This window comes from Telopea speciosissima, chromosome 6, assembly GCF_018873765.1.
Source record: "Telopea speciosissima isolate NSW1024214 ecotype Mountain lineage chromosome 6, Tspe_v1, whole genome shotgun sequence".
In the NCBI taxonomy this organism is placed as follows: domain Eukaryota; kingdom Viridiplantae; phylum Streptophyta; class Magnoliopsida; order Proteales; family Proteaceae; genus Telopea; species Telopea speciosissima.
Genome location: NC_057921.1, coordinates 42,999,553 through 43,131,411, shown reverse-complemented (window position 1 = coordinate 43,131,411; position 131,859 = coordinate 42,999,553). Strand labels below are relative to the sequence as shown.

General features: G+C 38.4%; 6 protein-coding genes and 2 long non-coding RNA genes across 9 annotated transcripts; 3 read left to right on the top strand and 5 right to left on the bottom strand.

Moving 5' to 3' along the window:
* Window positions 1–37,968: 37,968 nt before the first annotated feature.
* LOC122664189 lies at window positions 37,969–44,512 on the bottom strand. Its single transcript, XM_043859905.1, has 2 exons — window positions 44,090–44,512; window positions 37,969–38,401 (listed from the first exon to the last, which is right to left on the bottom strand). Exons 1-2 carry the CDS (start codon window positions 44,255–44,257, stop codon window positions 38,213–38,215), a joined length of 357 nt encoding a protein of 118 aa, XP_043715840.1. The 5' UTR covers window positions 44,258–44,512; the 3' UTR covers window positions 37,969–38,212.
* Window positions 44,513–57,502: 12,990 nt separating this feature from the next.
* LOC122664187 (formamidase-like) lies at window positions 57,503–61,730 on the top strand. Of its 2 annotated transcripts, none has more exons than XM_043859902.1 (7): window positions 57,503–57,751; window positions 58,246–58,483; window positions 58,761–58,951; window positions 59,219–59,454; window positions 59,930–60,173; window positions 60,274–60,381; window positions 61,453–61,730. In XM_043859902.1, the coding sequence occupies exons 1-7, from the start codon at window positions 57,533–57,535 to the stop codon at window positions 61,573–61,575; spliced, it is 1,359 nt and encodes a 452-aa protein (XP_043715837.1). In that variant the 5' UTR covers window positions 57,503–57,532; the 3' UTR covers window positions 61,576–61,730. The 2 variants fall into 2 exon arrangements, with proteins under 2 accessions (XP_043715837.1, XP_043715838.1); XM_043859903.1 differs by lacking the exon at window positions 61,453–61,730 and adding an exon at window positions 61,118–61,177.
* Window positions 61,731–61,750: 20 nt separating this feature from the next.
* LOC122664190 lies at window positions 61,751–62,659 on the bottom strand. The gene is made up of 3 exons (XR_006333306.1): window positions 62,503–62,659; window positions 61,934–62,181; window positions 61,751–61,838 (listed from the first exon to the last, which is right to left on the bottom strand). It is a non-coding gene; the product is annotated as an uncharacterized LOC122664190 (long non-coding RNA).
* A 5,615-nt stretch (window positions 62,660–68,274) lies between these two features.
* LOC122665772 (BTB/POZ domain-containing protein SR1IP1-like) lies at window positions 68,275–69,131 on the bottom strand. Its single transcript, XM_043861910.1, has 3 exons — window positions 68,919–69,131; window positions 68,757–68,826; window positions 68,275–68,634 (listed from the first exon to the last, which is right to left on the bottom strand). Exons 1-3 carry the CDS (start codon window positions 69,089–69,091, stop codon window positions 68,275–68,277), a joined length of 603 nt encoding a protein of 200 aa, XP_043717845.1. The 5' UTR covers window positions 69,092–69,131.
* A 1,084-nt stretch (window positions 69,132–70,215) lies between these two features.
* Window positions 70,216–72,491, bottom strand: LOC122665771 (protein FAR1-RELATED SEQUENCE 5-like). The gene is made up of 2 exons (XM_043861909.1): window positions 70,410–72,491; window positions 70,216–70,305 (listed from the first exon to the last, which is right to left on the bottom strand). Exons 1-2 carry the CDS (start codon window positions 72,489–72,491, stop codon window positions 70,216–70,218), a joined length of 2,172 nt encoding a protein of 723 aa, XP_043717844.1.
* A 5,870-nt stretch (window positions 72,492–78,361) lies between these two features.
* LOC122664188 (formamidase-like) lies at window positions 78,362–83,227 on the top strand. Its single transcript, XM_043859904.1, has 7 exons — window positions 78,362–78,610; window positions 79,045–79,282; window positions 79,664–79,854; window positions 80,152–80,387; window positions 80,841–81,084; window positions 81,189–81,296; window positions 82,846–83,227. Exons 1-7 carry the CDS (start codon window positions 78,395–78,397, stop codon window positions 82,966–82,968), a joined length of 1,356 nt encoding a protein of 451 aa, XP_043715839.1. The 5' UTR covers window positions 78,362–78,394; the 3' UTR covers window positions 82,969–83,227.
* Window positions 83,228–85,059: 1,832 nt separating this feature from the next.
* Window positions 85,060–129,522, bottom strand: LOC122664865 (phytochrome-associated serine/threonine-protein phosphatase). The gene is made up of 10 exons (XM_043860890.1): window positions 129,321–129,522; window positions 127,222–127,368; window positions 127,029–127,096; window positions 99,344–99,401; window positions 88,094–88,204; window positions 87,916–87,966; window positions 86,720–86,863; window positions 86,554–86,649; window positions 86,373–86,444; window positions 85,060–85,510 (listed from the first exon to the last, which is right to left on the bottom strand). Exons 1-10 carry the CDS (start codon window positions 129,399–129,401, stop codon window positions 85,427–85,429), a joined length of 912 nt encoding a protein of 303 aa, XP_043716825.1. The 5' UTR covers window positions 129,402–129,522; the 3' UTR covers window positions 85,060–85,426.
* LOC122664866 lies at window positions 98,295–112,755 on the top strand. Its single transcript, XR_006333390.1, has 3 exons — window positions 98,295–98,311; window positions 102,397–102,398; window positions 112,426–112,755. It is a non-coding gene; the product is annotated as an uncharacterized LOC122664866 (long non-coding RNA).
* Window positions 129,523–131,859: the final 2,337 nt, after the last annotated feature.

Genomic DNA, 131,859 nt, shown 5'->3' with positions numbered 1-131,859 from the left:
AAAACCCTCCAAAGGAATTGATTTTTGAGAGTGGTATCGACCGATACATATCGATACACTTTAAATCCCAAAAAACGGTAACTAAAAGTACGTATCGAGTGTATTGATCGTATTGTATCGTGTCAACACGTATCGATCGATACATATCGATACATTTGATATAATATATATATTTAAAAAAAAAAAAGATGTATCGATTAGTATCATATCGACACCAATCAATACCAATATGTATTGGTCAACTGATACGATACAATATGAACCGATACTTTAATCCTTGACCACAACAATCAAGTCAACATGAATACCAACCCAATCTGGAAGACAAAAATCTATCAAGAAATTCCTTAATCAAATTTGGAGGTTCCTTCCACCATTTGAATGAGGACCTAAAGATTTTGATTTCTTCTGAGTTAAAAGTGGAGATAATGCTTCCTAAGTCCTAGGTTGTTAGCTGTCCTCAGATATAAGACCTATAGCCAAGGCCACCGAGGTGGGAAGGGGGCACCGTGTTCGTGTGATTGCCTACACGCATGTAGACTTGTAGCCATGGCCGCTGACCTATCCGTACGTGGGCTGGGAGACATGGTTGCTGGCCTACGTGAACACGGGTTGGCAGGCGTGGTTGCAAGCCTACGACTGCTCTTACACATGCGGGTAGATAATGACAGTCCTTGCGGCCTTGATTGAATGAATGCACAAAAATCATGACCAGTATTCTAGAAATCCGAAACCCTAAGGCATATCAGTATCGCCTTTGATACCAATTGTTGGTGGTAGAAGCGGTAAAACAATCAGCAAGAGAGGGGGAGGGGGGGGTAAATCCTCCTGTGGAATACAAATTTTGTATCATCATCCCCTAAGGGAAGAAGCTTCTTCAGTGGTAAAACCCAAATGGAGAAGAGACTTTCTCTTCATCTATCTATAATTCATACTCAATTCTTAATTCTTAATTTATAAGAGTGATTAGGGTTTCTCATGACCATCATATTTATAACAGAGCATCTTTAAAACCAACAGTTTAATCAGTCTATACAAGAATCTTGAATGATCACGTTCAACATACATATGATATATATATATATTTTGGTAAGAACATACATATGATATGAATTCTCACACTTATAATCTACAATCACATTACAAGAATATACAACGTGACAACCGTAAAAACAAATGCCCAATTTTGTTCCTAGTTGTGACCACTTTAATGTCATAGTTAGGGTGACGATCGCATATAAAATATCAACGTATTATTAAAAATGGATTTGATCACATACACTCACATACCAAATAGAGAAGAGCCAAAGTTTAAATTTAAGCCCAATAATTGGAAGTTAGAACTACATTTGTCATCGAGAGACTGAATATAGACAAATAATACAGGGATTTCTTCTCTATTTTTTTTATCTTTCCAAAATGACGTTTTTTTAATAGAAAATGAATAAGTTCAATCTGTATCGAGTTACCAATCATTCCTCTTTCTTCATATCATGAGAAAGTTGTATAGAAACAAGAAGTAAATGTAAAACCAGAAATTTCATCATCAAAAAGGGTTATTAAACAAATGGGAAATTTTTCCTTCATCATGTGGTGAAGGTTCACCACACCATCTTAGGATTCACAAACTTGTACGAGATTTTACTATGTTTCCCAAATTGCTCTCCCACGTGCATCTAAATCCCTATTTTCCAAGGTTTATGGAAAATTCGGTCTTTGAACAAATAAGAAGAAAATATAGGGATCGAAAAAATAAATACTTAATAAATCAGAATCTCTTCTGGTTATTTCTATCAATTTGTACTTGGTATGCTTGGACTCTACCTAGATGGCTAAAAAAAATGACTTAGCCCCATAAGATAACCTCAAATAGACTACGAGCAGAGGATTCTTAAATAAATCAGTGGATCAAATTCCCTCCCCAATTCACTTGACACGTCATTGTGAGCCTATGCTCGCCAATGTTACTCCAACCAACAAGCACTCTCCGATGATACTTAATTTTCAAAACTTTATTTTGCCTTGTGGTAGACTTTGATTGAGTTGAAATTTGACATGCGAGTAAAGGCCTTGATGCAACTCCGGGTTACAAAACCCTAAATTTGATTGTGGATTTGAACTGTTAGTACATTAATCAGAAAACAAATAAGGAGAGGGTAGAAAAAGCCCTACTCTTTAAAAATTTTGGGCAACATTATACATAGCAGCATTGCCAATAATGCCATTCTTGTGCTTACGATTTTACAGAAAAATCATCAGCAAAAAGAAAAAAGGGGGAGTTCAAAAGAAAGAAGATATTGAGTGGGCTCTTGCTACATCGTGTCGGATCTGGCGCCTCTCCAACGTATTGTATGCCACATGGCGTGCAGCGCACATCGTGCGGTTGGGGAGCTTCACCAATCCACACGCCAGCACACATCCCGAAGTGCTAGTGTGTGGATCGAGGCCTCCCCAACCGCACGATGTGCGAGGCATGGTGAGCCCAATCCACATCGCTAATGTTGTTGGCGTTTGATGGCTAAGATGCAAAAAACACAACATTTTTTCAGTCAAGAAATTGGTACATGTACTAGTGACCAGAATATTAAATTTTTCTATGAAAAAATAAAAAGCCCATGTATGAAAACAAGCGCATTGACCATATAGAAGCATTTTCTCATAAATTAATCTTTTCAAGAATAAGCTATTGACCTTAATAGAATGAACTTAAAAGCAAACCACTTGATTTATGATTTATCAAAAACATTACATGAGCTACAATCTACAAATTTCTTCCTTTGAGGAAGAAAATGCCAGGCTTTTTCCTGTATGCCTCAATCCTTAGAAAAGGAAATCATATTAAGAAACTAGAAATTCTCTTGAATAATCCTGATATAAATGTTGAGATTCAACCAAGAAAAAACTACGAACTATTAGAAAATTAATGTAAAAGCAGATATGTTTTTGGTAACAGATATGTTCAAATATTTCAAAGCCTTTTTGTTTTACCTGTAATAAAGATTCCTAATAATGGGTTTCAATCAATTTGCTTCATATTAGAGGAACAGCTACCGCTTCATGGTAGAGTTTTTCTCATTTAAAATTACCTAATAGGCAATGATAGTTGTAGAAAATGTATACGAGAAATAAAAAGTTGTTTGAAACTTTTAATGGAAAGAATGTATGTTAGATTTCACTAGGAAAAACAATAAAACTAAATTAAGGCATGCTTATCATTAAAAAAATGTTTTTGGGACTGGAATCCCAAGCGTTATCAATTAGAGAGCACGAGAACGTGCATTTCCTGACAAAATTATGACAGCTTCCAACCATTAAGAACTAATTAATGATGGATATTTCAGGCCAATTCACCTTTCCCCATTTGGTAGAATTCTCACATCTTCCATCCTCCATTCTTAAAGAAAGGTGTTAAAAACTCTTCCTCAGTTTTCTTTATTGGGTAAAAGGTCGTGCATGAAAGGAATCTTTTACACTGGATTTTTATAACCGTCAGATTAAAGTGTTATAATCTGAATCGTCCAAGAATAAAATAGTTGTAGGTAATCTTTGAATACCTTTTCAAATACTTGTTTTATACTTGTCATTACTGATGATTAAAAAAAAGGGAATTAGAACGGTTAGAGAAAAAAAAGGGAAAACGAAACAAGAAGTTGTTCCGTTCTCTGCAACTCATTTTTTTCAAGTTCTGTACTTTTGGCCTGCAACTTTCGTTCTCTGCAACTCTTCTTCTCAATCGACCACACGAAAGGTACTTGGATCCATTGCTTAGGTGCTTTCTCACGGTACAGGTAACCTATCGTTTTCCACTGCCTATTGATCTTTGATATATCTGAATCGTAGAAAATCACTCCCTTCTTCATAGAAAAGAGTAGCAGAAAACTTGAAAAAAAAAAAAAAAGAGATCTTTGTGAGGCTTATTGACCTCCCACATACTAATCCAATATCCAGAAGGTAAAACCCCTCTCTGCTTCTTCCTATTTGTCAAAAAAAAAAAAAAAAAGATCCCTTTTGTTTGATTTTTTGTCTTCCGATCTGGTTCTCTGTTTTTTTTTTGGTGCAATGTTAAAAGTAAGTTGTGTAATGTTAATGGAAGTCTTCAGATCTGGTTCTTTGGTAGTTTTAAGCATATATCGAGTCTTGTTTTCGTTATCTCCAATCCTTTCTCCTGATTACAGAAATTCATGTGTCATTTATGTTTATGGCTATTTGATTCAAGATAAGAGAATCTTCGGCAGTCTAAAGCTCAAGACTCAATCAGGCATTTCTTTTTGTTCGAATATCCCTCATCCTATTTTCTCTCTCTTGATATTCATGTTTACTTGCAAATTTGAAGAGATTCGGGGAATTCCCCATTCATTTGGTAGTATGCAAGCAAGGTCATTAGAAGAATTGAAGTATTCTATCCCTTGGACCTTTGGAGGTCCTTTGCATTCGCTTTTGTTATGTACTTTGGTTCTTACAATTTAGGATATTCTGTCCACAAGATTAGTGAAGCTGTCATGGTGTTTGGAAGGGTTCTATTGATACTGTGATTTCACTGAATTTTCTTGTGGCAATTGTAGATGTTGCATGTCTTTCTTGACAGTAGCTGCTTTTCACCTTTGGTTTCTTTCAATGATTTTTCCACATGGTTGTTGAATGTTTCAATCTTTGGTATAGGTAGATTGGATGGAAAAATTTTGTAACTAAATCAATTACTTTGTGGTCAAAACCGGGAGGCATTTATTTTGTTTTAGGTACTTTGTTATGTCAGAAGAAACTGAAGCTCTCTCTCTCTCTCTCTCTCTCAAAATTTTGCGCTTAGTGACATTCTTGGTTTCTTCTTTGTGTTGCAATCTGGCAACTGTTTCCTCTGCATTTGCCATGTAATTTCTTCTCCTTAACGCATGTGGCCCTTTGTTTTCCTCATGAGTACAAAAAGTAGGGGGTTTGTGTAAAAAATAGAGAAGGATTATGGTTTAGCAGGAGATGATTAATTGCTGAACATCTTATATTCAAGCCTTCTCTCAAGTATTTTAGGATAATTGGATTTCTCTAGTTGTGAGAACTTCAACAATCTAGAGAAGGATTATGGTTTAGGAGTAGAGTGAATTTTGCCTTAGCTGCTATTTCTGACCTTGGCATCCATCAATACACACTATATACCTTAATTCATTATGGATTTGGTCATTGGCACATGATAGAGCTAAGACTGGACTATCAACTACCAATTTATTCGACTTACCATGTTTATAGAAAGGTGTGGATTAGATATCTTTTTTTTCCCCCTTGGGTAATTAAGATAGTTTTGGTTTTCAGATTTCAATTTTATGCATCATTATTAAACTCTGTTTTCAGAATCCAATCTTAACCCCTTTTTTTCCTAGAATCCTTCTTCGAGTATGAATTCTGAATTTCTCAGGTGTGTGAGTAAAAGTTTGTGAGGGTGATTATGGTATGCTATAGTACTAAAACTCGCGAAATTTCGGTCGAGATATCAAATATTTCGAGTATCTCGACCTGTCCGAAACGAAACACAATTCCGATATGAAAAAATGCAATATTTCAAATATTTCAGAAATTTCGGAAATTTCGGTGAAATTTCGGAAATTTCGATCATCTCGTTTCGGAAATTTCGAAAATCTCGGTAATTTCGGTCATCTCGTTTCAAAATTTTCGAAAATTTCGGTCACTTTTGGCATTTTACACCCACAGAAAAATACCATATTTCAACGAAATTTCGGTATCTCGAAAATTTCGGTCCAACTGAAACACCGAAACGAAACGAGATTTAGTACCATGGCAGCATGGGGTGGGGTTGAGTGCTCAAGTGTAGGGGCACCAAGGTGTGGGGGTGTGTGAATAAATTAGTGTGAGTTTGTGAGGGTGTGTATGGATAGCATGGGGTGAAGGAAAAAGTGTTCGGGTGTGTGGGCAGCAAGGGGTGGGGGTGAGTGCTCAAGTGTAGGGCGGAGTGCTCAAGTGTAGGGGTAGCAAGATACTATTGAAATAGAAGAGCTGCTGCTTTGCAGAAAAGCCATTGTTGCCTCGTGATGTAAGCATGTATGTAGGTTGGATTTATTAGTTCTTTTTGTATCATACCAAATTTTATCCAAAGGAAAGTTTTCAAACAAGTTGTGAATAAGCTTAAAATCATGGGATTCTGCAGATATGATGAGAACGTGCATTGGGTTTTAATTTTTTTGTCAAACTTATTTTATCAGATAGAGTCATGGATGGTGGATGATGGTTGCTATGATGGGGAGAGGCTTCTCTTCATAGCGTGTAGAGCCTCTTTGTACAAGTTTGTTTTCTGCCATACATGGCAGCTCAGTTGGCAATGAAACTTGTAGAAAACCATCCATATCAGCTTTTACTAAGGAGAGAATGTGTGTGTCTGTTTGTAACCAGATTTTGCTTACCATTATTGAGAAAGTGTCTTATTAGTTGTTCTGTAACAACTATGGTGAGTGATGTGGTGAATATTGTATACTTTTATGTTCTATTAGTGATTTTTCTTGTTGGTCTTTAAAGAAAAAAGAAAAAAAAAAATCTAAGGGATATGGTTTAATGACTTGAAGCAAGAAGGAGAGGGCTTGATGTGGCTGATCAAGATGGTTGTTGTAGTTGGTTATTGGGTGGAGTTTAGAGCCCTTTCACTTGTTTAGGTTGTTGCATATGAGTTTGAAACAAGGATGTGGAATCTACCCACCACCCACATGAATTGACTCTTTCATGTCAAGCACACACACTTTGGCATTACAATTCAACATTTCTTTGATCTGCCTATATCATAGTAGTATCCCAATTTGGCATTACAGTTCAACATATCTTTGTCAATGAAGAAATGGATTTGTCAAAATGGTTGTTGTCTCAGTCATTAAAATAGACGAGTCTTTAGCTCAAATTGAAGAGCACGTGGGATTGCACCCATGGGATGGTGGTTCGATTCCACCAAGACTCGAGAACAATTTTTCCTTTCATTAAAATAGGTGAGTCTTTAGCTGAAATGGAAAAGCCCTAACTTTTGAATCAAAATAGGTGAGTCTTTAGCTCACATCAAAAGGAAGGGTTGGCACCTCGATGTTGGCTCTTCGCCATGATCCTTGCTTGCCAACCACTCATTGTTTAACCAAATCCAATTTCTCTCTGGATACATCCCCAACTAATGAAGAGATCTTGACGGAATTGCCACACATACCTACTACAGGTAAGCAGCTAGGAAGAAATTATGTGTAGCCATACGAAATCATGTCTACTATTTTTCAGGTCTTCCATTACAACATAAAAAATTCTTTTCCATATATTTCTTCAATGAGGGACTTCTAATTCTAGATATGATGTCATTTTTTGTGAGGTCGATCTTAGTATCCTTTTTGTTCCTTATAACTTACTCAATTAAGTTAGACTCCATAGGACACTTGTAACAAGTATCATGGTTAGAAATCAATATAGAAGAATAGTAGCAAGTAATCAATTATATACTGATAACAGATGACAGATCTGAAATAGGTAATGAACAAAATCAGGAATCAATGCCCAAATCAAAACATTAGTTTCAGATGTGACATCAATAAATCTGGTCAGCAAACAGTACTAGATTAAGCACTAGGCAGAACATGAATAACTCTAACAATTTAAAATCAGAAAGTCATAATACGGTGAAATTCAAATTGAGTTCGTGGTTGAGGGTATGGATATTATGTCAAAAGTCGAAAAAATTCAGAACGGTCAGTGGCTGATACGCTTCATCTAAAAAAAGAAGTCTCTCCTTCAGGCTTTTTAAAATTTGACAGTCCCAAATATCAATAAAGAGGTCCTAATTCACAACCCATATATCATATTCTTATAGTGAACAAGTACATTTTCTTACAAAATAACATTGGTACTACCATAACAACCACCCCAAGTTCAAAACAGGAACCCAAATGTCATTTTTTTTACAATCAACTCATCATCGTTACTATTAAAACAACCAACCCAAGTACACAATAGGAAACTAAATGTTATTTTCTTACAATCAACACTATTACAACCAAAACAAACAAAGCTACTAGAAAATAAACCAACAGGTCTACTCTTGCATCTGACTTCTCCATTTTATTAATCATAATATTCCTCAAACTTCGGATCTTTTCATTCATTTGCTGCAATCATGTACCATGTTCAGCTACAATTGTCTGGGAATTCTCTCTGATCAGAGACACCCCTGCTAGAGCACTTACAGGTTTACACCAAGAGAAGTATAGACATCCTGCTGATGGTGCATCTTGACAGCAATAGTAGAGTTTGTGCTTATTAAGGTGAGACTCTGATATTCTCGCAGCTGCTCTTTTGTTACAGTTACAAGTCCGATTCAAGTAGTGCAAATCATCATCGTTGTAGTTGTCATTCACGCTTGCGTATGACATTGTTTATCTACAAAGGAAATATCAAGTAATGTAGATAGGGAATAAATTACATCAAGTAATCTAAATAGGGTATAGATTAAAGCAAGTAGTGTGTGTGTGTGTAAGAAGAACCCAGTTTGTGTTCCATACCATAAACCAATAAGATGATAGTAACCATATCAAAGAATTTGTCACCCATTCCTAAGAAAAAGTTATAAGTCAATATCAACAATGACAAGAATCATCAGCACTGGAAATATATATGAACTTCTCTTGTACAAATTTGGATTCAATAACTTAACAACCAGGGCCTTCTTGTAAGAACCCGGTTTGGGTTCCATACCATTGCCTGAACCCAGTATCCCATCAATCAGCCGAAAATGTGAATGCTTCATCTTCACTAGCAATTCCATGAAGGGTACAACTTCAATCTCTCTCTCTCTCTCTCTCTCTCTCTCTCTCTCTCTCTCTGTGTGTGTAGAAGATTTGCCCATAATTATTATCATGAGGATCATCCATAATTCATGTCCCACTAAGAAATTTCTTATCTCATTTTTCAACATCAGCATGCAATTTAACAACCTATACAACACCCACCAATAAAATTTGAGAAGGGTGAAGAAGGTGGGGTGGGGGCTCGGGAAGCAATATCTCACTAGTCAGATTTCCCTTGTTTTACAGGAAAGAACATCTAACGATGTAAGTTCCATATTTCCTATACCAGATTGCAATGATCCAAATTTTGTTACAAATTATCAAATAAGCATTAGTTCCTTAAAAGCATTTTCATTCCATATCAAACAAGCCCACCTCTTCCTAAAAAACTATATGAAGCTGTAGCTGTACTTCTCCCACAATGTCCTAGAGCTTCGAGAAAAATAATTAGTAATATGGTTTCTACATCCAACACAACTTGTGGGGAGAAAAAAGAACAGAAAAGGCAGGAAATTTTTTCTTTCATACCTCATTTCTGAGGTTGCCTACAAGCCACTGAATTCCAAAATGAAAAATTAGAGAAGGAAAAGGGCAAATTGTCCCAACACCTCTTTATTCGCCAAGTTAATACATTTAAAAAGGAAATGTTTACACCCGTCTAAGAACTGCATAGACACCCAGACTTAAAAAATAAAATGGATTTATTCAACCACAATAAACCAATTCCTCAAACATTCCGTGAATCTTATCAGAGAAATATACAGCCAAAGTAGGCAATAAATAAATCCACAGAGAAAGCAAAGCAGAAATGGAATTTCTTTCATATGTATACTAATCGCCCTGCGAACCCAACTTATAAACAGTATAAACACTCAGAAAAACCCAATTAGAGGAAGAAATTTTGATAGATGCATCTTTTGATGAGTTAACTTACTTGTAGCTCCCACGAAGGTTAGTAAGAAGTAGAATCCGAAGAGTGTGAGCTTTGGAGCAGAGTTCGATTTGGTGATGAAATACAAGAAACCCAAGTAAGGGAAGAGAGAAACAGCAAAAAGCTGTGGAGCTATGCATTCAGAATCAATGGTGGGTGCCCATGGATCTACTTTGCAGGAAGATGAACGATCGCCTCAGAAATTGGCAAGAGGGAGTTGGGGATTCCAAACCCAAGAAGTTCGATTGCAGCTCTGGTTTGGCCGTCGTTCACGGAGAGGATTTTTGCTGAATGGAGGGACTGTCATCGTCGTTCACCTAGAGGAGAGAACGGAGGGACTCTCGTCGTCGTCATCGTTCACGGAGAAGAGAATGAATGGAGGGAAAATCTGGGATTTACTGTTTTGAGGTTAAAATTTGATTTTTCAATAGTGGCCATCGGATTTAAACCACGTGTCGAGCTATCAGGGAATACTGAGGAGAAATGGCAGATAAGTATTGGGAGTGAACCGATTTTCCCTTGGTTTTTTTTTATTGGAAATCATCTCCATTTAATCCCTCTTTTCTCTCTCACCTCCATAATGACGGCCACCCATCGTTTAAGAATTCTGTTTTCATTTTAAACCACCACCCCCCCACCCCCAATACTGATCCACTTTATGGTTTTAAGTTATTTTACCATCTTACCCCAATCCCCATCCACTTTATGGTTTTAAGTTATTTTACCATCTTACCCTCCCTTTTAGATATCTTTTAAGGGAAAAAGTTTTCTGTCCACACTCCTATGAGTCTATCTCTCTCCTATTTATGTGAAAAAACATCTTTGCCCTCTTGTTTTAAGGAGGAGAGAGATAGTCACATGGGAGTATTGGCGTAGGCCACACTCCCGTACAGAAAACTGCTTCCCATCTTTTACACGACCGTGTACAAAACCTTTCCCCAAATAATTTTCCCATTTTATTCCCCTTCTTAGGTTTTATTTCTTCTTTTATTTTCCTTTTTTACCCTCCCCCTTTCCTTTTTTTACCTTCCTTTATTATTTGATTCCCTTTGGATGCCCTAGGGCATTTCTTTATGTACTTGGCACTAATGGGCTTTTTTATGTGCCAAGTCCACATATTTTCTCCCTCTCTTTTTTATTTTTGACGTGTCTGAGACAGAAACAACCAGTCCTCCGCGTGCCGTCATCGCCAGGGGAAGTGACAAAAATAAGGTGTCTACAACTACATATATACACAGTTCAAGGTTCAATCTATATAGTAAGCAACCCTCAACAAGAGTGCCATTGACTTCTAATAATGCCAAATGCAAGACAGACCTAAAAATCGAGATTTTCTTAGTTCAAATCAGTACTAGGTTTTCTTAGAAACAAACACGCACATTATTGGTTCTATAACTCTATTCAAATCTGATGCATGATAGAGAGAAGAAGAGGAGAAGAAGAGGATGGAAGGAAGACTGAGTAGGACTCACCGTAGCAGAGTAGCTGAGAATGGCGTAGAGGAATGAGTTCTTGCAGTTGGAGAAGCCCTAGCAACAGAGAATACTCCCTGCAACGTTAAAATCAGTACATATGTCATTTAATTTTTTAGATAGATTTTAGTTAACACCGTTAGCAAAGAGGGGGACATTTGAGTTTTTTCAAAAACCAAGGGGTGCTTCGAGTTTCAATTGAAAACCAGGGGTGATCAGTAAGCCAAGTTTGACAGATATGACAAGATAATCATAATTTCATCAAAATGTCTATAATTTGACCCCCCCCAAAAAAAAAACTTCCATTAGTGTTTACTTTGTTGAAAAAAAAATCGTTAAATGACGATGTCAGACGAGACATCATATGATCAACTCGGATCAGGCTACAGAACCAACATGTCAGAAGTTGTGAGTTTTTTTCTTTTTTTGTCTTTTCGATACGTAGGCTCATTGTGATTTTAATATTTATTATTTTTATAGAGATCAATGAGAAAGCAACATCAAATCCATTCGGGTCGGTTTTAAGGATCAGTTTCCCCTATTAAAATGTCGGCACTTGTGACAGATGACCAAAAATAATGCAAAGCCTATATACGATGTTAAATTTTATTTGCAAAAAAATCTTTCATTAGTGTTTAATTTGTTGAAAAAAAAAATCATTAAATGACGATGTCAGACGAGACATCATATGATCCACTCGGCTCGAATCAGCATTTGGATCAGGTACATTTAGTTTCCTTCAGTCGACATCTCATTGTTTCTGACAAATGGAGAGAAAATTGAAAAGTCTACATACCATAGTTGGAAAACCAGATTTTTTTTTACTTGACTCGTCTTTCAGAAAAAATCGTAGCGAGTCACGTATATTTTTTCAGATTTGTCATTACTCGGACACAAATACCAATTCTTATTTAACTCGGACGATATATGACCCATTATCGTTATTTTTTACCTTGACCTAGTCTACACAACTTTTAACTAGGGTTTTCCAAAATTTTGACTCGACTTGAGTGACTCACCTCAGTCAGAACCCGGTTTTTCAACTATGCTACATACTAGGCCGTTATTTCTCCCATCTCAAGTACTTAGAAATGTGCCGGTTTACTTAGAAGTAGGGGTGTCAATACCCAACCCGAACTGATAAAACCGGCCCCAACCAGCCCCGAACAAGCCCGGACCACACTGGACCGATCTCTTGTTGGTTCGGGTTCGATTTGTGGATCCAGAGAGCAATTGATTTCGGTTCGGTTTGGGCTAGCCCGACGATGCACCGGTGGCCCGAACCCATATCGAACCGACCCAACCCGATAAAATGCTGAGATCAAATAAATTTTATGGATTTATGTACCTATCTATATCAGTTTTAAAAGCGTTTAGACCTGTTGAGATCAAATAAATTTTATGGATGTTCTCTCATCCTATATGCGATCATGGTTTAATACTTTAATGCCAGGAAACTTGCTTATGTAATAATTACTATAGAGCATCCATTGCACTAGTTTCCTATATTCGTTTATGGTTTAATATTGAACCAACCCCTATAAGAGCTTGTGTTTAAATTCATTTACTAGTTAGATATGAATTGGGAATCTCTATACCTAGTTGTTGCATTTGGAATATAATAATACTAATCGGACGTTACTAGTTAATTAGTTATATAAAACCGGTACCAAACCGATATCAACCCGTTATTATAAACCGAAACCGACACGAAATCAAACTGCACCGAAACTGAACATTTCTTAATTGTTTGGTTTCGGTTTCTATAAAAGTCACATCGAAACTAAAAACCCCGAAATGAAACCGGACCGAACCGACCCATTGACACCCCTACTTAGAAGTTACAACAAAGCCATAATTTAATGGCAAAGGTGATCTTTCTGAGATTGTGCATTTCTCATAGCGAATCGGATATTGATCGTCTACAATATCGAGTTGATGCCAATATGGTATCAACATGGATTGATTGTATTAGACAAATTTGCCTCTGATTTTTCTTAAAAAATGATTTTTTTTTTACTGATTTACCCCTTGTCTGCACCGTTACACTGATACAATATGAACATACTATCATGATTCATTATGAACACCGATACTTCAAACCAGTATAATTTAGTTTTTTGCTTCATTTCGAATCAACAAATCCAGCAGATTTCTGCACCACCCCCATTAAAAAAAAAAAAATCCAGCAGATTTTTTTTTTTTTTGGGTAGAAAATCCAGCAGATTTCGACTCTTACACTAGAGCACAAATTAAAGCTGATTTTATATTTGCCTCCATTAAGAGTATCCAACCGTTTACCAAAAAAACAGAGTATCCATCCATTATTAAGAGTGTCCATCCATTTTGGGAGACAGTTAGAGTGGGTCTTTAAGACGTGTGGGATACTACGGTTATTCCTTTTTCTCAGATTTAGTTGCTTTTATTAAACATTTTTCTCAGATTTAGTTGCTTTCATTAAACTTCTTGACTCGGATTAGGTTTCCTAGAAATTCCCTGATTCAAGCGTCTATTCAATTAACGGTTCTCTTTCCTTTATTCCCAAGGATGTAGTTTCGTGAAGCATCCCTACAAGCTTCTTCATTAGGTCTTCGTTTTCAAATTTGTAGCTACTATATAAGAGTATCCGATTGTACCGATTGTACCATTGTTGCACCAAAAAAAAAAAAATCCTATTGTACCATTTCATATCAGCTGACAATGAATAGTTCTATTGAAAAAAAAAACCCCAAATCCCCTAACCCCATGAGCACTCCCAACCATTTCTTGAAGTTTTCCAGCCCCATGAACACTCCCAACCATTCTCGGAAGTCTCCTGGCACTTTGAAAATTGAAACATTCATACCTAATCCAGCTGTGGCAAGCAAAGGGGGTCGACCTTCCATGAAAAGAAATCAATTGTCATTGGGAGCTCCCACTCCACGACCATCCAACTCACTTACTATGAGAGCTGGTTCATCTGATATTAAGCTGTTCAACTCTCCAAAGGGTGCATCATCATCACGTATTGACTATGAAGATGAGTCACCAAAGTGGGTGGATATTGTGGAAATCCCAGATGATGATGACGAAGACATTGAGCTTATGTGGGTTGAGCACGACAATGCTTTGGAGGATAATCACTTGAATGCTGGTGATGAAAATCCTAACAATGATATGGAAGAACTGTTGACAAAAGTAGAGGATGCAATCGAAAAAATGTTCAACATCATCGACAACATGGTGCGTTGTGTTGGAGAACTTTCTAAAGCAACTGCTGGAATCTTCAAATTTGTGCTTCATGACCCATAATACAAAGGCGCATTTTCAACTTTTTGATCAGGTATTTTAATTGTGGTGATTATTTTTTTTCCCCATTGATTCAGATATGAACTTAACAATAAATTGTTTTTTATGTATATATATATATTTTTTTTCATTTTGTTGGATTCATGTTGATACTCTGTTTTGGAATGATTTGGAGTGTGACGGAAGTGGTGCTCATGTTTTGAAAGTAGCGCTTTATGGTAGGATGATGTATTAGGCTATTAGTATATATTTTCTTGTATGCTCAAGGCAGGAAGTGGTGCTCTATTTTGAAAGTAATGCTTTATAATAGGATGGTGTATTAAGCTATTAGTATATCTTTCCTTGTATGCTCAAGGCAGAAGCTGTAGTTCTCTTACCCATAATAAGAATTCATCAAGTCAAAAGAAGGCATACAAGGAAATATATACTAATAGCCTAATACACCATCCTATTATAAAGCATTACTTTCAAAACAGAGCACCACTTTCTGCCTTGAGCATACAAGGAAATATATACTAATAGCCTAATACATCATTCTACCATAAAGCACTACTTTCCAAATATGAACACCACTTCCGTCACACTCCAAATCATTCCAAAACAAAGTATCAACATGAATCCTACAAAATGAAAAATATATATATATACATAAAAAACAATTTATTGTTAAGTTCATATATGAATCAATGGGGAAAAAAAAAATCACCACAATTAAAATACCTGATCAAAAAGTTGAAAATGCGCCTTTGTATTATGGGTCACGATGCACAAATTTGAAGATTCCAACAGTTGCTTCAGAAAGTTCTCCAACACAATGCACCATGTTGTCGATGATGTTGAACATTTTTTCGATTGCATCCTCTACTTTTGTCAACAGTTCTTCCATATCATTGTTAGGATTTTCATCACCAGCATTCAAGTGATTATCCTCCCAAACATTGTCGTGCTCAGCCCACATAAGCTCATTGTCTTCGTCATAATCATCTGGGATTTCCACAACATCCACCCACTTTGGTGACTCATCTTCATAGTCAATACGTGATGATGATGCACCCTTTGGAGAGTTGAACAGCATAACACCAGATGAACCAGCTCTCATAGTAAGTGAGTTGGATGGTCGTGGAGTGGGAGCTCCCAATGACAATTGATTTCTTTTCATGGAAGGTCGACCCCCTTTGCTTGCCACAGCTGGATTAGATATGAATGTATCAATTTCCATAGTGCCAGGAGACTTCCGAGAATGGTTGGTAGGGGTGTCAATGGGTCGGGTTGGGCCGGGTCTGCCCTAAACCCTGACCCGACCCTAGAGGCCTTAACCTTGACCCTGACCCTGACCCGATCCTGCCAGGGTCAAGAAACTCTCAACCCTGACCCAGCCCTGCCAGGGTCGGGCCTGGTCGGGTTGGTCCTGATTTATGACACTGTTTGAGTTAAAATAAAACCGCAAGCGTACGGGTCAATCGTAGCTACGAGTCGAACACGAGGAGATATACGCCACTCTATTTAACTAACTTAAAAGTAATGCAAAATGAACCAAATTAAAGTGTTAAATTAAACTAATTAAACTAACAAAAATCAATGCATCCTAACTCATAAGCATCTAACAAAATTAAGGGATTAAATCGGCGTCCTAACACATGAGCATCTAACCTATCAAACTAAAGCGAATTGAAAGGAATAAAAATGCAGCCACACATACTAACCACATAAAAAGAAATAAGGGAATAAAAATGCGTCCATAAACCACAACCATATAAAATTAAAATAAAAGAAATAGAGGGGGAAGAAGAAGAAGATAGAGAGAGATAGAGGAGATGGAGAATGAGATTGAGAGTTTAGATAGTAAAACCTGGATGTGCTTGCATAAATGTAAATGAAAAGCTTGAATACTTGCATAAAGTTACCATGGCCTCCTCTTCTAAATCTTCAAGTCTTGTCATCAACTTAAGAACTTAGACTAGAAGGCTTAAAACCTAAACTAGAATTAAGAAATTACAACCCAATTGAAGACTTAAATTGAAATTAAAGCATAAACTAAACCTATTATAAGCATTAACTAAAAATTATAAAAGCAAACTAGAACTTAGAAAAGCCAAAAATCACAAATTAGAAGGAGAAGAAAAGAAGAAATTTCTCTAAGTGAATGAGCAAATTTTTACAAGAGAGGTAGGGGGTATTTATAGGTGGAAGAGAGGAGAAGAGAGAAGATGGAAGTGTAGGAGAAATATTCCCTAAGAAAAGAGAATATTCTCTTCTCTTTCCTCTTTTACAATGCCTTGAATCCTAAGAAAAAGAAAAAAATAGAAAGAAGAAGAAGAAGAAGATTGTTTACATGACCTTCATTTCTAAAAATAAACTTCCAATTTTAACAAGTCTTTCCTTTTCTTTGTAGATATCTTCTCAAAGAATAAAATCAAAGCATCTTTGATTTTTCAACCTTCCATAGATGAGAAAATATAAATCTATCCCAAGTAGAATTTCAGAAGTGCCCTTGAGAAGTTGGAGGAGAGAGAGAGTAAGGGTGATGACTAGGATTCCTTCAAGAATAAATAAAATACTCATTCTGTCCTTCAAAAAACGTGGAGCATGGGGTGCTTATATAGGTCTCACCATTGTGTTCCTTGCGAAAAATCACACAAAATAGACCCAAATTTCATCCAATTCGGAGTTGGGGAGCCCAAGATATCTCAAGTTGAAGTTGGACTGTCCAGAGCCTTCCAAATAGAATCTTTCGGGTACAGTAATGTAACTTCTGATAATTTCATTAAGGCCTAAAATCCGAACTTCCGTTTCACTTTGTCCCCATCCGACTGTCAATAATTATAAATAAACCCCTGTAGACCATTTTCACGTGTCGTTACGGAAACGGCCATAACTTCTTCGTTTCAACTCGGAATTAAGTGCCGTTTGAACCATTGCGAAGCTGACTCGATGGGCTATGCATCCATTTACACTTCTAAAAAGCTTAAAAACATCTCCTTAGTATCATCTCCTTCATTTTCATAAGAATTCACCTAAACCCTGAAAAGCACAAGAAAGCACTGAGTAACTCTGTCCAATGTGGTAAAATGTATAATTTATGCCCTAAAATTTCACACATAAATGTGCTCATCAGACACCATCCACGTGTCTCATTAGACCATGTTTTTGTAACATAGGATCTCAACCTCTGAGACAACTAATAAATATGTTGAAAAAGATGGCGTGTGTATAGACTCTCTCTCTACAATTGTAACGGTGTCCCCTCAATAGGCCTGGAAGCTTATAGGGGCTACAACTAAATAACAATCATGTCAGTGACTCTTTTTATGGCCCTGATCAAAATAGTAGATGATCTACTCTTTTTATGGGTTCCCACTTCATGATGATGACAAAGCTAGTAGTTATCTCTCTACAATTCTCTTCTTTTTTTTTTTTCTTTTTTTTTTTGTTAAGAAAATACTTATATTAAGTATATAAAATATATATATTTGTAATATTATATACTTATAATTAATACAGGGTCGGGCTGGGCCGGGCTAGGCCGAGGATCTAAACCCTGACCCGACCCGACCCTGCCAGGGTCAGACTATAACTAAACCCAAACCCGCCCTCAGGGTTGAAAAATCAGGGTCGGGCCCGGGCCGGGCTCAGGGCGGGTTCGGGCCATCCGGGCTTTATTGACACCCCTATTGGTTGGGAGTGTTCATGGGGTTGGAAAACTTCAAGGAATGGTTGGGAGTGCTCATGGGGCTAGGGGATTTGGGGGATTTGGGGTTCTGTTTTTTCAATAGAACTATTCATTGTCAGCTGATATAAAATGGTACAATCGGATTTTTTTTTTTTGGTGCAACAATGGTACAATCGTTACAATCGGATACTCTTATATAGTAGCTGCAAATTTGAAATCGAAGACCTAATGAAGAAGCTTGTAGGGATGCTTCACGAAACTACATCCTTGGGCATAAAGGAAAGAGAACCGTTAATTGAATAGGCGCTTGAATCAGGGAATTTCTAGGAAATCTAATCCGAGTCAAGAAGTTTAATGAAAGCAACTAAATCTGAGAAAAAGGAATAACCGTAGTATCCCACACGTCTTAAAGAGCCACTCTAACTGTCTCTCAAAATGGATGGACACTCTTAATAATGGATGGATACTCTGTTGTTTTTTATTTTTTGGTAAACCGTTGGATACACTTAATGGAGGCAAATATAAAATCAGCTTTAATTTGTGCTCTAGTGTAAGAGTCGAAATCTGCTGGATTTTCTACCCAAAAAAAAAAAAAATCTGTTGGATTTTTTTTTTTTTAATGGGGGTGGAATCTAGGGGTGTCAATGGGTCGGGTTGGGCCGGGCCTGCCCTAAACCCTGACCCGACCCTAGAGACCTTAACCTTGACCCTGACCCTGACCCGATCCTGCCAGGGTCAAGAAACTCTCAACCCTGACCCGGCCCTGCCAGGGTCCGGTTGATCCTGATTTATGACACCATCCACGTGTCTCATTAGACCATGTTTTTGTAATATAGGATCTCAACCTCTGAGACAGCTAATAAATATGTTGAAAAAGACGGCGTGTGTATAGACTCTCTCTCTACAATTGTAACGGTGTCCCCTCAATAGGCCTAGAAGCTTATAGGGGCTACAACTAAATAACAATTATGTCAGTGACTCTTTTTGTGGCCCTGATCAAAATAGTAGATGATCTACTCTTTTTATGGGTTCCCACTTCATGATGATGACAAAGATAGTAGTTATCTCTCTACAATTCTCTTCTTCTTTTTTTTTTTCTGTTTTTTTTTTGGTTAAGAAAATACTTATATTAAGTATATAAAATATATATATTTGTAATATTATATACTTATAATTAATACAGGGTCGGGTTGGGCCGGGCCGGGCAGGGCTAGGCCGAGGATCTAAACCCTGACCCGACCCGACCCTACCAGGGTCAGACTATAACTAAACCCAAACCCGCCCTCAGGGTTGAAAAATCAGGGTCAGGCCCGGGCCGGGTTCAGGGCGGGTTCGGGCGGGTTTGGGCCAACCGGGCTTTATTGACACCCCTAGTGGAATCTGCTGGATTTGTTGATTAGAAATGAAGCAAAAAAATAAACTATACTGGTTTGAAGTATCGGTGTCCATAATGAATCATGATAGTATGTTCATATTGTATCAGTGTAACGGTGCAGACAAGGGGTAAATCAGTAAAAAAAAAAATCATTTTTTAAGAAAAATCATAGGCAAATTTGTTTAATACAATCAATCCATGTCGATAACATATTGGCATCAACTCGGTATTGTAGACGATCGATACCTGATTTGCTGTGAGAAATGCACAATCTCAGAAAGATCACCTTTGCCATTAAATTATGGCTTTGTTGTAACTTCTAAGTAGGGGTGTCAATGGGTCGGTTCGGTCCGGTTTCGTTTCGGGGTTTTCGATTTCGATGTGACTTTTATAGAAACCGAAACCAAACCATTAAGAAATGTTTAGTTTCGGTGCAGTTTGGTTTCGTGTCGGTTTCGATTTAAGATAACGGGTTGATATCGGTTTGGATTCAATTTGGTACCGGTTTTATATAACTAATTAACTAGTAAGGTCCGGTTAGTATTATTATATTCCAAATGCAACAACTAGGTATAGAGATTCCCAATTCATATCTAACTAGTAAATGAATTTAAACACAAGCTCTTATAGGGGTTGGTTCAATATTAAGCCATAAACGAATATAGGAAACTAGTGCAATGGATGCTCTATAGTAATTATTACATAAGCAAGTTTCCTGGCATCAAAGTATTAAACCATGATCGCATATAGGATGAGAGAACATCAATAAAATTTATTTGATCTCAACAGGTCTAAACGCTTTTAAAACTGATATAGATAGGTACATAAATCCATAAAATTTATTTGATCTCAGCATTTTATCGGGTTGGGTCGGTTCGGTTTGGGTTCGAACCTAACGGTTCGGGCCACCGGTGCATCGTCGGGCTAGCCCAAACCGAACCGAAACCGATTGCTCTCTGGATCCACAAACCGAACCCGAACCAATAAGAGATCGGTTCGGTGTGGTCCGGACTTGTTCGAGGCTGGTTGGGGCCGGTTTAATCGATTCGGGTTGGGTATTGACACTCCTACTTCTAAGTAAACCGGCACATTTCTAAGTACTTGAGATGGGAGAAATAACAGCCTAGTATGTAGCATAGTTGAAAAACCAGGTTCTGACTAAGGTGAGTCACTCAAGTCGAGTCAAAATTTTGGAAAACCCTAGTTAAGAGTTGTGTAGACTAGGTCAAGGTAAAAAATAACGATACTGGGTCATATATCATCCGAGTTAAATAAGAATTGGTATTTGTATCCAAGTAATGACAAATCTGAAAAAATATACGTGACTTGCTCCGTTTTTTTCTGAAAGACGAGTCGAGTGAAAAAAAATCTGGTTTTCCAACTATGGTATGTAGACTTTTCAATTTTCTCTTCATATGTCAGAAACAATGAGATGTCGACTAAAGGAAACTAAATGTACCTGATCCAAATGCTGATCCGAGCCGAGTGGATCATATGATGTCTCGTCTGACATTGTCTTTTAATGATTTTTTTTTTCAACAAATTAAACTCTAATGAAAGATTTTTTTGCAAATAAAATTTAACACCGTATATAGGCTTTGCATTATTTTTGGTCATCTGTCACAAGCGCCGACATTTTGATTGGGGAAATTGATCCTTAAAACCGACCCGAATGGATTTGACTTTGCTTTCTCTTTGATCTCTATAAAAATAATAAATATTAAAATCACAATGAGCCTACGTATCGAAAAGACAAAAAAAGAAAAAAACTCACAACTTCTGACATGTTGGTTTTGTAGCCTGATCCGAGTTGATCATATGATGTCTCGTCGGACATCGTCGTTTAACGATTTTTTTTTCAACAAAGTAAACACTAATGGAAGTTTTTTTTTGGGGGGGGGGTCAAATGATAGACATTTTGATGAAATTATGATTATCTTGTCATATCTGTCAAACTTGGCTTACTGATCACCCCTGGTTTTCAATCGAAACTCGGAGCACCCCTTGGTTTTTGAAAAAACTCAAATGTCCCCCTCTTTGCTAACGGTGTTAACTAAAATCTATCTAAAAAATTAAATGACATATGTACTGATTTTAACATTGCAGGGAGTATTCTCTGTTGCTAGGGCTTCTCCAACTGCAAGAACTCATTCCTCTACGCCATTCTCAGCTACTCTGCTACGGTGAGTCCTACTCAGTCTTCCTTCCATCCTCTTCTTCTCCTCTTCTTCTCTCTATCATGCATCAGATTTGAATAGAGTTATAGAACCAATAATGTTTGTGTTTGTTTCTAAGAAAACCTAGTACTGATTTGAACTAAGAAAATCTCGATTTTTAGGTCTGTCTTGCATTTGGCATTATTAGAAGTCAATGGCACTCTTGTTGAGGGTTGCTTACTATATAGATTGAACCTTGAACTGTGTATATATGTAGTTGTAGACACCTTATTTTTTTCACCTCCCCTGGCGATGACAGCAAGCGGAGGACCGGTTGTTTCTGTCTCACACAGGTCAAAAATAAAAAAGAGAGGGAGAAATTATGTGGACTTGGCCCATAAAAAAGCCCATTAGTGCCAAGTACATAAAGAAATGCCATATGGCATCCAAAGGGAATCAAATAATAAAGGAGGGTAAAAAAAGGAAAGGGGGAGGGTAAAAAAGAAAAATAAAAGAAGAAATAAAACCTAAGAAGGGGAATAAAATGGGAAAATTATTTGGGGAAAGGTTTTGTACACGATCGTGTAAAAGATGGGAAGCAGTTTTCTGTACGGGAGTGTGGCCTACGCCAATACTCCCATGTGACTATCTCTTTCCTCCTTAAAACAAGAGGGCAAAGATGTCTTTTCACATAAATAGGAGAGAGATAGACTCATAAGAGTGTGGACAGAAAACTTTTTCCCTTAAAAGATATCTAAAAGGGAGGGTAAGATGGTAAAATAACTTAAAACCATAAAGTGGATGGGGATTGGGGTAAGATGGTAAAATAACTTAAAACCATAAAGTGGATCGGTATTGGGGGTGGGGGAAAATTATCACCTCCAGTTTGCTGACCGGCCCAGTTCCCCAGTTCCTCCAATAGGGGGATGGTGGACCCCACCCGGGCATGGTGTTTGGGCATGGGTAGAGAGATCATTTCAGCCCCCCTTTGTTAGAGGAACTAAGGAACTGGGCCGGTCAGTAAACAGGAGGTGATAAAGATCCTGGGGGTGGGGGGGGGGGGGGGGTGGTGGTTTAAAAAGAAAACAGAATTCTTAAAAGAGGGGTGGCCGTCATTATGGAGGTGAGAGAGAAAAGAGGGATTAAATGGAGATGATTTCCAATAAAAAAAACAAAGGGAAAATCGGTTCACTCCCAATACTTATCTCCCATTTCTCCTCAGTATTCCCTGATAGCTCGACACGTGGTTTAAATCCGATGGCCACTATTGAAAAATCAAATTTTAACCTCAAAACAGTAAATCCCAGATTTTCCCTCCATTCATTCTCTCTTCTCCGTGAACGATGACGACGACGAGAGTCCCTCCATTCTCTCCTCTAGGTGAACGACGATGACAGTCCCTCCATTCAGCAAAAATCCTCTCCGTGAACGACGGCCAAACCAGAGCTGCAATCGAACTTCTTGTGTTTGGAATCCCTAACTCCCTCTTGCCAATTTCTGAGGCGATCGTTCATCTTCCTGCAAAGTAGATCCATGGGCACCCACCATTGATTCTGAGTGCATAGCTCCACAGATTTTTGCTGTTTCTCTCTTCCCTTACTTGGGTTTCTTGTATTTCATCACCAAATCGAACTCTGCTCCAAAGCTCACACTCTTCGGATTCTACTTCTTACTAACCTTCGTGGGAGCTACAAGTAAGTTAACTCATCAAAAGATGCATCCATCAAAATTTCTTCCTCTAATTGGGGTTTTCTGAGTGTTTATACTGTTTATAAGTTGGGTTCGCAGGGCGATTGGTATACATATGAAAGAAATTCCATTTCTGCTTTGCTTTCTCCTTTCACTGTGGATTTATTTATTGCCTACTTTGGCTGTATATTTCTCTGATAAGATTCACGGAATGTTTGAGGAATTGGTTTATTGTGGTTGAATAAATCCATTTTATTTTTTAAGTCTGGTCTCTATGCAGTTCTTAGACGGGTGTAAACATTTCCTTTTTAAATGTATTAACTTGGCCAATAAAGAGGTGTTGGGACAATTGGCCCTTTTCCTTCTCTAATTTTTCATTTTGGAATTCAGTAGCTTGTAGGCAACCTCAGAAGTGAGGTATGAAAGAAAAAATTTCCTGCCTTTTCTGTTCTTTTTTCTCCCCACAAGTTGTGTTGGATGTAGAAACCATATTAGTAATTATTTTTCTCGAAGCTCTAGGACATTGTGAGAGAAGTACAGCTACAGCTTCATATAGTTTTTTAGGAAGAAGTGGGCTTGTTTGATATGGAATGAAAATGCTTTTAAGGAACTAATGCTTATTTGATAATTTGTAACAAAATTTGGATCATTGCAATCTGGGATAGGAAATATGGAACTTACATTGTTAGATGTTCTTTCCTGTAAAACAAGGGAAATCTGACTAGTGAGATATTGCTTCCCGAACCCCCACCCCACCTTCTTCACCCTTCTCAAATTTTATTGGTGGGTGTTGTATAGGTTGTTAAATTGCATGCTGATGTTGAAAAATGAGATGAGAAATTTCTTAGTAGGACATGAATTATGGAGGATCCTCATGATAATATTTATGGGCAAATCTTCTACAGAGAGAGAGAGATATTGAAGTTGTACCCTTCATGGAATTGCTAGTGAAGATGAAGCATTCACATTTTCGGCTGATTGATGGGATACTGGGTTCAGGCAATGGTATGGAACCCAAACCGGGTTCTTACAAGAAGGTCCTGGTTGTTAAGTTATTGAATCCAAATTTGTACAAGAGAAGTTCATATATATTTCCAGTGCTGATGATTCTTGTCATTGTTGATATTGACTTATAACTTTTTCTTAGGAATGGGTGACAAATTCTTTGATATGGTTACTATCATCTTATTGGTTTATGGTATGGAACACAAACTGGGTTCTTCTTACGCACACACACACTACTTGCTTTAATTTATACCCTATTTAGATTACTTGATGTAATTTATTCCCTATCTACAGTACTTGATATTTCCTTTGTAGATAAACAATGTCATACGCAAGTGTGAATGACAACTACAACGATGATGATTTGCACTACTTGAATCGGACTTGTAACTGTAACAAAAGAGCAGCTGTGAGAATATCAGAGTCTCACCATAATAAGCACAAAATCTACTATTGCTGTCAAGATGCACCATCAGCAGGATGTCGATACTTCTCATGGTGTAAACCTGTAAGTGCTCCAGCAGGGGTGTCTCTGATCAGAGAGAATTCCCAAACAATTGTAGCTGAACATAGTACATGATTGCAGCAAATGAATGAAGAGATCCGAAGTTTGAGGAATATTATGATTAACAAAATGGAGAAGTCAGATGCAAGAGTAGACCTGTTGGTCTATTTTCTAGTAGCTTTGTTTGTTTTGGTTGTAATAGTGTTGATTGTAAGAAAATAACATTTAGTTTCCTATTGTGTACTTGGGTTGGTTGTTTTAATAGTAACGGTGATGAGTTGATTGTAAAAAAAATGACATTTGGGTTCCTGTTTTGAACTTGGGGTGGTTGTTATGGTAGTACCAATGTTATTTTGTAAGAAAATGTACTTGTTCACTATAAGAATATGATATATGGGTTGTGAACTAGGACCTCTTTATTGATATTTGGGACTGTCAAATTTTAAAAAGGCTGAAGGAGAGACTTCATCTTTTTAGATCAAGCGTATCAGCCACTGACCGTTCTGAATTTTTTCAACTTTTGACATAATATCCATACCCTCAACCATGAACTCAATTTGAATTTCACCGTATTATGACTTTCTGATTTTGAATTATTAGAGTTATTCATGTTCTACCTAGTGCTTAATCTAGTACTGTTTGCTGACCAGATTTATTGATGTCACACCTGAAACTAATGTTTTGATTTGTGCATTGATTCCTGATTTTGTTCATTACCTATTTCAGATCTGTCATCTGTTATCAGTATATAATTGATTACTTGCTATTGTTCTTCTATATTGATTTCTGACCATGATACTTGTTACAAGTGTCCTATGGAGTCTAACTTAATCGAGTAAGTTACAAGGAACAAAGAGGATATTAAGATCGACCTCACAAAAAATGACATCATATCTAGAATTAGAAGTCCCTCATTGAAGAAATATATGGAAAAGAATTTTTTATGTAGTCATGGAAGACCTGAAAAATAGTAGACATGATTTCATATGGCTACACATAATTTCTTCCTAGCTGCTTACCTGTAGTAGGTATGTGTGGCAATTCCGTCAAGATCTCTTCATTAGTTGGGGACGTATCTAGAGAGAAATTGGATTTGGTTAAACAATGAGTGGTTGGCAAGCAAGGATCATGGCGAAGAGCTGACATCGAGGTGCCAACCCTTCCTTTCGATGTGAGCTAAAGACTCACCTATTTTGATTCAAAAGTTAGGGCTTTTCCGTTTCAGCTAAAGACTCACCTAATTTAATGAAAGGAAAAATTGTTCTCGAGTCTTGGTGGAATCGAACCACCATCCCATGGGTGCAATCCCACGTGCTCTTCCGTTTGAGCTAAAGACTTGTCTATTTTAATGACTGAGACAACAACCATTTTGACAAATCCATTTCTTCATTGACAAAGATATGTTGAACTGTAATGCCAAATTGGGATACTACTATGATATAGGCAGATCAAAGAAATGTTGAATTGTAATGCCAAAGTGTGTGTGCTTGACATGAAAGAGTCAATTCATGTGGGTGGTGGGTAGATCCCTCATCCTTGTTTCAAACTCTTATGCAACAACCTAAACAAGTGAAAGGGCTCTAAACTCCACCCAGTCACCAACTACAACAACCATCTTGATCAGCCACATCAAGCCCTCTCCTTCTTGCTTCAAGTCATTAAACCATATCCCTTAGATTTTTTTTTTTCTTTTTTTTTTAAAGACCAACAAGAAAAATCACTAATAGAACATAGAAGTATACAATATTCACCACATCACTCACCATAGTTGTTACAGAACAACTACTAAGACACTTTCTCAATAATGGTAAGCAAAATCTAGTTACAAACAGACACACATTCTCTCCTTAGTAAAAGCTGGTATGGATGGTTTTCTACAAGTTTCATTGCCAACTGAGCTGCCATGTATGGCAGAAAACAAACTTGTACAAAGAGGCTCTACAGGCTATGAAGAGAAGCCTCTCCCCATCATAGCAACCATCATCCACCATCCATGACTCTATCTGATAAAATAAGTTTGACAAAAAAATTAAAACCCAATGCACGTTCTCATCATATCTGCAGAATCCCATGATTTTAAACTTATTCACAACTTGTTTGAAAACTTTCCTTTGGATAAAATTTGGTATGATACAAAAAGAACTAATAAATCCAACCCACATACATGCTTACATCACAAGGCAACAATGGCTTTTTCTGCAAAGCAGCAGCTCTTCTATTTCAATAGTATCTTGCTACCCCTACACTTGAGCACCCCACCCTACACTTGAGCACTCACTCCCACCCCTTGCTGCCCACACACCCGAACACTTTTTCCTTCACCCCATGCTATCCATACACACCCTCACAAACTTACACTAATTTATTCACACACCCCCACACCTTGGTGCCCCTACACTTGAGCACTCAACCCCATCCCATGCTGCCATGGTACTAAATCTCGTTTCGTTTCAGTGTTTCAGTTTGACCGAAATTTTCGAGATACCGAAATTTCATCTAAATTTCATCGAAATATGGTATTTTTCTGTGGGTGTAAAATGGCAAAAATGACCGAGATTTCTGAAATTTTCGAAACGAGATGACCGAAATTACCGAGATTTCCAAATTTCCGAAACGAGATGATCGAAATTTCCAAAAATTTTGAAATATTTGAAATATTGCATTTTTTCATATCGGACTTGCGTTTCGTTTCGGACAGGTCGAGATACTCGAAATATTCGATATCTCGACCGAAATTTCGCGAGTTTTAGTACTATAGCATGCCATAATCACCCTCACAAACTTTTACTCACACACCTGAGAAATTCAGAATTCATACTCGAAGAAGGATTCTAGGAAAAAAGATTGGATTCTGAAAACAGAGTTTAATAATGATGTATAAAATTGAACTCTGAAAACCAAAACTATCTTAATTACCCAAGGGGGAAAAAAAAAAGATATCTAATCCACACCTTTCTATAAACATGGTAAGTCGAATAAATTGGTAGTTGATAGTCCAGTCTTAGCTCTATCATGTGCCAATGACCAAATCCATAATGAATTAAGGTATATAGTGTGTATTGATGGATGCCAAGGTCAGAAATAGCAGCTGAGGCAAAATTCACTCTACTGCTAAACCATAATCCTTCTCTAGATTGTTGAAGTTCCCACAACTAAAGAAATCCAATTATCCTAAAATACTTGAGAGAAGGCTTGAATATAAGAAGTTCAGCAATTAATCATCTCCTGCTAAACCATAATCCTTCTCTATTTTTTACACAAACCCCCTACTTTTTGTACTCATGAGGAAAACAAAGGGCCACATGCGTTAAGGAGAAGAAATTACATGGCAAATGCAGAGGAAACAGTTGCCAGATTCCAACACAAAGAAGAAACCAAGAATGTCACTAAGCGCAAAATTTTGAGAGAGAGAGAGAGAGAGAGCTTCAGTTTCTTCTGACATAACAAAGTACCTAAAACAAAATAAATGCCTCCCGGTTTTGACCACAAAGTAATTGATTTAGTTACAAAATTTTTCCATCCAATTTACCTATATCCGAATCCTAAATCGTAAGAACCAAAGTACATAACAAAAGCGAATGCAAAGGACCTCCAAAGGTCCAAGGGATAGAATACTTCAATTCTTCTAATGACCTTGCTTGCATACTACCAAATGAATAGGGAATTCCCCGAATCTCTTCAAATTTGCAAGTAAACATGAATATCAAGAGAGACAAAATAGGATGAGGGATATTCGAACAAAAAGAAATGCCTGATTGAGTCTTGAGCTTTAGACTGTTGAAGATTCTCTTATCTTGAATCAAATAGCCATAAACATAAATGACACATGAATTTCTGTAATCAGGAGAAAGGATTGGAGATAAGGAAAACAAGGCTCGATATAAGCTTAAAACTACCAAAGAACGAGATCTGAAGACTTCCATTAACGTTACACAACTTACTTTTAACATTGCACCAAAAAAAAAAACAGAGAACCAGATCGGAAGACAAAAAATAAAACAAAAGGGATCGGTCAATAACCCTCACAAAGATCTCTTTTTTTTTTTTTTTAAAGTTTTCTGTTACTCTTTTCTATGAAGAAGGGAGTGATTTTCTACGGTTCAGATATATCAAAGATCAATAGGGAGTGGAAAACGATAGGTTACCTGTACCGTGAGAAAGCACCTAAGCAATGGATCCAAGTACCTTTCGTGTGGTCGATTGAGAAGAAGAGTTGCAGAGAACGAAAGTTGCAGGCCAAAAGTACAGAACTTGATAAAAATGAATTGCAGAGAACTGAGAACGGAACAACTTCTTGTTTCGTTTTCCCTTTTTTCTCTCTAACCGTTCTAATTCCCTTCTTTTTAATCATCATTAATGACAAGTATAAAACAAGTATTTGGAAAGGTATTCAAAGATAAACGTATAGAAGTTATCTACAATTATTTTATTCTTGGACGATTTAGATTATAATATTTTAATCTGACGGTTATAAAAATTCAGTGTAAAAGATTCTTTTCATGCACGATCGTGCATGAAAACCGCCCCCCTTCACTATTTGTTAACAATCTTTCAGTCCGTTCTTCAACACCAGAGCTTGCTCCGATGGAAAAGAGGGAGTTTGTGTTCTCTCTAAGGATTCTCTTAATTGGGTTACTACTAAGTTTTGCTTTGGCACAGCCTGATGGCCATGTACTAGAGCTTAGCCACCTAGATTCAATCGAGCCCACCTTTTATCCAGGTAAGCTTTCCAATTCAATGAAGAGAGATTTACTATTTGTTATGCAAAGCAAAGCACTTGCTCATCAACTAGAATTGACTCCTTATAGGGACCTTCGTAGGGGTTAGCTAGACTGAATTGATACATCTTGACCAGACATATCCACGATATGCTTGTGGATGGGATAGTTGTCTTTTCAACATTGTAATTGAATCTCTTTTCGGAAGACGGTTGAGTCTTCCCGCCTTTTGTTCCGCTCTCAAGTCTCTGAACTTATGAAGTCCCGTTTCTATAATGGACCCATTTGTTGACATATATACCACCGAGCCATTTTTTATTAACATAATGACATCAAGCCCCAATATTTATGTATAATGATAAAAAGGGGCCCTATGATTATAGAGATCAATAGAAAAATGAAGGGATATTTTGATCCCTATCATCTTGATCGAACCATTTCACAAAGTATGTGTTCTAAATCTCCTGTTAACCCAAAGTCTTGACAATTAGCTCTTGATCTTTCAAGTATCGTCAAATTTTCGTATTTCGATGAGAAATTCGATTGATGCCTTTCGTTCTCCTTGCAAAATCTTTTCTTGAATGGAATGGAATCAATAACTCTATATATCATATTGTTCTCAAGCCCATGCACAACCATAAAATTCTCTCTGGTGCAGTACTTCTCATCATCTATATTGGAGGTGATTCTGAACAGAGACCTCTTTGATCTTTTCTTCGACCAGCCTAATGGGTTTAACAAATTTCCGAGCATCTCATTCCATTTTGCAAATACAACTCTTTTTCAAGCGAATTTCTTGCTTCTTAATATGATTTCCTTTTCTAAGGATTGAGGCATACAGGAAAAGCCAGGCATTTTCTTCCCCAAGGGAAGAAATCTATAGATTGTAGTTCATGTAATGTTTCTAAAAAATCAATAAATCAATTGGTTTGTTTTTAAGTCAAGAAATCGGTACATATATCAGTGACCAGAATATTCAATTTTTCTATGAAAAACATAAAAGCACATGTATGAAACGAAGCACATTGACCGTATAGAAAGCATTTTCTCAAAAATTAATCTTGTCAAGAATAAGTTATTAACCAAAATAGAATGAACTTAAAAGCAAACCAATTAATTTATTGGAGATATTACATGAACTACACCAATCTATAGATTTCTTCCTTGAGGAAGAAAATGCCTGGCTTTTCCTTTATGCCTCAATCCTTAGAAAAGGAAATCATAAAATTCTTGCTATCTTAATTGGGATTTAAGGCCACAACCAAGGACTAGGCCTAGCTTTGATGGTCTCTATGCCCCCATTATTGTTACTAAATCATTTGTTAGCAAATATTCCCTACACTAGGGATCCATCCGTAGATTTGTAACGTCTCACACAAAAAAAGAGAGAAAAAAGGTAACCATGGAAATCCAACCGTGGATATGTCTGGTCAAGATGTATCAATACGGTCTCACTAACCCCTATGGAGGTCCCTATCAAGAGTCAGGACCAGTTGATGAACAAGAGCTTTGCTTTTCATAATAGATAGCAAATCTCTCTTTATTGAACATATCTCCTCCTTTTACAATAATTTCCTAGTGTTTGGTATTTTTTCGTTTTTTGGAATCTCAGTATTTATATTAGGATTATTTTGAAATTGGTTTCTACTCTAAATTATTCCTGATTTGTCCCTTTTTTAGAGGTACTAAATCTAAACTGTTAAACTTATATGTAGTAGTGAGATGGAATTGAACTTGATTCTTCTCATCCATAAAATAAAAAGAATAATTAATTAAAAAGGGATGGATTTTCGAGCATAGTAGCTTTCAAATCATCTATAATACATTTTACATGATAGTATGATACATGCATGCACATACTTAGGGTTGGGTTTCATATACGGATGAGCTTTTATGCCACATTGTAGGGTTTAAGATCATTCCTTAGAAAAAGAAATTATATGAAGAACTAGAAATTCAATTGAACAAGATCTGCAATATTGGTATCCTACAAGACTATGTAATAAGGTAACTTAATTAGGGTCTTCCATGATTGAGGTAGTTTGCACTAGTCTTTATCGACCTCATATGTTTGCATCCACTTTGAACGGTAAATATGTGTCAATCTCTTGATAAACCAATCATCAGCTGTAAGTGGGACATGAAGGGATTGAGCAATCTCGCACTAGTTAGATGATTGTTATGACCACTGTTAGTAAAAACGTGTTTAAAATTTCGTTTTAAATACGTTTTCGTTTTTTACCGTTTTAAACACATTTTGCCGTATACTTCCCAAACATACGGTAAAAAAGGGCAAACGGCAAACATTCCCGTTTTAAACGCGTTTAAAACACGTTCTCGTTTTTTTGACGTTTTTTAAGACCTTGGACTTAATTGATCATATCTCTCTCTCCCAAACTCTGATCGGCTTGATTCTTTCACCGACGTAAAGATGACTCGAAGGGCTACATTTTTCATGATATCACCTTCAACTCAAAGTCAATGCATGGATACTGAAAATAGAAACATGTCTTTCAAATAAAAATTCCTCAATTTATATGAGAATAGTAACGTTTTTTTGGTTCCGTTTTTTTGAAATATAAACGTTTAAAACCCGTACCATTCGTTTTCCGTTTTTTACCATTCTCTGTTTTTTGACAGTTTTATTTGACCGTCCGTTTGCAATTTTTTACTGTTTAAAATCCGTACCATAAAACTCCGTTTTATTACCGGTCCCGTTTTTGCTAACTATGGTTATGACCAATGCAACAACAACAACTCAGTCTAATCCCAACTAAATGGGGTCGGCTACATGGATCTTTGCCTTACAATTATCTCTATTTGAGGTCATACTTGATACAAGGCCTAAGCTATGCATGTCTTTCCTCACCACTTTTCCTAAGATCATTTTAGGTCTGCCTCTGGCTCTTTTAGTTTCTTCAATCTGAATTAAATCACTTCTCTATATTGGAGCATCCAAAGGTCTTTGTTAAATATGGCCATGCCACTTAAAATGACTTTCTTGTAGCTTATCATGTATCAAAGCTACTCCCAAACCAACGCTGAAATGATCATTCCTTACTGTATCCTAGTTTTGCCACTCATCCATCTCAACATCCTTATCTCCACTATACTGAGTTATTTATATGATGCTTCTTAAATGTCCAACATTCCGCACCATAAATCATAGCTGGTCAATACATATTATCAATAATCTTCTCATTTTTCTTGTAGGTGGTGAATGCTCCTTAAAAGATTGATACATATTTACTGTTTAAAGAGGATACTAACATAGGAGGCCAGCAAAAAATATTGCAAACTACTCGTGTACAAGACCCTACTGAAGGGCTTACTACATGGACTTAAAGAATACCAACATTGTAGATTGACACCTTATATTCCCCTTGGAAAGTCCAAAGCCTGTAGAGACAAACTTCAGAAGTTCATGTACCATACTAAAGTCCATATATTATAATATTAGCGGGCTTGTATGCAACCGTGAAATATTTTCTCATGTTGTAACGAGACGATCAAGAAACGGACCTCTTCAACCTTTGTTTCAGTTGGCCTCATGGAATTAACAAGTTTACTATGTTTAGAACCAATAGATCAACATTTCTAAAAATGCTAAATTTGTTAATCCTATAAGGTCAATTGAAACAATGATTGAAGAGGTCCATTTTTTATCATCTCGTCATAAAATATAGAAAATATTTCACGACTGTAGAGCAAACTTCGGAAGTTCATATACTATATTGAAGTCTATTTATTATATTATTTTCGGGCTTGTATGCAGCCGTGAAATATTTTCTTATAAAACATTTCTCATTTTGTAACAAGACAATCAAGAAATGGGACCTCTTTAATCTTTGTTTCACTTGACCTCATAGGATTAACAAGTTTACCATTTTTAAAACCAATAGATCTACATTTCTGAAAATGTTAAACTTGTTAATCTCATAAGGTTATCTGAAACAAAGATTGAAGAGGTCCATTTCTTATCGTTTTGTTGTGAGATATATCACTACAAAATATTTCATGACTATAGAGCAAACTTCGGAAGTTCATGTACTATATTGAAGTCCATTTATTATATTATTCTCGGGCTTGTATGCAGCTGTGAAATATTTTCTTGTAAAACGTTTCTCATTTTATAACAAGACAATCATGAAATGGGACCTCTTCAATCTTTGCTTCAACTGGCCTAATGGGATTAACAAGTTTATCATTTTTTTAACCAATAGATCAACATTTCTGAAAATGCTAAACTTGTTAATCTCATAAGGTCATCTGAAACAAAGAGTGAAGAGGCCCATTTTGTATCGTCTCGTTATGAGGTATTTCACTAGAAAATATTTCATGACTGCATAGAAGCCTGAGAATAATATAATATACAAAATTCAATATAGCATTTGAAGCTCCTAAGTTTGTCCCTGTAGGCTTAAGACTTCTTTTTTGGGAAATTTAATGTGTCAATCTACAATGTTGATATCCTCTGAGTCCATGTAGTAAGCCCCTTCAGTAGGGCTTTATACAATTGGAGTGGTTTCGCTACTCTTTGTCAACCTCCTACATTGGCATCTGATCTGAACAACAAATATGTGTTTATCTTATGATGAGCATTCACCAACTATAAGCAAAATAATAAGCATTGTTGATCAACATAATCGTCTAACTAAAACGAGTGTCCAATCCCTTCAAATATCAATTAGGGAATTATGGCTAACAACACTTTCATAGTGATTTACAACCAATAAATGGTAATCAAAATTGTATTCATTGATGACAATTTATTGGTTGTAAATCAATATGAAAGTGTGTAACCACGATTCCTTAATTTAAGCAATCGTTTAAGTTAGACGATTGTTATGATCAATAATTCTTCTTGTTTTGATGCAGTTGATGAATGCTCATCAAGATATAAATACATATTTACTGTTCAAATTGGATGTCAATGTAGGAAGCCGACAAAGAGCAGTACAAAATACCCCAATTGTGGCCGACAAAGAGTAGTACAAACTATCCCAATTATAGAAGACCCTAATGAAAAGGGCTTACCACATAATCTTGTTGATACCAACATTGCAGATCGATGTCTTTTGTTCCCCCTACAAAGTCTTTGCTCGAATATAATAGGCTCAGGAATTCCATAATATACAATATTGTTAAGAGGCCCATATGCAGTCACTAAATCCTCTCTGATGCAATATTTTTCATCACATAGAATGGAGGTGATTCTTAAAAGGGACCTCTTTGATCTCCGATTTGATCAGCCGGATGGGTTTAACAAACATTCGAACACCACATTCCATTTGGCAAAATACTAATATTATTCAAATAAATTTCTAATTCTTAAAATGATTTGCTTTTCTAATGAATGATCCTTAGATAGCATACATAGGAGCTGAAGGGGAATAATTATAGGATGTAATTAATTTGATGTTTCGTTATTTTAAGACTCAATAACAATATCAATATTTCTAAAAATGGTAAACTTGTTAATCCCACGAAGCAGGCTGAAACAAAGATTGAAGAGATCCCTTTCTTGATCGTCACATTATAAGAAGAGAAATACTTCACCAGAAAATATTTCAGATGTATACTAGCCTGGGAACATTATAATATATGAACTTCAATATAGTATGTGAACTTCCTAAGTTTGTCTCTGTAGGTAGAAGATTTTTTTAGGGGAATATAAGATGTCAATCTATAATGATGATATCCTTCAAGTTCATGTAGTAAACCCCTTCAGTAGGGCCTTGCACAATTTGGGTAGTTTGCACTACTCTTTGCCGGCCTCCTATGTTGGCATCTAGTTTGAACAATACTATGTATTGTTCTCTTGATAATCATTCAATCTTACCGGAGAAAAAAAAAAAAAAAAAAAAAGATATTCATTCAGAAGGTGGACCTTGGTGCAACAGTAAGGTTTAGAGTCTCTAGAAACAGCCTCACCGCGAAGTGGGGGTAAGACTGCGTACCTTATGACCCTCCCCAGACCCCGCAGTGGCGGAAGCTTCATGCACTGGGTACGCCCTTTTTTTTCTATATAACCATTCAACACCTGTAAGCAAAATAAGAAGCATTATTTCTGCTATATTTCCTCCAGGGGTCTCTTCTTTAATTATTAAAATTCCTTTGGCCACTATTCAGCATAGTGATTTTGTATTTTGTTCTTACGTGAAAAATGGGATTCTTACAGTCAAAACATTAAGTTTAGGTTTTTCTAAGGATGATACTAATTCTGACTCATTCATGCACTTGACAATGTGGGAAACCTCTTTGGAATCTCCTATGGAAATTAACATTATATCCTAAATTTAAGATGTTCTTATGGAAACTATTGAATAAGGGTCTTGTGACTAGAGATATCCTTATCCATTTCATTGATCTTGAGAATCTCTGTGTTTTTTTTTGTGAATTTGAAGGGGAAACTGATTGACATTTATTCTTGTCTTGTTCTTTCTCTAAGAGAATATGGGCAATAGGATTCTTAGGATTGAGAAGAGAATGCCCCCATGCTCATTCTCTCTTTGATCTTTTGCAATCTCTGTATTTTTCTATTAATTCTCTTCCTTTCTCTTTTATCTTCCTTTGGTCAGCTAGAAACCAATATATTTTCTCTCATTATTCTCCTAATCCAATGTACAACAAATATTAACCGATTGATCTTAGAACAGAATCTCCTTACTTTTTCCTCTCATTCTACTCTGACAACTACCCCAGCAAATTACCTTCGTCTTGCACACCCTAATGTCATTACTTTAATTTGTGCTGGAAGTTTCATTGCTGAATCTGGTGAAGCAAGATGGGCTTGTATTACAATTTATTTTAATTTGCTTGTGTGGATTTTGGATACACAGGGACAGTGCAAGAGACCAAAGTAAGGGGTTTGGTTACATGTTTAAAGCAATTAGGAGAATGGGATGGAGTCAATCTCGACAACTGAAATGATTTTGAGGACTTGGTTCGTTGGCTGGATCGAGATATCTATAAATGGCCATGGGAAATCTTTGCCTTTTTGTAATCTTTCCTCATGTAAATATTATGAAGAAGGATAGACCTTTCATTACAATAGCAAATGATCTTGTCATCTTTGTCAGACATAATAGGCGGAATTTTAATGTAAAAAACAATATATATTCTTTCTTGTTCAATTAATGTTAAGTAGTTTTGGTTCTTTATAAAAATTAAAAAACGAGAAGCATTGTTGATCTTCACAATCACCCAACTAAAACGATCGTTTTATCCCTTAATGTCTCAATTAGGCAAACGTAACTAACATTTTCATCGTGCATTGTAACCGATGAATGGTAGCCCAAGGGTACAATTATGATGACCATTCATTGACTGCAAACCAACATGAAAGTGTTATTAGCATAGTTCTAAAACTTGCCAAGATCTTGATTCTACATGGTTTCGGTAAACTTAGACTGAAATTTCATCTAGATTTTGGTACACTTTGTACCATCTTGTTGAAATGGTAGGAACCCTATAAATAGGTAGGGTCTCAATCCCGTTCTTTGAAATTTCAAAGAAAACTCGACAGTTTGATGGATTTGGACCTATAGAAGGAGGACAAAGCTTGGATCCTGATTTTTTTGTCACATCATCACTCAATACTATTGGGTTACACTACTTGAGGTTGCCACATCACTACGAAAAGATCGATTGTTGTTTACTGTGAAAGATTTAGTTACATTCAACTATTTTAGGTAAATTACTATTCCCAAAAACTTTTTTTTTTAGTATATGACAAATACTTGTATGGGGTTAGATATTTTATACGTTAGACACCCGAGGCCGCCGCTATACGACTTCAAGGTGTCTATGTAATAAATAATATGCATTGTTCACTTTGCTGTACTTCATAGTAGAAACTTTAAGTCTTTTAACTATTTCTTAAATAATTATTCAATATTATGTGTCTTCATCTATTATTGCATAATTTACTTATTTTACTTGCCAAATTATGTCTTATAACACTCAAACTATGTGTAGAATAGGCATTAAGAGTTCAACGTTTATTGCCAACCAAAGCTGCTAATCCAAAACACCAATTTAGGTGTTTTTTTTTAACATATTTGAAGATTTAAATATGTTTATTAAATCTAAAACAAGCTTCCTTTTAAGTTTCAGAGCCAACTATGGTTATTTTCCCAACGAAACATCAAACCGGAAAAAAAAAAAAATACAATCTCACTGAGATCTTGGCAAGATCTCGAGAGCTTGGTTGTCTCGACCTGGTCTAAACACGGAGTCAAGTCGAGTTTTTGAACCTTGGTTATTAGCCATGATGCATTGAGACATGAAGTGATTTAACAATCATTCTAGTAAGGTGATTGACAGGGATTTAGCGATCATTCCAGTCAGCAATCACATAAATGATACCTTGATGTGCCATTGGATGTGAGTTTAGACCAGTTTCCTAAGAACACATGCATCATGCAGAAATAAATTCAGATGGGCATAACTCTACAGTGAATAAAACTCACTTACACATCCAATGTCAATGAGTTCTCATGCAACTGTCAACCTCAACAGCATCTCAGACTTCATAATTTGAGGATCTGAAGTGGAAGTAACTGTGAAGAAACCACGAAACACCACTAGCTAGCAGCTATGGTCCATAAGAATTATTTCTTGGTTTCAAGGGCTTGATATTGGACTTCGTGAACCAGGTGGTGTAGAGGAATTGTTTATGGGGCCCCACATGATTGCAAATTTGCCGAAGCTTCTGCCTTTCCCTCATCCATCTCAACACTATTTTCATGTGCCTTTTGCTTGTCAATCCTCTCAAACCAACATCCTGAAAATTAAGCAACCATTGAAACACTTAAAAAATCAAAATACAAGATCAAGGACTGCGGTAAGAAATTTTCTTCAGGCAGGAGTTGCCATCCTACCCAATGAATCATTTGGATTCGTTCTATAGAATCTTTGCAGTCACAAGAACAGAAGAGCTTAACTGAAAAGTATTACATAAATTTACAAAGTGATCACAAGTAGAATACATGCAGCCAATACAAAATTGTAATGTTACAAATGGTCCTCTTGCATCTCAACATGCAAGTTTGTTCTGAGATAATGAAAACAAAATATTTATTCTTAAACCTAATATATTTACTAAGAGAAGAAGAGGACAAAGAGGATTATGATTATGATGATGATGATGATGAAAAGAAATTTAAAAAAAAAAAATCAAATCTATGTTCCTTCTATCTAAACGAGTTTTGGGATACACTGAACAATTATAGCACTGGCAACTAGTAGGGGCATTCAGATTATTCCTTTCAAGTGACTTTACCAAAGAATTGATCTTTGACCTTTTTGCGTCTTTTATCTTTATCCTTTTCTTCCCCCTTTACTAAGCATAAAATAATATACGAGTTAGATTGTAAAACCTTCCAACAAGAATGGTATTTTACCATGAAAGAATATGAAAAAAGCAATGGTGTGAAATAAATTACAGGACATATCAGAACAGGAGCCAAGCATAAGTCCAACACTTATGGATACACCAGTGTTCTAGGTGTAGAAATGCTAATAGAAGGAACTTAGATATATATATATATATATATATATATATATATATATATATATAGAGAGAGAGAGAGAGAGAGAGAGAGAGAGAGAGAGAGCTGTAGCGGGAGAGAGCAAAAGAGAAAGATCGAGAGAGCCAATCAACCTATTCTAAAGAAATTAGTTACATAATACAAGAACAGTTACCTGATTATTATTTTTATTATAATAAACATTTTATACATTTAGAATTCAAAATTTATTTATTCAACTTTCCTTAAAGTTCTCAATCCCAATAATTTGGAGTTCACAGAGTTAGAAAACTGTTGGTTGAACCGTGGGTCAAAGAGAGGGAATAAAATAATGAAATGACTTCTATTAATGATAGAAAGGCCCTTCGGGAAGTCACAAAATAAAGTAAGCTAGGCGATGTGGGACTAAAACCCACATAGCCGACATAAGCTAAATACACTTAATAACATAAAAATATCCCAAAAGGATCAGAATACCCCTACAGTATTCTGGTGTACATTATTCTAACACTCCCCCTCAAGCTGGATTATACAAATACTACAGAAAGAAGATCCAGCTTGGACTAAAGAAAAAAACTCCATAACAATGCTAACACTCCCCCTCAAGTTGGCACATACAAGGCACTAATGCCCAACTTGAATAAAATGGGAAAAGATAAGTTGTAGCAGAATCCAGCTTCAATATGAACGCAGCTCCCAAATAAACCTTCAAGAACTTGTAAAATTAGATCTTCAAAACTTGGGCAGACTTGATCAGTAAACTTTCACCAATCTTCAGCAGCTGTCCAGTGATGAATCTCAGACTGATAATCTTGAAGATAAGTGACTAGGGTAGCAAGCAAATGTATCAGGCAGCAGTAAAGAGCAAGCAGTGGAAAAACAACCCAACTGTAGAACCTCATATAGGCAGGCAATAACCAAACATCTTCAAAATTTTAAGACCAACCTCCCCCTTGCGACAAACTCAACCCAATAACAAAGTAGATACCCATTGCACTTTTAGAAAATTCTAGAATATTATGTTTTTGCCCTATCTTTTACATTATCTCTGTTATGTCCACGAGCACTACACGTGAGGGGGGGATTATGTACAGTACACCTGCAGACATTGCAGAAGCAGAACTTGCAGGAACACTTGGTGCAAAACATAGAAGATCAGAGTTTTCACCATTGCCAATGGGTATCTACTTTGTTATTGGGTTGAGTTTGCCGTAAGGGGGAGATTGAAGTATTGAAGTATTGAAGATATTTGGTTATTGCCTATTTGAGGACTTTCGGTTGGGTTGATACAGTTTTGTTTTCGCTGCTTGCTGCTCTAGTTATTTCACTTCAAGATTCTCTGTCACTATGAAAATCTGAGATTCATCACTGGATAGCTATTGAAGATCGTTGAAAGCTACCTTTTTGGAAGACATTCCAGTCCCGGTTTACTGATCATGTTTATCCACGTTTTGAAGATCTATTTTTTCAAATTCTTGAAGGTTTATTTGGGAGTTGCATTCATATGTCAAGTTGGATTCTGCTGCAACTTAGTTTTTCCCATTTTGTTCAAGTTGGGCATTAGTACCTTGTATGCGCCAACTTGAGGGAGAGTGTTAGCATCATTATAGAGTCTTTTTTTATTTTATTTAGTTCAAGCTGGATTTTCCTTCTTCTCTTATTTGTATAATCCAGCTTGAGGGGGAGTGTTGGAATATGTAATCCAGAATACCATGGGAGTATTCTGGTCTTTTTGGGATAATTTTACTCTTCTTATATTATTAAGTTTATGTCGGCTATATGGGTTTTAGTCCCACATCGCCTAGTTTAGTCTATTTGTAATTTCCCCTCTATTATAAATAAAGGGGCTTACCTATCAATTAATTCATTCAAGTATTTTACAATTTCCATCTTCTCTTCTCTCTTTTCTTCTCTCTAGAGTTACTGGTTACAGGTCCTAGGCTTTCTACAGACATTGTAGAAGCAGATCTTGCAGCAACACTTGGTGCAAAACATAGAAGATCAGAGTTTTCACCATTGCCAATGGGTATCTACTTTATTCTTGGGTTGAGTTTGCCGTAAGGGGGAGATTGAAGTATTGAAGTATTGTATATAATCCCCCCCTCACGTGTAATACACGTGGACATAACAAGGATGATGTAAGATATAGGACAAAACATAATATTCCAGAACTTTCCAAGAGCTGCCAAGGGTAATGGAAAAAGAAGAAATGGCAATGAAGAGAATACCATTAACTTCCAAGGTGGTGATGGGTTATGCCAAAGGTATGGTTTGGGAGGTGGTGAAGAAAAAAACAGTGGGACAATCAAATACGGAGTAAGTAATACAACATATAAATCTCCAACCATCTTCAAACGATCAAACAAACACTTTTGATGGAAACTCCTGTAGGGGAGAAACTCCTAACTCTAATTTTCAAATCTGACAAGTATATAGATCAGATATCAAGTAAGGAAAGGCTCCTCCTGTCTTCAAGGCTTGATCAATCTTCAAACAAGGAGGAACAAGTGTGCAAAAACCCCAATGTATAAACTCCCACATGCTTAAAAGAACAAACGAAGATATCTGGACAGCAATGGATTGTAGAAGCTTCAACAAAAATTGGATCGGATCTGAATTAGTAACAATGCTAGGATTCAAGCTCCAAGGTGAGCCAGATATGAACCAGAAAAGCTTCACATAACTGAATAGGTTTGTAGTTGCAACCAAGAACCGTGGAACACACTGTTGTAGTCCCAAATAAACTGATCTCCAGGGTAGCAGATTCGACTCTTCCATAACGAAAGAAATTCGATCTCCAATAATAGGAAACTCAGTCACAATCATAGGGCAGCAGTATTCCACATGAAGGTAGCATTAACACATCAATCAGTCATGCTTACAGAAGCCAATCAATAACACCAGCCAGGTAAGTAGTGGAGCTCAAAATAACCAGCAAATATAAGATAAATAACCAGACAAATCCATAGGGCAGTTGAAGCAGCCAGCCATATAGGAAGAAGAAAAATAGGTTGATAATTGGAGAAACCGAGCCATAAGAATGAACCTGAATTTTTCCAAAAATAACTGATAAATGATGCTGAAATAGGGGCTGAATACTCCTCTGATTTTTATAAAACACTCCTCAAAAAATCAGCAATAGTGGACTGCCCTAACCCTTAGATCGATTATAGTTAGGGTTTTTTACAAAACCCTGAAAGGGAAGATCGATTGTAGGGAAGGGGGCTTCAACAAAGTGATGATGACTTGTCAAAGGTGATGTCTTCTGGTAATAGATGCTGACCACCACTGCTGGAATGGATCTCCAGTTTGAATAACCAATCTCCTTGGTAATTGAGACTTGATCTTCACGCGGGAGAAACACCAAAAAATTGCAGAAAAATAGGGCAGCAGCTATCATGTGCAATAGACCTTCGTCAAGTCAGGAATAGTTGAAGTAGATTGTCCTTCTTGATGGTAGAAACACCTCCCAAAAAACTCCAATAGCAGCAATTAACCCGAACCCTAAAATTGATATTTGTCAGGGTTTTGAAAACACCCTGAAAAGAAGGATCGATTGGGGTTAGGGGTCTTCAAACACTTGGAAAGAGGCTGAAACTGAGGTCGAGTGATCCTTGTAGGTGGAGTAAGCATCCCTCCAAAAAGCAGCAAAAACTGAAATCTGTAACCCTAATGTCGATTTGAGTCAGGGTTTTAACAGGTAACCAAAAATAGCAGCTTGAGAAGGTTTTGCTGTAGGTACAAATCCAGCCATCAAAAAGTGGCCAAACTGAGGTCAGTTAAGGCTGGTAGTAGTAGGAAATTATACCTGAAAAATTAGCCGCACCTGACAAGGGAAGCCCCAAAATCGATTGGAGTCAGGGTTTTGAAAAAAACCCTGACAAGGTGAGATCGATTTGGGGATTGTGGCTGGAAAACTTAATAAAAGATGGAGAGAAAGAAAAAAAAGGAAGTTAGGTTTTAGAATAGGGAAGAATAGGGCTGGAAAAGGCTGCCCAGGGTGCTCCAAAATTGGAGGATCAGTTTTCATTAGGTAATAGAGATCTGATCTCCAAAGAAAGGGGGAACTCCAAATCGCAGATGTGGCTCCAGCAGGGTTCGAGCAGATTTTTTAATAAAAAGATAGAAAGGAAAGGGGGGGCAGCAACTAAGTCATCGATATTCTTAGTTTACCTCATTAGTGCTGCCCCTTTATAGGCTGAGAAGGAGAAGAACAGGAGAAGGAGAAAACCGAGAAAGAGAGAAGAAGAAGAGAGATCCATGGAGGAGAAATAGGGTTTTTTTCTACTCTCTAACCTAGATCAGACCAGCTCTGATACCATGTTGGTTGAACCGAGGGTCAGAGAGAGGGAATAAAATAATGGAATGACTTCTATTAATGATAGAAAGGCCCCTCTATTTATAATAGAGGGGAAGTCACAAAATAAAGTAAGCTAGGCGATGTGGGACTAAAACCCACATAGCCGACATAAACTAAATACACTTAATAACATAAAAATACCCCAAAAGGACCAGAATACCCCCACGGTATTCTGGCGTACATTATTCTAACAAAAACCCAGGTCTGTTCAGGTTTGTCACAATATATAGGAAGTGCATACACAATAGAAGGAACCATCAATGGATCAACCCACAATTGAATTTATTGCAACTAACAAAGTCACAAAGCTTAATCCAAACATCCAGAAGCCCAGTCAAATATTCATTAAATTTTACATCTCAAATCATACAAACATCTTATAAATCACAAGCCACCAAAATCACAAATTCACAATCATAACAGAGTTGAACATTACCTACTCTATAAATTACAGGCGTTTAGAGCCCACCAGATCATTCATACATGTTTAACAGCACAAGTGGCTTTCCTTATCAATTATTTCCAGCAATCAGGATAACAGAAAATATGTTAAGTGGTAAGGTGGTCCATATATGTGGTGTACCTTAACATGTTCCCAAGTATCAGCAATGGTGAGAGGACCATGCTCCTTCAAGATGTCAAATATGGCCCGGGTGATGGTCTGTGTTTGTTCTGGTGGAGTCTTCAGTTCTATTGGTTTCATCTTCGGCTTTGGTTTCTTTACAAAATACCGAATTGCAGTGGCAAACATGTTACTCTATGACAACCCTATGCCTCGCCCTCTCACCTTGCTTTTCCACAATTGCACTAATTAGAAGACTATCTTCTCTGCCCTGTTTGTTCAACAAGCTACAAGGTGAATTGCATATGGATGTAGAAAAAAGATGGTTCATTTATTGATAATGAGGTCATGATATATGGTGCTTAAAAAGAAAAATAGATCTCAAATAAAAGGACACAACGGAAATTATAACTAAAATGAGATATAAACTACCTTCAAATATTAATTTGTTCCAATATCATAACCCATGTTTCTTGATTTCAAAGACTCTAGTCTAAAAATAGAGATAGAATAGAAATCACCATTGTTATTTTATTTTTGGATAGGAAAAGGTAATAATGAATTCTAAACAAATTCCTTGGGGGCCTACCTATAAAAATAAAAAAATAAAAGAATTCTAAACAATAGCAAGAAAGTAATAATGCAGTCAAAATCAGGAAACAATTTTTAATAGAGAGAGAGAGAAACAAGTACATGTGCAAAAACTTCTCACTTCACCGACCATCAAACACCAATTTGTAATATCTTCCTTGCTCTTCTCCACCATTCGCAATCCCGAGAATGGTAATGCCAATACCAAATAGCGTAGAGCCAAAGTTGAAATTTAAGCCCAATAAGAAGTTAGACCTTCATTTGTTGTCAAGAGAACAACCGTAGACAAACAATACGGGGATTTCTTCTCCATTTCTTTTTCCAGTTTTTTCCAAAATGCCTGTTTTCCTAATAGCATTTTAATCAGCAAACAAATAAGGTTGATTTTGTATTCAGTTACCAATCATTCCGCTTCCCTCATATCATAAGAAATTTGTATAGAACAGGAAATAAATGTAAAACCAGAAATTTTATCTTCGAAATGGGGAACAAATAAGAAGAAAAGATGAGGAACACATCTGACTACTTCTATTCAATTCATGCTTAATATGCTTGAATTCCACCTGGATGGCTAGAAAAACCTATTTTACCCCATAAGATGAAACCTTACATAGACTAACGCTCTCTTTGATACAGTTTATATTTATGACCTATTTATGAAAAATCATTTATGATAATAAATTATGGACCATAAATAATAATCGTTTGGTTACTACTAGACATAATAGATTATATAATGGGAAATAGGTATTGTATGCTAATTTGTAGAATATATTATATAACCCTGACACTTTTATTGATAGCATATTTGAACAAAGGATTCCTGGCCATCCTCATCCCCCAACCCCCACTACTCCCACTTCTCTTGGACCTTTTACAAATACACAACATGGAGTACAATGAGAAACAGTTTTGTCACTACCATGAGAACCTTGGGGCAGATCATGTGGATGGGTGAGCAGTCATACATGTCACAATTGGAAAAGGAAAACCATCACTTTGTTTGTCTCATACCACCTATGGTTTGTAGATTGTATCATCCTAATCAATTGGATGTTGGGTTCCTTGGACAGAATGGGTCTCACATGTCTGCAAAACCTGAAATGGGTTTGACATGTTCACTGAAGCAACCAGACCTTATGGTAACACTTACATGGTAGCCAAATGGGGGAAGAGTCCTAAATTGTCTTAGTATCTTATAACTACCCCAAAACTTTGGTATTAATAAAAGGATTAATAAAAGTAGAAAGAAACGAACATAGCAGCAATATCGACACGTGGTTATTAATAATAGGAACACAAAAAAATACTTAACAGGTCAGATTCTCTTCTGGCTACTTCTATTCAATTCATGCTTAATATGCTTGAATTCTACCTGGATGGCTAGAAAAACCTATTTAACCCCATAAGATAAAACCTTACATAGACTAATGCTCTCTGAGTTGTGTCGATATTGCTGCTATGTTCTTTTCTTTCTACTTTTATTAATCCTTTGTCATTGCATGGTACCATATAGCCGACCCCATTTAGTTGGGGGCTGAGTTGTTGCATCAATCTTGATAAGCTTCTCCGATCTGATCTACAATTTAGTTGGGATAAGGGTGAGTTGTTGTATCAACTTGATAAGCTTCTCTGATCTGATCTACAATTTGTCTTTGATATGCTTCCCATTGTTGTTGCTGCATACCACCTACCACCTACCACATTTGCAATATTCACGACCTCGTCATAGTCACAATTGCAATCACCGTCTTCACATTCATCATTGAACTCTCCCCTCTTTATAAAGTTGTGTATGGTTACACAAGCAATCATAGTCAAAACTTGTGTCTTGCAAATCATTGAAGGCATCATCATCAATTAATGTGCATGGAGAACCGATTAAGAAAGTTGGGTATATCTCAGAATCTATTTCTACTAGTATAGTTTCAAGATATTCCATAATGCTTGAAAATTCATGGATGCCAATCACCTGATTTTTGTAGAATGTTATATAGTTTCAAGTGCTTAGAATTTGAAACGAAAAATCCTGCAAATCCAATGTTGCATTTTGAAATCGAAAACATATTTCAGACAAAGTAGTTTCAGTCTTACGATTCAAATCCTAGATAAAAAATGAATGGAACCTGACATACAGGTCGCTAGAGTAATATCACAATGAAACTTTTAATACTTTGTTTGTTCCAATAGTCATGATCATCAAAATCTGAAAAGTAATCTCAATCCGATGTCCAGAGATGTCATGATGAGATCTTTAATCAAAGAATAATAGTCAAAAGAATCCCAATTGACCTCAAAGAAGAAGCAGAGCCTGATTCCAAACCCCAATTTATGTGATCTTAACCTGATGAGAGATCTCAAAACTAAGCTCTTGAGAAATCTTTGGACAAAATAAGATAAGAATTGTGAGCTAAAATGAACTATAGTATAGTTGACTTGCGTTTGTACAAATAATACACCTCATGGCTATCATAGATGCCTCTTTGAGACTGGAAGTACTAAATACCACTTTGGAAAATTATGGGAGTTGCAATGTACGTATTGATGGGCATTCTTTAAGAGCTGGGTTTGCTCTCCAAGTGGGTAAAGTCAAGAGTTTTTGTGGAGACCCATCTGTTCAATCCACCATCTAGGTAATGTCATTAGGTCATGTTTGTTTCTTCGTAAGCCAAAATTTGGAATTTGATAACTCCAACCCCTTTATGTGGAAGTTTAGTTTGGGATCTCAATTCTAAAGCCCAAGACCAAAGGACCTGTACATGCAGCAGAAGCCACATTGATTGCTCCATGTGTCTCATTTCAGAGGATTAAGACCTAATAGTTGGTTCATGACAAGATGATTCTAGCCATTTGATCAGTAAATTAGTTTTTTGGATCTATTCTGTAACTCTAACAAGATTGATTATAACAGTCAATACAAAGATGTCACAATTTGAATTCTGATATAATAATCTGTTCTGAGTCTCATTCCTATTATCATGAGATAACCATTCCGAAACCAAGCAACACTTGCTTTACCGCATTGAAGTGGAGCCCAAATTTATGAATCCACTTGTGCTTAAAAAAATTTCAGCTCAAGATTAGTTAGTGTTTCACTCTTTTTTCCCCCAAACAAATAACCATGGATTCATTTGCTACTGGAAAACAATGGGGAAGGGCTACTGTAGAGAGTGTTGTCACATGGTTCCAATTCCCATCAACTGAGTAGTAGCCCGAGAAAGGTTCGAAGTGTGTTCTTCATGGAAACCCCTTCAGCCATGAGCTTGAGAAGCATTGGAGAGAAAACTGGGATTGTGTGGAAGAGATTTAAATCAATGCTTCCATCAAGTGTTGAGATTCAAAATAATGAAGAAGTGGAGAGACAGGAGATTACTGCTAGTGGAGGAAGAGGAAAAGGAGGTGGAGAAATGAAGAAATTGATCCCACTTCTGTATGTGAACAACGACGACTATATTTGTTGCTATTATAATGACCCAGCTTGACATAAAGGCAGATACTCAGGCCAGCAATGGGGAGGCTTTTGGGAAGGAGAACAAGGATCCTCGTCATGGGCATATAGCAGCAAAGGTGTGCTCCTTGCAGGCCAACTGAAAAACAAATTGGTTGGCTGACAATTGAGGGGTCGGTTGTGAGGTCCTATTAGGCTTTTGGGTTTGGCTAAGCCCAACTAAAATAAAAGAGTAAATCACATCCCCCTCCAATAGTTGTCAAGGCGCTAGGAGATCCAAGGCGTTCGAGGTCCTTCCTAAGCACTTTGGCGCTTAGGCGGTGCCTACATTTTAGTACTATTTTTTTAATGTATAACAGCCCATTAAAGCTGGTCACTAGTAAGCTACACATACATGAATAAATAAACAGCCAATTACAATTTGCAGCAATAAGAAACTCAATCAATATATGCTAATTTAACAGCCCATTACACTTTACACCCTAGGTGCCCTGGGTGTGTATGAGTGGTTTAACCTAGATGCTGCTGTTACGGTTATATTGCAAAAATGAATTGCATAATCAAGGACATAATCATATAATAACAGCTTTACAAAATAAGTGAAACACAATCAAATAATCTCAGATTACATTATCATATAATCACAAAATGACAAAATTACATGACTTATACTAACAGTTGCACAATTTGATTTGAATAACAAAATCACATACCACAGAATTACAGCCAACCGGCCACACCACCAGCAAACAAGCTCTTTGGAACAGTTTTAATCTTGATTGGAAGTCAAACCAGAGAAGTCAAGGTCGGTACAGAGAAGGAGAAGAACAGAGGAAAAAAACGCAGTAGAAAAGGAGGGAAAAAAACACAGTAGATGGTTAAATCATCCAATGAGCATGGCATTTTACTATGAAAGAACATGAAAGAAGAACAGAGAAATAAACACAACAGCACGATTGGATGGTTTGTTTTCTTCTTTATTTTTTGGAAAAAATAACGGGAGGCCCCTTGCTTCTGCACACAACCCAATGATCCAAATGAAAAGGCTGAATCAGACACTTACTTGACAGAATAAGGGTGATAAATCTTCTTTAGAAGCACAGTTTTTCATTCTAATTAAGAATACTAAAAAATAAATAAATAAATAACGATGAACTAGAAGTAGAAAATGGTAATACTGTAACCATACCTCACAATTATCGAGCTAAATCCAGCCGGTACTCAACCCAGTGCAATATGATTTCCTTGAAGCCTGAAACAAACCCAGGAGATGATGGTCTCTTTGAACCCTGAATCCAAAATGGAAAAGTCAATTGAGAGAGAGAAAGAGAGAGATAACGTACCTGATAAAATAGGGTTTCACTTCACATGCAGAGAGGAGGAGATCCTTCCGTTTGCTTATGGGGAAGAAATAGGCAGGTCGCGCCGGGAGAAATAAGAAGAGAGAGAGTAAGAGTAGGGAGGCTTCACTGTTTCAGTCAGGTTTACGCAGAGAGCCGTTACGGCGTTACGCTTGGTTTAGAGCCGTTACAACACCGTGGTCATAAAAGGTAACGCATAAACAAAAATAAATGGTCTTACCAAAAACCAAAAACAAAATAAATGGTTTGTGGAACTTATGACACATGGCTCTTCTCTTACTTTATTATAAATCATATTAAACACTTGCAAAATTAGAAATTAATCGATTAAATTGAAATAGAAATTAAGGTAAAAGATTTGCTCAACGCCTTCTCATATATCCATATTTTTAGTGTTTTCCCATAAGACCCTCCTCCAAGACATGAAATTACACACTAGCGTTGGAGGGAATCTTACCACAAACTGTTCTTGGTTAACGGTTTAGAACATTTGTTCATTGATTATTCATGATTTCTACGATCAACATTGTTGGACGGGTCCCTAGTTTCATAACATGACAACTAAGATGGTTTTTGAATTTGTGTTTAGATAGATCCCAATGTACCATGCACACGTTTCAAATTTCATTGCAAATGGACTCAGCTCCTCAACAAAATAAAATATTAAAAATCTCAAAACTAAGGTTGCGTTTGGTATGCATTTCCATTTTGAGAATGTATATTCTCATTCTCACAACCCACAAATGTATTCTTAAATGAAAATGAGAACATTGTTTGGATATATATTTGGGAAAAGTGCATTCTTGATTTTAGAATTCTTAGACATTTAATCAAACAACTCATAGGAAAAATCTATTTATTAGGTATATAAAAAGATGAAGAACAATGCAAGTACAGTCAATCAAAAGTAGAAAACAAACCAGAGAACCATCGATTTTTTTTTTTTTCCTTTAAATCACCCATTTTGGATCTCCAATTCCGTTTTTAATTCTTTGTTAATGTAAGTTAACATGCGTTTGCTTGTTCATTCATTGCAGTCTGTTGGTATCTGTAATTCCATTAGACCTAACTGCTTCAAGGGCCTAACAGAATTAAGGGGAACAGACCGACCAGGTCTCCTTTCAGAGGTGTTTGTAGTCCTCTCAAAAACTCAGACCTTAAATGCAATGCTGTGCAAGCCAAAGTGTGGGCTCACAATGGATCCACTGTGTCTCTAATCTATGTCTAGGAATGTGACTCTTTGTTCCTGTTCTAATATGTCCTGTAAATTTATGTCGCATGAAATGCTTTGTTCATGTTTTTTTATGTTGTGTCATGGAATTTAGTCTCACATCAGTTGTACTTAAGCCATAGAATGTTCATATAAATGGCGGCCAACCTTCACATGATAATAACGCTTTTTAAAATCGTGCAACGAACCTGCCAAAGTGGACAGTATCGTGGCATGTAGGGTCTAGTAAAATGTCATGCTCATTGGATGGTTTTACCATATAAATGTTGTATTATTTCAGGCTTAATGAAAGGGGAGAAAAGGATAAAGATAAAGATGCAAAATGGTCAAAGATCATGTTATGTGTGTCTCAAATTCTTGAGCCTGTTTCGAAGATTAACCCACTTCGACATTTTTTTGTGGCAATCTGAATGGGGATTTTTTTCTGAGATCTGTGATAGTAGTGGAGCCCAATGGAGGAGTATTTATATTATATACAAGCCTTGTTGTAAAGAAGTCGATTTTGGGGTTTTCGTGTTAGGGTTTTGAGAAGAGAGAAGCGGCGTCATTTTTTTATTTATTTTTTTTTTATGAAAAATAAACTTCAGAATTACTAAAACGTACAACCTACATCAAAATTAGACAGTCTAGCCTCCATAGCTATTCTATGAGCAGGTTATATTACACTTCTTTGTTTAGTGATTGTTACATTCCAAAAAGACAGAAGAAGAGAATTGATATCAAAGAGTAAATAAAATAACTCCCAAGGCCATGGATGCATTTCTTGATCCGTCAACCAGTTTTTCACCTCCATCGAGTCAGTCCAGATCATTAAGTTCTTACAGTCCGTCATTAAAGCCCTTTCGATCCCTTCTTTGACTCCTCTAAGTTCCGTTTCCTGAGCTGTCCCTACATATTCAGAGTTCATACAGTAGGCAAAAATTTCATTATCGTGAAAGATAAAAGATCCCCATCCTCCCTTTTTTGTGGATGTATCAAAGCTGCCATCGAAAATGATTAGTACATGGTCCTTTGGACACTGGTTAAGGTAGTATTCAATGCCTGGACAGATAACCTCAAGTACTTTATCCTCCTTGCAGCAGTCCAAAGTATTGCAATTCCCATCCAAGAGGACTTTGCTATCCTCAATCCAAGTAAAGAAATTCTTCATGATATGGTCGGGGTAGAATTTCCTGCCATGGAAGATGACACCATTCCTGCTTTGCCAGATGAAATAGAGAGTGATGCTGGCAATGCTAAGAAACCTGTCTCCATCAGATTTAGTTAAGGTTGGATCAAAGATTATTGTGGAGAACACATCGAACATATTGTTTCCTTGTAAGAACTCCGTGCAGATTCCCAATAGCCCCGCAACCCAGATTCTTTTGATTAAGCGGCATCGTTTTGGGTGCTCTTGAGAGATCTTCACATTGTAACTTTCTTCCATACATAGTGAAACATCTTCAGCTTCACCCATGGACGTAGCACATTGTATTGGTGTGTGAACCATGTTAAAATTTCCGCATCATCTGAAGAAAACAAATTCTAATTAAACTAAGGAAGTAAATCCCGTTTTCCTGTTTTCTGTCCATATTTTAGGCCTATTAAATTGGTCAATTATAAAATAAACCCATGGGATCAAAAGCCCAACACATATATAACCCAATCCAAAGTTTATTTTCAATAAAAATAAGTCCTCTAAGTGACTTATTTACATCACATTGACCACATGGAAAACATTTTCTCAAAAATTTATCTTGTTAAGAATAAGCTACTGATCTAAATAGGCTGAACTGAAAAGCAAACCAATTGATTTATTGATTTATTGATTTATTAGAAACATGAACTACAATCTATAGATTTCTTCTCTTGAGGAAGAAAATGCCTGGCTTTTCCTATATGCCTCAATCCTTAAGAAAGGAAATCATAATAAGAAATTAAAAATTCGCTTGAATAAGATTAGTATTTGCAATGTTTGGAAATTTGTTAAATCCATTTGGCCGGTCGAAGCAGAGATCAAAGAGGTCCTTGTTCAGAATCACCTCCAATAAATATGATGAGAAGTACTGCACCAGAGAGAATTTTATGGTTGTGTGTAGGCTTGAGAACAATATGGCATTTGGAGTTCCTGATTCCATTCCATTTAAGCAAAAACTTTGCAAGGGGAACGAAAGAACTCGATTGACATTGCTTGTATCCTGCAAGACCATTTGTATGGTCAAGATCCAATCCATAAATTACTTGCTATCTTAATTGGGATTTAAGGCCACAACCAAGGACTAGGCCTTTGATGGACTCTGTGCCGCCATTATTGTTACTAAATGTCAATCTTTTGCTAGCAAAGATTCCCTATGTTAAGGGCCCATCCAAAGATTTGTGACTTCTCACAACAAAAAGTAACCATAGGAATCCACTAGTGGATATGTCTGGCTAGGTTGTATCAATTCAGTCTAGCTAAATCCTACAGAGGGAATTTAGCTCGTCTCCGGAGAGCCCAGTACACCTAGGGTGCTGCCAGCCGTTGGACTATGTCATACACATCCCTAGGCATGCGTTAAGATGTGTGCGGCATAGCTCTGGATGCCCCCTGGGCGCTGGGCTCCCTGGAGACGATCCTGATCCGATTGGCCCTATCAAGAGTTAAGACCAATTGATGAGCAGGAGCTGTGCGTTGCATAATAGATAGTAAATGTTTTTGACGTCCGAGAATGCAAAATCAACCTAGAATGCATACCAAACACATCCTAAATCTCTCTTCATTGAACCAAAAAGCTTACCTGGATTGAAAAGGTGGGCTCAACTAAATCTTGGTGCATACGCCGCTTGAAGACATGGCCGTTAGGCTGTGCCAAAGCAAAACTTAGCAGAAACGCAATTAAAAGAAGGCTTAGAGAGAACACAGATTCCCTATTTTCCATTGGAGCAAGCTCTGATGCTAAAGGGATTGAAAGATTATTAACCATTAGTGAAAGCTGAGGAATATTTATAACACCTTTCTTTAAGAATGGAGGGTGGAAGACGTACCAATTCTATCAAAGGGGAAAGTTGAATTTGCCTAAAAATCTATCATTATTTAGTTTTGAGCAGTTGGAAACTGTCAGAATTTTGTCAAGAAACGCATGTTCTCATGCATCTATAACGGGTAGTTGACGCAGTAGAAGAAGGGTGGGCTAGATATCGTTTCAGTACAAACGACCTCGAATCCACAAAGTATGAGATAAGGACGAGAACGTCAATTTGCAATAGATTTTAGGATAATCCTTACAAACCCTAAAGAGACCTTATATAATAGGTCAAATATAATTCAAAATTCAAAAAGTGCAATAAAATTCAAATTTCAAATTTCAAAACTTCGGTGGGCTTTTTCGCCTTTGAAATGTGCTCGGATGGCCAAAAAATGCATACATCGACGGCACAGGCGCTGACTCCTAAAGAGCCTCCTCGCGATATCGGATTTGAATATAATTTGACCCATTTCCCCCTAATACCCCCGACCACTTCGGGTAGACTTCTGCTGGTCCAATCGGATCGATCAACTACTCATTTGGTATCTCCTTTACATCAGTAGTAGGCCCACCCTTATACAGGATTGCAATGCATTGCGAGATTGTGATCCCACTTGTACGTTTACTATGTGCTCATAAAGAAAGGATGCCCCTCCCCTTTCCCCAAAATTTTTTTTTATGATAAGCGTGCCCTAATTTTGTTTCATTGTTTTTCCTATTGAAGTAAAGATGTCAAAATGGAACCGAAACCGGAACCGACCGTTTACAATCGAATCAAACCGAACCGCAAAGCCAAAAAATGGTCCGGTTTTGATTTTATAGGTTATCTTCCCGGTTCGGTTTTGATTTTTACCGCAAAACCGCGGTTCTAAATCGAATAAGAAATCGGAAAAATCGAATAGAAACCGATACCTCTTACTTTAATACTAACCCATGCATCAATTGGATTAATTAATTTAATAAATATAATTATTGCATCAACATGAAACATAAAATAAGTAGCATACCATGGATAAACTATATATTATATTTATTCAAGTATGAATTGAAAATTATGGATGATGTTAAAATGGATTAACACAATCTTATTTTTTAATAGAAGAAATAGTTTGTTCATCATGTGAGAGTGGAGAAGAACAAAAAATAGAAAAACAAAGAATAGGAAAGAAAAATGACAGCTGAAGAAGGGAAGTTTTTTATTTTTATTACATAGGCATAGGAAATATGATGAATGAAGGAGACCGAGAGAGAATGGGGAAACACGAGAATTTAAAGGCCTTGAAAACTAAAGTTGTCTTCATTACTGATTCCTAAAACGACACTACACAAACCGCATGTAAACCGATTGTGAATCGGATAATGAAAACCGAATAAAAACCGAAAAAAATCAGACCATATGCAAAACGATTCTGATTTTGACTGATTCTTATCCGGTTCGATTTTGATTTCACCTTATCAAAATATAAACCTCACCGATTGACACCCTTATATTGAAGTATATCTTACATTCTTTCCATGAAAGAGTTTTCAGATAATCTTTTTTAGGTATATTTTTATTTTTGGCATACGTTTTTTACAACTAACATCGCCTATGAGGTAATTTTAAATGAGGAAAACTCTATTGTGTATATGAAGCAAATTGATTGAAGCACGTTATTTGGAATCTTTATTATAGGAAAAATAAAAGGTTTTGAAATATTAGAACATATATCCTCCTTTTAAAGTAATTTTCTAATATTTGTTATTTTTTCTTTGAAAAAAGGAATACTATGTGGTTGGGTATGGCTGCTGCACCCAGACACATGAGCGCATGAAAATACTGCCTTGCCCCCTATTAAATAAAAAATCACATCTACGTTGATGCCTCTGTGTGGACTCTCATTGGCCCCGTGTTAGTGCATGTGTTACACGACCAGAGAACAATCTCTTGCCCTTTTCTTTTGTGGAATCTTAGCATTTATATTAAGGTGTGGTTACAAACAGAGTTTGTAACTGGGTTTTGTTTGTCCTCAAACATAATGTATTTTTACATGAACTGAAGGGTACAAAGTGTAATTTCACATTACATGTTAACTTCATTTTTCCCTCTTGATTCCTTCTTCCATCACCCGCGTGAAATCTAAACTGCCCAGCAATGAATGGTGACAGAGATGGTGCAGCAAGGAATGGTGCGAACCTCACTGCCAGTTCTATCTCCTCCCTGATTGCCTTATAAAAACATCCCCACCAGAATAAGAGCAGGGAGAGCCAGAGGGAGAGGGAAAGCCAGAGACGGAGAAGAAGGGGAGAGGGAGAAGGAGAGGGGGAGAGAGAGGAGAAATTATAAAAACATTCCCACCAGAAAAAGAGTGTCCATAATATTTAAGGGTAAAAAGGGAAATAAAATACGGTTACAACAGGGTTGGTTACATTTAGAATATACAAAAAGCATGTAGGTGAGAGAGATTTATTATAAATTACATAATTTATAATATACAAACACAACCCATCAAGCGAGAAAATAGTGATATAAATCAAACAATCAAAAACTGTTTAAACTGAAATGTTTATAATAGATTTTGGTTTCACAATCTGAAACCGGTTAATAAACGGTTCGATAACGATTTTTTTTCAATTTCACTTCGCACCGAACCGAATCGTATAACCGTGTATAAACCCTTACTATATTGAGTATAGATCTGAAGTCCCTACCGAGTCAGACTGTATAACCCTGATCCCAGCCATTTATGATTGGGCTAATTCAGATAAAAGAACAAAAATCCAGAGGAATAGAGACTCCGCCTCAAGAAGCGAGGTCTCGTGATCAAACCTTCGGCGCTGCATAATTTCTTGGGGCCACCCGCCTAAGGCTCACTAGGGCCCAGAAGCTCCTGGTTCGTGCGTGGCGCGGGGTTCATGTACGAGCCCAGGGGGGGATTTAGTCGGCCTAAAGTCAGATACCCCTCCTGTCTCCAAAAATAAATAAAAATAAAAAAAATCCAGAGGAATAGAGATCCACAGAAGATGTTATACATTATGCAGAACAATATTCAGATTAAATTTTGTAAAAGAAAATTCAGAATTCACATTTAGCAGAGACCAAATATCGCCTTTCTAGAATCTTTCATGATTTAGATTTCTTTTCTCTGGTAGGATAGCATAAAGGTATATATGATAGGAGAATCTTAGTGGGTCTCAAACTTACTAGTAAGTGGAACACTGAGCTGGAGTTTCATGTCCTCAAGTAGGGATTTGATTCAGTCCACTAGAGATGAAAAGGATAGATTAAGATGGATTAAAGCACTATCAGTTCTGTAGAATATCATATTCATATGTAACAGTGATACTCTCACCCTTCATTCATCATTCATTTAGTGGCCTAGGTTTTCTTATGGGTTATTTTCAGCTTGGGTTTTGGTTCACTAGAAGTCTTGAAGCCAAACCATTTTGATTGAATAAGCCACGAAATTGCTTCATTTGTAAAGGGATACAAATTCTGCTGGATTCCTAACCCAAAGAATACAAAAGAAGATTAGAAAGAAAAAATTAATCACTTAGATTATGAGGAAAATATGTTAATAAACTGAGCTAATGATCCAAACTTACATCCCTAAGCTGTATTATAAGCTTGCATGTAAGAAAGAGGACAACCCTCAAATATCATCAAACAGAGTTTTGAAGAATTAATATGTGAAGGTTAGTGGGAACCATGATAATTGTAAAGAAAAAATTGTCCTTTTATTGAAAGTTGGTGGGGACCAATGGAGAAAAATCTGCAACTTCGACTTTGTCATCTACTATATACACATAATAGTTGATCTACAAGACTGTTACAGATACCCTTACTCCTCACCTTCCACTGGATCAGTAATGGCTCCTACTACTCCAAGACTAGTAGTTCCTATTGACCTGAAGAAGAAGCCATGGGAACAGAAGGCACCTCTTCACAACCGTTGGCACCCAGACATACCCGCTGTTGCAGATGTTAAAGAAGGTGAGGTGTTTAGAGTTGAGATGGTAGACTGTAATGGAGGAGCAGTTGGAGACAATGACAGTGCCCTTGATATAAAAAACTCAAATCTTTTTGCTGTAAGTATAAGATTTTTGTTTTTCTTTTTGTTTGAAAAAATTTTTACAACTGTTGTCAGACCAGCATACTGATGAAGTGTGCATAATTTGAGTTTTGATTAATCAGGAAAGCTTCTTAAGGAAAGATCAGTAGGGAGAGAACCAAGAGTCTCCTAGCCTTCACTGTATAAACAATCTGTGAGGACTGTTCATACAAGTATTACAGAGTACAGTTACATGAAAAATACTAGCCTCTTAACTTCAGCTTGTGCAAGCTTCTGCCTTGTAGATCTTATAAATAGCAAAGAACATGTCTTATCATTTCTTAACCATAAAATAAAATTCGACAGATCCAGCATCATAGTTATGCCACTTGCACTATAATTGAAGTTCTTAGACCAATCCTTAATCTTCTTACAACATTTAACTTCAACTGACACTGTGATCAATGTAAATATATTAAGATGGTGAAATATTTTAGATCATTTCAACCTTTTCATATGACAATGGTCTAGGTACACTATCTCAGCGGACCCATTCGAGTATTGGACAAAGAGGGTGTGCCGGCTAAGCCAGGTGATCTTCTTGCAGTTGAAATCTGCAATTTGGGTCCTCTTCCTGGATCTGAATGGGGTTATACGGCATCAATGGACAGAGAGCATGGGGGTAGTTTTCTTACCGATCATTTCCCTGCTGCAACCAAAGCTATTTGGTATTTTGAAGGGATATATGCCCACTCCCCTCAAATACCAGGTAACTTCTCTTATCTTATTCCCACTTCCTTTAAACATGCTGTTGACTCGTTAAAAAAAAACATCCTAACTGTTTATTGGACTACATCTGCTGGGAGTTACATAGGTATAGTCCCAGGATGTGTTTTAGTATACCCTTGCGCCAGCTCCACCTAATGCCTTAAGGTTTTGGGTTGAACCTCCAAGTGGCATTTCATGAGCTATTTCATTTATTTAACAAATCCAGGATGTGTCCGATATTATGATATCCTTCCCTGCATTTTGTTTCTTCTTTGCAGGTGTTCGATTTCCTGGTATAACTCACCCTGGACTTATTGGCACTGCACCATCAATGGAACTCCTAAACATATGGAATGAAAGGGAAAGAGAACTTCAAGAAAAAGGCCACAAGTCTATGACACTGTCTGAGGTCCTGCACCAACGACCATTTGCAGGCCTGCCAACACCAGAAGCCTGCCTTCTTGGAAAGGTATGATTCACTGACTATTACTGCAAATGTTCATTCTTCAAGCAGTCTAGTCTGACACAAAAACATCTATCAATTCCTGTGTGTATATTTCCTGTTGTCCTTCATTGTGAAAATTTTTAATCTCAACCATATAACAGATAGTGGTCTTGTGGCCATCCATACACATGTTCTCCAACATATCCAGTTAGGCATGTTTAGTTTCCAATGGATCCACTAACATCGTATGGGGAAACAAGAAACATGCTGACTGTTAGAAGCTATGTGCAGATAGAAGATGGAACACCAGAATGGGAGAAAATTGCAAAGGAAGCAGCAAGGACAATTCCAGGAAGAGAAAATGGAGGAAATTGTGACATCAAAAATCTCAGCACAGGTTCAAAAATATACCTTCCAGTATTTGTAGATGGAGCAAATCTTAGCACAGGTGACATGCACTTCTCTCAGGGTGATGGTGAAGTTTCATTCTGTGGAGCAATAGAGATGGATGGATTTCTAGAGCTCAAGTACTTTTCTTACCTTATTCATCAAATTTCTGTATATATGTGGTGAACGTTTTAAATTTTCCCTTAATAGAAACTTCTAAGATAGTACCATGTCATGGAAACATCAACCATCAACATCCTCAAATCTCAAGTTTTCAAAAACTCAAAATGTTCTGCGTTGGAAATCCTTCTGCAAATTTGCCTATAAAAAATCAACAATAAAGACTCAAAGACAAAGACCATGTTTCTTCATTTCACAAGTTTTTGAGAAGTGAGACCAAGAACTGAATTTGTTACACTGGGTAGCTTACTAGGAGTTTCTTGCTCTATTAACTTCAAACCAAGAATCTATTCTCCCTCCCAGCAGCTTTTGCCCAGTATTACTCACCATAACTTGGTTTTATTCAATGAAGTTATTGTCTGTTTATAAAAATTAATCGTCTAATCCCCTCTCTAATTTCAGAGCTAATCAATGACACAATTGTCTTGGTATCAGGTGTGAAATCATAAGGGGTGGAATGCGAGAGTACCTCACACCAATGGGTCCAACTCCTCTTCATGTAAACCCAATCTTTGAGATTGGCCCAGTTGAACCAAGATTCTCAGAATGGTTGGTATTTGAGGGTGTCAGTGTAGACGAGAGTGGGAAGCAACATTATCTTGATGCAAGTGTTGCATTCAAGCGTGCAGTACTCAATGCCATTGACTATATCTCTAAATTTGGATACTCTAGAGAACAGGTCTAACTTCTGCACCAGAGAGAGAGAGAGAGAGAGAGAGATTGGGACATTAGGAACTGTGTTGTTGTACTAACGTTAGGCATACAATTCTGTCTATCAGGTCTATCTTCTGCTATCAGCTTGCCCCTGTGAAGGAAGGATTTCAGGAATAGTTGATTCTCCCAATGCCTGTGCAACTCTTGCAATTCCAACAGCTATATTCGACCAGGTCGTTCAGTTTTGACACTTTATAAACTTGTTAGCTATTCTAATGAAAGGATAATGCCAATTTGCAGTATTTTTCTAAACTCCAATGGTTAATGTCCTACAACTCTTTTCAAATTGCAAAATCAGATAAATTGCAGCATTCCTCCAGCTTTATTACAGTGGCTCCACTGAAAATATAATCATCATCACTTGGTTCTTCCAACATAATTGTGGTTGCAGAGTTACCATTATATCTGCAAGCTGCTCTCTTAGAAATTATGGATCTGAACCAAACAAGTTGAATGTAATTTTTCAATATAGCCTTATCCTGAGTCCTGACCATTATGAATTATCAAATGAATCTTGTCCATGCTTTTCACTCTCTCTTAGGTTGTATCCTATCTCAAGACTTATCAGGTCATTTTCCTGTCTTGAATCACATACTTGCTCCTTCCTTGCATGGACATTGCAATTATTTGAATGAGCAAACCATCTGAATCGACTTCCTAGCATCTTGTCATTCTCACCTATTGGTGCTACCTCATGTGAGACATTGACGGTGTCAAAAGCAAGTCTGTCTGCTGGCAGGTTTTGATCAATCAATTGGCATCTTGTAGCACTTAGCAAGCAGATAATGCACCGGACTTTTACCCCTCTTATTCAATCAAAGACATTAGTTTGTCTTTGTCTTGAGCATAGACAAACTTATTTTTCTTTTCAAAACTGGCCTATCATGATACTGTTGTAATATTGTGCAGGGATTAGTTTCCCTCTCTCAATATTTGAAATATAGAAAGATCTAGAGCTTTAATGTGGAGTGAAACAAGAAGCAGGCCTTTGAACCCCCACCCCCCGGCACCCCAACATACTCACACACGAAATTGCACCAATTGGATGGTTTGGGTTGTCCAACTGGTGCAATTTAAGGCAGTTACTCATTCAAAAGGAGTGCTTAGCATATGGATCCTTCATATTGATAAACATGTAGCACAATACATGCTGTCACCTTCATACTCCAGGTTTCCTGTAAATGGCTATATATTTAAGCCCTGCTTTCATATTTTACTAAAATTGAATACTTGGTGGCGTGCAGGATATTCGCCCAAAAACTGGCAAAGTACCGGTGGGACCACGGGTGCTGAGGAAACCAGATGTTCTGAAATGCACTTATGATGGAAACTTGCCCATCACAAAGAATCCTAGTGCCAGAGCATAATCGATATCAGAGGAACCAAGAGCTAGAAGATACCTTAATAGTTGATTGCATGTTTCAATCTATGTTTGTAAAAGAGGATTTGAAGAATCCTAGAAAACCTAGAATTAAGAGAGCAAAACCCATACTTGGGCGCTTCATATAAATGGAATCATTCATTCATATGAAATTATATAAGATATTGTAAGAGGCTTTGATAATGAAACTTCTAGTACTAAAATGATGAATGGTGGAAGCTGAACAGAACCTTATACATTTTTCTTTCCCTCATGTATGAATGTTCAGTTGTTTCCTTTCCTGAACAAAATTTAGTTCCACATCATTCAGATGTTTATACTGTCATATATTTCCAGGTGGATACAGTGCAACCTGTTCTTATTTCTCTAAAAGATACATTTCAGATACATGAAGAACAAAGCAAGTTTTCCAACCGTACAGACCCAAATTCAAGTCGACATATATTAACTGAATCAGAATATTTATATACCATGTGATGAACTAATTAGAAATAACATTTCCTTGACAAAGTAAAAACACCTGAATATATTCGCTATGGATCCAACATGTTTGCTCAGTACTTGATGATGAATATACATCTGAGTCTTGAATCTTATCGCAAAACAACTGAATACTCTGAAAGTCAGGATCTGAAAGTGGCATTTGTTTTCATCAGTGAAGATTTCCAAGACAGTAACTAAACATGGGAACTAATGCCTAAAACTAAAAACATGAATATCTATATTCCATGAAAGAGGGTAGGCCTTGGTGCAACGGTAAAGGTTGCTCCATTGTGACCAAGTGGTCACGGGTTCAAGTCTGGAAACAGCTTCTCTGCGAAAGCAGGGGTAAGGCTGTGTACATTATGACAATGGTGGGAGTCTCGTGCACTGGGAATGCCCTTCTTATCCATATTCCATGAAAACTTATAACATATCCCTAGAAGATCCCATGTAAGAGGGACTGGATAGCCAGGATCCAAAGTTGGCATTTGTTTTCATCAGTGAAAATTTCCAATACAGTAACTAAAGATTGCAACTAATGCCTAAAACTACAAACATGCATAGTGGTGCTCACAGAGAGAAGAAATCTCCACTTGGCAAAAGGAAGGGATTTATTGAAAAAACAGAAATATCCTCTCTATTTCCGTTCAAACAAGCAGGCGTTTTGCATTGCAGTCAAAATCTAGAATAACTACTAACCCATTTATAATTGGCGAATAATATAACATATAGCAACACTCACAAGTGACAACCTGCTAGTAGCTTGAGATACTTGAGTGTGTCCGTTGGAGTTGGAAGTAATGGGACTACGATAGTTTTTAGCTCTTTCAGTATAGTTTTTGCAGGACCGGACATCCAGACTGGATTGATTACAAGATTTGAGCTTGTGGTCAATCCCACGATCGTCCAGCCATTGCCACCCCCTTGCGCAACCCATGTCTACCCCGTCTGAAACTCCAATCCCTCCCCCACCTTTTTCCCTCTCCCCAACATCCTTCCTACCACTCTTTGCAACCCTCTCCATAATGTTGGGGTTGGAAAAACAACATTTCAAACTTTCTCTATGGGATGTGAGCAACGCACAAAAACAATACGTGCAATATCAACAAAACACAAAAGAAAATAAGCACATACACAAAGAACAAGCAAGAGATTTACGTGGTTCGGTAAAGCTGCTTACGTCCACAGAGTGAGATCCAACTTTCACTATGAATCAAGAGAAGAGATAATAGTACAACCCTTACGATCTGATACCCAAACCCAAGCCCCCATGTACACCCTTCTCTCATCTTCTATTTACTCTACATACCCCCATGTACACCCTTCTCTCATCTTCTATTTACTCTACATACCTTCACCTTGGCTCCTTGCTTAGCCCTTACACACATGTTGCTCCCACATTGTACCTCTTAAACTCTCACTAGGATCCTCACATTTTGGTTACTTATTTGGAGGAACACTACTCTCTTTGGTAGACATCTCTCTTCTTTTATAGGACTCCTTTACCTTGTTGAGCAAGATTCATTTTCTCTCTCCTTAGAGAAAACCCACCCACTAACTCTCTCTCTCTCTCCTCTATCCACCATCTTGAAGACTTCACCTCCTTGGAAAACTCCAACACTTGAAAGGCTCCACCTCTTCCACTCTTTTGGAAGACCCAACTTTGTTGAAGATTCCATCCTTCCACTTACTTGGAAGACTTAACCTTGTGAAGACTCCACTCACTCTCTTTCTTCTCCAATAGCCCATCTAGACCATTGAACCAAACCTTCAACCGGTCGAGATAAAAACCACTAAACCCCACATACCCCCCCATCCGCTCACATCCTACGCATTCTGCTCAGGGGGTTAGGGCCAATTCAAGATTAATAGTGTCAAAGAAGTTTCCCTTGTTAGCGGAAGAAACTCCTTAAATCGGCTTGTTGGATGCCAGAGATGTTTATGATGACAATAACCCAAAAAATAGACTTTAAATATGGTGCCTTATTTGCTCTCTCTCTGTATTCAATTAGGGTTTTTTATCCATAAGGAAAGCCTTGAATTATTTCATTTTACCTGGTTTCCAAATGCGGCATAATAATTCTCTTCCTAAACCATTTTTCCTAATTGATTTACTCTTTTGAAACCATAGGTTAAAAATCCTCTGCAGTGCAAGATCTAGCGGTGCAGTAGCGGTGCGGCTTCCATTGTGCGCCTCGTGGAGTCCTCCAATCCTGTGGCTGTTAATAGTTTGCTTCACTTCAATTGAAAACACCCATTTGCAAACCCAATTAGGGAAATGACCAGCCCCATTGAGCAAGCGGGTTGAGTGAAAATCGCAACACTCCATCTCTCGACACAGTACTGCAGATTCTCCTGGTCTCTTCCCTCTACTCCTACTAGGGTTTTTGAAGTCCAGATCTCCCTCCGACGGCAGTCTTCCACCTTCAGACATTTGCGATCTCCCTTCGCGAAAACATGTCCACAGGTAAGACATTTTGGATTTCTTGTTCAAGCTTTTTTAAGAAGTGTATTGCGATTTTTTGTTTAATCTTGTTAAAAAACCCACCCTATAGCGATTTTTTGTCTAAACCCTGCAACAATTTTTTGTTTAATCTTGTTCAAGCTTTTTAAATAAGTATATTGTGATTTTTTTTGTTTAATCTTGTTCAAGAACCCACCCTACTACAATTTTTTGTTTAATCTTGTTCAATAACTCACCCTATTGCGATTTGGAGAAATACGATTTGGAGAAATACAGAGAGAAAAATTAACAGAAGAGTAAGACTCCCATGTTGCATAGAAGCCAATACAGAACTACATTTTCTGAAGAGTAAGATTGGAAAAGATGTTTGTGGTTTGCTAGCATGAATTCCAACTATCGTTATTATTTCCATTGCCTTATATTTTCACAAAAATGGATGAACAACCACCGATGTGTAACTGTGGCCAAGGGAGGACGGTCATGCAGACTTCCCTTACGCAAAAAATCTTGCGCGGAGATTTATAGATGTTAGATAAGTAGAAGACATCCGGAGTCTTTTTTCTAGGTGAATCAGATTTTGGGAAATGAATCGAGAATTGTAGACACAGGGGCATGTCAATCATATGAAAGTGTTAATAGCCTCACACGGTTGAATTTGGTTACACCATAACGAGCATTTGGCCCACAAGCATAGTTGTCAAGGCGGCAAAGCAACCCAAGGCGCTGGAGGGGTGTCTAAGTGCTTAGGCGACAAGGCGCCTGCCTAGGTGTTGCCTAGGCGACCAAGGCGCCCCAAGTGTTATTTTCTATTTCCTCCTTTTCTAACATTATTTAGTATGCTGCAATATTTTAGCATGCTATAATATATACCTTATATCATCAAAAATCCCCCTCAAGTCATAAAAAATCAACATTAAGTCACATCAGATCATCAAAAATCAATATTACGCCACATCAAGTAATCAAAAATCAACATAGAACTAAAAGACAACAGAACTGAAGAAGCAAGCTATTGGAAGTTTGAAACAATCAAACATACATTTGGTTTATACTAGTCTCACATTTGGTTTATACTGTTCTTAGAAAATATGATCTTATCTATAAGTAATTAAATTGTTTTCGATTTAGAGAAATGTTTTTGCTCTCTAAGAAGTTTGACTAGTCAGATGATTTTATTTTTAAATGAGACTTTTAGTATTAGGTAGAGCACAAAACCAGCTTTCCAACAAATCCAAAAAATTTTAAATCTGATTTATATTGAAGAAGTTATGTTCCGATTAAACGTTATTTGGTATGCGCGAATGCTGTCAAAATCGCTCTGAATGAAAGAAAAAAAAATTAGATATCAAAACAAATGAATATTTTACTGCACTTTGGTTTTTAGCAATGTTCTACCATATTAAGATTTATAGAATTTTTAGATTTGAGAAAAATCCTAGCATTAGAAAGTTGAAAATTTTACCTACCGTCGAAAAATCCAGCTTTTTGTTCTTGAACTGGGGGGTTGACTTTTATCCTTTTGGAATTTTATTTTTTAACTATTTTTATTGGATTCAAATAGGGGGTTATTTGCTTATTTATGAATAATATATTAAGTAAATGTCATTTACCTAAATGATATTTGGCATAAATAAGGGCCAATACTAGGTTCAATACCAAAAAAACCAGTGCAAGGCACCTTGCATTAAGATGGAAGTCGTCTAGGCCCTAACAAAACCGTTTGGATGCCTAGGCGACGCCTTGACAACTATGCCCACAAGTGCATAACCAAATACTAGTGGACCAAACGTTACTCAAACATTACTATGGAATGACCATCTTCTTTTGTATTTTGGTGTTGTTTCTTTCGTGCTGTGTATTTTATACATCTGTGTAAACTTTACATGTTTTCCAGTTTGACTGACTGAACAATGACTTGTTATAACTAATGTATTATCAGACTATAATGTTACATCTGATAGTGTTTTGTTATGAGTTATGACTAATGTAATTTCATGTTACTTCTGCTCGTGTGTTTGGCCAATTTGCTCATGTTTGAGGCAAGTAAAATTAGAATTATTTACAACCAGGATAGTTCTAACATGTTTTTTGAAGGTCAATCCTTAGCTCAAAATGGGAGAGTACCTGGGAATCATCTAGGGTATGATGGTTCAAATCCATCAGGATTCATACTATAGAGTCCATACTATTGCATGGGGAATCAGCTTTAGAATGAATCTACTATATTTATTTACTTTTCACCAAAGGAAAAAAAGTAGCTGAACAAATGTTGTTCTATTTTAGACTGTTCATCTGATTTCATGTTGTGCGAGAATTAATTCCTCTAAAGTTCGTAATGTCTCATTTGTCCCATTTATGGACTTATGGAAAGCATTATGCCTCGAAAACCCAACTTAATTCTGGGTCTTGTGCAGCCAAGACTCAGCCCAATTTGTTTGAAGGAGAGAAGAAGTTCTCCCTGAATTGTATATCTATTTAGAAAATGAAAGTGTTCTAACTTCTAAGAAAATATGAAATACATCACCTGATTAATAAAGCTCAAGCTGTTTATTCCTAGACCTAGACCATCTAAATATGCCACATTTATTGTAGCCACATTAACTGCTAAGCCCATGATAGTAACTGCACATACACAACATATGCTACATCTCTGTCTTGAAACCAGTCCTCCCTAACAGCCTCCAAAACCAATCCTGGATTTCACTATCCATTTCTTGTTCCTAATGTACCATGATAGTAACTGCACATACACAACATATGCTACATCTCTGTCTTGAAACCAGTCCTCACTAACAGCCTCCAAAACCAATCCTGGATTTCACTATCCATTTCTTGTTCCTAATGTAATTTTTATTTTAACAATTACTCAAACCTGAATTGATTTGTTTGTCAATTTAACTTGGCAGACATCCAATTTCAAGGCTGTTCAAGTTTTCAAACCTTTGACTTTATGATTTCACACTAATTCTGGAAAACTTACCAACTAGAACAATAGCCAGAGCAAGAGCATTCATCTCATCAAGTTCCAAGTAACCAGGAGAAGACCATCAAGATGCTACTCACCAAGCAAAATATTCTTAGGAATGCAGAATTAAGGGATGAGCCTTCTGATATGATATAGAAAGTTTACCAAAACAATAATATCAATATGTGCTTCAGTACATTATTCTGTTTTAAAGAAAGTCTTACATGATTATTTTGGTGTTCCCACAGAAACTCCAGTCTGCTCAGTACATATGTTTTAAAATAATGTACAGAAGTCAATACAGCCCCATAAACATAGAATGGGAGAATTTTCAGTACAACCCCATAAACATAGAGTGGGAGAGTTTATCCATCCCCATCCATATTTGAATTAGAAGCCCATGATGCTAGACAATGAGCAGCCTAATTAGTAATTACCATCTCTAAGAGCATGACAAAAATGATCTACATCAAAAGACACCAAAACAGAAGATATATAACAGACAATGGTATAAATTTTCCGAAGAAAATTCACACATCCTGCAAAAAAGAAATTAGCTGGGCAGAATCACTTTCACTCCCCCAAGATGAATGGCAGCAGCTTCTGCAAAAAGAGTGGGAGAGTACTAGTGGTTGGATATATGTACAGAAAGTCTTTCAGTACATATATAGGCTGAATACAGATCTTCAAAATAACAAATACGGTAGGGACATTTATACTAACACTGTTTCTCATTGGAAGGATTCACTCTCCCTTCCTTGCTGTCCTTGCTGTCACTTGCAGTTCTCATTGGAAAGATTCAATTTTCCAAACCTTTTATTTGTATATTTTTCTGCAGCAGTTACAATGAAGTGGTAGCAAAATTCTAAAACTAGAAGATTTTCCAAGATATTCATTTGATCCAACACAAAATAGTGATTAAAAGAAACTTTTATAGAGTCTTTGTAAGTCATTCTAAGGCCTGCGATATTTGCATCTTTCTGATCAATTGCAATCCCAGAGCAGAATTTTGCTGCAAGCTCAAATGCATCAGCTCCACCTGGAAGGTCATCCAACACAATCATGTTCAGGTCTGCATCTCGTGATTCATATATGATTCTATTCATCTTTCCACTCTGGGAGAGCAAGGGATGCTTCCAGTACACAAATGAAGAAGGGAAAAATAATTAAACAACAAAAAAATCTAAAACCCAAAATGGAATCCATAAAGAGTAGAGAACCCATAGTAGACCTTCTGTAACAGAGAATTAGTTACCTTATGTAAGTGGAAACTAACATCTCTAACTTGAACTAGAACATCACTTGGAATATCAGTAGCAACATACCTATTTACAGGACAACCCCAACTTGCTTTAGGAACTTATAAATCCAAATCGAATGAATTCACACAAACATTAAATAAATAGTATAGAATTACCATGACTGATCTCTTCGTTCCCCCATCAGTCTTAACTCCATGGTTACTTGAACTGAGGACTCCATCTCCATACTCTCTTCCCATAACAGACTCACTCTCTGATTCCCACATGATGGAAACCAGAAAGCCAGAACTGTTTGGGTTTTCTTCAGAGAAGAATCTCCAGAACACATGAAGAACAAAGAATTGAACAGAAGAATAGAGCAAGAAAATATCTTAGATTGTCTGGTTCTTCTAGATTTTCTAGAACTCTCACAGGCTGTGAAGTAATGGGCTTGACACAGTTTCTTGTATCGTTTGACTGCATTGCTTTTACTTTGGCTTTCTGGTACTATCTCCCACATAAAGAGTGGAGATTTTCATCCTCTGCTTCCATTTATGATCCCAACAAACATGCCTCAGCTAATTTTTGGAAGTTGAACTCAAATTATGGAATTCCCAGTTTGTATTGTGGACCAATGACAGGTAACTAACTCCTCTGGGGGATGACGAGTTACAGAAATACTAATTTTTAAAAAGAGCCCATATGCTTTACCTCCCCTGCATCTTCAGACTTCAAATGCCAAATAGGGAATTACATATTCCACTCATTTTATCTTGTGGGTTGGGAAATTTCCATGTGATTATCTAGAAGGAAAACTAATTGGGTAACTCCAGATGGACCAGATCTCATTAAATGGCTTTCCTGGTTTCTGTGAGCTGTGAATGCATATCAGGCCTGAGCTTCTCCATGCAAAGGTCCTTTGAGCTCTTTTTTTTTTTTTTTTTGCCCTTTTTGGCTGTCCTTATTTCCATCCAACTGATCAGCCTTAAATGCAGTATCTTTTCTCTCCAAATTAAAAAGCACACCAACTCTAAACCAGTTCAGCAACTGCTACCCCCACCAACTCTAACCCAGTTCAGCAAGTGTTGCTCTTCTAGTTACCCCAACCTCTGGTCAGTATCACTAAACATAATATTCATAGAAGAAACAGCAAATTTTAACCCTTTTGGTAAGGCTGTAAATTCCTAAATGCACTGAAAATTACACTACCACCACAAGCAACAAATTGTGTCAACATCTGATACAAGCAAAAGTCATTATAAACTGAAAACAGAACTTTACTTAAAATGAATTAGCATGAAGAGGAAACAAGATTAATAGTACCCTTGCAACAAAAATAATATTCTCATACCAAAGTTCTGAAAATAAACATTCCACTTAATACTAGTATTCTGAAAATCATAATAAATGCAAAAAAAAAAAAAAAAAAAAAAAAAAAAAAAAAAACCTACATATAGTTGAACCATGAGCTGTTTAATCTTGTTCTTGGAAATTCTGCAAAGAGAGTTTTGTTGATGCTTGAGAGGATACAGCTAAGGAAAGATCATACACAGATGTTCCTCCCTGCACAAATACAAGAATGGAAAAAAAATATTAAATTCAATAACTGAATTATTGAAAGATAATCTGGTACATTAAAAATATTAAGTGAATCATTAAACAAATACCGTTGAAAGTGAGGTGAAGCTAATATTGTCATCCATCTGTTGAAGGTAATCTGGTACATTCGACATTGAAAATGCACCACTGGTGGGTGCAGGAGTTGAATGAATTTCTTGTGAATTTTGAGAGTTTCTTGTCTCAGTTCTTCTCTTTTTGTTTCTTTGTTTTTCTATCTTGCTCTTCTTCTGTCTACCATTAGGGACAGCCACTTGTGAGCCATCAGATGCAGTGATACTATCAAGCTGTACACGCAACTCTTTTGCAGCCTTCATCACCAAGGCATAACCCTCAGCTGAATTTGAAGCTTGTGATGCAATCTTAACAAGTTCAGGACATAGACGCCTATATCGTTGTGAGCTGTCTAAGTTAACATCTTCTTCAACCTGTTTTCCCTTATTGTCTATCACTACCATGTTTCTTGCTCCCCGTGTCCATCTCTTCAAAATATAAGCTGAAGGTATACACTTGATATCTAGCACATCCAAAACTTTCAAAGAATGGCAACAAAGAATGCCAAATGTCTCATATTTCTTGCAACTACAATTAATCATAAGCTCAGATGGGTTACAACATACTTTGTACTCACATTCTGATTCCATAAGACCAACCAAATATTCACACATGGGATTACTTTCATTCTTGTTTTTGATGAGGCAAATACTAACCCAATCCATCTGCTCTTGAAAGAGTTCAAAAATCAAAGGAGTGTAGACTTCCCCAGCTTGTTTTATAACAGGGGACATCACATTCACTATCCTTGGAAGCTTGTTTCTTGAATCAAACTCAACTTTTAACTCGTTGGTTCGCTTAGCATCCACAACCCTTTCAAAATGCTTAAAAAATTGCACAATGTCCAAAGTGGATTTTAAATAATCCTTCATGTCACTGTTCAAACTCTCACTAAACTGTGTACTCTGCATACCTAATGTGAAGGTATTTTTCATATAGCACTTTGCCCATTTATATTTTAATTCGTATATACACTGCAACCATGAATTATTCTCAATTCCATAATTCCTAAGCAAAATCTGCCATCCATCCTCAAACTGTATTTCCTCCTCATATTGAAATATACATTTTTTCAAATCTCTAAGAAAGTGCGAGTCTTCCTTCATCAAATCACCCAGATGCTTAATGCAATTTTGTACTATGTGCCAAGTACACAGCCCATGCCATGTCTCAGGCCACACCTCATTTAATGCCTTCGCCATAGCAGCATCTTGATCTGTGAAAATGGTGATAGGCTTCTTCTGCCCATGTGCTTCCGCGAATGCCTCAAATAACCACTTGAAAGATTCAACTGTTTCATCATATAAAAGTGCAGCCCCAAATATAATGGCTCCTCTGTGATGATTGAACCCAACAAATATCCCAAATGGCCTATACTCTTTGTTTGTGCAAAATGTGGTGTCGAAACTGACAACATCGCCAAATTGTGCATAATCAATTATCATCTTTGGATCAGCCCAAAAAATATTAGTTATTTGTTCATCACTGTCCAATTGCATTGAGTATGTAAAAAAAGGATTGATCCTACATTGGTTTTCAAAATACCTCAACAAACTCCCTGCCTCACCATAAGATAGTGAACGTTGTTTTTTAGTTCGGAGGTAGTTCTTATGATCTTGACTAGTGTAGCCAAGGTTCTCCCTCCCACCTGCCTGCCTACCCATATACTCAAATATGGACTTAGGTTTGATCCTCGATTCATCAACCAAATCAAGAATATGATTATGTTCTTCAACAAAGTCACGACACTCATATTTTCCATTCTCTGACAAATATATGGACATCCGTGCTGGACACTCTGTTCTTGTCTTAGCTCGTGGTTTACTTGTGTAAACGTCCCTCTTATATTCCTTCCTAAAACCAGATTTACAACATACAAATCTCCTTGAAGTTATGGTTGTCTTGTCTTTCCTGCTCTTATTTGCATAGTCTCTCCTAATACTAAAACCAAGACTTCCTCCATATTTGTTGTAAAAATTATAAGCCTCTAGTTCTGTATTAAACAACATACCAATCTGAGGCTTACATTCAACATCTCCACTTAACTCAGCCTCAGGACTTACTGTCGGAGTCTCCATGATTCTATTAGAATGATGTAATCCAAACTAACCAAAGTATCTGAATTCTACAAATAACACACATGAAAAAACAAGGATCAGAAATTAAATAATAAATGATAAATAGTAATAATCTTAGATTTAGTTTAAATTTCAATGAATTGCTCTATTCAGATATAGAGACAGGAATATCAGAAATTGAACTTAATACAAGGATCTGAACTCAAGTTTCAGAAGAGTCTTACTTGAGATAGGACTTCCCAAACTAAGTCTCGATATCAGCAAGTAATTGGAAAGATTCAAAGAGTAAACAGATGTACCCAGGTTAAGAAATAACAAATTGGAAACCAGATCTAAGAATGGAAGAAGATCATGTTCTTAAATACAGAAACAGAGGTCAAAACAGCAATCGGAAATTAGGTAACAAGCCTGATAAGTCAGAAATCGTAGTAATTATAGGACTCTGGTAATCAGCAATCGATTTTACCATTCTTCCAGCCCCTGAATGAGCATTCAAGAAGCCTTACCATTGGTTTCTTGAAGTAACTCCAAGGACAGACCCCTGCTTGGGGTATACAATACACCCTCCACGACCAAAAGTTGGTTATTTTCTTTATCTGATTACTCTAATAAAGAATAAGAATATCAAAGTTCCTCTTACCCACCCACCCCTCCCTTTCTGAAGGATCTAAAGCTTAACTTATCAAGGCAAATAAAGGAGTTTTATGACATGAACCAACAGAAAAAGAAAAGAGAAACTAAGAAATGGATCTTCACAATTAGGATCTAAATGGGGGGGAAAAGAAGTGGTGAAATACCAACAGAAATAAAGAACAAAATGAGACTTCCATGATTGTAGTATATGCAGATTTAAAAGAAACTCAGAAATCACTTACCTATTTGCAGAGATTAAACAATAAAGAAGGATATTGGAGATGAGGTTATGACCAGCCTTTCACCTACCCTAACTTGAGTCCCACCAGCAGTATCGATAGAGAGGGAAGAGCGAGCGCCAATGAGTCAAGCTAGGTACTGTGTCGAGAGATAGAGAGGGACGAGCTGTAACATCTGTGTCGAGAGAGAGAGGGAAGAGCTGTAACATATGTGTCGATCGAGAGGGAAGAGCAGAACTGGAATGTGTGGAGAGAGTGGGAAGAGGGAACGAAATGGATTTAACCCATTTTGAATTTTGCGATTTTCACTCAACCCGTTTGCTCAATGGGACGGTTCATCTCTCCAATCGGGTTTGCAAATGGGGGTGTTTTCAATTCTCAAGCAAATTATTAACAGCCGCAGGATTGGAGAAGTCCAACTGGTGCACAATGGAAGCCGCACCACCAGATCTTGCATTGCAGAGGATTTTTATCTTGGAAAATAATCCTCTGCAATTTCCTAAAGTGTGCAGTATGGTATTTCGAGGTGGAAATGCCAACACCTGGCAGCTTGAACATCCAATGGTGCCGAGCTCAAGAAGAAAAAAAAATCAAAAATCAATGAGCTCAGATTGTTGGATGTTCAAGCTACCAGGTGTCGACATCTCTACCCCGAACTGCCGCACTGCACACTTTTATTAAGAAATTGGAGAGGATTAATATCTGCAACCATCTAGTGGACATCACCGAAATCCCATTTAATGGAAAGGGTGCATCAGATGAAAGCATGGAATGAAAAACAATCACAGTCCCACGATTGAATTCTCCAGAAGAAGGCAAAGAATTAGACTAGAATGGTGGAGATGTTCTACCAAAGCACAATGATAGAAGGCAATCTTGTTTTACAAACGAGGTTGTGGGTTACGGAGCAGTGTGAGAGGGTGGGACTTTGGATAGCAAAAGGGTTGGATTTTAAAGTGTCACATGAGCAAACAAAGCATTTAATAATGTCCCCTGAACTTTTGTAAGTTCACCATCCCAAATTAACCAAACAATGTTGGGGTGGAATTTTGAAGTGTCACATCAGCATTTTACCACTCTCTTTTTCTCAAAGCTTGCATATGAAGAAGTTGGGGGTATTTCTTAAGGATGTTGGGGTATTTTAGGTTGGTTATTTAGCCTTTTTTTTCTTCCGGCATGGAGATCAGACAGATATTTTCAATTTTGTAAGTCATGATAGTAAAACATAATTTATATTGAACTAAGTTTTCCTCCACCCATTGAGTATGGTTCACCCACCATCATAAACCCCTCCTAGGGTTTTTGTATGTTCCAAAATACCTTCCCAATACCCCTTCTTGCCCTCTCCCGCCCGTGGTGAATGGGATCCCATTCACCGTGGGTGGAGGGAAACTCAATTCATTCCCTATATATTAATTAAGTTCTTAACTACTATTCAATATGTTTACCAAAAAAAAAACTACTATTCAACATAAAGTTAGCCCGCTTGATCACACTGATCGCTTCGCTTTTCTTCTTGGTGGAAGGGTTCAGATTCGACTTTAGGCGAAGAGCGAGAGCTATTTAAGAAAGAGGCGGAACATTGCTCACCATGGCAACAAAGGGAAAACGAGATATTGATTTAGTCAGAGGTAGACTTTCGATGAGCGGAAGTAGATGCACAATGAGATAAGATTAATGAAAAAAAAGATCTCTGTCCAGGAGTGTGGCCTATGTCAGTACTCCCATGAGTCTATCTCTATCCTGCCCATGTGAAAAGACACCTCTGCCCCCTTGTTTTAAGGTGGAGAGAGATAGACACATGGGAGTGCTGGCTTAGGCCACACTCCCGTGCAGAAAAACTGCTTCCATAAGCCAGCACTCCCGTGCAGAAAACTGCTTCCCAACATTATATAAGGTTTGGGTTGATAAAAAAAAAAGTAGTTCTCTGTCCAGGAGTGTGGCCTACGCCAGCACTCCCATGTATCTATCTTTCTTCTCCTCAAAACAAGGGAGCAGAGATGGCTTTTCACATAGAAAGGAGAGAGATAGACTCATGGGAGTGCTGGCGTAGGCCACACTCCCGGATAGAGAACTTTTTCCTTAAAAAAAAATAGGGAAAATCTACTTTGATAGAAAAAAGATTTACAAAAACTGGAGTAGCCACCTACTACGCCTCACCCCATCCGCTGAATGGTGGGTTTATAGGATCTTGAGTACTGCCGCAAACACGACAGTCACCCCCTCCCCGCTGTCTTCTTCCCTGCGCCCCATGCCCCAAAGCTTCTGTGATCTGGAGTTTTCTTCAACTTCATGGCTTCAAAACTAGTTTCTATTGTTGAAGTTGGATCGTGGTGGGGATCGAATCTGATGTGGACTTTTGGTCTGTGAATCTGTTACCCATCTTTTTTATTGTAAAAAGAAAGATAAAATTCCAATTCAATGAATGAAAACGAGAAATTGGAATCTCTACTTAGCATCTGCCCCGCCCCTTTTGTCTCTCTCATGTACATTACTGTATTTTTTTAGTAATTCTAATGCAAAAACTCGGGAAGAACAACCAAAATCTGAAGGTGTTTCCATATTGGTTTGCAATGAATTGTTTCTTCATCAGGTCTTGGTTAGTAATGGAGATTTGGGGTGTCTTTTTGTAGACCATATTGCAGTATCTCTGTGCACTTCTCAGGCAATTTGAGAACTACTATAAATGGGTACCCTCCTTGAAAGAGGGTTAATGGATTCAGATTCCGTTCTCGAGCTGCTGCTATTTGTCCATTTGTTGGAAATAAGAACAGGGAAACTGTCAAACATTTCAAGATTTTGCAAGGTAGATGGAGGGCAGGGAATAGCACGAGGTGAGAGCAGGGCAGGGGAAGGAGACAACACGGGACAGGGTGGCTGCGGGGTTCGTGTGAGAGAGAGATTCCATCTCTGCTGTTGGCCAGGGAGTGCAGGAGAATGAGTAATCAGTTGTCGGTGATGGGTGGGAATTCCACTTTCAGAGCTTGGCAGCTTATGGTAGAGCAAAGCGTGAATAGGGATGTAAATTAATAGTCGAAATCCGTTTTCGTATCAGTGTTCGTATCCGTTTAGCACTATCCGATTCCATTCGAAAGCTAAACGGATACAAATACGGATAAGCTACAGCTATCTGAAAAACTATATTTAAATGTAAACGGATAAAATATCCGATCGTATCCGTGTCCGTATCCATTTAGCACTATCCGAATCCGTCCGAAAGCTAATCGGATGCGGATGCAGATATAGCACTATCCGAGCCAAATCCGATCTGTTTACATCCCTAAGCGTGAGTGGACTTTGTGTAAAGTGAATTTACAAGAATTATCCCTGTACTCTTATTTAACCAAAACTATTGTAGGGTTTAATAAAAGGCAAATTATTAGCGACACCCCCTGACGTTTACCTATATTTTAAAGCACGCCCACTAACTATCAAAATATCAATTGTTATTCATTTTTGAACGGTGTTAACCTCTGAAATTCCTTTGACCAAAATACCCTTTACATTAAAACATAAAAAAACTAGCCTAAATCATTTTTTCCTGTTGGCCTTCAACACCACCACACAGTGCCCCCACCCCTCTGTTATCACACAGAACCCACCCATTGCTGCTCCAACCTCAGACCACACACAGACCCCACCCTTGAGCATACATTGACTCCACCCATTGATGCCACCACCCCAGGTTACAAGGGAGACCTCCAAGGGCCTGTCACCGATGGACGAGGTTGACGCGATGCTGCAATGACCGATACCGGTTGTCTTTGGGCACCGGTGACCGTTGCTGGGCTTTTGTTTTCGGAATTGACATTACTGTAATAATGTGTCAGATTCCTGGTGTTTCCGAGGGAGAAGAAGTGCGGTGGCTGGTGGCCGAGAGCGTGTGAGTGTGAATGCAGCCCGTCGATTGATGCCAGGCTGCTTTGGTCGTCGGAGTAGGTCTCTTCTTCAGAAGACGGTAGGTTGCAGTGGATGTTCTCCAAGGTGCTGAGTGTGAGGAAGAAGGGTTTGTGGGTATTTTAATAGAAAGGATAGATTAGGTACTTTGCCCACTAAGCAGAGCAAAATTGTCTTTTAAAAAATATTAAGCTGCTGACATCACCCCTTAATATTTCTTAACTAACGATAGGGGGTCTGAGTGTAATTAGTTGGTAAAGAAAAGCAGACAGTTGATTTTATAGTAGTTAGTGGGTGTGCTTTAAAATATAGGCAAATGTCAGGGGGTAGCGATGATAAATTTCCTAACAAATAATAGTGAAACGAACTCATTCACTCTTTTTAGTGCTATGGAAGAAAACCCACTGTTATAATAAATCTAAACAAATTACCACATCTTTGTACAATTCTTCATGATTCATGTCTTTCCTTTGGCAGGATAGAGATAAGGTATATGATAAGAAAATCTTAGTGGGCATCAAACTTCCTAGTAAGCAAGCTCTGAGCTGGAGTTTCCATGTCCTTAAGCTTGGAAGTCTTGAGTCACATAATTTCAGAAAAGTGTGAGACTTGACTCAGCTGGTTAGAGATGAAAAGGATAGATTTAGATGGATTAAGAAAATATGCCACAGTGATAATCTCACCACTCATTCAGTTTATCTTATCACTTATATTCTGAAGAAAATATATTAATAAACTAAGCTAAATGATCAAAGTTGCATCATTAAGCTGTATTATTAGCTCAGAATATCTGTAAAAAAGACAAACCATATAATGAATTAAGCTGCATGGGTCTGGATGGAAGGTAGATCGATGATCAGATCAACAATTGTCACTCCTAGATAGGATAGCATGCAACATGCCCTGTTGGAAATTGATATGAAACACAGTTTTTGAAGGATTAATATGTAAAGGTTAGTGGGAGCCATGAAAATTGTCAAGAAAAATTGTCTTTAATGGAAAGTTGGAGGGGACCAATGGAGAAAAATCTGCCACTTCAACTTTGTCATCTTCTATACTCACACATAACAGTCGATCTATAAGACTGTAAGAGATACCTTCAGTTCTCACTCCTCACCCTCCACTGGTTCAGTAATGGCTCCTACTACAAGACTAGTAGTTCCAATTGATCTGACAAAGAAGCCATGTGAACAGAAGGTACCTCTTCACAACCGTTGGCACCCAGACATACCTGCTGTTGCAGATGTTACAGAAGGTGAGGTGTTTAGAGTTGAGATGTTAGACTGTAATGGAGGAGCCGTTGGAGACAATGACAGTGCCCTTGATATAAAAAACTCAAATCTTTTTTCTGTAAGTATGATTTTTTTTTTTTTGAAAATTTTACAATTGTTGTCAGACCAGCATAGATGAAGTAGGCATAGTTTGAGTTTGATTAATCAGGAAAGCTTTTGAATGAAAGATCAGTAGGGGGGAGAACCAAGACTCTAATTTCACAATAGACTAAAACTTTCTCCTGGATATAGTTCTCCTAGCCTTTACTCTGTACACAAATCTGTGAGGGCTGTTCATACTAGTATGACAAAGTTCAGTTATATGAGAAATATTAGCCACTGAACTTCAGCTTGTGCAAGCTTCTGTCTTGTCATCATAGTTATGCCACTTGCTTATCCTTGATGTTCTTACAACATTTAATTTCAACTAATTAACAGTGTGACTGATGCAAATATATTATGGAGGTGATATGTTATCGATCATTTAAACTTGTTTGTATGACACTGGTCTAGGCACACTATCTCAGCGGACCCATTCGAGTATTGGACAAAGAAGGCGTGGCAGCTAAGCCAGGTGATCTTCTTGCAGTTGAAATCTGCAACTTGGGTCCTCTTCCTGGATCTGAATGGGGTTATACAGCATCAATGGACAGAGAACATGGGGGTAGTTTTCTTACCGATCATTTCCCTGCTGCAACCAAAGCTATTTGGTACTTTGAAGGGATATATTGCTACTCTCCTCAGATACCAGGTATCTTCTATATCCTACTCCCATTTCCCTTAAACATGCTGTTGATTTTACATTAAAAAAAAAATCCCAAGTGTTTCTGTGACCTTGGATGTGTTTTAATATACCCGTAAATCATCTTGTTAGGAAGTTTGGGTAGAACTCATCCTCAAAAGCTAGCCGTTAGGGAGAGGGTGCCCAAGTACCTATAAGTCTCCACATCATGCTATTCACTTCTGATGTGGGAGTATTGCTCTCGCGTGGAACCCCAATAATCTTCACCTAATGTCTTAAGATTTTGGGTTGAATACCCAAGTGGTATTTCACGGTCTATACCAGTTTATTTAACAATTTCAGTATGCGTTAGAGATTATGATGCCCCTATATTTTATCTCTTCTTTGCAGGTGTTCGATTTCCTGGTATAACTCACCCTGGTCTTATTGGCACTGCACCATCAATGGAACTCCTAAACATATGGAATGAAAGGGAAAGAGAAATTCAAGAAAATGGCCACAAGTCTATGACACTGACTGAGGTCCTGCACCAACGACCATTTGCAGGTCTGCCAATACCAGAATCCTGCCTTCTTGGAAAGGTATTATTCTCTGGGTATTACAGAAAATGTTAATTCTTCAAGCAGTCTAGTCTGACAGTAAAACATCTATCAATTCTTGTGTGGATATTTCCTGTTGTCCTCTATTGTGAAATTTTTTAATTTCAACTACATAACAGATAGTGTTCTTGTTGCCATCCATACACAAGTTCTCCAACATTTCATGTACAGATGTGAGCCTAAGACAGCACATCCAGTTAGAAATGATTAGTTTCCGGTCCAAGGATCCACTAATATCATATTGGGAACTAGAAACGTTCTGATTGTTAGCATATGCAGATTGAAGATGGAACACCAGAATGGGAGAAAATTGCAAAAGAGGCTGCAAGGACAATTCCTGGAAGAGAAAATGGAGGAAACTGTGATATCAAGAATCTCAGCAGAGGTTCAAAAGTATACCTTCCAGTATTTGTAGATGGAGCGAATCTTAGCATGGGTGACATGCACTTCTCTCAGGGTGATGGTGAAGTTTCATTCTGTGGAGCAATAGAGATGAATGGATTTCTAGAGCTCAAGTACTTTTCTTACCTTATCACTCAAATTTCTGTCTATATATAGTGAACCTTTTAAATTTTTTCCTTAATAGAAACTTCTAGGATAGTACCATGTCATGGAGACATCAACCTTCAACATCCTCAAATAACATGTTTTCAGAAACTGAAAATGTTCTGCTTTGGAATTCCTTCTGCAAATTAGTCTGAACAAATCAACAATAAAGCCTAAAGACCATGTTTCTTCATTTCACAAGTTTGAACTCTATCTGTTACACTGGGTGGCTTCCTGGGAGTTTCTTGCTCTTTTACATTCAGAGCAAGAATCTATTCTCCCCCCCAGTTGCTTTTCCTGGTATTACTCACCATAACTTGGTTTTATTAAAGGTAATTATTGCATTTTGTTTATAAAAATTGAACAGGTAATTCCCTCTCTAATTTCAGAGCTAATCAATGACAAAATTGTCTTGGTATCAGGTGTGAAATCATAAGGGGTGGAATGAAAGAGTACCTCACACCAATGGGTCCAACTCCTCTTCATGTAAACCCAATCTTTGAGATTGGCCCAGTTGAACCAAGATTCTCAGAATGGTTAGTATTTGAGGGTGTCAGTGTCGACGAGAGTGGGAAGCAACATTATCTTGATGCAAGTGTTGCATTCAAGCGTGCAGTACTCAATGCCATCGACTATATCTCTAAATTTGGATACAGTAAAGAACAGGTCTAAATTCTGCACCATATAGAGAGAGAGAGAGAGAGGGGTAGATTGGCACATTAGGAATTGTGTTATTGTACTAACCATGGACACAAAATTCTGTCTATCAGGTCTATCTTCTGCTAGCAGCATGCCCCTGTGAAGGAAGAATTGCAGCAATAGTTGATGCTCCCAATGCCTGTGCAACTCTTGCTATTCCAACAGCTATATTCGACCAGGTTTTTAAGTTTTGCCACTTTATAAACTTTCTAGCTATTCTAATGAAAGGATAATGTTGCAGTATTTTTCTTAACTCCAATGGTTAATGTCCTACAGACCTTTTCAAATCGCAAAATTAGTTAATAGTGCAGCATTCCCCCATCTTTATTACATTGGACCCAAATATCAGCAAGATGTTCTCTTCAAAATTATGGAACCAAACAAGTTGAATGGAATTTTTCAACAGAGAGGGAAACTAATCTTGAGTCCTGACCATTGTGAATTATGAAATGAATCCTGTCCATCCTTTTTTTTCACTCTATCATAGGTTGTCTTATGTCAAGACTCATCAGGTCATTTTCCTCTTCCTTGAATCATGTACTTGCTCCTTACTCGCATGGACTTCCTTTCTCATGTGAGACATTAATGGTGCCGAAAAACAAGCCTGTCTGTGGGCTGGTTTTGATCATTTAATTGGCATCATGTAGCAAAGAACAAGCAGATAATGCAGATCAGAAGATGTTAACAGCATGTGCACCTTATGTTCATTGCTAGGGAAGTTGAAGCACAATCTTTCAACCCAAATCTTACCCCTTTTATTCAATCAAAGACATTTATCTTGAATACAGACCAACATATTGTTCTTTTCAAAACTGACCTAGCATGGCACTGCGGCCATATTGTGCAGAGATTAGTTTCCCTTTCTCAGCATTTGAAATATAGACAGATCTAGAGCTTTAATGCTGCAATGGTAAAGGTTGCTCCATTGTGACCAAGTGGTCACGGGTTCGAGTCTGAAAACAGCCTCTCTGCGAAAGCAAGTGTGTGGCTGTGTACATTATGACCCTCCCCAGACCCTACAGTGGTGGAAGCCTCGTGCACTAGGTACGCTCTTTTTTTTTTTTAGAGCTTCAATGTGGAGTGAAACAAGAATCTGGGCCTTTGAGCCCTCCCTCCTCCCCTAAACACACCCAAAAAAAAGGGTAGGTAAATTGGGTAGGGTTTTTTTCAGCCTAATAGTACTTAACTATAGCTACTGAGTAAAGTGGGAAGGGAGAGGGGGGTGGCGGGTGAATTTTTATCGTCTGTAGTTCCCTGACTGGTGCGGTTCCCTAGTGCCTCTCACAAGAGGAGGGTGGACCCCACCTTGGCAGAGTGTTCGGTCAGGTGCCTAGGGTGGGTCCCACCCCCCCTCTTGTGAGAGGCACTAGGGAACCACACCGGTCAGGGAACCGCAGGCAATATAAATCCATGGGGGTGGGGGTGGGGATGGGGGTGACTTAAGGAACAAGGTGTAGTTAAAAGAATCAAACCCGTGACCTCCTGGGAGCTGCCCTCTACTGACAAGGCCCCACCCAACTGTGCTAACAGTTCTCTTAAATTGGATAGTTTAGGTAGTTGCCCATCCAAAGGAGTGCTTAGCATGAAGATCATCCTGATTGATAAGCATATAACACAATGAATGCTGACAACTTACTTCTACAAGTTTCTTGTCACTGGCTATATATTTAAGCCCTGTTTTTATATATATATTTTTTAAAAAAAAATTGATTACTTGGTGGTGTGCAGGATATTCGCCCAAAATCTGGCAAAGTACCAGTGGGACCCCGGGTGATAAGGAAACCAGATGTTCTGAAATGCACTTATGATGGAAACTTGCCCATCACAGAGAACCCCGGTGCCAGAGCTTAATCATTATCAGAGAAACCAAGAGCTAGAAGAAGCTTCACTAGTTGACTGCATGTTTCATACAGAAGCTATGTTGCAGGATCCTTAAAAACCTAGAATTAAGAGAGGAAAACCCCCATACTAGTGCACTTCAAATAAATGGAATCATTCACTCATATGATAATTAAATAAAATATTGTATGGTGCTTTGATGTTGAAGCTTCTGGTACTAAAATGATGAATGTGGAATGCTGAACAGAAGACCTAATACTTTTTTCTTTCACTCATATATGGATGTTCAGTTATATCTTTTTCTAAACAAAATTAGTTCTCCATCATTCAGATGCCTATACTGTCATATACTTTCCAGGTGGATATAATACAACCATGTTATTGAAGTGCCACAGTCCACGGTGGTCCCTGTATTCTAGGGTCCTGTCTGCTTTGGCTAAATTTGCCGCACGACTTTAAAACACATCATATCATGTGAAGGTTGACCGCCACTTATATAGACATTTCATGACTTAATACAGCCGATGTGGGATTAAATTCCGTGGCACAACAGCTATATTCAAAGCTTTCAAACATTTCCCTACAAGATCTCATGTAAGAGGTACCGGTAAATAAGCAGGCGTTTTGCATTCCACTCAAAATCTAGAATAACAGTTAACCTGTAATATGCCTAATGAGGCTTGATGTGCTTTGGTGCCTCTGGCAGCAATGAGAGTACCATAATAGTGGTTAAGGGTGTCAATTTGGGAGGGAAACCAGAATCATCACCATCCTGGAATTGACCTGCTAAAACTAAAAATCAAACGTCCCATTAATAAGCCGAATGGTTCTAGGATCTGATTTTGGAATCGATTAATAGACAGGATAAGACGGTTCTGGGATGGATTTTCCAACTTTCTAGATTAAAAAGACTAGTAAGGAACCAACTGCTGGAACTGAAACTACGAGGAGCCATTTAAAAGGCATATATAAGCTTAGCTTTAAGAGTTATAGTGTTATGTAAGATGTTAATATGAATTTTCACCAAATGAAAGATGTTAATATGAATGGTTTGAAATTTGATAATTGTTGTTGGTGATAGTGTTAAAAAAAATTCTGTTTGGAGAAAAAAACTATAACCTGCTTTGAACGCGTACTCGTTGTCTTAAAAGAGATATTTGCCTCCACACGGTTGCAGAAAATTCATCTTCAAGATTCAATAAAGCACTGAATAACTAACTTAGAATTCTAAAGAGATTCTAGTTGCAAGAGAGAGAGAGAGAATTAAAAACGTTGTTGTATTGAATGGCTGAATTACCTTGGTTTATAAAGAACCACTAACACCCATTCACTGGAACTCATTCAATAGAAACCCATTCATTGAAATCCATTCAATGGAAACCCATTCATTGGAATCCATATTTTGGTCTAATTTATACATTGGATGATCAAGATTACCTCGTCGAAGCCATATTTCCAAACAAAGAGGCAATCTCTACCGGTCAATATTGGGTGAACATAGTTCGATAAGTAATGCACCTGTCACCACATGCCTTTACCATGCCGGAATACTGTAAAAAATGATCATATCTGCAGACTTTTAGGCATAACTCTGTATTAGGTGTCATATTACCAAGCTATTCGGTATGCCTAGTATTGAAGACATCAACTAAAGCCATACCTTTACCAAAAAAAAAAAAACTAAAGCCATACCTTAGCAGCACTCAATACATCTTGAATGATTTCACAAGTCCGAACTAATAAAATGCCTTGCAAGGCATTTGAAGAGCAATCATGCAATAAGTCAAGAGAGCTGGACAAGTGGATGATGCTTCATCCAACGATGCAAAATCGATTGACCCAGGTTTTTTTTTCCTCACTTTCTCGAGCTCGGCACCATTGGATGTCTCACCGATCCACATGTCAAGCTCTCAAGCCTGCACTGTAATGCAACGCCAGATCAGTGTACTGCAGAGGATTTTTTTTTCTTCCATAAGTCAGCTTCCCATTCTAGGTGAGACCCAACACAGTTCTCCCCCCCCCCCCCCCCACCACCAAAAAAAAGTAGGAATTAAATTGCAGATTAATTTGTTCTGACAAGCATCTATAACAATCCGAAAGTTAACTAAAAGAATCTTTACATTTCACAGAGCTGAACACATGCATTCTGCATTAGAGACGGCAGAGTCTCAGTCTAGAGGGGGATACTGACCTGTGTAGGAGAGAGAAAGAAATGGAACGGAAAGAAACTAGGTAAGCAGCTAAGACCAACAAATAACAAGTCTTTAATATACAACACCCATATCAAAAGAGGCAGGTACGTCCAAAGAAGCTCCTGCAAATATCAAGCCGTAAAAAATAAAGATCTACGGCAAGTTGATGCATTGAAGGCTTCTTCATGATAACATCTCCCTCTTTTCTCCTCCCATTGACAGGAATGATCAACAAACTTCTCAAATAATTTTACATTTGACAAGAACAAATGCCTTGCTCATAAGAAATATGGTACTCCTGTCCTAGGGCCCCTCATCTGGTTGTTCTCTTCTGTTTCAGTGAAAAACTTCACCTCTCTCTCCTATTAGAGTCAACAAAAGAGAAGAGCATTAGCGAAGAACTTGATTTTCTACAATTTAAAAAAAAAAATTAAGACAACTTCAGGTTCCATTTGGGTGGGTTTTCCAATTAAAACCAAGGTTACTCCTATCCAACCTCATCTTCATGGAGTTAACTACTTTCTGAGCAGCTCAGCGTATCCAAACGTTAATTAAGCACAACCACCCTTACACACCCCTCCCCTCCCCTCCCCTCTCCCCTCTCCCCCACCCCCCCACCAAAAAAAAATAGGGGGGGGGGGGGTGAGGAGAATCAAGCCACCTGAGAATGAGGGCATGCAAATTTATTAAACTTGTTCCACAAAATGACTCTTTGTGTGTGTTCTTGATTTCCTATTACCAAAAACTCTAGATTAGCCAATCCAGATCAGGAGATTCAAGGCCAACAGTTGTAATTAGCTGTGATGAGCTGATCGCCAATCAAGATTAGGATTAGACCAAACCATTCCAATTCCGTATAAAAATTCCTCAATTCTTGACAGCAATCCTAAAGTAGGAAATACCCCTTTCTTACAGATGCTCAATCATCTAGATAGTCCAATACCTCAGTAAAGGTCCCCCCAGATTTCTTTATATCCAACAGGCCAATTGGATTACTTAATTCAGTAGCTTTTAAGCTATAATATATAGCTGAGATAGTAGGGGGCCATCATTCTAAGATGTTAGATTCTTTGAAAATTTCAGAGACCTGACACCTCCTTTTGCTTACATCGCCATCCGTAAATATACACCCACACACTATTACCTCCATATCACCACAAAGCATCCAATTGCTGCCTTAAATATTAATACAAGCGGGCTATCAAGGTGTTCTTAGTATTTTACCATATTCTCATTGAAGCTCAATATAGAAGCTACATTCCCACAACGGTAGCAATAATTTGGTGCAGACCACACCTGCAGCAGAAGCAAAGAACTAAAACGCGTGAGTATGGATCAAAAAGGAAATCACATAGGCTCCCAGAGTGGACTATTGCATTCTAAGTATAAAAAAACAGTGACTCACAGTTACAAGGCCTTTATCTTGGAACATGTATTTTAGTCCTTCTTGTACCAGCTGGTGGGCCCGACAAACCAGATCTAGATTGTTTATGTGATTGAACTGCAGAAAAGGGTTAGCGTAGTTTAGTTGACAATACAATATGAAGTTTAAGAGGTAATTCTTAACTTACCTCAGATGTGACCCTGGACCCAAAAAGCCAACCAGCACCACGGGGACTGACTGCCCATGTTTCAATCTCCTCAGGGTCACTCCACATCAAGTCACAGAATGGTCCTTCATGGGGAATCTCACAATTCCGTTCAATGACTCTAATCTGCCAGAAGACATGTGAAAACAGTAAGGAACTGTGAGAGACCATATCAGATAGGTTCCAACAGTGTATCCTACATCCAAAGAAGAAACATAGGCAGCATGAAAACATGGAAAGGAGATCTCCCCCTCCCCCTCCCCCTCTCTTTGTTTTGGGAGGTGGTTGGGACAAGGGTACAGCAAAAATCAGGTTCCTGTCATTAAATTGTATATAGATATAACAGAGGACATGAACCAGAGACATAGCAGGGTGCATCATGTGAAAATACAGTATATATGCATGTATCTAACTGTACACCAAATAATGTGAAAATGATTTCTTTTCTTTTTCCAAATAAATATTGTAACTAGAATATCATTATTACATAATGCACGTATATGTGGCTTTAACAAGAAGGATGATTCCCACAGCCACACCCAAATAATAGGACAAGAATACACCAATACAGTATGTGAATAACTGAATGTGTTTGTTTCTGTGTGGGTGTTTGTGTCCATGTGCATACTCGTTAGGGACAGAAAGAGTGGGAGGGATTGTTTCTGTGTGGGTGTTTGTGTCCATTTGCATACTCACGAGGGTCAGAAGGAGGGATAGACAGACAGACAGATAGGTCTGACTGGCCCGTCAGTAAGGAGATGATTATTTCAGAGTAGTCATGAGACATTCCCTGAGATGTTGATTGTGACCATTGCCACCAAAGCAATGAACACCTCCTGGAAACAGCCAAATATAGGGCAGAAGGCAGATTTTCAGACATAAGAAAATGTAAAATAGTTCAAAAGAAATGTTAACCAACATGATTATCTGAATCTTCCCATGTAGTCTTTGAGTTGTTCATGGCTAGAGAACAAACAGAATGGACAAATTTTTACCAATGAGCCAAAATGATGCAGAACAAGGTGAGGTCCTCCAATACATGGTGGGGATGCCTCCTCAAGCTTTTATTTCAAGGTTTTTACTTAGTCTGAACTTGCAACCAGAAGGGCGCATAGACACCAATACAATGCATTAAATAAATTTTTATTTGTCGGTATATTCAGTACAGGCAGGCTCACCTGATCCACTGTTCTGACATCAGGCGACAAACCACCGTGGACACAAAGCACCTAAAGCTCCAAAGGGAAAAGTATACGATTAATATTGATCATTTTGCAGCCAAAGACCTTTGAAAAAAAACAAACACAAACAATTCAAGAAAATATCAATAAAACTAAAGACAGGAAAGGGTCGTACTGTTCCATCTATAATCGCTGAGAGAGTGAGGTAGTCAAAAACATCAGTGCAATACCGCCATGCATTAGCATTTCCATACTTCCTCTGGCATTCATCATAAAAACCATAAACCTACCAAGAGAGACATTATTAGCATTTTAGCACTTACTCTAGGCTCTCTACATTCATTATGGAAACCATGAAAGTAAAAATATAAATAATATACAAGTATAATATCATATAGATCATAGGCCAGTGGTCAGTTCGATAAAATATTCATCCTGTAACCATGAAATTCCAAATATTGAGTTAAATAAACACCAGGAAAAGCTTCTGTAACCCACTCAACAGTTGGAACACTGCACAATTAATTATATTCTTTTTCGAGCAGCCAATCAGAACTTCATTAGAAATTGATACACAGAACTAAAGAAATGCCTGAGCTACCACCTTCATTTTGAAGATTCCATTATTGCCAGGCTAATGTGACAAGAATCAAAGGAGGCAATTCAAGATGAACTAAATATCAAATCATATGATAACTGAAACAGTCAATTTCTTTTTTGATTCTGTTAGAGAAAATTGTTTAAACTGAGTCAAGAAATTCAGCCATTATGTGGAGCTGTACAAAAATTACAAGTTCCACAGCCACAGAGGTAGGGAGAATATCTTCAAATGCTACTCATTAAAAATAAAAAGTGTATAAGCATGTTGTGCACAACAAAATCTTGGAGGAGTGACAAGGAGTCTGCTAACCACCACAGCGGCAAGAGCTGCAGTCATGAGAAGTTGAAGCCCTTGTGCAGTGACATTTCCCTTCTGAAAGTGCAATAAGGAAATTGTGGAATCTGAGTCCATCTTGTCACTGTTTGTTTAGTCTTCTGGAAGCAAAGGAGAGGTGGAGACAACAGGGAGGCCAACCCCAGAAGGTAGCCCATTGCTAAGGTCAAACTAGGAAAAAACAAACAAAGAAAGTCAGCTGTACCCACCAACTGAGACATTAATCATCTAATTTTCTGAAATTCCTCTGAGGAAATGAAGACATCCTTGGAAGAAGCACTAAGTAGGGTTGTTGGACGTCCGGCCAAAATGTGCGGACTCTGAAGATTTAATACTTTCACATTGTTGGTGGACTGATACCCATAACTCTCATGCATGCCACATTCAGTCAAAATGAAGTATTATGTAAGGCTGTTGACACATCTGACCAACACATGAGCATCAGGAAAATTCAATACCATTCACAAATCTCACATATGTCACATTCTGCTACAATGATCACATATAAACGGTTGAAGTACTGTTCATGTGAGACTGTTCACATGCACAGTGATTTGGTTGATATGTGTATCTTCTATTTTCCTAGTCCTAGTAGGAGTCCTAGTTTCTAATTATATCAAGTCCTAATTCTACTGTGAGTTGTTAGTCTTAGTTTCAATTTGAGTTGTTAGTTCTAGTTCTTTTCCTATTGTAACTTGAAATCCTATCATGATTAGGAATTCCTAATCTGATTAGGAGTTCCCCTTTCTATTGTAATTTGAGATTATAAATACAAGCATTATGAGGGAGACTGATAAGTTTAACAGTTCTCTCCTCCTCCTCATCTTCTTCTCTTTCTCTCTTCTTCCTCCATTCTCGGTTCTGGTTTTCTTCATCTATACTCTCTAACATGGTATCAGAGCTAGGCAACCAGTGACTGATTCTCTCCAAGATTGCTGTTTTGAGAGTCGATTTTAAATTCTGGTTTGAAGAAGGAATCCCTGGTTCTTAGAGGAAGAAGAGGAACTAGGGTTTCACATACTGGTTTCGATGACAGCTGAAATAGTGTCTGAAGATCATACCTGAAGTTGGGTGTGCATCAATTACTGAATCTGGTTGCTATTAATTTCTGCTGAAGAACTAATGTTGTGCTCCATCGATATGTATTTGCTGCTCTATTCCGCTGCTATTCTGCTATTGCAAGTTACGATTTATTTCCTTCTATGGATTGCTGCTGAATCAGCAATTTTACTGTGCTCTGTTTGTGGCAGTAATAGTTGATCAACAGAATCGAGTTGATCCTGTTAGTTGCATCTTCTTTCTTCCCGCGGCTTGGGGTACCATTACCTCTCTTGGAGGCGACCCAGTATACTGAGTTTTAGGTCGAAACTCAAAGGGAGTCGTGAGATATGTACTTGAAATCAGACCTGAAACCATAACTACCGCTTTATCTGGTTTCAGAAATTTTTTGTTCAACCTTACCTTTGTTATTCAACTTTTTGTTGCTTGCATTCAAGATGGCATTGTGTTGCGATTCTCCACCCAAAATTTCAGAGTGATTGGCGGTCGAATGAAGAAGTTCTCTCGATATACGCTGGTTCCAATTCTCTGCCTTCTCCTTTCTATCAAGAGGTAGGAGATGACTCCCCCTTACATGTCTTTATCTAATTTCTGTGATTCCATATATGGCCCTCCTTTTACCCTTAATTCAAACATATCCTTTAGTTATTGTCCCTTCCTAGCTTGTCCCCTTACAATAATTTTAATTCCCATCATGTCCCATTGCCTCTTTAACTACCAAATTGACCCCTTGCAAATTCTGGTTTATTACCAGATTGCCATTCCTCCCTTAAATTTGGCCTTGCTTATGCATATATATATGTATATATGTATGGATTTCATTTAAATTACAATTCTGCCATTCCCCTATTTGACTACCCAATTGACCCTTGAAAATTCTGGTTTATTACCAGTTTGCCCTTTGGCTTGGATTATATTTAAAAGTGGATTTCCACCAACTTACAACCATGCCATCCTTTTTTTTCAACACCGTTCTCTTTCAATAATTCTAATTCCCTTCATATCCCATACCTTTGGTATTTACCCATAACACCTTTGGAAACTTCTAGTAAATTACAATTTTGCCATTCCTTTTTTCATACCCATAGCACCTTTGGAGAATTCTGGAAGTTTATACTTTTGCACTATCTCTGACATAATCTCCGTTATTTGTCCACGTGTACTACGACACGTGAGGGGGGGATTATGTACAATACACTTGCAGACATTGTAGAACGCAAAACTTGCAGGAACATTGGTGCAAAACATAGAAGATCAGTTTTCTCCACCATTGCCATTGGATATCCTTCGTTATTGGGTTGAGTTTGCCGTAAGGGGGAGATTGAAGTATTGAAGAGTATTGAAAATATTTGGTTGTTGCCTATTTGAGGACTTTCAGTTGGGTTGATACAGTGTTTTTCCGCTGCCTAATTCAGCTCGTTTCCGCTACTTGCTGCTCTAGTTATTTAACTTCAAGATTTTATGTCATTATGACAATCTGAGATTCATCACTGGTTAGCTATTGAAGATCGTTAAAAGCTGCCTTTTTTTGGAAGAAATTCTAGTCCCGGTTTGCTGATCATGTCTGTCCAGGTTTTGAAGATCAATAATTTCAAGTTCTTGAAGGTTTATTTGGGAGCTACATTCATCTGTCAAGCTGAATTCTGCTGCAACTTAGTTTCTTCTCATTTTGTTAAGTTGGGCATTAATAACTTGTATGCGCAAACTTGAGGGGGAGTGTTTGCCTTATTATGGAGTTCTTTTTTTTCCTTTTAGTTCAAGCTGGATCGTCTTTCTTTACTTATTTGTACAATCCAGCTTGAGGGGGAGTGTTAAAGTACTGTTCATGTGACACTATTCACGTGAACAGTGATTTGGTTGATATGTGTATCTTCTATTTTCCTACTCCTAGTTGGAGTCCTAGTTTCTAATTATGTCAAGTCCTAATTCTACTGTGAGTTGTTAGTCTTAGTTTCAGTTTGAGTTGTTAGTTCTAGTTCTTTTCCTATTGTAACTTGGAATCCTATCATGATTAGGAATTCCTAATCTGATTAGGAGTTCCCCTTTCTATTGTAATTTGAGATTATAAATACAAGCATTATGAGGGAGACTGATAAGTTTAACAGTTCTCTCCTCTTCCTCATCTTCTTCTCTTTCTCTCTTCTTCCTCCATTCTCGGTTCTGGTTTTCTTCATCTATACTCTCTAACATAAACTTATTTCTATCCTCAGATTTCACTTGCTTTTCCCTCCAGTCAGATATCCATTTTTGTTTGCTGACAACCATAGCTGAATAGTCACTCACAATATGTGGTTGTCCCAAAGCATTACATCTGCTCTCATCACTTCAGATGTAGAAGTAAACAGTAATAAGAGAGGACGCTCATTTTACTAAGACATTATATCCTAGTTAGCTCAAACTCCAAATTCCGTTCAATCCACCCAAAAATTACAGGTATGCTCAAGCTCCAATGCAATACTTTCCCAAGCAAAGGAGTAGTTATGGTCTGATCATTCCCATATATTTGTCAAGAGAGAGGAGTATGCTAAAGATTTCTCATAAGGGAAAGATGGGAGATGAATCGTCCAATCTGCCAAAAAAATAGAGCCAGTCCCACATTCTTACCTTTCTTCAAAAATGAAAGGATACAACACTACAACAACTCAGCCTTATCCCAACTAAATGGAAGTATGTAGTCTTCTAATCTGATCATTACGGTGTCCTACTTTACCTTTCCCAGAAATAAACTTAGCTGATTGTACCCACTCCAGATAGTAAGTCCATCCAACTTAATCGAGGTAACGATCTCTAGTCTAGGATTATCATTTCAGCAGGCCAGAAACAGTAGAGTCAGCATATTGACTCACTCAGACATCCTGTTGCGACACCAATTCCATAAAACCACAAGAACATCAATACCATTGCAGCACCGTGGCCACCTTTTCATGACATATACTACTTTCAATTCAAAAATATTACCATACTCATCACCAACAACAAACCAGATCAACCAAAAACATAAAAGAACAAGAAGAAAAACTAGAGTAGGTCCTGGAAATATAGCAAACATTCCATTGCATTTTATTTAAGCAATGAAAGTTAATGTCACTTCACTTTTCTTCACAGCTAAGCAGATGTGGCCTAAATGATGACATGGTCAAATCATCGAGTTCAGGAGCAACAGACAATATGGCAACAGCATGGGAATGACATCCTCCACTGTAAACTTCGGCAAAGAAGTCCCCAGGCCCCACCGGGGGGGGGGGGGGACTATAATTTTTATTATGATTCTGGCGGAACTAGAAGCTTTAGATCAAAAAGACAACTTTCGTCAAAATTGCTCCATTTCAATCCAAATGATGTCAAATATATATTGTTACATGCTTGGACGAAATTATCCCACCATTCTGACCAAATTTTGTTATTTTTTATACAACACATGGATTGTTTTGTTGTCAACCACAACCAAAATCACACCAATAAGGTTTTCAATGATTGACTTCACCCAAAAGCTATCAATCTTTTCCAATAACTAATGGACATCAAGCTTCCAGTTTACTTCAACTACTGAACAATAGTCCAACACATCTAGGAGACCACGTCACAACAAAGAACGGTAAGAAACATATCAATAATCACTTTGCATTAGCAAAACATCAACTTGATAACTTAACTTGCTATAATTGTTTTACTCGACAGCGCACCTAATCGTGCCACCTCAAAGGGTGATGCGGCAATTCCAACTGTTGGATATCTAGTGGATGGTCTGGATTGGGCACGTGTAGAATTTCTGACTCGAATTCAATCATATATACCTCTTATATATTGACATGCACCCTCTCAGTAGTGCAAGTATCGGCATGCACCCTCTTGGTAGTCCTGGATTTTCAATGCTTTATTTTGTTACTTGGCCAACTACGCTTGGGCTGAACCTTGACATGTGAACAGGGCACCTTGCAATGAACCTGCTCACAAAATTTCAGCCCCTCCCAACCTGCCACATGGCATGACTAGATGGTGGAGTGCAGAGTAAAGGAGAGGGAAAATCTGAGAAGAAACTCAAGAGCTGCAGGCGGAAGAGGAAACACACAACCACACACTCACACAGAGCGAAATCCTATTCAATTTTTTATTGAATTCTATGTGACCAACATTTGGTACACGCAATTATATAAAAAAATAACAAGACTCCTAATTAGACTTTAAAACTGAAAAAAAAAAAACTTGCAAACCAACTCTGAAAGTAAGTAGCTTATTCTTATATATCCAACTCAAACAAATAAAAGACTTAAAGAATAACTAAACTACTTCCAATCCTTGTTGAACCAAAACCGGGACTGGTTCCGTTTAGGTTTGGGTTTCCAAACTCGGTCATGCTGGTCAAACCAATTAAGTGCTATTACATCAATTCTCCTTCTCAGAAAAGAACTCGACTCCTTCGAGTTTGGACAAGGACCGAGGAGACCAACCGACTTAACACATTGGAGGAGAAAAGATCATGCTGTCCGCTGAAGCTTGATTGTCGGAAGACCCTAAGCTGGGAGGAACTTCATTTCGAGTCCAGCGTGTTTGAATGAGTACATGTTTGAATAACCACAATGTTGAGCCTTCTTATCAAATAACCATGGATGCCCCAAAAGGATGTAACACATATGTAAGGGTAGGACATCACATTGCACTTTGTTGATCAACCCGCCAATAGAGTACGTGAGCAAACATCGATCATTGATCTTAAGATTAGTGTTGTTCACCCACGCAATTTTGTATGGGTTAGGATGCAGCTCTGTCTTTAAACTGAGTTTGCGAGCAACAAATTCAGAGACGGCATTGGTGCAACTACCACCGTCGATTATAATAGTGCACAGACTGTTTTTACATCTCATTCTGATCTGGAAAATACCATTTCGATGCAAATCATCCTTGTCAGAAACCTTGTGTCTAGCCAAAAGTGGACGAAGAACATAACAATGTTGCAGCTCTCCATTACCATCTCTATCCTTAGGTTCACTAGATTCACAATCGCACTCTAACCCAAAAGTGCTAGGTTGTGCCTGTGTCTCTTTCGAACCAGTAGCCTTAAATTCGTCCTTATAATCAGTGAAAGCAACCAGACGATTTGGACACTGAGCAGAAAAGTGTTCGTAACTTCGTACCCCTCGCATAAGAAGCATTGTAGCTCAGCCGGTGGGCTTCATAAAAGATCTGTCGGAACCATGCCAAGGCAGAGAACAAGGGCACTTTGGCATCAAAGGTGCCTATAGTTCTAAATCTCACCGAGATCTCGAACAAAAAAACTCGAGAAAGTCGAGCTAGTCGAAACAATTTTTCTCACGAGATCTCAAATTGACAATGTTTTGGAAATCTTGGCCAAAATTTCGGCGTGATTTCAGTACTTTTGTATCGTCTCGCCAAAATGGTACAAAGTACCATATAAAAAAGGCACAAACTCGACCCATACCATAGTTATCAAGGCGTCGCGTCCAGGCTCCTTGGTCGCCTTGGACGCTTTGGGCGCCATGGCGGTGTCGCCTTGAATTTTTCCCCTCTAAAACGCCATGGTCGCTTTCTCGCCTTGATAACTATGACCCATACTTATAAATTTCGAAGTAAACTTGACAGAGTCGTGGGTTTGGAACTAGAGAAGGGGGGAAAACCTTGGGGTTTTTTTTTTTTGGCCACATAATCACTCAATATTACTGGGATACACTACTAAGGGTTGCCACACCACTACGAAGAGATCGATTTTTGCTATTGTGAAAGATTTGGCTACATTCAACTATTTTAGGTAAAGTTACTATTCCCAAAAACTATTTTTCAAAAAAAAAAATTATGACAAATACTTGTTGTATGGGGGCAGATTTTTATATGTAGACACTGGAGGCCTATATGTCAGTAAGCAGTCATATACTCATTGTATTGTCAGAAGCCTATATGTCTGATCCCGATTGAAGGAGCTAAAAGAGCTAGGGGCAAACCTAAAATGACCATAGGAGAGGTTGTGAAGAATGACATGCATAGTTTGGGTCTTGTGCCAAGTATGACCTCAAATAGAGCCTATTGGAGGGCAAGGATCAATGTTGTCGACACCATGTAGCTGAGATTTTTTTGATTTCCCGGGCTATTCTCTTTCCTCTCATTTTTCATTTTCCATTCCTCACTTTTCTTATATCATTTCTTCATTTTAATTCTTTATCCCTCTCACTTCCCTTTTGCTTTGTGAGGACCTCAGTTTTCCCTATTATTTTTTGAAAGGATCCATGTAGCCAACCCATTTAGTTGGGATAAGGCTAAATTGTTGTTGTTGTTGTTGTTGGGACGAGGAAGACTAGGGTGTCTATGTAATATGCATTGTTCACACTTCACTGTACTTTGTACTTTGTAGTAGAAACTTTAAGTCTTTAACTATTTCTTAAATAATTATTCAATATTATTTCTTACCAATTATGTCTCATAGCACTCAAACAATGTGTAGAATAGGCAATATTACATTAAGGGTTCGACGTTTACTGCCAACCAAGGGTGCAAATCCAAAACACCAAATTAGGTGCTTTTTTACAATTTGAAGATTTAAATATGTTTATTAAGCCTAAAACAAGCTTCCCTTAAAGTTTTGGAGCCAACTATGGCCATTTGCCCACCGAAACATCATACCGAAACAAAAAAATACACAAACTCAGCGAGATCTCAGTCCTCTCAACCTAGTCGAGACACCGGGTCGAGACGAGTTTTCGAACTATGAAGGTGCCATAGAGGAACCGCTAAACTGTAGCCTGTTGAATGACTTTTCCTGTGGACAAGATTGTTGCTAACTGAGACTATCACACATGGAGAAAATATATGTAAAAGTCTTCTGAGGGTATGGTAACTTCAAACTTTCTTTTACCCGGTATGCTACTTGTATTGAGTCCTCCATTGTAGGCAGTCGAGTGGATGCTAGTGTAGTACTGATCTGAGGGTACAAACCATTGCTGAACTGTGCCACCAACACCTCTTCATCCCCTCAAAATCAGAGTTGAGTGGCAAAATAGTAGAATCTGGTGACATACTCCTCAACTACCATGTTTCCTGTTTCAACAGTGCAAACCTGAGGTACATGTGTTTCTTGTATTCAGTAGGCAAGAATCTCCAATTCATGGCTTCACTAATCCAATGGCACGGGTCTGATTCTATTGTTGTTACTTGATCCACCAGACTCAAGCTATGCCCTTCAGTTTGGCCTCCGCAAATAAGATCTTTCTAGCCTCAGTTTACTAGTACCATCTGAAAAATGTCTCCAAATTGTGAACCCAGTCAAGGTACACTGTTCTCGGTTATCCCCATAAAAATCGAGGACGTCCAGCTTTGCGCCTCTTTCAGCTCCATAAATAGGATCATCATATCGACCAACTCCATATGGTGGTAGCGGGGGTGGACCGGGTGGTGCCGGAGGTGAATCCTGAGACAGACCCTGTGGGATGGAGTTGAAAGAATCCCCAGATTACATGGAACTCTTTCCTTTATTAGAAGCCACCAGTCAGTCAATAGAAGCTTGCATGGATGTCATCATATTATGGAGGGAACTGACAACTGCAGTGACTGTAAGGGTATCGACACGTTTAGTGAGGGTGTCACATTTTTGGATCGGTCTCACCTTTATAGGAGTTGAGCTGCTAAAGAATCTCAATATTGGCCACCATGGTTAAGATATGGATAGAATCTCCAAATTGGTGGTGATCCTGGGGTTCAGAAAAGCTATTTGGGTTTGCTATGGGCCCACCCGAACTCAAAGTAAGTAAATAACAATAGATGGTGGCAAATCTGTAAATATAACTAGTCTAAAAGGGGAAGTGGCAATGCTATAATTTAATTGAAGTTCAACTTTAAGAGGAGGGACGTGTTAGTGACAAGGGAAAACTTAGAACTAAACAAAAAATAAAGATAAAGTGGAAATAAAGGGCACTAGTAGGGTATAAAAGGAATATAACCTTTTAAACACACCAAGGTGGATGGCATAGGGAGGGTAATTCTGGAAAAAAGAAATTAAGAACTAAATAGAATAACGAATAATTGGGGGGGGGGGGGGGGGGAGCAAAATGTGGGGATAGGGTTTGTAAAAGGAGACTTATCGTGGGGAAGTGGGAGAAGACCAAATCGTCTTCAACCTCTAGAGAATAATCAGTAGCAGAGCTTCGACTTCGACATAGAGGGGGTGTGATGTGAGGGAGGAGGGATTTGATGACAACGACCACTCCTGAGGTGGGGACTCGACTCGCTTCAAGGAAGCCGACCAAGAAGGGTTTCCAGCGACTCTTTGCTGCTTGTTTTGTTGCTGAGAAGAAAACAATGGCTGGGAATCAGGGAGAAGGGAAAAGGAAGTAAGAAAGGGAAGGAGAGATACTGATAGGGAGGGAGACGGGAAACTATGGCTCTGATACCAAATTGGTGGAGGGTGGGATAGAGGAGAGGAGAAATCTGAGAAGAAACTCAAAGAGTTGCAGGGGGAAGAGGAAACACAACCATACACTCACGCAGAGCAAAACCCAATTCAATTTTCTATTCTTTGTGTCCAACATTGGGTACATGCAATTATATAAAGGAAAATAACAAGACTCTTAATTAGACTCTAAAACTGAAAAACATCTTGCGAACCAACTCTAAAACTAAGCAGCCCATTCCTAAGTATCCAACTCAAACAAATAAAAGACTTAAAGAATAACTAAACTACTTTGACCCTTGTTGGACCAAAAAACCGGGTTGGACCGATTCTGTATGGGTTTGGGTTTCCAAACTTGGTCATGCTGGTCCAACCAGTTAAGTGCTACTGCATCACCAGACCAGGTATGCCATTGGGTGGGCCATCCAGGAAAACCACTACCTATTGGAATCTAGATATGTCAATTAGAAAAAAAAACTTTATTGATAGAAGGCTAACATATAATAACAGACCCAAGTCGGGCTACAGAAAAGAGTGAAGTCACTGGCAGCTACCAAAAGAAATCCTATATACCCTACAGGCCCAAGTCAGATCTGATCTCAGAAATAAGCCAGAATTTTAGGACAGTCTAATAAAGCAAAAATAAATGAGGCTAGCTAATAGAGAAAAAGTAAATGAAGCTAAGTTCCAGCATAGAACAGCCTTTGACGAGTTGGATTTTAAAGACTCTCTTCACAAAAAGACTGAACCAATTATTAAAGCACCCTACATCACAACCTGTTTCCTTGACTCTGATATACCAGAAGCATGTGATTCAGAGTGTGTCAGGATGAACCAACTTAAACCAACCTTTGCTAGGCCTACAAATTGGGAGCAACCAAAAAGTAAATATCATCCCGTCCCCCATATGTGTGTTCCATTTACAGCAAAGCTGGTAGCCTGTCGTCCTTGCAAGCCTTGCAGGTACCTTTAATATATCCTAAAATATGTTTTCTAACAACACAACCTTAACTTCCAACTACAATACTAAATGAGTATACCTGAGTTAGTTGTCTGCTTTCATGATTTCCACGCAAAAGAGTTATGTTAGCAGGGTACCTGTAAAGAAGATGAGCACCAAGATCAGAACACACAAAAGCAGTGATGCACTTGTTAATGAATATAAGTATCAAAATCAGAATATAAAATTAACTTCAAAAATTAAAATCATATTTCTATAAGCAACCAAAAATTTTATTGACAAAGATGGGAAAGAGTTCTCTGTGGGGGAGCATGGCCCCTGCACAGGGACCAATGGTAGCGTGCACAGAGGCATCAACAGGACGGTCATTACCGCCTTTCATGGGGAGCGAGGCGGTCATTTCGTCCCCCCCTTTCTCTGTGTTTGGGCACAGGGCGCACACTCCCCCATAAAACTTTCTTCCAACAAATATATATCTGCTTCTGAGAGAGAGAGAGAGAATGCATGAGTATTTCTCACAAAAGGACCGAGAAATGCATTAAAGTACTTGTACTATCACCAACAGGAGTGGGCATATCTTTCAACCCATTCATAGCTAGCAGTCAATTAACATCAAGACTACCAACCAAAAAATACCAGGCACTAATCATTGCTTTCTTTAAAATCTCCTACTCTTTCCGTTCCATAAGCCCCAGTGGATTGCAAAAGGGACAAGTTACAAAAAAAAATACACATCCACAATTAGCAAATACCCTCGCACAATACAGAAGGTAAGACGTAACATCGGTTATGGATGATCTGACATGCAAAACACAAGAGGAAGTTCGATGGCATTTTTCTTCTTCTTTTTTTTTGGGGGGGGGGGGTGAATCTAACAAGGTAATCATTCCATTGTTGGAAACCAAGTTCTCCAATTGACTCACCCTCCTCAAAACCTGGTGACTCGAGCCAGTCAGTTTTTTTTCTAATTTTTAAAATACCTAAGTTTTCTCTTTTAATTATCTCTGTAATAGTCTTAGATGACGAATCTCTGAAGTGTAAAAAGGCAGGGGATGTTGGCGGTGAGTTCGTTCGCTTTGCAATTGGTTTTCGGTGATATCAACTTCAAAAAAAATTTTGAAAACCCCAATTCAACTGCAATACCGTCATCCACCATCTGACATTGACGGAAGCTGCTCTAACATTGGGGCAACAGATTGAGACAGGCGGTGGAGGCCTTTGGGTCAAAGCCAATAGGGGAAAGAAAGGACCTGCTAATCAGCTACTGACAAAGGCGAAAAATATAGAGGAGACTGCAGCAGCAAGTTGACTAACAGACGGGCACATCCATGCAAGGGCCCCCATCAAGGTATTCATTCTATGACAACTTTCAACTTAACCTCTATTTTTGTGCCTTTAGTGTGCCTAGTATTTCCAGCAATTGCAATGGCTTCTTTATCTCTTCATGTTCAAAATACAACCAAGATTGTCAAGGTACAATGTACAAAATCTCAGTGCCATCATAATCAGGTAGTAGCTCCATCAAATGATAGCAAGCATTTACTAAACAAAGGAGCCAATGTCACATCCTCTCTTTTCCCATGCAATACCTAGTGGTCATCTGGAAACCACTTTTCCTCAAGTGATCCATAGTTGAACACTATCCAAAATGACAAAGCAAGCGAATACATTCACCTTAAGCCAGCACCAGATCCTCTAAACCTTGTGCTAGAAACTCATAAGAATACTTTCATCAAGAACACACTTCTAGCCATAGTTGTCAAGGTATCGCCTAGGTGTCTGGGGAGGTTTCCAAGGGCTGGGCAGTCGCCTGCCTTATTCTAACTTAACAAGGCAGGCGCCTTGGGACACAGGGAATCGCCTAGGGCGCCTTCGGACACCAAGGTCCCTGAGCGATCGATTTTTTTTACTTGAGCAAAGCTAAGACCAGTACAAAGCCAAGCACAAACAGCTAGAGCATAGCTTGCATTAGAGAAAGCGAAGGTAGGGGTAGCGGCAAGGGCGAGGGTGTCTGATACCAGTGTTGCGCTTTTGTTATATTTTTTCTCTAAATAATGTTTTTTCTAACATTTTTATTGGCTTGTGTAAAAGTTTATGTATGGGTGAGAAGCATGGGATCATTCAGTGCCCAAAAAAACAAATAAATAAATTAAGAACGACATCGAACTTTATTAACTCACTTCTTTTGTTAACTTGCATTTTTTCCCTCTAAATAATGTTGTTCTAACTTAATGTTGTTGTTGTAATGCTGTAATGATGTTGCTAGATATAACAGCTGTTAGAAGTAAGGGAGAGAGGGGGAGTCGTGAATAGGGAATAGCGTCAGCCCCTATTCACGATTTCCCCTATTGGGGGTATTTTTGTCTCTTGGTGTTATTTGTCTTTTACTCTATTTAATAATATGTTTTGGGGGCAGCCTTTCTTATGGCTGCAGACCCTATTCTGCAGATTCTCTTCTTCCTTCTTCTCTCTTCTTCTTCTTCTTTCACTTATCTTACATGGTATCAAAGCTAGGACTGTAGAGGTCGATTATTCATCCTCAATCCTCTCTCTATTCCTGCGTTTTAATTTGTATAAATTTGCGGATTTGAAGAATCAAGGTTTTGGAACTTCTCGTGGTCTCATCTTAAAGGGGATGCAGCACCCTTTGCTGCAGTTTTATGGTTTTATTTGAGACTAGTTCATGACTATATAAAGAACTAGGTCTCGGTGGTTTATGTTTTTGGATTTGATTGAGTTATTGGCTGGCGTGTGTTGGTTGTGATTGATTGGAGGTCGTAGAAGGTTGTATCACCTTGCTACCCTACAGTTTCATAACTGTTTGTAATTTCAGAGGTGTTTGAAAGTAAGAAGTGATTGCTGTCCATTAATTTCACTCTGTCCGAGACTTCTCTGTGAAGATTTAATTTGGTTTAGTTCAGCATGGGTGATGCAAAGACTACTGTGACAGAATTATCCTCCTCTTCTCATCGCATTACCAAAAGGAAACTTGAAGGGATTTCTAATTTTCAGCAATGGAAGAAGGTGGTTCGATTGGCCTTGACGGGGCGTGATCAACAGGATCATCTCACCAAGCCAAAGCCTGCAAGAGATACGACATGGGATACTGTGGATGCAAGAATATTGAGTCAGATGTTGAACTCAATGGATAATCAGATTGCAGACCTGGTTACTCACATTGACACAGTAAAGGACTTATGGGACTATTTGAATGTCCTCTACTCTGGGAAGGACAACTTGTCTCGGATTTATGACCTGTCCCAAGCTTTTTATAAGGTGGATCAGAAGACTCTGCCTGTAATCCAATATTTTGCAGAATTCAAGCAACTATATGAGGAGCTGAATTCCATTCTTCCTATCACGTCTGATGTGAAAGAGATGCAGCAACAGCAAGAGCAGCTGGCTGTTATGGTATTTTTGGGTGGACTTAGAAAAGAATTTGAGCCAGTACGGTCTCAAATCCTCGGTGGGGATAGAGTCACCACACTCTCAGAAACTTTTTCAAGACTTTTACGGGTTTCTCGTGAGAACAGCCAAGATTCCTCTCATGGTAATGAGAATTCTGCCCTTGCAGCCTTCCCCAACCGTGGGTCCAGTGGTGGGACAAGTACGGGCAGCAGTGGTGGTAGCCGTGGTCGTGGGTCAGGGAACAGTAAAGCACCCACATCCGGTACTTCAGAGACTTCAGGACAGGTGCGCACTTGTCATCATTGTGGCAAAGCTGGTCACATTCAGCGCTTTTGTTGGAAGCTTCATGGTAAACCACCTCAGTTTACAAATTCAGCCAGCAGTGATCCGGTGGTTACCCCTCCTTCTAAGCCTGAGGGTAAAACAATGACTATGTCTGATGAAGACTATGAGCGGTTTACGCAATTTCAGAATTCTCAGTCATCTCAGTTCTCCACTGCTACCCTAGTTCAGCTAGGTAATGCTACTGCATGCCTATCATCTACTTCTCGTCCCTGGATCATTGATTCAGGTGCTTCGGACCATATGACTGGAGCATCAGGTATCTGTTCTTCATTTCGTGAATCTTCTTCTGATGTTGTGTTAGCCGATGGGTCTCTTGCTAAAGTTCGGGGTACAGGCATTGTGCATGTTACCCCCTCTTTGTCGTTGTCTTTCGTTTCTTACTTGCCCAAATTTCCTTTCAATTTATTATCTTTTCGAATTTACCAAAGCTAACAATTGTTCGGTTACCTTTTTTCCTCATTATTGTGAGTTTTAGGATCTCCAGTCGAGGAAGACAATTGGTAGAGGTCGCGTATCTGGGGAACTGTATCTTCTTGACGGCGCATCCACTGTGGCGTGTTCGAGTGTGGCACTTCTTCATCAGATTCACTGTCGTTTGGGTCATCCTTCATTGCAGAGTTTGAAGATTTTAGATAGTTGGTTTCAGTCCTTGTCTAGTTTGCAGTGTGAGTCTTGTCAGTTTGGGAAACTTCACCGTGTAAGTTATCCCCCTCGAGTCAGTAACAGGGCTGTCCAACCCTTTTCTTTAGTTCATTCGGATGTGTGGGGTCCGTGTCCTGTTTCATCTGTGTTGGGTTTTTGTTACTTTATCACTTTTGTAGATGACTTTTCCAGAGTTACCTAGATTTATTTAATGAAGGATTGTTCTGAATTATATTCCATTTTCTATACTTTTGTGCTTGAAATTCAAAATCAATTTACTACTTCTTTGAAAGTTCTTCAAAGTGACAATGCAAAAGAATATTTTTCTGCTTCCTTTAATGAGTTTATGGTTTAACATGGGATCATTCATCAGTCCTCTTGTGCGGATACACCTCAACAAAATGGTGTAGCTGAGAGAAAGAACAGACATTTGATGGAAGTTACTCGATCTCTTTTATTTGAGATGAAAGTGGCTAAAGATTTTTGGGCTGATGCTGTTTTGACTGCGTGTTATCTTATTAACCGCATGCCTTCTTCTGTTTTGGGTGGTGGCATTCCATATTCTTTGTTGTTCCCTTCCCATCCGTTGTTTGTCTTACCACCACGTGTTTTTGGGTGTATTTGTTTTAATCGGGATCATCGTCCTGGTCGCTCTAAGTTGGATCCTAGAGCTCTTAAATGTCTTTTCGTGGGGTATTCTAAAACCCAAAAGGGTTACCGGTGTTATTCTTTTGATTTGCGAAAGTACTTTGTTACCGCTGATGTCTCCTTTTTTGAATCTACTCCATTTGTTGCATCCTCGCTCCCTACTTCGGAGAGGACGATGATCTCCCTCTTTATGTTGTCGATACTTCTTCTCCTGTACAGGATCCTTTGCCTACGGTGCCACCTCCTACCAAACCGCTGGATGTTTTTCGTCGTCGCCCACCTGATGCACCAACACATCGCATTACACATATGGAGAGATACAGTACCCAAGCAGCACCATCTACCACGTTATCCTCGCCTTCAGATCCTACTTCAGGTACTTCCTCCTCTGTTACTGAACCTCCTATTTTTTATCTTGATGTTCCTATTGCTACCTGTAAGGGGGTTCGCAGTTGTACCCAACACCCTATTGATCGTTTTGTGTCCTATGCTCGTTTGTCCTCTTCTTTTGTTGTTTGTTTATCTACTATTGACAGTTATCCTATTCCTAAGTCGGTGGTAGAGGCCTTGGCTCACCCTGGGTGGAGGGTTGCCATGACTGAGGAGTTATCTGCTCTGAAGGACACTCAGACATGGGAGCTTGTTTCTTTACCCTCTGGTAAGTCTACTATCGGTTGTCGTTGGATCTTTGTGGTGAAGGTTATTCTTGATGGGTCTGTGGCTCGGTTGAAAGCCCGTCTTGTTGCTAAGGGCTATGCCCAGGTGTATGGTGTGGACTATCTAGATACTTTCTCTCTGGTTGCAAAGCTTACTTCTGTCCACATTTTAATTTCCTTGGCTACTATACATCACTGGCCATTATTTCAGCTAGACGTCAAGAATGCGTTCTTGCATGGGGACCTCCTTGAGGAGGTGTATATGGAGCAACCTCCTGGTTTTGTTGCTCAGGGGGAGTCTGGTAAGGTGTGTTAGCTGAGGAAATCTTTGTATGGGCTGAAGCAGTCACCACGAGCTTGGTTTGGCCGCTTTACAGATGTTGTGCTAGAGTTTGGTTTGACTCGGTCCGAGAGTGATCACTCAATGTTTTTCAGGCAGTCAAATGCAAGGAAGATGTTTTTGGTAGTTTATGTAGATGATATTGTTATTACAGGGGATGACTCTTCAGGTATTGAGAGCTTGAAGACATATTTGGGACAGCAATTCCAGACTAAGGACCTGGGACGACTAAAGTACTTCTTGGGTATTGAGGTAGCTCACTCAAGGAAAGGGATTTCGCTCTCACAACGAAAATATGTGCTTGATTTACTTTCAGAGACAGGCTTATTGGGCTCTAGGCCTTTGGATACTCCTATGGATCCAAATGAGAAACTCATGGCAGAGGATGGGGATGTTCTGGATGATCCAGAGAAGTATCGAAGGCTTGTAGGGAAACTCAACTATTTGACTATGACTAGACCTGACATCTCTTTTCCTATCAGTGTACTGAGTCAATTTATGTCCGCCCCTAGGACAGCTCATTGGGAGGCAGTTATAAGGGTGCTGAGATATGTTAAGAAGGATCCAGACCGTGGTCTCTTGTATTCTAATCATAGTCATAGAAGGATTGAAGGATTTGCTGAAGCAGATTGGGCAGGATCTCCTATTGATAGAAAGTCTACTTCGGGCTATTGTGTCTTTGTTGGAGGGAACCTTGTTTCATGGAAGAGCAAGAAACAGCCTGTAGTAGCTTGGTCTAGTGCAGAGTCGGAGTATCGGGCTATGGCTCATGGCACTTGTGAACTAATGTGGATTAAACAGTTGATGACGGAACTTGGATTTGGTGATGATTCTCCTATGCTGTTGTGGTGCGACAGTCAGGCTGCTATTCATATTTCTGAGAATCTGGTGTTTCATGAGAGAACGAAACACATTGAGGTCGATTGTCATTTTGTTCGTGAGAAGCTGCAGCAAGGGATTATTTCCCCTCGCCATATTCGCACTGGGGAGCAGCTTGCTGATTTGTTCGCCAAGTCTTTGGGAAGTATGAGAGTGAATTATATTTGTACCAAGCTGGGCATGATTAACATCTATGATCCAGCTTGAGGGGGAGTGTTAGAAGTAAGGGAGAGAGGGGGAGTCGTGAATAGGTAATAGCGTCAGCCCCTATTCACGATTTCCCCTATTGGGGGTATTTTTGTCTCTTGGTGTTATTTGTCTTTTACCCTATTTAATAATATGTTTTGGGGGCAGTCTTTCTTACGGCTGCAGCCCCTATTCTGCAGATTATCTTCTTCCTTCTTCTCTCTTCTTCTTTCGTCTTCTTCTTTCATTTATCTTACAACAGCAAACTTTGCATATTCAATCTGTATTGGTGTTGCTGTAATGCTGTAAACATAATTATATTTATTTCTATACTACACATAAGGGATATATTAAAAAAAATACTAGGGTGCCTTGGCGCCTAAGCAGTTAGGCAGCCCTCCAACGCCTTGGTCCATCGGTCGCCTAGGGGCCTCGACTACTATGCTTCTAGCCCCATCCATTCAAACTCTTCAACCCTCATCAGAAAGATCTTTAAAAAAAAGAGCGTCCCAGTGCACGAGGCTCCTGCTACTGCGCATAGTACTATATCTCGCGATATATCGGTATCTCGGGCCTACCGAGATATCCGAAATATCCGAGATATCGCGAAATATTCCCGAAATATTGCATTTTTTCTGCAATATTTCGGGGGTCCATCTCGGGGGGTATTTGGCCATATTTAGGCCTGAAACTTCATGGACAGCCTTATTTAAGCTTAATAAACACATTTAAACCATAAAATTGTAAAAATGTGAATTCAAATTGGTGTTTTGGGCTTGCACCCTTGATTGACATACGGTCGCCGACCTTAATGTATAAATAGTTAAATACACATAGATTAATGAAATCACAACTTAAGTTACAAATTACAAGTGCTAAATCGCTAATAGTAGTTGCTTGTGCCTCCCCGGATCAATCCCACTCATGCCTCGAGTCGACGTCCATTGCTCTCTGTTTGAATGACATATGTGGACCACGGTATAGAATCGGAGAAGAAACGAGTGTAGTCATCCACAAGTGTCACGTAAATGGAATCATCAACAGTCTGTAGGTAACCTATCCTAGGATATAAACTAGGGTTACCAATCGATCCAGTCCGTGAAGAAGATGATCCACTGTGATATGATGTTGGCGCCGGCGCAAGAGGCGATGGCATTGGCTGCATGTATGGCTGGTGAGGTTGGTATCTAGGTCCGCTAGGGTATGCAAAGATGTTATCTACAAAAGATGATCCAGGATGTCCCTGGGACTGGGACTGGTAGTCATAGTCCCCTACCCCACTAAATTGCCCATATGATGATGATCCATATCCATATCCACCGTAAGGTTGTGATGCACCATAATCCGATGCCAATGGAGTGGCATGTGCGTCAAAAGATGGGGCACGCCAATGTCCAGTCGGTCCTCCCTCCCTATCACCCATACTCAAACCACCAACAGAGCTAGATAGGTTATCAATGTCCATTTGATCAGGTTGCAACTGTGTTTGTCGACCCCTACGCTTCCTGTTGTATGTATGTAGGGGGCCTCTCGAGGGTGGGGGTGCGGGGCACGTGCTCCGTGGTCCGTATCTTGTGTGGCATGATCAAACTGTGTCTCTCCAGTGAATCGGAGTGGGTCTACAGGTGCCGAATCCTGGGCCTCCTGGCCTACCACATAACGCTCTCGCATGCCGTCATATTCTTCACCAGCATCACCACCACCAACATCACCACCACCAGCATCACCATCACCACCACCAGCATCACCATCATCACCATCATCATCATTTGAGGACTTAGACCAGTCTTCATCATCAGCAACATTGCCACCAGTGGGCTGGAATGGTATGGGTGAGGCTTCCCTTGCATGTATCTGACCCTCGTCAGCCATATACTCGTCCACATCAGCACCAATCTCAGAAGCTATCATGGGGTCGGCCCTACCTCCCTCCTCATCCAACACTGGCTCACCTCTATCCCTCACCCAATCCACAATAGGGTCCTCATCGTCTGAGTCAACTTGAAAGATGTCAGCTAGATCAATGGTGCCCCTCTGTCCCTCATGTCCCATGCGTATGTGTTGCAGTTTCACCTCAAGTTGTAGTGCACATACACCATGTCGATAAACGTTGAGACCCCTAACTGCTGCGCCTCTTGGAGTGGATGAGTGCAAAGGTACTCCGAGTTCCTCTCACAACCGGATGCGAACATGTTTGGGCAAGGACTTTAATTGCTATTCTTCTTAAGTTTTCAGCCGATTCCCCATACAACACCCACCATTCAGCTGCATTACAAGTTTACAACAAAAAAGACATGTGTCAAATGTTGTTTCAACTTTCAACTTTCAAATTTCAATACATATGTAATTTAAAACTTAAAAGAATTACCAAGATCACCACGTGCTCTGCCTTAGATCGCAGCCTCGCTTCCAAAACTTCCCAATGCATCCCTAAATACCTCGATCTATACCCACGTGTGGAAAATTAGTAAGTACTTCTTCACTACTTATTTGAAAGCATCAATAAGTTGAGTTTCCAAATGAACTCACTTCATTGTTGCAAATTGCTTGTAGATGCACCATCCGGCTCCAACTTCTTCACTACTTGTTTCACAAAGATCAATAAGTTGAGTTTCCAACCCAAGCCTATTGTTATATTGATACTTAGGGTTGAAGTAGTATGCTTGAAATATGACATATAGAATAGAGGTATTGTCAAATGCATAGGTAATTAGTAAATAATAATACTATGAATTAGTAAACATAAAACAAATTTACTCACCACCTTATGCGCTGGATGCATAAGTTGATTCTCCCAATGAGCATTTATGATATCTAAGAAGTGTTTGCTCATCGCGAGGACCCACACTATAGACACTATCTTTCATCAAGTCTATTGCAAGATATAGGACTGGCATGGTTGGGCCCTTCGAGCGGAGTCGGCAACATGTAGAACTTGAATTACATCGCTCTAAAACTTTCACCACTTTGCTTAGTTTGGTCCGGTCCTCGATGACATCGTTGTTTGTGCTTCCCTCCCATTTGCAGTCTTGGAACCCTTCCATTGAAACCACTCCTCAGAAGCAAACATGCTTCTCAGCCCGGCCTTCTTTGTCTCAATGCTTTTGAGGGCAATGTAGTTGGTGGCAAATCTTGTGATGCCAGGCCTAACCAAGTCACCCCCCACATTTTTCCCTCAATAGATTGAGTGCATAGGAGTGGTTGTATACAAAGTTGGTGACTTGTCTTGCACTTTCAACCACAGTCTTCACCAACTTTAACTTTCCCATATCTTTTAGCATTAAGTCAATGCAATGGGCTGCACAAGGAGTCCAGAAGAGCCGGTACTTATTATTGTTCATCATCTTCTCACCGGCCAGCTTGAAGTTACTTCCATTGTCCGTTACAATCTGGACAACATTCTCAATACCCACATCTTTTTCCACTACTTCCTTTAACAATCTGTAAATATATTTTGCATCCTTTATCTCTTTGGATGCATCCACAGATTTGAGGAACACTGTCCTCCCATCACAATAAATCATGAAATTGATGATGGACTTTCTTGTAGGCCCAGTCCATCCATCTGCCATTATAGTCACCCCATATGTCTCCCACATATTCTTCATCTCACTAATGTACTCATCAATCTCACTCTTTTGTTGAGGTAGATAAACATTCATTACCTCATATGGGGTGGGGCCCTTGAATCCTGGGCCAGCCTCTGAATGGTATCTATCATGGTATCATAATGGGGGCCTTGTGCAGTGTTTGCTGGGATGGTATGGTATAGCATCCACTTAGCTATTGATTCTTTAACCAATCCCTTCATCCCCTTCCATGCTCCTTTGATTCTGGGTTGACTGCTTCCTTTCTTCTTATGCAATTTAGGATCGGATGTTGATGGTGGTACTGCATCGGTAGAGGTGTTGGGGTTGCCCTCACACTTTGTGATCTTTTAAAAGGATTCAAAGTTTTAGGACCTCCAGAACGCTCACTCCTCCACTACCCCCTACTCTTTGTCTCTGATCATCTTGAAAACTTCCTCTACTCCTTGAAACAGTCCGCCTAAAATCCCTAGCCTCCTCTGCTGTTTGTATGTCATCGATGCGCAATGTCATCATCGAGAGGAGGAGGAGGAGTCATCATCATCATTGTATCGTCTTCCTCCTCCCATCGAACTCCTCACCGTATCCTCAAGTTGTTCTCTTATCCTTTGCTTGTCAGCCTTCCTCTTCTTTCTTCCCCTCAAACTATCACCAATCTCCCTGGCTACTTCAGTAGGGACCATATGGCAACCTACAACATCTTTAGATCCTCCAGTCAGATGTTGTTTAAGTCTACTGGACCCACCTCCCATAAATTGCATGTGACAATAATTACATATAGATTTTCTCTTATCCCCATCAATGGGAGTACCATGTAACCATGCAATGTCACCCCTATCTTTGGTGGTTGGTCTCTCTTGTTCCCTCTGTTCTCTTTGTTCCGTCCGCCCCCTTTGTTGACTACTTTCCCCCACCTTTTGCTTGCCCCTCGCACGTTGTCTATCACGATCCGCCATAATGATACTTGTTTACTGCAATGTAAGTAACACAAATAATTAAAAAACTTAATGTAGATGCACTTCAATTGACACTTTTAGATTACTAATACGCTTGTATAGTTATTTAATATTTTTCCCCTAACCCTTATATTTTTCACAAAATTAAAACCAATTTTTTATATATAATGTTAATATAAGTATTGACCTAACACAACAAAACTATGAATTAGTAAACATAATATACATGTAATGCATCTCAAAACATATAGAAATAACTTTCATATTTTTTCATTATTTTTTAAACTTAAAACTCATATTTTTCCTTATTTATTTCTGTTTTTTTAATTTTTTATATATTTTTCTTAATTTTCGAAAATTAAAAGAATTATTTAAGAGCAGAAAAATAAATCCGACACTGTGAAGCCGTAGATCGGCCATTGGTGTCTAACATATATTTAATTCATTACCATCTAAGTCATATTACCCCTAATTATTTCCTATTTTAGTTGTAGGAAAATGAATTTTTAAAACCAGAAAAAAATAAAAAAATACATATGGGAAAAAATTTGACACCGTGAGGTCAGTAGATCGGCCTCCGGTGTCTAACATATATTAATATCATCAACATCCAACAACATTTGTACAAAGTTTTTTTAAAAAAAATAGTTTTAGAGAAATATAATTTACCTTAAATAATGAAATTAGGCTTGGATGATGAGCTTAGATGACCCTCCGACGTCTTCCCGCTGACAAGGAGCTTCAATGAGGCTTGGAAGGGAGGAAGAAGAGAGAAAATTTCATTTTCAGCAGCTCTCGGTCGAAATATCGACCAAGAGCTGCGAAATATGAAATTTATAAGGATTTTGAATGTGACACTATTGTCACTTTACAATATCTCGCGATATATCGTGATATCTCGCGATATATCGTGAGTTCCACGATATATCGTCGAAATATCTCGATATATCGACGAGTTATTGTATTTTTTTATTTCGACCTTGTTTCGTATCTCGGTCATGTCGAGATTCACGAAATATCGCGATATATCGCCGATATTTCGCGAGATTTTATACCATGCTACTGCGGGGTCTGGGAGGTTCCTCACAAAGAAATATACCTTTTTCCAACTCTTGTTCACATAATTTCTTCTAAAAAGCGTGCACCAAGTCACCATACTATTACACACATTACTTATCATTTTTTCTTTTTTTTTATAGAGAACTAAAAAATTTATTGATAGAACCACAAAAGGTACACAACCAGAACAAAGACGGGTCAATGCCTCCCACAACACATCATATAGAACAAAGAGAACCATTAATCAGCTGAAGGTAAAGAATCATCCATCCACAAGAGATTTCTCCTAGCCCTTGCTTAGCCAACATCATTTGTGGTCCTTGACTTCCATTGGAACAAGCAGTTCGCTAGTGATTAGTGAAGCAAGCAATACTTTGTACCCAGTGACATGGACAAATCATCAAGGGCCTTCCTTATCAGCAACAAGATTAGAAAGTCTTAGCATAGACCCCTAGGAACAGCCATCATTAAACAGTTGCCCCCCCAAAATCTGACCCTCTCCTGATGACTGAAATCTAAACTTAAATATTGATAAAAATCTTCCAAATTCAACATAACATTCTCCCAACAAACATACAATGAGAACCCTTTAACATCTCTAAAACTCCCAACCCACACCAAATCTGGCCCCAACAACTTTATTCAACATAGCCGAAGATTTCCGACTAAACATCCAAATCCACTTACATAGTAAGCTTTCTTTATCACATTAACAAGTCTAACACCACAAACCCACCCACCTAGCCCCCCCCCCCCCCCAAACAGAATTTCCAAGGCCTATAAGCACACTTCAATTTAACAAGATGGAACCTTTTAATACACTTCCAATCCTCTTATACCAACACACCTCCCAAGGAAAAAAGAGTATCCCTAAGTAACTTCTCAATTACCTTTTTCACCATCCACAACCCTTCATGGTAGATATCGAAGGTAAACCATGATTGACATAGTCTTTTTAAGAAGGGAGTAAATGAACCAAACCAGCAACTAAGATTTAATTAAACAGACAAAAGATAAGTCTGATGTGGCCAAATTATGTTCAGGTGGGCTAACAGTAAAGGAGAATAAACCCTTGAGCCCTGTTTGTTTGATGGGAGAAAGTGGGGTGGGAATAAAGGAGGGGAATTTTAACTTTCAAGGCCACGTTTGTTTAGAGGGGACTCAGGTGGGGTGGGAAAATGCTGATGTGGCACTTCAAAATCCCACCCCAATCTTATTTGATTAATTTGGGGTGGTGAAGTTACAAAAGCTCAGGGGAAATCATTAATTGCTTTGTCTGCTGATGTGGCACTTCAAAATCCCACCCCTTTGCTATCCAAAGTCCCACCCCTTTGCTGGGGTGGGACTTTGGTGGGAAAAGTAACTTTACCTCAACATTTCCACCCCAACAAAACCCCACAACATGTAGGTCCCATCTTCCCAACAATCCCACCCTACCATCCCCTCTAAACAAACGGGGCCTAAAGGTTTTCCATGTTGTTTGCATGGGGTGGTAAAGTAACAATCAACATGCATTAAATGCTAAAGTGCATTAAATGCTTTGTCTACTTATGTGGCAAGGGAATTATCCAACCCCACCCTTCTTCAAAGTCCTACTATATTCGGTGGGATTTTGTGGGAAAAGTGGGTATATGGATTATATTATTATTTTATTATTCCAACCCATCTTTTACTACCCTTTTCTTTCCTTGCCTTTGCTGCCCTAACACCCCATTACATGTGGGGCCCACGACTTTTTCTTTCCCACCACTTTTTACCCGCAAAATAAACAGGGCCTTAAGTTTGAACCAGAACCAACGGTCGGATTTGAGAATATTAGGACATTATTAAAATAGTAACTTGGTGTAAAATTGGAATCAGATTTATAAACAACAGTGTAACAGCATCTAGAAGGTCGCATAGCAAGAGAAACCAAAATTAAAAGTAAATAGAAAAACAAAATGGAAAGTGAATATATAAATAGAAACTAACAAAACAGAATTAGAAACTAGAGAACAGCAGTAAATAATCAAATAGTAGCAACTAGAACAAAAATAGAAAAACTAGAGAAATGAATTAGAAAGCAGTGCAAACATAATAGCAAGTGTTGTGCAAAATAGTAACTAAAACCTGAGATTCAAGCTATGGCAGTATACTACTATGATAGGAATCGATGGGGAAAAGAGAAGAAGAATAAGAAGATATAAGATAGATGAAGGATATGAACTAGGCTTCCCACCTAGAACTTGACTAGCATCTCACCAGTCCAACTTGTCATCCCACCAAGGGCTTCACCGCATCTTACAGGAAAAGAGCTCTGAATCTCATAGAAATCAGTAAGCATAAGCTTAACAAATTGCTCAAAACATTCGTAGTGGGTATGATCCCCTACTCTTTATTTATAAATTGAAGGAAATAAGCGTAATAGGAACCCCCCCCCCCCAATGCATGGAAGGAGGGATCCCTTACAACCAAATTTCCACAAAATAGAAACTAACACTAATCCCATATAGGACTTAAATACCTAATATTTGCCTATATAGAATTGGCTCATTACAATATTAAACCTAAAAATACTAGGCCCATGGCCTATATAACCCATTTGACACTCAAAATTAAACATATTAGTCCATTCTTGGTCCAGTTTGATGGCCTGGTTTGCTGCTGGCCTTCTTGTTCTTTTTGAACTGCATCACTTGTTCACTCTCCAAATCCTGTTTCTCATACATTCCAAAATCAGGTTCCAGCACAATAAATGATCGATGGTTTAACTAAAATAGGAAGACCTCAGGAGGATAAAAGGCAAAAAACCCAGATTGCATGTCAAACTTCCAGTACCATCGGCTATTCTCCAGCAGTAAAAACAACCAATCCCAATAATAGTATCTATTTTCCCGAAAGCCATCAAAGGCTCAGGTTTCCCAAGGTTACTCCTGAAACAACTGTTCGGTTTCTTTCCAAACACGTAAAAACAATAGCATCATCCGCTACTGTAATCACAATAATTAATGTAACTTGACAAAACATCATCCATGTATGATTGCTTCATCTTCTCCCACAGCAATATTAAAAATCAAACAACCAAGAAGGAAAGAAAAGAAGACAAGTGATTTTTATTCTATTAGTGTAGTACTCCTCGACATCTTGAAAGAGCAAAAAATATGAGAAGAGGCAATTGAAAACACATGCGTCATCCAACCTATCCATTTAGCACAGATGCATCACACTAATACGCTCACCAAAGACATTCCGTTCAATGATAGCTGGTCTTTTGAAGGTGAACAGTTCACAAACCAGACCTCTACTCTTCTAAACCAAACCAATTCTTCCTTAAGAACCATCTAAGTAAGTTTTCCCACAATTACAGCTCCTTGATGATGTCCAACAATTGCTCAAGAGGCCCTTTTATAAACTAAGTACAGGGATTATACGCTGAAGTCCATAATGTCTATGCTCCATCCCATGGTAATGTAAGACTAAACTAGGTTAAGTTAGCCCCAAGTAAACACACAATAATTCACATCATTCGACTAAAATAACCCCAACAGCAGGGTTTAAGCAAGGGCCAAAACTCAGATGTAAGGCCTAGGTTGTAATCCAAAATCCAGCCACTCAATAGGGCTGATAGAAAGGTCGAGTGCAGGTCCTAGGGTATTCAGCAAACTCTCCAAACAGGAACAGGATAGGGTGTCCAGAACACAAATTATCAACAGGTCACAAAATTAGAAAGTAGAAATCAGTGGATAAAAACCAAACCAGACATTGGAAAGGGACCAAACTCAGGTCGAGTGGTGCTTGTATAGAGGGAAAGCACTGCTACAAATTTCAATCAATTCTGATGGAGAGGTTGAGAGAAATAGGAGTTGCACCAAAATAGAAGGTCAAGGCATACAGGCCAAACCAACCAGCAGCAGGGTCTCAGGTTGGGATCGAGTGTAGGTGTCCTTGACAGGGATCAGTCCTCCAAAACTCAGCCAATCCTGATCAGTGGTTGCTGAGTTATGATCTTCACATGTTGTAGCAGCAAGACTGAATCGCAGGAGCAGCAGCAACTTTGGTTGTGTTTGGAGATTGGTAGCAGCCTTCGGTTGATCTTCACAGCAATGGTATTGAGCAGCAGAGAACAACACACAAGGAAATCGATGGAAAGGAAGAGAAGATAGAGAAGAAAAGTAAATAGAAAGTGGGGATAGGTGGATTAGGCTCTCTCAGCCAGGCTCCTTCAGCCCTTCATTGTCACTCAACTTGACAAGGAGAATTTCAGTGCTCAAAAGCAATTTTCATTCATCTACTAAAATTGTGGGGAGGCTTCTACAGCTTTTAAATTATATAGAGGGCTATACTTGCACCTCAAGTTAAAAGAAAATAGAAAATACTAAACTGAAAATTAGAAACTAAGAGCCCGCTTGATAACCTTACGGGAAACTGTTTTTGGTGTTTTTTTGTTCCGAGAAAAGGGAAAACACCCTAAAATGCGTTTGATAACGGAGTGTTTTTCTTGAGTGTTTTTGGTAACATAAATCGAAATTTATGATCTCTGGAAGAGTTTTGACCATAGTACTATATCTCGCGATATATCGGTATCTCGGGCCTACCGAGATATCCGAAATATCCGAGATATCGCGAAATATGACCGAAATATTGCATTTTTTCTGCAATATTTCGGGGGTCCATCTCGGGGGGTATTTGGCCATATCTAGGCCTGAAACTTCATGGACAGCCTTATTTAAGCTTAATAAACACATTTAAACCATAAAATTGTAAAAATGTGAATTCAAATTGGTGTTTTGGGCTTGCACCCTTGATTGACATACGGTCGCCGACCCTAATGTATAAATAGTTAAATACACATAGATTAGGCAGTTAATATTTAATAATAGTATTTAACTTCATCACATATCAAGTTAAAGCCAATGCACATTGATGAGTGCCATGATTCTCATAAACTCCATAATATTCAATAACTCGCTTAAAGCCTTAAAGGCAATACACTAAGTGTCAAAGTTAGTAAGTCACAAGACTCGCAACTCGCAAGTCACAACTCACAAGTTCATAGATCAATGAAATCACAACTTAAGTTACAAATTACAAGTGCTAAACTGCTAATAGTAGTTGCTGTGCCTCCCTGGATCAATCCCACTCATGCCTCTATTGAGTCGACGTCCATTGCTCTCTGTTTGAAGGACATATGTGGACCACGGTATAGAATCGGAGAAGAAACGAGTGTAGTCATCCACAAGTGTCACGTAAATGGAATCATCAACATACTGTAGGTAACCTATCCTAGGATATAAACTAGGGTTACCAATTGATCCAGTCCGTGAAGAAGATGATCCACTGTGATATGATGTTGGCGCCGGCGCAAGAGGCGATGGCATTGGCTGCATGTATGGCTGGTGAGGTTGGTAGCTAGGTCCGCTAGGGTATGCAAAGATGTTATCTATAAAAGATGATCCAGTATGTCCCTGGGACTGGGACTGGTAGTCATAGTCCCCTACCCCACTAAACTGCCCATATGATGATGATCCATATCCATATCCACCGTAAGGTTGTGATGCACCATAATCCGATGCCAATGGAGTGGTATGTGCAAAAATTAAAATAATTATTTAAGAGCAGAAAAATAAATCCGACACCGTGAAGCCGTAGATCGGCCATTGGTGTCTAACATATATTTAATTCATTACCATCTAAGTCATATTACCCCTAATTATTTCCTATTTTAATTGTAGGAAAATGAATTTTTAAAACCAGAAAATTAAAAAAAAAAAATACATATGGAAAAAAAATTTCAACACCGTGAGGATATAGATCGGCCTCCGGTGTCTAACATATATTAATATCATCACCATCCAACAAAATTTGTACATAGTCTTTTCAAAAAAATAGTTTTAGAGGAATAGAATTTACCTTAAATAGTGGAAAAAGGCTTGGATGATGAGCTTAGATGACCCTCCGATGAGTTTACCGGCGAAAATCCGACAACAATGTGCTTGAACAATGGCTAGAGTGTTGGATGAGAGCTTGGAAGAGTGGAAGAATAGGCAAAAGACTGAAATTCCTTAGCAAATGCAGCTCTCGGTCGAAATATGGACCGAAATCTGCGAAATATTGTATTAAAGCCCCCCTTCACGTGACACTTTAAGCCAAAATACCATATTTCGCCGATATCTCACGAGATATCGAGATATCGTCGATATTTCACGAGATATCGTCGATATCTCACGATATCTCACGAGATATCGACGAAATATGGTATTTTTTCATTTCGACCTGATTTCGCATCTCGGTAAGCTCGAGATATACGAAATTAAGCGATATTTCGGCGAAATATCGCGAGATTTTGAACCATGGTTTTGACAGATTCTGGGCACAAGTTTGATAAACTGTGCCCGATAATTTCGACAAGTCTTCACAAATCCTTTTGTTAACAAAATAGGAATTTCGTGAATGGCTTGAATGATCAATGAGATCAGTCAAGCTCTCTATTTATAATAATAATAATAAAAGAGATTACAAAGGGAAACACTGTTCACGATACTGTTAATGACACTGTTCACGTGAACAGTGTCACAGCCCAAATTACGATCCTACCCTTGTTCAAAAGTACATAAATAAAGCATAAATAAAAAACCCAAAATACCCTTATAATATCGGGTAATACATCTCAACACTCCCCCTCAAGTTGGGGCATAGATATCACACATGCCTAACTTGACTAGACTAGGATAAAACAACTTCCCACTCAACCCTTTGGCGAAGACATCAGCCAGTTGATCTCCAGACTTCACAAAAGGAATACAAATCTGCCCACTCTCTAACTTCTCCTTGATGAAGTGTCTGTCAATCTCCACATGTTTGGTACGGTCATGCTGCACTGGATTGTGGGCAATGCTAATTGTTGCTTTGTTGTCACAGTACAACATCATTGGAAGATGAACAGAACCACAAATATCAAGGAGTAAACTCTGAAGCCACAGTAACTCACATATGCCCTGGGCCATAGCATGGAATTCAGCTTCAGCACTAGATCTTGCCACAACATTTTGCTTTTTACTTCGCCATGTGACTAGATTTCCTCCAACAAAAGTACAATAGCCGGAGGTAGATTTCCGTCGTCGGTTACCACCCCACAAGATTCGTGTAAGCCTCAATGCGAAGATGGTCATGAGGAGACAAAAGGATCCCCTTTCCTCGGAGCCGACTTCAAGCAATGGAGAATACGAAGAACAAGACCATGTGAGTGGAATAAGGATCATGCATGAACCGGATCACAAGACTCACAAAGAACGGCAATATCTGGTCTGGTGTGGGAGAGATAAATTAGCTTGCCCACCAATCGTTGATATCTGCCCTTATCAACAGGTTCACCATCCTTCTCTTGCAGACGAGTAGTAGCTTCCAAGGGAGTGTCACAAGGATGACAACCAAGCAAACCAGTCTCTGATAGTAAATCTAGAACATACTTTCTCTGGGAGAGAAAGATGCCTTTTGGAGAACGGGCAACTTCAATCCCAAGAAAATATCTTAGCTGTCCTAGATCTTTTATGTCAAATTCCCGTCCCAAGAAAGCCTTCAGGTGAGAAACTTCATCTCAGATCATTACCAGTCACAACTATGTCATCAACATAAACTATGAGAAGAGTGACCTTTTCTCCCTTTCGCTTGATGAACAGAGTGTGATCAGCATGACTCTGTTTGTATCCACAGGAGACCATGGCTTTATGAAACCTACCAAACCATGCCCGTGGAGATTGCTTCAACCCATAGAGTGCCCTTTTGAGCCTACAAACTTTCCCATGGGTCTTGTCGGAGGAAAAACCCGGAGGAACATCCATATAAACCTCCTCTTCCAACTCCCCATGAAGAAATGCATTTTTTACATCCAACTGCTGTAGGTCCCAACCAAAGTTGACAGCACAAGACAGTAAGACCCGGACAGTGTTCAACTTTGCAACAGGGGCAAATGTCTCCAGGTAGTCGATCCCATAAGTCTAAGTGAAGCCTCTGGCCACAAGCCTGGCTTTATATCTATCCACTGTTCCATCTGGCTTCTGCTTGACAACAAATACCCATTTGCACCCGACTGGTTTCTTACCCAAAGGAAGAACAACTAGCTCCCATGTCTCATTTTTAAGTAAGGCCGTCATTTCTTCCATCATGGTTGCTTTCCACTTTGGATCTGCAATCGCCTCCTACCATTTCTAAGGAATAGAAACAGAGGAAAGAGAAAAAACAAATGCACGATAGGAAGGAGATAAAGCATCATAGGAAACAACATTGGAGATGGGGTGTTGGGTGCATGACCTAACGCCTTTACGAACAGCGATATGTAAGTCAAGGGAAGGATCCTTACTAGATGATGTAGTAGGGTCTGGATCTGGATCAAGTGCAGACGATTGTAGAGGTGGTATGGTGGTGGTGGTAGTCTCAACTTGTCCTGTGCGCTCCCGGGTATATACCTTATCAACAGGGATTTGACTGACTGGTCTACGCCCCCCCTGAATAGAAGTCACTATAGGAGCTGAAGTTACAGAGGGCTCCCCCCTGAATAGAAGCCGGAAGAATAGCAGACACATCTTCAAAACCCTGATCCTGCTCCCCCTGAAGAGGTGTCTAGGAATAATATGACAAGGACTCATGGAAGACAATATCCATGGAGACAAAAGTACGACGAGAAGGTGGATGGTAACACTTGTATCCTTTCTCGGGTCAGCTAATAGCCTAAAAATACACCGAATGCTCCGTGGATCAAATTTCCCATGAGGATGATGATTGCGGACATAGCCAACACAACCAAAAACTTTGGGGGAACCACAAAGGAGGAGGAACCCTGGAGGAGATCAACGGGGAACGACCATCAAGGACACGGGTAGGCACACCGTTGATGAGATAAGCAGCGTAAGAATGGCATCACCCCAAGAGTGAGAAGGAACCTGCCGTGCAAACATAATGGTTCGGGCTACCTCAAGGAGATGTCTATTTTTCCTTTCAAGAACCCCATTCTCGGCGGTGTGTCAACACAATGTCCGATGGACAATACCATGTGCAGCCAAATAAAGTTGGAACTGACCCTCCATGTACTCTCTGCCATTATCACTGCGTAAAATGCGCAAGGTGGCATTGAATTGGGTCTGAACCATACGATGAAATAACTGAAAACAGCGGAAGACCTCACTTTTATGGCTCATCATGTACACCCAAGTGGCACGAGTATAACAATCAATAAACGAGACAAACCATCGATGACCAGAAAGGGAAGTACAACGGGCAGGGCCCCACACATCAGAATGAACCAAAGCAAAAGGAAACTCACTTCTTTTATTTAATGAAGAATAACTGGAACGAGTCTATTTGGCCAAAACACAAACCTCACATAAAAACTCATTCCTATTACAATGCTTAATCAAGCTCGGAAACAAAAGAGACAAAGTACTAAGGGATGGATGACCAAGTCGACAAGACGAGAGATGAAGGTCGTGGGACGAGGTGGATCAAATGATGAGTCAGAGAGGAAGCCGAATGCAAAGTAGAAGGCTGACCCGGTCAAGTAAGTAGAGACCACCCGCATCTTACCACCCCAATCGTACGCCCTGTCTCCAGATCCTGTATGACACAATGAGAAGGGAAAAAAATCAGTTTGCAGTTCAGATCTCTAGTTAGACTACTAATAGAGAGAAGGTTAGTAGAAAAGGACGGAACATGCAAAACAGATTTTAATGAAAGGGTAGGGCAGCAGCGTATGGAACCCTTCCCATTAATAGGAGAAAGGGAACCATTAGCTACTCGAACACTGTCTTTGCCAGAAGATGGAGAATAAAGATGAAATACATGGGAGGAGCCAGTCATGTGGTCGGCACCGAATCTATAATCCAAGGACTGGATATAGCTGATGCACACAGACTACTGACTGGAGTACCTGAGGCAAAATTAGAACCAGGAGGGGCAGCAGGTGTAGATGCCGTAGTGGAGGCAACGGAAGAGGCCTGTAGCATGCGACGGAAAGCTAGGAGCTCCCTGAGTAAGCCCAATGTCAGATGAAGGGGCAGCAGCAGCAGGAGTAGGAGAATCAGCCATATGAGCCTTGGGCTTAAACTTCCCACGGGCTTTCTTTTCCTCAAAATCAGCAGGCTTCCCATGGAGCTTCCAGCATTGAGCCTTAGTATGATAGAGCCTGTTGCAGTGTTCACACTTGACAGGACCTTTAGGGACAGCAGTACCACCATCAGTAGTGGTAAGAGAAGGAGTATTGGAAGCAACTTGCAAGGCGGAGCGATCAACAGTAGAGAAATGCAGCATAGCAGCCCGACGAGATTCCTCATTATGAACCAAGGCAAAGGCCTGTTCTAGGGATGGAAAAGGGGACTGCCCAAGTACTTGCACCCGAATAGGATCAAACTCCATATTTAGTCCAGCCAAAAAATCATAGACACGTATTTTGTCAACGTGTTTGCGATAGGCAGCCAGATCAGTAGTAGTAGAGGGCTGATAGTCGGAGTAATGATCCAATTGCTGCCACATGTTCTTGAGGGCAGCATAGTATTTGGAGACAGAGAGCTCCTGTTGGGTAGTGGCATTAGCCTTCTTTCTAATCTCATAGACCTGTGCATCATTCCCCGTGCAACCATAAGTCTCTTTGGCACCATTCCAGATAGTATGGGCGGTGTCCAGTAGAAGAAAATTGTCTGAGATATCCCCTTGTATAGAATGGATCAAGTAGGACATCACCATCGCATCATTCGATAACCACTTGTTGAGCTGAGAACCCTCTTCCACTGGTTTAGTTGTTGTCCCAAGAAGATGGCCAGTGAGGCCACGGCCAGCTACTGTCAAATAGGTAGACCGAGACCACTTCAGGTAGTTGGAGCCATCAAGTTTGATTGGGGCAACAAGGGGAAGAAAATCAGTCCAGGGCTGGCCATCAATGCCAGAAGAGGCCAAAGAAGAATCTGAACCAGTCATTGCAGCAGGTAACCAATCTTCAATGAAGGAGCAAATAGCCAAAAAACATCCAAAAAAATTCTGGAATCGACCCCCAATAGAAAAGGGCTGTATTGGAGCAAAAAATCTCAGATATGTAGGTTGGGAATGATGTCGAATGAAGGCAAGAGGGTGCCAATCAGATGCAAGCAGAACCAGCAGCCCAACCCCAAGATCGATTAATGTCGGGGTTTTGAAAAAACCCGAGAAGAGAGATCGATAAGGGGCTGGGGTCTTCAACCAATCTGATGAAGTGAATAGGGCTGAGAACAATATCAAATAAAGATCCCACAATAGAAGATGCAGCCGAACAGATGTAGAGGCCTGATCTCCAAAAAATAGGAATCTTCAAATCGCAACAAGGCTTCAGCTCCACTCGATCCAAAAAAGAGGCATAAAAAAGGAGGTACATTGGGGCAGCAGCTAGATCATTACGATCACCTCAGTAGTGCTGCCCTAATGGGAGAAGAAGAACCAAAAGAAAGGAAGAAAGAAGAAGGGAAGAAGCTCGATGGAGGGAAGAAGAAAAAAATCAAAGGGAGGGAGGTGGGTTTTGAAAACCTAGATCAGAGTGTATTTGGCTCTGATGCCATGTTAACAAAACAGGAATTTCGTGAATGGCTTGAATGATCAATGAGATCAGTCAAGCTCTCTATTTATAATAATAATATTAAAAGAGATTACAAAGGGAAACACTGTTCACGATACTATTCACGACACTGTTCAATGAACAGTGTCACAACCCAAATTACAATCCTACCCTTGTTCAAAAGTACATAAATAAAGCATAAATAAAAAACCCAAAATACCCTTATAATATCGGGTGACACATCTCAACACCTTCTCGTTTTCACTTGACACAAAGCAAAGCTAGACCTCTTCACGATCCCACAGAGAAGACAACCCTAACGGCGACGGTGATTCGAGTTGCAGATCTGCCATCGTCGAAGCCTCAGGCCGTAGATTGGAGATGCTACTGCCGTCATCGAAGCCTCACCAGGTTGATTCGAGTTGCTGCTGCCATCGTCGAAGCCTCACCAGATACCCTCTCTCTCTCTCTCTCTGGCCCTCTCGCCTTCTCGCCCTCTCGATTCGAGTTGCTGCTGTCATCGTGAAGCTTGAACATAGAGCTTTCTAGGTTTCAACGATCTCTAAAACCTTGTCCAGGGTTCAACGATCTCTAATGCCACCACCCCCTCGTCTGTTTTCTTTTTTTTTTCATCCACTGGTGTTCCAATTGTCTTCTGGAAACATTTCCAAAACAAGTTTACCAAGCGGGTCAAAAACGGTTTCTTAGAACGGAAATGGAGAAATCTGTTCTGCTGTTTCTCAGCACAGTTCCAGCACAGAAACAGCCATAAGGTTATCAAGCGGTACTAAGCTTGGAAATAGATACTAAGAAAAAGTAACTAGGATTGACTCAAAAATAGATATTAGATATAATCTTAAAGTCTTCAAGGAGTCTTCTAAATATTCCAGCCAATGCTTGCTCCTTGTGGACCCCATTTTTAAGTGATCAAATATTGCTGCTGAATGCCAATTCTCTTTATTGGTGGTCCCCACCTCTCAATATGGCTCCATCAATTCTAGCAAATAGCCTTTAAATACTTAGGCCTAAAGAGACAATTATACCCCACTTAAAAGACTTGAATCACTAATAAATAAAAGATTATTCTACCCCCATGGTTCTTCTAGTAATATTCTCACCAAGCCAAATTAAGGGGCTGTGACACTGTTCACGTGAACAGTAACATGAACAGTGTTTTGGCCTCTTCTTCATGTTTTGATCTACATCACATGGTTTTAGAGATTTGTATTGAACCTGTCAGATCACCTGATTTGTATCGAGATCAAACAGGATGGGTCAGATCTAATTAGTTTGGACCTTCCAATCTAGATTAGTCACAGTTGGAAAACGATCAACCTCTGAGACTTTCCTTTAAGTTCCTACTTTGGAGTTTGGAATAAGTCAATAAATGTTGCCAAAGCCCCAATCCCATCAGCTCTCCAGTTTTCTTTCAAAATTCTACTTCTCATTTTGCTAATCTTCTTCAATCCAATATTTCCAAAAGAAGGTTTGGTGCAGATTCATCATCAAATAAGGCTTGTTTCATTGGGAATAAGTGTAGGGTTGGGATATATATATGTTGGGCCTTTGTTCCCAAGGGTTTTCTATGTATTAGGCCACTTTAGTGGGCCTGAAATAGGGGTATATACGTTGCATACGGGATTAGCCCAATACTTAGTTTTTATTTTGTGTTTTTAATTGAACCGGTTTAAATTGGTTGCATCCAATTGGTTCAATTGGTCTAATTTAAGTGAAGTGATCCTATTGGCTAAGAGGTTCTTATATCCTATTGGCTACTAGGGAATCTTCTTTATTCTAAGTAGTTTAAGTTGTTTTAAGTCATTAGGACTCTATTTTGAGTCTATTTGAGTTTCCTAGTTAGTTTAAGTTGCCTAATAGGTTAGGGATAAGGTTAGGCCATTTATTTTTAGTGTCTAAGTCTATTTTTGAGTCTTCTATATAAGTTTGTAAGGGAGGCCAGCATTGGAGACGAATTTGATTAATGAAAAAGCTTTTGTTTGCTGCCATAGCTGCTGCTCTGCTCTGTTGAGTGAACCTTGTGAGTAATATCAAGGCTACCTTGTGGGTAATATCAAGGTGAAGGGATTGGTGGACTCCGATAGACTCCTTGCATCTTGTAGATCGGGAGGTCCTTCTTCTAGTTCTTCAAAGCTGCTACCGTTGAAGATTTAATCTTTCAAGTAAGTAGTTTATTAATTCAGCATTTAACCTTCTTCTTCTAATCCTCTAACCTAAGCTCCATCTACTCCTATTATCACCCCTTCCATTAATCCATAAATCCATTAGAACCCTAAAACCCAAAATCCAATTCTGCCCTAAATTGCAGAATTTTGTAACTCATCCAAACCCTAACTTCTTTATACCAAAATAACCCCCTAGACCTGCCCATTAATACCCTATAAACCTCTTTCCTAAAATCTGCCCCTAAACCCTAGATCTTACAAACAATCCATTTTCATAAGGGATCCTACCCAAAACCCTAGAATTCCAACCTCAACCAAATTTGATCCAACTTATACCATTAGACTCATAAAATTCTGCACATCATTACCAAATAAAACCCTAAGTCGAAACCCTAACCATAACCCTAATTCTGCCCTAATTAGCCTAAGCTATCCCAATCGGCCAGCCTTGTTAAGAGATCCTATTACCCTGGTTCCTAGTGGGATTACTCCTACTTAGGACTACATTAAGGTTTCCTGCAAACATCACAACCATAAAGTTTCTTTTTGGAACAATATCTGAATGGTAGAATCAGTAAATAAAAGAGAAGAGAGATGAGATGGGAGTGTAGGGGGGACTGACTAGAGAACAATAGTCGATAGATCTAGCAGTCCACCCTAAGGCTTTATTAAACCCAATTCTCCTAGACATACTAGGACACACAAATACCAAGTCACGGTAGGAGGGAAAACCCCCTATATCGTGTTACAATAATTAACACTTCTATAACTCCCCAAGAGCCCTTTCCATCTCTTATAATCCCACATACTCAACATTCCCTATCACAAGAACACCTGCTCATTACTTGATTCAGAGCCCCGCCGGGTTACAGGAGAACCATAACCATTTGGATATACATCAAACAACTTAAAAGATAAATCCTATATGATTGATGGTTCTATTAAATTCATTTATAATATTAGGCTCCACAGTTATCTCAGATTTGACAGCGTAACGAAGCTGTAAAGTAGTATTAGATCAAAATAAGATGGAAATTTCCTATCAATATTGGTCAGGTAAGTAAGATCACACCACATACACAAACACATATAAGAACCACCTGGCTTTCATAAGAAAAGAATGGTGAAAAGTGAAAACTTATAAACTCCGTCATTAATTTTACCCATAGTAAACCAAATACATTCCAGAGTATAGGCAAGTGTCTCATGAATGGAAAAAACAAGAAATGCAGCAATACTAACATCAGCAGACTTGCATAGCAAGAAATACACTACCAAAAACACTTAAGTAATAAATACAAACACATACATATACGTATAAGATTACCTTGCTTTAAGAAGTAAAAGAATAGTGAAAACTTCTAGGCTGTTGTACCCCCGGTCAACAAAATCACCCTGCAATGAACTTAAAAGAATTAACATCCATAAACTTTGAAAACATGATATCAAGACAAAAAGAGCAAAATTTACCATAAAATAAAATGAGATATAATGGAGCATAATCAGCATATAGAATTTACCATAAAAATATAATTTGTCTCCGGTACATGACCTCCTGTCTGGAATAGTTTCATTAGATCATGGAACTGCCCATGGATGTCACCACAAACAGTGACTGGACTATTGACAGGCTGCACATTTGATTCTTCAATGAGAATCTCTTTGACCTGTTAAGTACAGCACACAACTGTCAACAGGGGAAAAAATAATGACATGTGCTAACCCTGTAATGTTGAAAGGAAAATTTTTAAACACAACGTTATTCCTTCTGAAAGATTGCAACAGAACCAGAATGACCTTCAATTTGCAGCCAAGGATTCTAACAGGATTTACGGGGTCAAGAAGATTAAGTTGTGAAGTGGATATTATTTCTTTTTGAAGGAGTTGTACATCATATAACTCACTCTACCCAAATCAGTTTGCAAGGATTATATTTTTACTCTATATCATTCTTATTATCATGCATAATAAACTTCTCATCCTTTAAAGCTTAAAGGAAAATTTTATAGGATTGTCATATGACCGGCTTTGCTGTATGGTGCGGAATGTTGGGCAATTAAGAAGCGTCAAATAGATAAACTAACTGTAGCGAACATGAGGATGTTGAGATGGATCTGTAGCAAACTAGGAAGGATAAAGTAAGGAATGGCCATATTAGAGCTGATTTAGGAGTAGCTCGATACATGATAAGCTACGAGAAAGTCATTTGAGATGGCATAGTCATGTTCAATGAAGGTCTTTGGATGCTCCTGTACGGAGGAGTGATTTGATTCACATCGAAGGAACTAAAAGAGCCAGGGGCAGACCTAAAATGGCATTTAGGAGAAGTGGCGAGAAAAGACATGCATCGCTTAGGCCTTGTATCATGTATGACTTCGAATAGAACTGATTGGAGAGCAAGGATCCATGTAGCCAACCACATTTAGTTGGGATAAGGCTATGTTTTTGTTGTTGTTTTTGTTGTTTTAGTAAACTTCTCATCCTCCCATATCCAATAGAAGAAAAAGAAAGCTATATAAAAACTAAAATGCAACCCCTGCCCGTTTGGTGAAAGATCAAATAATATAGCAGAGATTTTAACACTTTGTTGGGTAAAGACTGATCTGATTGATTTTCTTGATATCAACAAAAAATTAGGAACCAATACATGGACATATCCTTTTAATACAATCAGTGGAAGAATCGGTCATAAGCTCCAATGTAACCACGGTAATTAGTTAGTTAATGAGGCGTCTCAAAAATCTTCATTTTTTTTTTAACCATGAATTCCGGCTATCTTACACTTATTCATTGAAAATGATTCTGTTTAATGACAGACTTGGGGTTGCCCAAACTCATCTTGTCAAATGACATTGTTTTGGTTTTTATGTGGGCAGACCCAGCCCCAGTTGTACTATTTCCACCTGATTAGAAAAATTTATGAGTGAATGCCCAGGGAACTAAAATAATATTACAACTAAAAGAAGAGAAGAAAAAAACTCCGCACAATAATACTTATTCAACAGCAATGCATGTTATGGATTTGAAGTTGTAGTATATTCAGTATCATAAGAACTGTTGCAACTAACAGTTCTATTGATTCAGAATGCAAGCCAGGATAGGAACCCTTAAATACAAATGAGTCACATAAGTGCATAATATTCAACTGTGAAATGCTTAAGCATGTGTATCTTAACCACTGACTGCTTGCCCCAACGACATATACTGCTTTTTTTTAATTAATTAATGAAATTATAGTACATGTTTCTCCTAATATTCACATAATAAATGTTTCAAGCCGCCATACTTCAACAGACAATACAGAAATACATTTCTACAGTCGGGAGGAAAGCAAATCAGTGTCGTTTGCATCCCACACACAGTTCAAAAATAGCCATCGTTGCAAACCCAATGCCGCCAAATTAAAAGATAATAATAAAATAAATTATGAAAACGAAAATTAAAGAAGTTGAATGTACATCCAAGAAAAGAAAGGCGATGAAACCCCTAATTTCGCTAACAGAACATGTCCAGCAACTTTGGAAACCCTAATTCTCTCGTAAGAAAAGGTCTATAAACCTCTAGTTATCACAGACAACAATCCCTAGTGCCCTAGATGAAATAGGGTCGAACGGCTTACGTATTCGCATAGAAGCTGAAGCTCATCTTCCATCAAATGCTGCCCTTCTTTAACTTTAGAAATCCACAGATCGAGATCCATGGCCTACTTGGAGAATCGATAGCCTTTTGATGCTGCTCAAGCTTTAACGAACCGATAGAGAGAGAGAGAGAGAAAGATTTCAAAAGAGGAAGACGAGCGAATAAATTAGAAATTTATAACTCGGGTATCAGGGGATCGATGTTGAAGGCACTCACTCTCTCTCTCTCTCTCTCTCACCCAAAAGGACAAATATTCTGCATTGAAGAAAAAGTTTTCTGCACATGAAAATGAGATCGTGAGGAGATTAGATAGAAACCGTAGGATCAGAACCTTTGGCCTTGATTGATATGATAGGAATAAGTTAGTAAAAATGTTTGGGGTTTTTTTGCGCTTTAGGATCAAAACCCAAATTGGACAGGAAAGGCTCTGTATGGCAGCGTTTCTGTAACAATACTGTTTCTGAATCGGAAATAATTTCTTGTTTCTTGTGTTTGTGATTTTGGAGTAATTCTATATCCACAAATACTATATGGTAAAAGTGTTCTGCCAATAGAAAACACACAATATATAAATAAATAAATAAATAAACATGTATGGATAGCATAATAAAAAAAGAATTTCTTCTATTTTGTGGTGGTAGTGGTGGAAAAGGCAACGAAGATTGAGGTGGTGGTGGGGATGGCAGTGTAGTGGTGGCGGTGGTGGTGGTGGTGGTGACAGTGGTGGAGGTGGTCGTGGCGACAGTAAAGGAGGTGGTGGAATTGGTGATGGAGGTGATGGAGTTGGTGATGGAGGCAGTGGAGGCGATGATGGAGTTGGTGGGGGGGGGAGCAGTGGAAGCGGTGGTGGTGGTGATTCGTGAATATCAAGTGTGTATCGTGCACATTTTTGCTTTCAGTTTGTGTTTCTATTTTATTTTTTTTTCACAAAGCTTTTCAAAACTATGCCAAATCTGTTTTTTTTTTTAACCGGTTCAATCCAAAAAAAAAAAATTTTAAAAAGACAAATCGAACAACACATACAGGTTTTGTCCCATTTATGTTCCAAAAAAGTAAAAAAAAACAACAGAAATAATCTTTTAAAACGTTGCCATATAGACTGGAAACAACCTAGCAAAATGGTTTTAGTGCCAAGTTGGACTTTTCTTACTTGATGGCAAAGTGCATGGGTCATCCTTCAAGGCTTCTATCATGACCAAGAGTTTGAACGAAAATAAAAAAAGTTCTAATGTTTGGGTCTCTTTGATCATGATCCTATTATTAAAAAAAAAAATTTAGTCAAAATTTTTTTTTTTTTTTTTTGGTCTTATATTTTACAGTATTTTGTAAGAAAAAAACATATATGATAACACTGAGAAAAAAGTATCTCTACAACTAAAAAGAAACAAAAATGTATTTGGAAGACATAATAACAAAATTACTTTTGTAACTTTCGCAAATTACTATTAAACTAACAATGCTATTTATATGAAATTTAAGAATAATTTTTGAAGTGTCGAGAATTATTACTGTTGCGCCAAGTATATCTAAAAGCCATGTAACAAGTTCATAACATTCTTCTACAAAAATATAAACAAGGTCATAACATTTAATAAGTACAAAAATACCATCATTCACTTATATTCGTTTTTCTCGTGCATAATAAACCATGTTGCCCATGTGGCATCTACATAGGATTTTCAATGTTCATTGCAAATTTTAAAAAAAAAAAACTGTTATGTCAACTATATTGGCCATATGGCAAGTGCATAACACTGATCAATAATTACAAAAATACTACCCTGAACAAATATCCATTACATTGTAGTAATTAAGATTTAATTATTCTATGTAAATAACAATGGTAAGTAAAATGAAAAGTTAAATGAGCAAAAAGGTTGTGAACTTTTTTCTTTTTTTTTATAATAAAAGGTTGTGAACTGAACAAAACATAAAGTAGAGTATGGCCTTCTTTAGGGGACCCCAAACATGTCGATCAATACCATAACCATACACAAGTGGAAGACAAAAACTCAAGCATGAATTTGTTGGTGCCAAAGCAAAGACCCAACAATCATTTGCAATCAAGTCATTGCGTAGTTCAGGCTTGGGTGGAAAAGATTTATAGTTTGGTCAAAAGTTCATTTACCAATATAACATAATAAAATGAAAAAGTTTAGTATTATTGAAAACCCCTAATTTAGGCAGCATAAAACTAGAAAAGAGGAATATTTTGTGTATTAGAAATCTCAATTTTGATTGCACAACGATTAAAAAGGATTATTTGTCACTTCTGAAAAATCCCAATTTGTATAGAACAATGGCTAAAAGGAGGCATGTTATAAAATTATTTGTCTTATTTTTCTATTGCAACGACGTATGGGAACATTTTGAAATAATGAAAAAAATTGGAAATAAAGGAAAGAGAGAGGAAATTACATGCCCTTGGCTCCTTATAATAATTCTACAAAATCTTAATGCGCTTTTGATGCTTTTCAACAAATTTTGGATTATAGGGGTATTTTGGTAATTTTCACCTA

What these genes read in the sequence shown, in the direction of transcription:
- LOC122664189 (XM_043859905.1), bottom strand. Translation starts at nt 44,257, where the DNA reads ATGTTTGCCACTGCAATTCGGTATTTTGTAAAGAAACCAAAGCCGAAG. An exon ending in ATACTTGGGAACATGTTAAG is followed by an intron (nt 38,402 to 44,089) that starts GTACACCACATA and finishes CTTAATTTTCAG; the next exon opens with GATGTTGGTTTGAGAGGATT.
- LOC122664865 (XM_043860890.1), bottom strand. Translation starts at nt 129,401, where the DNA reads ATGGATCTCGATCTGTGGATTTCTAAAGTTAAAGAAGGGCAGCATTTG. An exon ending in TTCAGCTTCTATGCGAATAC is followed by an intron (nt 127,369 to 129,320) that starts GTAAGCCGTTCG and finishes TGTACTTAACAG; the next exon opens with GTCAAAGAGATTCTCATTGA. An exon ending in TGAGCTTCAATGAGAATATG is followed by an intron (nt 85,511 to 86,372) that starts GTAAAATACTAA and finishes TGACTCTAATAG; the next exon opens with GAGAGAGAGGTGAAGTTTTT.
- LOC122665772 (XM_043861910.1), bottom strand. Translation starts at nt 69,091, where the DNA reads ATGTGTTCTGGAGATTCTTCTCTGAAGAAAACCCAAACAGTTCTGGCT. An exon ending in GAACGAAGAGATCAGTCATG is followed by an intron (nt 68,827 to 68,918) that starts GTAATTCTATAC and finishes TCCTGTAAATAG; the next exon opens with GTATGTTGCTACTGATATTC. An exon ending in TTAGTTTCCACTTACATAAG is followed by an intron (nt 68,635 to 68,756) that starts GTAACTAATTCT and finishes GTGTACTGGAAG; the next exon opens with CATCCCTTGCTCTCCCAGAG.
- LOC122664188 (XM_043859904.1), top strand. Translation starts at nt 78,395, where the DNA reads ATGGCTCCTACTACAAGACTAGTAGTTCCAATTGATCTGACAAAGAAG. An exon ending in CTACTCTCCTCAGATACCAG is followed by an intron (nt 79,283 to 79,663) that starts GTATCTTCTATA and finishes TCTTCTTTGCAG; the next exon opens with GTGTTCGATTTCCTGGTATA. An exon ending in TTGGATACAGTAAAGAACAG is followed by an intron (nt 81,085 to 81,188) that starts GTCTAAATTCTG and finishes TCTGTCTATCAG; the next exon opens with GTCTATCTTCTGCTAGCAGC.
- LOC122665771 (XM_043861909.1), bottom strand. Translation starts at nt 72,491, where the DNA reads ATGGAGACTCCGACAGTAAGTCCTGAGGCTGAGTTAAGTGGAGATGTT. An exon ending in GCTTCACCTCACTTTCAACG is followed by an intron (nt 70,306 to 70,409) that starts GTATTTGTTTAA and finishes GTATTTGTGCAG; the next exon opens with GGAGGAACATCTGTGTATGA.
- LOC122664187 (XM_043859902.1), top strand. Translation starts at nt 57,533, where the DNA reads ATGGCTCCTACTACTCCAAGACTAGTAGTTCCTATTGACCTGAAGAAG. An exon ending in GATGGATTTCTAGAGCTCAA is followed by an intron (nt 59,455 to 59,929) that starts GTACTTTTCTTA and finishes TCTTGGTATCAG; the next exon opens with GTGTGAAATCATAAGGGGTG. An exon ending in TTGGATACTCTAGAGAACAG is followed by an intron (nt 60,174 to 60,273) that starts GTCTAACTTCTG and finishes TCTGTCTATCAG; the next exon opens with GTCTATCTTCTGCTATCAGC.